The following is a 127,874-nucleotide window of genomic DNA, read 5'->3' as shown; positions in this document are numbered from 1 at the left end:
CTCAAAATCTTAACAGCAAAAACACCCAAAACAAACAAACAAACAAACAAACAAACAAACAAACAAACAAACAAATAACCCAGTCAGTATAAGGGCCAAGGAACTGAACAGACACTTTGCAGATATACAATCAATCGACAAATATATGAAAAAATGTTCAACATTTCTAGCAATTAGAGAAATGCAAATCAAAACTACTCTAAGATTTCATCTCACTCCGGTCAGAATGGCAGCTATTATGAAGGCAAACTACAATAAATGTTGGCAAAGATGTGGGGGAAAAGGCACGCTCATACATTGCTGGTGGGACTGCAAATTGGTGCAACCAATATGGAAAGCAGTATGAAGAATTCTTGGAAAACTTGGAATGGAACCACTATTTGACCCAGCTATCCCCTCTCCTCAGTCTATACCCAAAGGACTTAAAAAAAGCATACTACAGGAACACAGCCACAACAATGTTTATAGCAGCACAATTCACAATAACAAAATTGTGGAACCAAATTAGGTGCTCTTCAGTAGATGAATGGATAAAGAAACTTGTGTATATATACACAATGGAATATTACTCAGCATTAAAAGAGAATAAAATCATGGCATTTGCAGGTAAATGGATGGGATTGGAGAATATTATATTAAGTGATGGAAGCCAATCCCCCCAAAACCAAAGGCCAAATATTTTCTCTGATATGAGGATGCTGATCCATAATGGGATGGGGGTGGGGAACATGGGAGGAATGGAGGAACTTTAGATAAGGCAAAGGGGATGGAGGGGAAGGGAAGGGGCATGGGGGTAGGAAAGATGGTGAAATGATATGGACATCATCATTAATCTAAGCACATGTATGAAGATATGGATGGTGTGACTCTACTTTGTGTACAACCAGAGATATGAAAAATTGTGCTCTATATGTGTAATATGAATTAAAATGCATTCTGCTGTCATGTATAACAAGTTAGAATAATAAAAAACACAAAAAGGCAGCTTTTTGGTCCTTGATCAAATGGACTCAGCTACCTTGAAATTAGAAATCTGCTTTTCTCAGTTATAAGTAAACTTATCATCTTCTAAAGACTTAGAAACTATCACAGAAATGATTACAGAAATAAAAATAAAAATTTTAACACACTATGTACTCTCTGTAATGGTAAATTTTAAAGTTATTATATTCTGCCTATATTTTAACACATTTAATACACATAAGAGAATTACAATTTGTACTTGTGAATTTGATATGAAAGATTTAATTAATATTAAGCTTCTTATTTCTATAAGAAGGCTATTTGATTTGGTTTATAAACAGTATTTGAATGTTTAAAGGAATCAGATGAATGAAATCTCTTTATTCAGCTTTCTTAGGTTCATAAAGCATCATCTCACTGCTTGGTTAGTAAAATGTCTGGGTTTACCCTGTTAGGCATATGAAGACTTTGAGAATCTCTTAAAATTTGTAATTATGGTTTAAAAGGCTTAACTGAATTTAATTAATTTAATTAACTATTTGTTAATTACTGTTAAACTTATTAATTTTTAGAATATTAATCAATAATCAAGTAAAAGCTTTATAGAAAAATTACTAGATTTAATATGTGAAAGTGACCAGATAGTTGAACTTAATGTTTATGAAACACACTTTTATGCAATTCCAAAAATTATAACATTTAAAAACTGTTAACAAACAAAAATTAGATCTATTTTTTTTAATTCCTAAAGAATAAAAGTGGTTGGAATACTGTACCAGAGTTTAGTGCAGGAAATAGAATTCATATTTGAGCAGAAAGTATTTAATACAGGAATTTAGGAGCTTATCCAACCATGGAGAGTTGGAAGAGCAGAAGTCAGGGACCAGCTGCTGCACTTTCTGTCTCCATGTCGGCCACTGCATGACTGCAGACCCCACAAAGCTGTCGGATAATGGACTCCACCCAACTGCATCTTGTTGGTAGAATCTAAGCTGCGTTCAAAACCCTACCTGTAAGAAACTCTGAAAAATGTAGTTATTTTGCCTTCTAGTTGCATGACACAGTAGGAAATCCAGAAGTCAGATTGGAGGCCGAGTGAAGCAAAAATCACATGAAATTATACAGAATTATTTATTATGACTTGCTAATGTTTCCTAAGCACCACATTATGAAGGTAAAAAATTGGATGCCTTTTGTCAGAGCCCCATCAGATGCACTATATTTGGCAAGTGTAGGTGGTTTTCAATAGACCTTTTAAAAATGTTTGTGACATAAGTAGGTATTAGTCCTCTTTGCGTCACTGTGACTAAAATACCTGACAAGAACCTAGAGAAGGAAAAGTTTATATTGGTTCCTGGTTGGCCACCTCCACTGCTCTGGGCTTTGGTGAGACAGCCTATGATGGCAGAAAGGTGTGGCAGAGGAAAGCTTCTTATCAATGGAGGCTTAACTTCAGTTCCATAATGACTATTTCAAGGTTTGGAAAGATGGATGTCAAGAAAATAAAAAAGTAGCTGTGCCTCTTTTTTAAAATTCTACCTCCTATTGTTCAAATGAAAGCTTCTCAGCTCATGGCATCTGGAAAGCAGAGAGAGGTAGGAAAGGGTCAGGTAGGGCGCACCACTACTGACATATTTCCTCCAACTAGGTCCCACCCACAAGTGTCCACTCAGCTATCAGTAAATTAATCCACCAATGAGGTCAGAATCCTTGTGACCCAGCATTGCCTAAAACTCGAACCTTGCTGTACTGGGGACCATACTTTCAACACAAGATTTTGGAAGACGTGTACAGATCAACACCAAAATAGCGTCTCCTTAATGGCACTTTTCACTGTATAGAGACTATACACTGTAGCAAACAGACTTTGCTAGTCACACATTTTTTTTCCTGCTTTATTAAGGTGTCACTGACAAATAAAAAACGATATATTCAAGCTACAGAATGTGATGTTTTCATATCCTTATACATTATGAAATGATTACTATAGCTGATGAGGCAACATAGTCATTATCTCACAGTTAACTTTCTTTTTAATGGGAAGATCACTTAATATCTACTCTGTTAGCAAATTTCAAATATGCATTATTAACTATGTCTATTAACAATATGTAGTATTAATTATAGTCCCCATGCTGTACATTAGGTCTCCAGAACTTAAGTGGTCATTTTTTTATCTTCACATTTTTACTCCTCGACCAACATTCATTCACTCTATCTCCTGGTCCCTCATAAGCACCCTCCTATTCTTCCAGTGAGTTTGATGTTTTCAGGTTCCACATGTAATCTGAGATCATTCAGTCTCTTTTTGTGACTGGCTTATTTCACTTGGCTTAATGTCTTCAAGGTTCATCCAGGTCATAGTAATGACAGGATTTCCTCCTTTTTAAAGACTGGATAATATTCCATTGTATGTGTATACTAATTTTCTTGATCAGTTCATCTGATAGACACTTAGGTTGTTTCTGTATCTTGGCTCTAGGATAGTCACATAATTTAATAGATCAAACTTTGTGTATCCCCCACCCACCCACCCCATCTATTCTAGGCATGCTTCTCTAGGGAAATTTGACACCATTATGTCAGATCTGTGCTGTCTAATTCTCACCCAGAACTGTATGTATTTTGCCTATTTAATAGAATTAACTTCAGAACATAGCTTAAGATTGCTTTGTCAAGAGTATTATCCACAGGATAAAGGTATCTGAACATAAAATTAACTCACTGAATTCAACTTACTTTATTTTATTTATTTTTAATTTTTATTTTTTTTGAGAGAGAGAGAGAGAGAGAGAGAGAGAGAGAGAGAGAGAGAGAGAGAGAGAGAAAATTTTTTGATATTTATTTTTTGGCGGACACAGCATCTTTGTTTGTATGTGGTGCTGAGGATCGAACCCTGGCCGCACACATGCCAGGCGAGCATGCTACTGCTTGAGCCACATCCCCAGCCCCACTTTCTTTTATTTTTGTTCATAGCTTTAACTTGTATTGGTGTTCTGACCTAGGACAGAGGCAGAGTATCTTCTGGGTTTGAAATGTTTTTTTTTCCTCCTGTGGGTTGAACCCAGGAGGTCTCTACCACTGAACTACATCCTCATCCCTTTTTACTTTTTGAAACAGGAACTTGCTCAGTTGCTGAGGTGGACCTCAAACTCACAATCCTTTGGGATTACAAGCGTGTGCCACCAGGCCCAGTGAAGACTTTTTTTTTTTTTAAATTGATTTTGTTGTTGTAGACAAATGTGTCAAAAAGTAACAGTTACAATTATATTTATTTGATTGTAAGTTATAAAAAATAAAATAATGGCATAAACCCCAAAAGTTTTTCTCTCATGTGTGTGATGTCTGATGGGCCGGTGCACTGCTGCTTGAGAACACGACCTGTATTCTAAGTTTCAGGAAGGCAGCATCAGCAGAAAGGAGGGGAAGGGCACATGCCCCCTATCCCTGAGAGCAGGTTTGGAAGAGCTGTTGAATTGTACTTCACCTGTATCCATTGGCTGACACCTAGCCATATGTCTTCACCACATAAAAATAAATAAAGATATTGTGTGGCAAGAGAGGCTGGGAAATGTAAGTCTTTACTCTGGGTATTACATATACTGTTCTGGAAAAAGGAGACAGAGGAAATGGTGGTAGAAGTCTATTCCACACCCAACTTTCATACAAATATAAACATTTACTGGTTTCAAATACTCTTCCCCTAAACTAGTCTTTTTTTCAGAAAAGGAAATTGTTCTTTACTGTTGGGCTAAACTAACCCATTATTTACCTTGGGTAGCACAAATGATTTCTTTTCTTTTTTTTTTTTTAAGGAAAACATGTCCAATATTTCTACCTGAGTCAGCAATGACACACTGTCTCCCGTTGCAACCCAGCAGCAAGGAGGTGAGTCCTGCCACTTTTTTTTCCCTGGAAGGTTCCCTTGATTTGAATTCTCTAAGAAGGTGGGCTTTGGTGTGGAAAAGGATAGGTCAAGGACTATGGGGTTGTGGCTAACAGATCAGAAGAAGAGAAGTGATTGCCAACTTGGAGACATGGGAGGGTCTGGAGGGCAAGATGGGATTCAGCAGGTAAGTTTTCTTTCCTTTCTCTTATCACTCCCTGTTTGGGGATTTGCTTTCTGTTTGAAGATGATCCCTTGGATACTGTGGAGAGCATGGGGGTGGGAGAAAGCAGAATCCCCTGGAGATCCTTGGCTGGCAAAATTCTACAAGAAGGAAGAAGTAGTCCCCACCTTTCATTGAGTGGCTAGGTGCAAGGCATTTTGGAAACATTATCTTACTTTATCCCCTGAATAATATTATGAAAGAAGCAATGAGGTGAAATGCCACAGTCTGGCTGCAGCAAAATAACCGGGGGTGACAAACAACTTGTGTAGATTGATACAGCAGGAGTGGGAGCCGTTTATTGTAGGACAGGAGGGGTATATATACATTCCACACAGCTTATCTTAATTAGCATAAACTAGATACATCAGTCAACCAATAAGAAATCTCCACACTTAATGGCTCTACGGCCTTACTTCACAAACCACTCCCTCTGGCATTTTGCCAGGCGCCATCCTGACTTGTTTACAGACTCTAACAGTGAAATTAACCTGCTCCCACCCAACATCTCCATGAGATACAGAAGACCATTCAATCTCACATGCAAGCTGACGTTCCTCCAAGATGATTTTATCAATGGAGGCTTAACTTCAGTTCCATAATGACTATTTCAAGGTTTGGAAAGATGGATGTCAAGAAAATAAAAAAGTAGCTGTGCCTCCTATTGTTCAAATGAGCTTCAGTCTTGTTAGTCCCTTTTATTACTCCCCTTGAAATGATTATTGGGCTAACTATCCACAAACATTCATGGATTTTGTCCTAAATGCAATGCAACAACCATCACAGAAAAACCTGAAATAAAAACACTTAAGTGTTTGAAAGAACGTAGTGAGCTTACAGGCCAAATGAAATAACTTGCTAAACCTTGCTGTATTCTTCTTCTCTGAATGTCTCTACATATAGTAGATACTGTTGCTTGACTACTCTGTAGCCTTTCCCCCATCCTTGTTCAATAAAATCCTGACTTCCTTCAAGTATTCACCTTTCATGATTCTATGGAGTGTGGGCAAGTCCAGTCTTGAGTGAAGGGTGATTGGTTCATAGGATTAGTGGTTTCATTTTTTCTTACCAGGAACTGGCTTGGGAATGGACATATAATGTAATTCTGGACAATGAAAAATGAATGAGAGATGTCTCATGGGGACTTCTAGGAAAATTTTCTGTACTTATTAAAAAAAGAATGCAAGAGAGGACTGTTTGCTCTTCTAGCTTGTGAATGGGCTCTGAGGATGGGATATTTGGAGAGGCTGCTACCATTTTATAAGAGATACTCAGAGAGCAAAAGCCAACATAACATGTAGGGCATGAGAGAGTAGAAAGACAAAGAATCTGGGTTCTTAAAAATAAAACTGTACTTATAAATGGACAACTGCAATAGCCAAGCCTGATCCTGATCTTCCTGTTATGCAAGATAAACACAACTTATTGCTTGAGCTATTTTGACCTTTTTTTGTTACTTGAATGTAAATGAACCATCTTAAGTGATAAATTAAAGAAGGAAAAAATACAACGTGAGATGTGGAATTGGGTCACGTTAGGTATTGAACCACTACCATAAAAGATGGGAATGTGTTACTTACTATGGTCACACGTAATTCTTATATAGAGCTGCTAAAGCAATACCATTAAAATAGATTATTTTTACTTTTAAAATTAGGACTTTGAAAATCCTCAGTTAGATCAAAGGGCAAAACAAACAAAAGTTTCTAAGGGAAAATTTTGTCAATATTCTGAATCTTGGAATTTTCCCTACTTAATATGCAGTTGCCATGGGTTGTTTTTCTTGACTGTCATTAATTCTATTTCTTCTGGCTAACATTGCAGGTATCTTAACAATTTCCTGCTTCTCACACCAACTAATTCTTGGTTTTAAGAGCAACCTATTCTGAATTTCATTTCTCAGTTGAAGAAAAGATATTATAGAAATTGGGATGAAAGTTGGTTCACCAAGATCTGAGAGGCCCTTCCTCATAGTCACACTTTTATCAACTCCAGGACTAGGAATTCAAAGTAATATGTATCTTTTTTTTTTTTTTTTGTACTGGAGATTGAGCCCAGGGAGAGCTCTACCACTGAGCTATATCCCCAGCCCTTTTTATTTTGTATTTTGTAGACAGGGTCTCACTAAATTGCTGAGGCTGACCTTAAACCTGTAATCCTCCTGCCCGAAACTCTCCAGTATCTTAAGATTACTGGTGTGCACCACTGTGCCTGGCTTGCAAGTCATGTATGTTGAAAGTTGTATTTAAAAATGGAAAACCCTAACTTTTGCCTTAAAAAAAAAAAGAAAAAAATTCGCCCTAAGGATTGGGAAGAATATCTTTTATGGTTGTAAGAAAACTGCAAGGGTTTGGACTTGTTTTTAATTCCTTGCCAGATGTATTATTAGCAGTTTACACACAAAATTCAGGCTTCTAAGAGATTTACCTGCTGACAGATGTGAGATTTATGGGAAAGTCTGATTAGCCTGGTAGAGGCTGACCAACATTCATCTGTTGTGGCCTTGACCTACTTCTCTGGGCTGATAGCTACCCTCTGCCTGTAGATTAGCAGCATTCCAGGTGAGCATGAAACAAAATGTTAATAAATGGTTCTAGAAATCTACTGAGATCACTGACTTTTAGATTTTACTGAGATTGCTCAAGACTAGCCACAGGTATGGTTGGTTCATTAGTAGTTGAGACTTGAGTCTGACGAACTGGACCAGGGACCAGATAAAAATCAAACACCTTTCATTCTTTTGCCTCTGTCGGTTGAAGTATTTATAACAAAGGCACAGCTTCAAGAGTTATGGAAGAAAAAAAAATGGGCTTACTGATTCACTCCTTGGAGATTTCTCAATGCATGCTGGCATGAGGGACTCCAGGAAGTTCTGTAGTCAAGAACCTTTTGATCTTTCTATAACTCAGCCTTTCTCAAACTTATTTAAATGTGGGATAGTTCTTTTCATGTAACAGTTAAAAACCCACAAAGTGTTCATGTTCTGAGGAGCAGGCATTCAGAATTGCTGGCCTGACCTATATTTATTTTCCTCATTTCTACCTAGCCCATGAAGGGGTGAGCCTGTGTGTGTGTGTGTGTGTGTGTGTGTGTGTGTGTGTGTGTGGTGGGGTTTGGGGGGAAGGGGGAGAGGAAAGAGAGGGAGAGAAAGAAATGGCTGGGTGAGAAGTGTTGGGGTTTTTAGCGGAACCAGCCATATTTGCAAAAAGAAATTCAAGAGATGAATTAAAAAAGAAAAGCAGAGACCTCTAAGGAACTCCAAATTATTTAGCTAGAATTTATTGAGTACATACTGCCAGGCACTGTTTTACATGGTCTGTATTTATTAAAAGTTAATCCTCAGAACAACGCAGTGAGATGAATGCTACCATCACTTACATATCATAGGCAAGGAAAACTCAGGCTCAGTAAGAATAAGAAATCCCAGCTAAGAAGAGACAAATTACAATTTGAACTCAGCCTGGCTGTTTAGTCAGTCCTCTTAGATGTGATGCAATACTGTAGTCATTTCTCTCCAAAGAGCAAAGCCAAAGAGATCCACCCCCCCAGTTCATCAGCATGGAGACATGAGTTTTTCACTGGGTTTGCAGGAGACCCCCAGAGAGGACTGGCTTCATATAGATCCTCTGCACTTTCTAGCTGTGACTTTGGGAATGGGACTCAATGCCTGTTTCAGGGTTTTCCCATGGATAAAGAAAATCTGTACTTTATGGGGAGGCTGTGAGGAGGACTCAGCATTTCCCACCTTATCCAAAGCTAGGCTCACAGAAACTTCCACCTGTTGACCTGGCACTGTGTCAGAATAAGACTGCCATCTTCCACACAGAGATCTTCCAGAGAACACAAAGTGCTAAGTGGGATGCCTTCTCCAGGCTAAATACTGCTGGACTTTAACTGAGTCTCAAAGGCTATGGTTTTCAGAACGCCTTCCCTTCTGCTCAGACTTTAAACAGCTCTTATGCTACCATATGGCATTTGGATCTCTGTTTCCTAAACATGGTATCACAAAAAGAATTTTCCTGAGAGACCTTAAAAGGTTGAATTTATTTCATAAGTGGTGAAACTGTCAGGAACACTGTTAAACTAAAAAAGTTAACCTTAGAGCCAAGTTTTATTTTAAAATTTTGTTTCTTTTCTTGCACAATAAATACTTCAATGCAACAGTCACTGAATCTTAAAAAGGACCAGTTAGAGGTCTTGTTGGGTATTTAGTTCTATGTGTAATTGTTTCTCTGCTTTCACATTAATAAGAACTGGGTCTCTTTTGACGCAAGAAGATACTTTAAGGAGGACTTGACCAGATGCTTTCTAAATTCCTTCCTAATCCCACGATTATGTGATTTGAGGTTTCTTCTGCAATTTTGTTCGAAGTACATATACCAAAGTCCTCCTCATTACAATGCAGTGTTTATTACATATTTATTTAGAAGAAATCTCACTACCTATAGTGTCTGTAAATTCCTAAACATGTTCAATTTTCTGTTTTATGTGAGGAATTGCTTCTTCAGAGAGTGGTAAAATTGGTTTTAAAGTGGTTTTTCTCCTCCTGCTTATTTTCCCACTGGACATGTTAATCCCCTCTTTATCTTGTCAGATAACCCTTTGGTTATTTCCATCAGGTAGAAACAGATGTTTCCAGTAATGGAATCTAAGGTGGCAACTACCCATATTCCAAAAGACCATTAAGAATTATCGACATAGAATCAACCCTTTGGAATTCTTAGTAAAATAAATAAGAAAGCCTGTTAGTTCCTTTGATGGCATGGGCATAATCAGGGACATACAGAAAAAGAAAAAAGAGCTTTGTATATAGACCTATGGTCCAAACTGATATTCACTCATATAAGGATTTCCCTCAAAGGTGTTCACAAATAGTAAAGGAGGGAAATGTTTGCAAACAGAGGGACAAAGCAGGATATGAGGATCAAATATAGCCCGTCTTTTCATGGACACAGACCCCTTCAACATATTAAATCTAACAATAGCCAGCACGTTTGTATGTTTCCATTTTTATATAGTTTAGTTACTAGCTAGTCCTGTATTCTTACAGGATGTTTCTTTTTTTTTTTCTTCATTTTTTCTTTTTAAAATATCTTTATTTATTTATTTTTATGTGGTGCTAAGGATTGAATCCAGGGCCTCATGCATACAAGGCAAGTGCTTTTTACCACTGGGCTACAACCCCAGCCCTTACAGGTTGTTCCTTGATAAAGAATTTAGGACTCTAATTAGGAAAGAAATAGTAATAATAAGAAGATATTTAAAAGTAATTGAAGTTTACAAGGTCAAATCCTCGACTCTCCTGTCATATAGAAAGGTAAACAAATCATATACATATAAATACCTATGCAGGCAATGTTATTTTTGCCTCATTCTGTATTTAGTATTATTAAGGTCTCTATTAATGCTCCCCAAAACACAGGAACTTTTGAACATACATCAATTACCTGGAGAAATAAACTCCAAATGCTTATTGTTAGAAATCTGGAAAAGAGATATAAATTCTCTCTTATAGTATTTAAAAAATGGACATCTAAATAATTTCAGTTTGACCTGAGTTAGTAACCTAGTAGTCTTCACTGAGTTGTAACAGTCAAAAAAATGTTTAAGTTACAAATATAAAGACTTACATACACATTTTAATTGGAAATAAGAATTTATTTTCTATTACATTTTTTTTTTCCTGGCCAAAATGATCCGAAGGAGTCTTCTCTTACTTTTTTATGACAAACATTGTTAGACTTTTCCAAAGCAACAAAATATAACAGAATTATAGCCTTGAAGACTAATTCTCTGAATGTTTTAATCACAGCCCATTTAAAACAACATTTTGTGCAGATTTACTTTACTAGACATGATTAGCCTTCTAAGCACTGATTAGTCAGTGCTTCTCAAGTCGCTTCTGGATGGCCTTGACATCTTCTCAGTTCTCCTCAACCTCTTCACTTTTTTCCTCTAGAGTTTTCTTGGCTTAAGATAATGGCCTGAGGAAGATCACAGAAGACTTAGTGGTTTTGTGCTAGTTTTTAAATGTTGGACAAAGTTGGGCTGCTTGATAGTGACTCATTAGAGCTGTTTCAGTGCCCAAAGCTGGCCCAGCAGTCTAAGGGATCCCTGTGGTTCCTCTTAGAACTCAGGAGTGGAGTCCATTCTTCCACCAGCCCAATGCAGTGGCTGAAAAAGCACAGGAAATAGATGGTACCGAATGCCACTAGTTAGAAGAAATTTGCATTTAATAGTGGTGTTGTAGGCAAAGTATTTCCTTTAGCAAAAATCTCATTTACTTAGCACTTAGGGAGAACACTGGATTTTATAACCTTAGTTACCTATCTTTATGGAAAAAAAAATCTTAAATTTGGTATACTCACTTCCTCTCAATTTCTTTCTTTTATAGTCAGTCATATGTGCTTTGTAATCTAAACTTCTTAAATTCATTTAAAATCAGGGTGGGGGGAAAAAAACCCAAGAGGATAAAAATAAGCTCAAAGTAAACAAACAATTTTGCCATTACACTTTCTTCTGGATAACTCTGCAAATATTTCTTGCATTTCTGATCTGTTTCAATACTGCAGAATAATACACTTGTGGCTCAATGATGAAGCAATGTGAAGATGAATGATAAAAACTGGAAACCAGAAAAGGAATACAAGTGTAAATCAAACTTTTAAAATTCTAGTAATACAACAGCTTCTTTCCTTATGTATTCTGTTAACTGCCACATGAATTCACATTTTGGTTCTAGAAGGCCACGCACCATAGGCCTGGATAACCAAGATGGCTTTTGTAGAGGGTAACGCAGAACTGGTTGCCATTATCTCCTGGTGGAGCACTTGCAAAAATCTCCTGGAAGCCTACCAAAATTATGTCCTGATTATTTGTTTTCTGCATTCTGGGGACCATGGAAATAGAAAAGGATAGAAACATGGCATGCTTTTTGAGGTTTCTTGGGCTGGGTTGTAGAAAAATAGGTGTTTTCCTTTGGGGCTTTTTGCAGTTGAGTATAGTGAGGCTGAAATATCTGAGGTTAAGTTTTCATCCTCCTCAGTCTTTAAGGGAGTGGTAGGCTTTGGCAGTCCGGCTGTTGACGAAATCTGTCTTCTTAAACTGAGCCTTTGGAAAAAACAGACAGAAACATGAAAGGCAACACAATTCTCACATAAGAAAATGCAGTTTTCTAGTGGTTTAGTGCCAGGCAGGTCACGGTCACCTGGCTCTGTAACTGCGACATGCTGGCCGTCAGCGTTCTTACCTTCTTGTAGGCGTTGTGGAGCTCCGTGTGTGCCCACAGAGAATACAGCAGCACAGAGGCAGCCTTGCTGGCTTTGCTGGGGGCATAGCTGGAAAGAAAAGCACAGGGCAAGATGTGTGAGGGGGTTTGGATGTTGCCTTCCCATATTCTGTGTTTTCAATCACTGCTTTGGCAGCCAAAGGAGGTGGCTGAGAATGGGAGATGATGCACCACTCTTGCTCTCTATTTGTGGTGCTGGGATGGAACCCAGGGCCCCACACACTCTAGTCTAGTGCTCTGTCACTGAGCGCCTCCCAGCCCTTACCTTTAGTTGTTATTTTAATCTTTTTAAACCACTAGGGCTGTGCTAATAATAAGTATTTTATAGAGAAAATTCCTAATACTTATAAGGAATACATCCGTAGACATGTTACAAATCCTTGAATTTACTAATAGAATACAATTTACATTTGTATATTTATGATATGTATTTATTAAACATCAATGTAGGAATGTACGACTGGATATACATACATACCTCATAGACTCAGTGGCTGTTAATTAATAAAAGAAATTCTTGTGGCAGCACTTGTTAAAATGGTTTCAGAATCACTTTATGTCTTAGAATAAATGGAGAACTCGTGACTGTTTTAAATCCAAGTCACCACTGAAGTTGACACTGATATTTGTTTTTGATGTTCCCTTTTAAATGTAACCTCAATTTCCTATATCTGACCAAAGATCAGTGCCTTCTTGGATCTCTTTCTCTCCCAACACCTCATTAGTACATGGTTGAATTTTCTTTTTTTTTCTTTTATTTTTTTTGAATTTTCTTTTTTTAAACAAAGAAACAAAGGTTATGTTTTTTTTCTGTCCCTCTTCCACATCACAGGAGTTGTAAACATGCAAGCAAGAATCCAGAAAGCCAGGCTGTGGGGAGAGGAGCACGCTGAGGTCAATCATCAGCTGAAATCCTTGCTCCTTCCTGCCAGCCCTGATTTTTAGTACGTGATAACTGAATATAAATAAATCCATGAAAGCTATGAGTCTCTCATACCCCAAACCATAAAAAGTTCTTAAATTGCAGGGTGGTTATATTTATAAAGTTTGTTTAAAAGTTGGTTGTTTGGCACTTGGGAACTCGTTTATCCAAAGGTGTAATGTTGTAGATGATAATGAGTTCCCAGGCTAGCTCATTAATGATAGGTCAGATATTTAACACTCAATTGGGAAAGAACAGCAGGAAAAACAGAATGCCTGTTGATTTTTTTTTTTTTGAGAGGTCATGTGAGGACCCACTCATAAGCAGACCTTCAGGGCAACACACAAGTGACAGTAGTACATCCCCCTAACTTGCTAAGCTATTAGAAGTGTCCAAAAGTGATGTTGTATTCCTAAGGGCAACAACTATTATATCCGAATACTCAATTAATTAAAATCATACTACCTTAGTATGTATTTACCACCTGAGGGAGGTTTGCTTAGAGTTTAAGTGTCAACTTGGAAGAGTTGTTTCTGTTTTGTAGTAATAATTCATTTTTTTTCCCACAAAGGTAACTGCTACCTGTCAGGCTCTGGGAAGAGGTGAATGCTCTCTGTTTTTTGGGAAATGATATTCAAGCCAGGGCTCCAGGCTTGTTTTTGATCACCTGGCTCTGTGATACTTTTTCCTCGTGAGCTTTGCCAGAGGCAGGCTGCAGAGCCTTGGGCAGGGAGGCACTGGAGGGGATGACTGCTCATTCCTGGATATCCCAGACCCCCGTTCTCACCTCCATATGGCTGAACACACATTGGTCCACTACAGGTAAAGTCTGTTTACTAATTAAAATTAGGCAATAATGACATTTTTTTCCCCTGGTTATTTACAAAGATAACTTATAAGGCTGGGGATGTAGCTCAGTGGTAGGGTATTTCCCTAACATGTACCAGGCCCTGGGTTTAAACTCTAGCATTAAAAAAGAAAAAAAAAATCTTGTATTTGTAGGAAGATAACAAGTCAAACAATTCTGAGAGAATTGTATGAAGAGAAAGAGACAATAGTTTTTATGTTCCTTCCCATCCATCACTCTAAATTAACGAATAGTAATAATTCAGTTATACCCAGAATTAGGAATGGGAGATGATTTACAGGATTGGGACTTCTATTTGCAAAAAGGGAATCAGATGTGGAAGGGATGTGACGGGGAAAACTGAGAAAGCAAAAATTTCTTGGCAGCTGCCATCCACTGCTCTCACTGCTCAGTCTAAGCTGCCACAGGATCCAACCTTGCCTCTGCTTCTCTTAGATCACAGTGGTGGTGCTGGGGAACGAATTCATGAGGTCGATACAATGCTGGAATACACTGCCAAGAGAAGGTATAGAGTTTGGCCCTCTCTTGATGGTTAGAGGAGAATGGACAACCATGTGGGTTGGCTGATTCAGTTCTTCACTTGCCTCATCACTGGACAGTCTGGGCCAGTTTTGTGATTGTGTTTGTAGCCATTCTGCCTGTGGTACTCATCAAAGGCACATTCACAACTAGAATACTTACACTGGGGAGGTGGTAGGGAAGCGGGAGACTGATGGGCAGATACTGAAGGACTTACGCGTCGCCTGCGCTGATGGTCATGATTTTCTGCAGGCCCCCTGTGTTCAGAAGGTCTCGTGCATTCTGGTAACTGTTTTGGATTATGTTGTTGAGGGTGTAACAGGCGGAGGCTGTAGTTTCAATGAGAAGGTCATTACTTGGGACTGTGTCGGGAATTATAGACACCAAATCGGGTAAGGTTTCTTTGGCTACAAGATGACAGAAAAGACACTTGATTAGGAAGATTTTTCTTAATCCCAAGATCCTAATACATTTTGAGTAAAAGACATTAAAAAAAAAAAAGGAAACACAGTTCCTCAACAAATAAGAAGTAACTTTTCTAATAATCAAATTTAAACATTTGAAGATGTTCCATGCTCAGCTTATTGAGAATTTTTTCACAAAGTAATTTGTCAAAAGTGACAAGAATCTAAAAATTTTCATATTCTTCAATTCAGTAATTCCACTTCGGGGAATACACCTGAGAGACTCACTTTAAAAATAGAAAAAGTTTTCTGCAGTGATCTTTCTGATTGTATTATATATGAGTGAAAAATTATAAAAGCCTAAATAGCCAAATAACAGGAATATGATTAGCTAAAATATACATGTAAAGAACCCTATACATTCCAAAACACATCTGTTAAGCATGTATAACAGGAAAATGTTTGTATTAATATTCTATGTGAAATATCAGGACTTATGGGTATACCTGATTCTATAAAAGAAAACATATGAGAACTACACTAAAATGTTAATAAAAACTGTTTTTACAATAGTATTAATGAGAACCTAAATTTTGTTTCAAAAATTATCTGTACTTCCCAGAGGTTTTTCTTTTCTTTTCTTTCTTTCTTTCTTTTTTTTTTTTTTTTTGGTGGGGATGGTACTAGGGATTGAACTCAAAACACTGAGCCACATCCTCAGCCCTATTTTGTATTTTATATAGAGGCAGGGTCTCACTGAGTTGCTTAGCACCACACTTTTTCTGAGACTGGCTTTGAATTTGGGATCCTCCTGCCTTAGCCTCCCAATCCACTGGGATTATAGGCATGCATCAACACGTCTGGCTCAGAGGTTTTTCAATACTTAGATAAGCCACTATCTTAAAGAGAAATGAACAATTTTAAATATTCTTTTCCACCATCTGTGTAACTTCTTTGTTAGAATGTTAAGTTCAGCTTTTTTAAATAGTAGCAAGAGAGGTATTAATATTTGAAGATTTCACTATGATTTGTCCCAAGGTCTAAATATTTTGGGCAATATAAATAAATTTGTACTTAAATTTTGTAATAATTCTTTACACATATGTTTTCTTCTTTTTTCTCTAACTATTCAGGATCTCCTTTTCAAGACTGAGAGCATGTTTTTGTAGCTCATGCTATTCCCCACAGCTCCTTAATACAGTGTTGTGTTTATTATGGATGTGTAACAAATATCTTATTGTTCTTGTATTCATGTGGCACCTTGAACCATGTGTTTCTATTACTGGATTATAATTAGTTATGTGCCTGTCTGAATTTCAAGTGGGACTATGGGTTTCTTAACTACAACTACCTTTTTTTTCTGTGTTTCTAGCATCACTCATTATTCCTGAAACAGAGAGGTACTCAATAAAATGAGTACTCAATAAAATGAATGATATGTTGTCATTAGATCATGACCAGACCTGATTGGCAGGTAAGACATGCTTTCTGCTTAAAGGCCTAAACACTACTATGTCTAATCATCATGGCATAGTGTTAAAATCCCAGAGCTCAGCCTCTGGAGCCAGACTTCTTTAGTTTGAGTCCTGCTCTGGTACTTAATGACTCTGAGCCTTAACAAGCTACTTATCTTCTTAGTGTTGCATTTCCCTAATTTGTACATTAGGTATCATAACAGTATCTATTTCACAGTTTTTTTTTTCTTTTCTTTTTTTAGGGAATTAGTGAGCTACTGTGTATTAACTGTGCCCTGCCCACAGTAAGCTCTAAATAGATGCTTGTTATTATCAGAAGCTTTCTCTTTTTTTTTTTCAGTTTTCAGTGGACACAACATCTTTATTTTATTTATTTTTTATGTGGTGCTGAGGATGGAACCCAGCGCCCTACGCATGCCAAGCGAACACGTTACCGCTTGAGCCCTATGCCCAGCCCCAGCTTTCCTCCTTTCAATAAGTTAAACCACAGTATCAAAGACCTTGAGAACATGAACTTTCCTTTCACTGAATTTAGTTGAATAATATGGAGATAAGCCCAAGACCACTGCACAACAAACACCGGATCAATCTCTTTGAGGCTACAGCAATGGCAGCAGAGACCCAGGCTGTCTACTTGAGAACTTTGCCCACCTTCTCTTCCTTACTGTGCCATGAGTGTCCACCTCTGTAGATCAAAGTTAAGGTCAGAATTCAGGGTCATGGCTAAGGAGAAGTGGCAAATAAAGGAATTAGAATCTAACATTTTCTATCATGTTTATTTTTATTAGAAAATTCATACCACAAAAAAGTATGTGGCTCAAGCGGTAGCGTGCTCGCCTGGCATGTGTGCGGCCTGGGTTCGATCCTCAGCACCACATACCAACAAAGATGTTGTGTCCACTGAGAACTAAAAAATAAATATTAAAAAATTCTCTCTCTAAAAAAAAAAAATACGGGAGGGTGTATATCTATATCCATATCTACATTTTTCTTTCTCTCTCCCTCTCCACAAACACACACAGTAGATATCTATATATCTATATTCCAGAGTGGACTGTGGGCCTGGTAGATCTTTAATATTTGGATATCTGAAAACACTAATGTGAACTGGAATTGTTGAGATGTCTACCACTTACCAGGGCTTATACACACATTACTTAATTTGATCCTTGGAAAAACACCATGAGGCAGTAATTACTCATCTCCCTTGGTGTGCAGCAGTTAAGTGACTAGCTAAGGTGACATGGGTTGGCAAAGTAGTAACTTTGTGGCATGCAATCCATCTCTTCTCTCTGACATGTTGCCTATCTTCAAGTTTTTGAGAAAAAATGTTTCACTTTTTTTTTTTTCTGTAAACTCAAGTAAAATGTGATAACTTCATTCCAGGTTGGCACATGGAAAGTTCCCTGGCATAGAAATCTCTCATGAGAAACTCAAAGGATGTATTCTAACAGATTTTCACTCATTCTTGGCTATTAAAACTCAGAATCAAAATAATATGTTACATAAAACCAATATGGAATTTTAAAACAGTATTTATCTTGCTGAGATCTGTTCTCTCTTGTTCTTAGAGTGAGGCTTAGCAGTGTTACAACACCTTTCCAACATTTAGAGGACCAAAAACTCACAGCATTTCTGTCCCAAAGGTACGTGCAAATGTGCACAACAGTTATTTTCCTTGGCAATGTTCTAGAGATGGAGTCAATGTTTTATATGGGCAAAGGAAAAAAAAAAGCTAAAGGATAATATACCTCTATAGAAGCTAGCACAAAAGCCCACAAAAGGCAAATAGGAAGAGCACTTTCATAATTTTGAGAATGCCCATGGCAAGGCTTCTTTTAGATTCAGTGGAAATTTCCAGGCTCTCCTTATATTTATAATGGGCTTGAAACTATTGTACAAAACCTCCTGTCAAGTGTGCTGCTGGCTAGTCTTTAAAAATGATGTGACTAAACCACACAGCAGACTTCAATATCCCTGGGTTATTTGTGTGTGCAGATTCCAAAACTTAACCATTAAGAGAAACAAATAAAAATTTGCTTATAATTTTAGTGGACTTTTGTGAAAAACTGAATTTAGGTTGTTAGAAATGATCAACTTATGGAGCATTAGAAAGTATGCATAATTTTAGCATTGTCTTCCTTTTATCTCATTTTACATATTTTTACCGGATTTAACAAGCATTTATCCAATATTTCCTGGTATAAGCAAATGAATGAAAAATTATGTTATGATAACTTACCATCGTAATCATCATCATCAGAAATGCAGTCTTTCAAACAACAACAACAAAAGGCAACTAGGTTTCATTGTATCTATTCTAAAGACGTCTATGCCAAATCTGCCACATTCAGGTTCCTTTTGTCTTTTTCTTGTGATTACCTGTCTATTCTTTCCTTTTCCAGTCCAACACACTGCCAACCTTCTAAGGTAAACAACCACCGTGTATGTTTTCTTGATGTTCTAGAACAGTGGCGCGTAAGCAGGTCAAATGGGGAATATCCTGAACAATATCTACGTAATTTAAAAAGACTTCACTGAGAGGCATGGCTGAAGGATGAAAAATGTCAAACATCTTGCTTATCTAGTGAAATATTAGTACGGTTTAAAATTTCTCCTCTGTAAGTAATTAAAGCAAACTAAAAGTCTGTGTATTAAGAGCAATCTAATTTGAGACCAGTAAGAAAGTCTGCCCTTGATGTTATATGGCACAAAAGCCAGACCTACTTACCACCTTCTGCCCTTTACTCACATTTCTAGTTCATCACTGCAAAAAGAATGTGATAGCAACAATGTCTTACTGCACTTATATTTTCAACATGTACCTATGACATGAGGCACTTTACCAACTCACCAATTTCATTCTGCAGAGAAAGATTCCGAGACAGATTCCTCAGGAGGGAGACTGCAGTCTTTTTCACGCTTGGATCACCAATGTGCAGCATCTTTCGGGTATGCTGGAGGCCATTTTCCTTCTGGACAACCGTCTGGGCTACTGATGTTGGCATCTGTTTTGTGAGATGTCCTATAAATGCTATTGCATTTGATTTCATAGTAATATTAAAGTTTTTTTTTGGTAGATTACTAGAAGATGTTTTAAAAACTAGAACTGTGGGGCTAAGAGCATAGCTCAGTGGTTATTTGCCCAGCAAATATGAGACCCTGGGTTTGCTCTTCTGCATGCAGAAAGTAAAAATAAGCAAATAAATAAGTAAACAAAAATATACATATATTGGAAAGTAAATAAACTAACTCCACTTAAGAGAGAAAGAGAGAGAGAGAGTGAGAGAGAGAGAGGGAGGAGGAGGGAGGAGGAGGGAGGGAGAGAGAGAGAGGGAGGGAGGGAGAGGGAGGGAGAGAAAGAGGGGGGAGTGGGAGAGAGAGAGGGAGGGAGGGAGGGAGGGAGGGAGAGAGAGAGAGAGAGAGAGAGAGAGAGAGAGAGAGAGAGAGAGAGAGAGAGAGAGTGTGTGTGTGTGTGTGTGTGTGTGACAGCTGGGCATGGTGGCGCACACCTGTAATCCCAATGGCTTGGGAGACTGAAGCAAAAGGACTGCAAATTCAAAGCCAGCCTCAGCAACTTATTGAGGCCCTAAACAACTCAGTGATATCCTGTCTCAAAACAAAATATTAAAAAGGATTGGGGATATACACTTTGGCACCAAAACAAAACCAAATAAAACAAAAAACTAGAACAGTGATAAAACCAGTCCGAAGATACTTTTTAAAAATTCTTATTAGGTTTTCAATCTAATTACCAGATAAAAACAGTTCATTCGATATTTTTAAATGAATGTTGGACTTGGTTAGCGATTATATTTTTCCCCATTTATATTTATAAATGCAATGGGTCTGTCCTTTCCTTTTCTTGTATTGCCCTTGTGGATTTGGTAGAATTCATCCACATAGCTGTTCATCAGCCACTCACTTTTGTGGTCACATGGAATCTGTGTTCTTCTAGACAGTCAACTGAGCAGAGAATACATTTTAAAGGGAGACGTCTTTGATTATCACTTCAACTTATTTACTGGTGAATGGCTTATTTATCTTTTCTGTTTCTTCTGGGCAGTTTACATATCTCAATAAGCTTATTCATTTCCAAATAAAATCCAGTTTATTCTGAAAGGGATGTTTGGCTTTTAAAGAAAGGAATGTATTGCTTATTAGGTTAATCTGTAATTCTTGGCTTGGCTTTGAATCAACATGTACAAGTGGCTGGTTGAGATCCAGGTCCACTGGAGGCAACTCGGATTTGGAATTGGGTTGGCAATCACCTTTAAGAGGTTCTAAATATTGAATAGTCTCTTCCTATCATCAACAAACCTCTAATTCAGGCCTTGGTTTGTGTTTGTGACTTCATATTAGACTTCAAATCTATTTGAAGTTACTTTGGGGCTTCCACACCAAAAATTCGCATAACATTTTTCAGCCTGCTGTTTGTCTCATCTAAACACTGTGTGCCCCCTGCCCTCAGCTGAATTCCTCTTTTTCTTATATTTCTCCACTCCATCTTATACAGGGGGTTCTTAATATAGAGTCCAGGATAAGCTACAGGGAGAGGATGGGATATCCCTAAAACTATTCTTGTGTTTATATTTGACATTCTCAGGGAAATAGTGCATAACTTTCTTTAGATTCTCAGAGTGTATACAACTCAAGCATGTTTAATTACCACTGTTTCAAAATGTTTGTTCTACTGTTGGATGAATCACAATTTGTCTTTCACTAACTTGCAGAACTTTCTCTTAGACTATTTGATGTTCTCTGGGAGGAATCCACCTCCCCCCGCCATAGCCATCCAGGGAGGAAGCTATTCAGTCTGTACAACTCCCCTGTATCAGGTTGAGAGACAGACTGGGCATTCCTCTCTCTTCCTAATGGCCTGTCTAGATGGCTGTTTCTTCCCTATAGGCAGAAGCCCTGCTCTTCTCAGTTACTCCATCCAACTCGGACATTGTGAGGAATTCTCTCTGGAGGCTCTGGAGCCTGGTGCACAGCCCTTTCCACCTCTTATCCATGCACAGTTCCCAGACTTCCCCAAAGTCACTGACTTTCATCTTCTGTATTTATCAGCTGCTTGCTCTGGTGGATCACACAGATCCTGTGCTCACCCAGAGATACACTGCCTCTGGAAACATAAACCTGGCAATGCTATGTGCTGAACACACCTTCCCATCCTTGCTCTCCCTCCCTAACGTGTTTCTCTTCAGCCTCATCAAGAACCTGAGCCAAGGGCATCACTCAGTAGTAGAGCGCCTGCCTAGCACATGTGAGCCCCAGGGTTTGGTCTCCAGCATGCCCCTCAAAACCCTCCAGTCCTTTTATCCCAACTTTCATTTCTCACACCTTAAATCATCAATCCTCCCCTGTCTTATCTTTCTTATTTACATTGGGTACATGGACCATCACATCAAATGTTACCTTTCCAATAACCTCAACATGCTTCTCATTCTAGCTTCCATTTCACCCTTTTGCCAAGACTGCAATTTGGGGTTCCTTTAGCTTTTTGTCATTTCTGATTTTATATTACCAAACATTGCTAGAGCAAATAGTGCATTTTCACACTGGTACTTCTGCAAATGTATGGTCTCCAGTCTCCATTGGGAACTCAAATGTTGCTGGTCAACCTGCTGTTTTCTTAAACACCAGTGGGGATTTCAAAGCCTTGTATTAGAGTGATCCTTCTACAGCTTAATCTGATTATAGTCCACCTCAGGCTTAACCTTTCCATGACCCTCCACTGCCTTCAGAAGTTTGTGCAGGTCTCTCGGTATGGCCCACACAGCCCATCGCCTGGCACCTTCCTCACCACTACTCCTAGTCCTCCAGGTTACAACTCTTCTAAGCTGTGTCTCCTCCTAGTAGACCACATACACCTTGAAAACAGGGAGCCTCAGTTTCTCTCTGGGCATAAGTATGCTTTCCTGAAAGTCAAAGAGATCAAAGTTTGGTTGCATTCTGAACTACAATGCTGATAAGACAAATACTGGTTTATTGTTTCACAATTTTATTCAAAACAGAGAGCAGGCGTCTGTGTAACTCCACTAATATTAAAAGCGAATATGGGTTTTGAAGTAAAGACTGAATAACATTTTTGTTCCTTATAAGAATGTTTTTTTCCTACGGGGATAGGTAATTGAAGATTAGCCATACAATGAGCTATCCTGGAGAAGTTTAATCATTCGATGATCAGTGCAAAGAATATAAGCTTAAGGCAAAGAATATAAGCTCAGTTCAAATATTTTTTATAGAATCCATAAATATGTAACCTGGCATAAAAATACATGGAAAGGGGAATAAATTTTTACCATTTTATGCATTTTTTACTTTGCTAGTATAAAGTAAGTGCATGTGGAAAGAAAATCAACTCTTTATTTTGTAGTTGAATTTGCACAATAGAAAGCACAGATGTCCTTTTAATTTCCTTTCCTTTTTTTGCAGTACTGGTAATTGAACCCAGGGCCTCGTGCACACTAGCCAGTGATCTACCACTGAGCTACATCCCCAGCCCTACAGATGTCCTTTCTAATTCCTTGCTGCAGTAGACATATGTTGTTTTTGACTCCCCAGCATTTATTCCTCCTTCATTTGGTGATAACATTCTGGTTTTCCATTAGAGAACCACTTCTTTACCATTTTCGTTCATATTGTACAAGTGGCCGTGATCCAGTTCTGCCCAAATTCAAGACCCTGGCACATTACCCAGACGTGGCCAACCAACCTCATAACCTCATGCCTACGGGTCCTGGATAAAGAGACTCAAATCAGGTCAGTTTTTTTTTGGTTTTTTTGTTTTTTTTTTTTTGTGGTGCTAGTGATTGAATCCAGAGCCCTGTGGATGTGAGGCAAACACTCTACCAACTGAGCTATATCCCTTGCCCTCTCTCAGTTCTTAATAGAGCAACTGGGAAAATAGTTTCTTCTTATGGGACAGCAGGCTGGTAAAATGTAAGCCTGAAATAATTCCTAGTTATCTTTGTTACCACATGGGTAGGGCCTTTGAGAACAAAACCAATAGAGGGAAATAGAACCCAGAGGTGGAAAAAGCCATAATCGTCACTGGAGTACCAAAGTCTAGTCAAGACAGAAGAAGACCTGTCCTGAACTTTTTCACTTCCAAGAGCCAACAAATTCTACTTTTTTTTCCCCCTGAAGTCTGTTTAAGGCAGGATTCTGCGACCTATAACTGAAAAAGCACTGAGCAACACAAATATATTTATTAAGTCTTGCACTTACAGTCTGACCTCCTGTTACAGAAGCTGAGCGGGACTGAAGGTCCTGGAGGGCTGAAACACTCTCTGGCAGTTCCTGAGAACTGTCTTGACTGAAGTGAGAAAACTTTGCTCTTACCTCATTTTTCATCTCTGAACCTAATGTAGGTATGTCTACAATGTCATTATCTTAAAAAATAGGAGAATGGACATGGTACTCACCGGGCCACTCCCTGCCGTGAGATTCTGGAGAGCTCCTAAGGATGCTTCCTGTGTGTAATTTCGGATGCTCTTGGCAATCAAGGACAAATACATCCTTATCACAATGGAATGCCACAGCCACTCCACACCCTTGGGGTTGCTCTTTTCCTCTGGCATTGGCACATCCTGGTATTGCTAACCACACACACAAGGGAATCCAGAATTAATGCACTTCAAGAGATGTCTGCATTCTACACACAAGCCAACAGACCAGAAATACTGTGTAGAAATACTAACAATTTGCATAAGAAGACCCTAAAATAGAAATTTAAAAAGCAAATATGTATGATTTCTAATTACTTAACTCTTAGCTCACAGTAACTATTTCTTCCTACACCACCCCGCACTCCCCAATCTGATATTTCACAGCGAGGGGACAATTAAGAGAATTAGGCACAGGTCCTTCTAGAATGGTTTTCAGGCTGCTTTTAAGCTAAGAGCTAAATTGGTCAAAATCACTCTAAAGATAAGAAAAACATCCAGGATTGTGTCAGGGTTCTAAATGTACCATTTGTTCTCCAAGTTCACAAATGTCAAAGAGGAGCAGGGCAGATCCCATTTTTTCAGTTTTCGTGTCAATATGGAAATACATATGTATTTTTTTTCCTATGAGGTTTGATTTTAGTGTGTCTCAAGTTTTTTTTTTTTTTCAAAATTCCCAAAGCCAAATATCAGGGCTGCTTTTAATGTTTAATCAACATACGTACTTCTATTTGTACTGCACTAAAGTTACTTCCTAACCTACAAGGTGTACAGCAGTATGATTTAGAGGCTCACAGTGCACTTCTGAAGTCAGATTGTTGGGAATTCAATTTTATTCCCTCCACTTATTTGCTGAATTAATCTGGGAAAATTAATAAACTTTTCTTTCCTTTTCTGTTTCCTCCCTGGAAAACGAAGATACTAATAATACACACCTCATAGGATTGATATGAGGATTAAAAGACCTTAAAATAAAATAGTGCTTAACATATATTAATTGCTCAGAAACACACACACACACACACACACACACACACACACACACACACACATACATTCTCATTTTGGTCTCCCTGCTTCTCTCTGCCCAGGACCTCCCAACATACCTCTTTTACTTTCCTGCTTCGACTGCCAAAACACCCAATACTTTTGTTGTTGTCAGTCTGGATATTCCGGTTTTGAATATAGATACTCTGGGAATACTTCTCTGGGAGTTCTGCCTCCAGCTGGTAGGAGAGGTTATGAAGAATGCACACACAATTCTCTGTTGCCTGAGGAAAAAAGGATATGAATATTGTTCACATGCATATAGATATCCTTTGAGTGCAATTTCCCAGGGCTTCATCTCTTACAAGGCTTATTTGATGCAACTGGGTATGCTTGGATGGGCCAGGGCCAGGGGAGGGACATCTGGGTAAAGGGAATGACTGATTATGGCTGGAAAGGCTAAGTTTAGATCATAAATGATCATGAGTACAACAATGAAAATATGGAAGCTGGATTTCTTAAAACAATGGGGAAGCTTCCCAGTTTACTTTTTCTTTGTTCTCTAGAGGTGCTGGGGACACAGACCATGTCCTCCTGCATGCGAGGTAGATGCTCTACCACTGAACTACTTCCCTAGCCCTCTAGTTTACTTGTTGGAGTGTATCTAGAACAATTTTATATTTTAGGTACATAACTTAGTAGCCACGCTGAGTTGGATAACAGGAAGTGATATTATTTATAGGGGCCAATTAAGAGACTATTGCAACAACCAGAAAGAAAGATGCATACTCAACAGCAATGCTAGCACAGAGAAGAGTGGATGAATTAAAAGACTTCAGAGGTAGAATGTGATATGTTGCCCAGTGGGTATGGGATGTGAAACAAGGGAGGCTGTCCAAGATTATTGAGATTACTGTCTTTTTGGAGGGTGAAAAGTGATAATTATTAAGGATTATACAGAGAAGGATCAAATGAGGGGCAAAGGGAAGAGATGAATTTAAGTTTAATGCTGAACATTTAGTATTTGGACACCTATGAAACATCCACATTTAGGTGTTAAACAGATAATTGGAAATTTGGGCCTGAAAAATAAATAATAAGACTAGATAGGTTTTATTATTTCTAAGCATGTATGGAAAATCTAAGACTTAGCAAACAAGTCAGTGAATAAATCTAAACTCGTGCAGCTATTCTAAGAATATTCTGAAGCATCTTGGTAAGTCATAACAGGTGATTCAACACATGAGCTACATTACCTTGTCATCCGGCTGGTAATCTGCAATGGTTCCTCTGACATAATGGACCAGAGAGTCAATGAGTCCATCACACCTTCTCATCACTTTCCTCCCATCAGGGCCAGCTGAGCTCATGTTTCTATTAAGACAAATAAACAAGAAACCCTACGTCTTAGGCCATGCATCCCACAGGCATTTACTTTGAAGCTTTACTTGATGCTTCTTCCAGTGTTTTGAAATGCCAAATTTGTATAAATTTGACAGTTGTCCTGAGACCAATAAATTATCAACTGCCTAATGGCTGTCATAACTGAACACAATTTCTCAACATATCCAGACAACACAGAATAACATCAATGCATTTTCTATCTACTTCACTTCAAGTACCAAGGTCAAAGCATTATTTACTTAATCTTCACCCCATTTTGAGAGGGTAGAAATGAGGCAATTAAAAGAACAAATGGCAGATTGGGAGACTATCTTTACCACATGTACCTCTGATAAAGCATTAATCTCCAGGATATATAAAGAACTCAAAAAACTTAACACCAATAAATAAATTAATAAATAAATAATAATTTTAAAAAAACACCCCTAAGTAACCCAGTCAATAAATGGGCTAAGGGACTTAACAGACATTTCACAGAAGAAGAAATACAATTGATCAATAAATATATGGAAAAAGTGTCCAATATCTCGAGCAATTAGAGAAATTCAAATCAAAACTACTCTAAGATTTTATCTCACTCCTGTCAGAATGGCAATCTTCAAGAATACAGGCAACAATAAATGTTGGTGAGGATGTGGGGGAAAAGGAACTCTTATACATTGCTAGTGGGACTGCAAATTTGTGAAAGCACTATGGAAAGCAGTATGGAGATTCCTCAGAAATCTGGGAATGGACCCACCATTTGATCCAACTATCCCACTCATTGGTTTATACCCAAAGGACTTAAAATCAGCATACTATAGTCATGCAGTCACATCAATGTTTATAGCAGCTCAATTCACAATAGCTAGACCATGGAATCAACCTAGGTATCCCTCAATAGATGAATGGATAAAGAAAATGTAAAATATATACTCAATGGAATATTACTCAGCTTTCAAGAAGAGTGAAACTATGGCATTTACCAGTAAATGGTTGCAATTGGAGAATATCATGCTAAGTGAAATAAGCCAATACCACAAAACCAAAGGCCAAATGTTTTCTCTAATACGCGAATGCTAATTCACAATAAAGTGGGGGGACACTAGGGAAAAATAGCGTTACCTTAGATTAGGTAGAGGGAAGTGATGGGAGGGGAGTGGAGGGGATATGGGGATAGGAAAGACAGACATTATTACTATATGTATATATGTAATATGATTCTGTAACATGTACACTCAGAAAAATGAGAAACTATATCCATCTACGTATGAAATATCAAAGTGCATAAATACATTCTACTGTTATATATAACTAATTAAAACAAATTTATAAAAAAAATAGAACAATATGGCACATTAGAGATAGCAATACACAGGCTGCTTGAGTTCCAGTGTGTTCCACATCTCAATTTTAAAGCAACCGTATCAGTAGGTATGAGGATAAACAAATTTTGATAAATATTAAACAAACTGCTTTAAAATGTGATGATCACATAACTAAAAATGTAGAGAGATGTCAGAGAAAACAGTTTCCAATGTGTAGGACCCGAGTCAAAAGCATGACCTATAAATATCTTCACACTTAGCCTATTTCTAATTTTGCTAAGCATGACACCCTTCTATAAACAGTAACCAAGTCTACAAGTTGAGGTTGCTTCCTTATAGAGAAATGAAGCTTATCGAAAACAGCAAAGTAATGCATTTGGGGATTACATTACAGATGCAGACCGTGTGATTTCAAAAAGCCTTTCTGCCCTCAAATACTGCTTTTAAAGAAATAAATATGCCCAGCATTATATAAGAACTAAAGGAAATGGGGATCCCAGAGAGATCTCCTCTGTAAGTTGAATTCTGTGAAACTAACAATTCTTGATGGCTGTTTTTAACCCACAAAAATGGCAATCTCATGACTCAATAGTTGAGGAGATAAGTCTAGTACACTGAAAACTTAGAATATACTAATCATTTAAAGTTGTTAAATTGATATAAGGAAAAATATTTTTTTGGTACTGAGGATTGAACTCAGGGGCACTCAACCACTGAGCTATAGCCCTGACCCTAGTGTGTTATACTTCATTTAGAGACAAAGTTTCACTGAGTTGCTTAGTTCCTAGCCATTGCTAAGGCTGGCTTTGAACTCGAGATCCTCCTGCCTCAGCCTTCCAAGCCTCTGGAATTATAGGTGTACACCACCATACCTGGTGATATAACGAAATTTTTAATTTTAACAAAATCCTTTCTGTGATTTTGGTTCTCATGTGATTTTTCTAATTAAAGATTCACTTCCTTATTTATTTATTTTGTGTTGTACTAAGGACCAAAGCCAGGCACTTGCACATGCTCAGCAAAGTGAAATAAGCCAATCTCACAAAACCAAAATGCTCTGCCACTGAGCTACATCCCCAAACCCCTTAAATTTTGTTGTATTTGAAGAAGTCTGACACCTTGTCAATGAAACAAAACAAAACAAAACAAAACACAGAAAATGAGTTTGTTGACTGGAAATAAAATGAATTTTTATGGTAGCTTTTTGTTAAGAAATGATCATTTAAACCAATATTGCTTTAAGTGCTCTCTTGGAGTCCTTTAAGAATGATGGAAACTTAAGAAACTTGACAGAAATTGAAAAAGCACATTTTCTGCCTCCCAGTTTTACACATAAAAGAAAATGTACTCCAAAGAGTTTAAGTTACTTGTCCTGGTGACAGCAAATTAGTGGTAAAATTGGGATAGGAGGGCTATTCTTCATTCTGTGCTCAGGGTGGTCCCAGAAGAGCAAACCTCATCTCATTTTCATTCAGCTCTGTCATTTGTTCAGCCAATACTGTATGCCCCCAACCACGAGAAAATGTTATTATATGCTTTAAAGTCTCTCTTTGACCTTTTAACCTTTGGCTTGGAGAAATGGCAGTAGTTTGAAATTGCTTTGACAAATCAAAAAGTCTATCTTGTTCATCAGCTAAGCCCAATACATACCTTGCAGATGGGCGACTGAGCTTTGTTTAACTTCAGGGTGTTTATTTTGGGTCAGAATGGTAATTCAATTTGGCAGTACTAGCAGTTCACACGTACTAACTGTTGTCTTGTAGCCTGGTATTATCCAGACTCTACTTCTTGAAATGGGACTTATCAGGGGTTTCTGGCAGTTGATAACTTTGCTGACAGAAAGTTCACGGAACCCCGTTGCTTCAGTGTTCGCGGCTGCATATTAAAAATAGTTCCCACCTTACTCAACTACCAAATATGAAAGATAACTGCAGATTTTTTCGTACCTCTTAACCCATTAATAGAAGTCATTAGACAGAAAGTAATTTGTTATTGTACCAGTCTGAGAAAAACCAATAACTGTAGAAAATGATCTCTTTCTAAAAGTATTTTTCAAGAACTAATCCTTAAATCTATGGGAATCAGAGAATTAATATGGCTAGTCAGAATTGATCCTTTAAAAATGTGTCCCCTGAGTCCTGAAAAATATTTATTACTGTTTCTTATATGTAATCCAATGGAGGCTAAATATAAAAAAGATCTCAGACTTATAAATGAAATATACCAAAACGTTCATCTTATTGAAAAAGAAAAGAGAATGAGTCTCTAAACACAGCAGTTACTTGATAATGATTACCAGTTACTAATATAACATATGGAAAATAATCAATTTAGTGTCCATGGTTTAAATTTGGCTAAATTATGGGCTCATTTTTCCTGGTATACTATAGCTTAAGTTTGAGAAATATGTGGGTACCTTTAAGGAAGCATAAGCTATGTATTGTGGCTACTCAATTTTAAAAAACAGGTCTTTATCTTGGGGGCTGCAAGGTTGGGGCCAGAGCCTTAAGGAGACGGGGGAAGTGATAAAGGAGATGAACCCTTCACAGAAAGGCAGGGCTTTTGGATTTCTTTATCTCACCAGGCTCAGAGGGGGCATCAGCTTAACCTGCAGCCAGTGTGTGATACCAGAGAGAATTTTTCTGGCAATGTGATTTGTATTGGGGGTGGGGGAGACAAAATTTGAACCTTTGTATGTCTCCAAGAGGTCACAGACTTCAGGTGTCTTATCTATAGCAACTCTGTGACTCTTGACCCTCTCTAAGACCACTTATCTCACACATTCCTGAGTGTCACAATGAAAAACAGAAAAGAAAACAACACATCAGGGACCTTGCTATTATTCAAAGGAAGAATGGTATGTGTCTGTTAAGGTTAATGAAACCTTAAGTTCATATGGTAAATTAAAGAACAGGCCATGTCAAATGGTAATACTAGCTGCTATTCACTGTGCATGTTAGACATTATAGTAGGCAACTTAACGATAATCTATAATTTTCCAAAATCTTCAAAATTAGGGTACCCAAGGATTTCATTCAGAACTCAGACCTGTGACCAGCATTTAAAATCAGAACTGACTGCTTCTAACAGGATTTCTACTGGCCTTTCCAAACTAGGTCTCTGTGTGTGGCTGTGTACAGGTACGTTATCAAATATGCCTCATTTTCCAGCTTTGGAAAGAAGTTTGTTATAACACAGAATATCCAAGCTCATTGTCTAATGTGTATTCAAGTGACCTGGGAAAATGATGAGCCAACAGGAAATGTTTATAGTACAAGATTACAGCTCTACAGTTAGTTACCAGGACACGAGAATGGCAGAAAATAAAAGGTCGATGTGCACTTTTTCAAGACACTTCACCAAGAAAATATAATTTGAAGTGGCAGAAATTTCTCTTTTAAGTAGGGCTGCTCCTATTTGACAGTGATTTCTTACTGATCCACAATGTATTTGTATATTATATACAAGACCTTGTGGCTATGGTACCAGTTCAGCCTACTGAGATAGTGGCCACCTCCGTGGTTTCAAAAAATTGTAGATGCAGATTTGTGTTCACCAATCACAGGCTTCCTAATACCATGTTATAAATGGTGCAGTAAGGCTCCAAGTAGTCCCGGTCCATTAAGTGCTTGACAGGCAGACTCGGAGTCCCTTCCAAGACCAGAGTTGGCATTTGATAAGACACTGGCTGATAAGGAAGCAACCTTCTCCCTCTTGTCATTTGAGATTTAGGTCTAGGCTTTTGTTTGTCTCTCAACTGATATATGTCAAACAGTTGGGCCTTGTCTGTTACAAACCAAGAGAAATCAGGAGAGGCAGCTTGTGGTTGCATTCAACAAAAGGGGAGCCTCATTTGAACTGGCAGAGGAACTAAAACCCTATGCCAAGAGAAGAGCTTGTCTGTTATTCTGAAGTCAACATTGGTTCCTGAAGGTATCAGCAAACATCAGCCAAAGTCAACTATTAAGTCTGTAAACAGAAGCAGCACAGGGAGGTAGAACAAGGCCATACAACCTCCACAATGTGGTCCTTTCAAATCAATATTAATCATATAAAGATATGTCAGCATCTTCTACACATCAAAAATTAGGTGGGGGTGGGAAAAAATCCTTGAGCTTTGCTTTCCTGCATTTCTGGATCTTCCAAAAGCATTCTGTAATCAATTCAGCCAGAAATCATGGGGTGGTGGGCAACATTCGTCTCCTCTTGATTAGCTGGAAGAGATTGTTTAGGGGTAGAATGCCAAATTCCATTTTAAATTGATTATAAACAGCAAACTGCAATTAAAAAAGTACACAGAGGAGCCACTGAAACTTGAATAAGCATTCTTGATAGCTATAGGAGATGTCTGGAGTGTCAGAGTGGGATTAATGAGATGCTCAAGACCTACAGTAGAATAATATGATGTCCAGATATTTTGCATCTCCAAGATAGGCACTTACTTTAAACCATAGGACAGTGACAAAGCCATTAGTCATTTTGTATCAACCCACTCATTTTTCAAATAACATATTAAAAAATTTAGGGCCTGGGGTGAAGCTTAGTGGTAGAGTGTGTACTTAATGTGCTCACAGCCCTAAATTCAATCACCAGCAAAGCCCTTATTTATTTATTTTTTAAGAACTTCAGTCTGCGATGATAGTTTTAAGCTTTTTTTTTTTTAAAGACTTCTGGTATCATAATATATAGTTTACAGAATATCAGCAACAATTTAAGGTATACACAGGAATTTTTCTTTATACATTAGGATGTTTTTTAAAATCTCTGACAATTTCCTTTTCTGTCCAAGACTCATCTCATCAACTAATCAATGCAGAAAAATAGCAAAAATAATTCTTTTGATGTAATAAGTAAACATTATTGTTTACTTCACTTCTTCCTCCCTGTTATCCCTATTCATGTGTTTTCTTTAACAATTATCTCAGAATTAGGCTCCAAGTAGGCAATCAGTATTTGTGGACTTAAAAGAACATTTCTCTAGCAAAGAGAAATGTGTGCAATTTCTGAAAAGACAGTTTTATTTTTAAAAACTATCTTCTTTGTTCTTTTTAGTTATATATGACAGTGAAATGTATTTTGACCTATTATACATACATGGAGTCTAACTTCCCCTTCTTGTGATTATACATGAGTGGACTTGAAGGACAGTTTATAATGTGGATTGACCCTGCAAGGATGTGAGAACAACAGAAAATTTAGTCTCAAGAGAAGGGGCCTTTGCAAGGGGCTTGGTTGGATGCAGATGCACTGCTCAATTCCAAGGAAACATGTATTTTCTTTTTTTCTATACTGGGGATGGAATTCAGGGCCTCATGCTTGCTTGTTAAGTGCTCTTCCAGTAAGCCACATCTCTAGCACTCTTTTTCCCCTTTTTTTGTTTTCTCCTGAGACACAGCTTCCCTAAGTTGCCTAGGCTGGCTTTTACCTTGTGATCCTTCTGCCTCAACCTCTTGAGCAGCTAGAATTACAGGTGTGCACCACCACACCCCAGCTGAGACACATACTCTTAACTGGATTCGGGGAAACTTGATGGGTGACCAAGTGATCACCGCCATATTGGTTTTTTATTTTGGTACCAGGGATGAACTCAGGGACACTCACCACTGAGCTACACTCCTAGTCCTTTTTTGTATTTTTAATTTAGAGACAGAGTCTTGCTAAGTTGCTTAGGGCCTCGTTAATTTGCTGAGGCTGGCTTTGAACTCACAATCCTTTAACCTCAGCTTTCAGAACCATTGGGATTACAGTCATGTGACACCATACCAAGCTATATGGGCCTTGACTAATTGATTTGTTTACTTTAAAATAACCACCTAACCCCCTTGAAGTTTAGTTTATAAAATAACCATTTTGAAAAAAATCAAGACCTTATTTACCCATGAAAATACAGCTTATACCTTTTAAATTTACGTTAAGAGAAGTTTATAAAGTAATTTAATCCATTAAACCACATATTTGCTTGAATATCTGAAATAACCAAAATAAGACATGGTTATGACTGATAATGTAACATAATTAGAAATATTGCCAATTCCACTAGTAATAGACTTCATATTGCTGGTGTTTACATATCAGGGCTGAAGAGTTTGAATAATTAGTAACTGAGATTAGGATTCATAATCAATTGTCTTTCTATTTCTAGATAAGTCACTCTCTGGGTTGAACTCTCTGGACACTTCCATTGGGTTTCCATTTTTTTCCCACTGCTTCATCTGCCATTCTTCTAGTTTCATAGTAAGTTATTTTCCAGAAGTAATTATATTTAGACTATGATTTTAAAAAATCTTTTTTGGCTTGCTTTTAAATCTATATTCCTATGGAAAACCAAAAGAGTTTTCTGTTTATCAAGGAAATTGACCTCCATTTATTTTATAACCACATTTATTAATGTTTTATTATACATATTGTATTCTCTTAGAATTGGGAGGGGAACTCCCACTCAAGTGAGGTAACAAACTTGCCGTTCTTTACAATATGTGATCCTGCAATCTGTACGTGTGGAAAAATGAGAATTCATACCCTATGTGAATCAAATGTATGATATGTCAAGATCATTGTATTGTCTTGAGCAACTAATAAAAAATATTTAATTTGAACTGACAATGTTATGGTTAGTCCCTAATTCCTGAGAATTTGAGTATCATTATGTTTTTTGTGAACTTACAACAAATGCTCACGTCAATTTTTAAATTACAGTATGTCTGAAAAAATAGTAACATTAATGTTAGTAAGAAAAACCGTCCAGATGTATATATTAACTCAGGTGTGACTACACTGAAGCTCCGTTGCTCTGCAGTTTGATACTATTTAAATACTTTTCAGATATTTTATTTTAAGTATATGTAATTATAACTTATCCAGAACTGCGGTGATGTTATAGACTCCCACTTAATTAAAAATCTTTTTAATTACCTGGGATTATGTACAGGGATAGACCTGTTATGGATATTTAGAAAAAAGGATGGATGAGCAGAGTTAACTGGAATGAAAATGCATAATTAAGAAATATAGCTGCAATAAGGCTCCAAAGTTCGTTATCCAGATATGCATAAAAATTAAATTTCAGTACATTTTGTGTATGTATATGTTTCAGAAGACAGGTATAACTAAATCTATTAAAAATTTACAAAGGCCGGGCATAGTGGTACATGCCTGTAATCGCAGTGGTACAGGAGGCTGAGACAGCAGGATATCAAGTTCAAAGCCAGCCTCAGCAAAAATCAAGGCACTAAGCAACTCAGTGAGACCCTGCCTCTAAACAAAAATATAAAATAGGGCTGGGGATATGGCTCAGTGGTCAAGTGCCCCTGAGTTCAATCCCTGGTACCCACAGAGACATTTTTTTTCCAGAAAGTAACTGATTTAGATATTCCACATAAAACTGCCTTTAACTCATGGCTAATTTGCTTTCTCTACTATTTCCTACTCCAGCTAGATTTATAGTAAAAAAGACAATGGAATTTTTTTTAAGACAGTCATAAATTTTAGTCAATTTATGTTATAATAATAAAAGGATATTGTACATTCATCAGAACACATTCATACATCGTGACATATGAGGGAAAGTGAAGTCCAAGTCATTTAGAGAAGCCATTAATTACCAATTGCTTTTCCTCTTCATACACAGGCATAAAATATATTTGAGGAAAAAGAATATGTTTTATTATATGCTATGGTAGTATGTTATCATTTTTTCCTATCATCTTAAACAAAATGACAAATTCTGGGGTGACTTTCATAATGCAGAACCAGATCGTGTTGATAAGATTAAGGCAACAATTTTATAAGCCTTTCTTATAAGTAAATGATTGATAAACTATACTAAGGTAAAATGAATTTTCAGGGCTTTATCAATCGATATTTTAATATGGTTATTTAAAAATAATAGAGAGGGATTAGTTAGCTGATAGAATATTGAGCTAAGGACTGAGAGGGACATTCAAAAACCTACTCATCCTTTCACAGCTCCTTAAGTGTGACTTTCTCTAGAAAAAATTTTCAGTCCTCCAAGTAAAGTTAGTCAAGCAATCCCAGGTCCCCATATCAGACTATTTGTACTTCTTTTATACTTCTTGTCATTATTTCCTCAGGTATCTGTCTCCTCCACTAAACCCTGATTCTTCCTGGGCAAAGACAGATCCCACTCCCTTTTGAAATTAGGAAGCTAAACATGCTTGGGATATAGCAATCATTTAATAATTACTCAAAGAATAATGATAGGGTTGGAGAAAAGCAAGAATAAAGGCCAACCAGTGGTAAAGGGCCAAGAAGGATGCACTAGTTGCCACCCTCAAATTTCTGACGACTGGTTTTATAATTGTGGAAGCATCTCTGGTACTTAATTTCTTCAAATGAAGAATGAGAGTATTAACAGAGGCTGTCTAGACATGTTTGTGTTTGGCCTGAAATATTTTCCAAAACTTTGACTCTCCCTGCTCTTGGGGAAATCATTCTCTCCCCTCTACCCCAAAAGAGCTGCCATTGTTCCTCACAGTCTTATATGCCTGCCCACTTAAGTGCCTGCCTGAAGACACTTTAATTTCTTACCTCTAAATTTCTTCTGTCTCTTGTCCTTTAAGGGAGGAAAGAAGAATGAGAGAGGAGAAGGAAAGAGGAAAAAAAGAAAAGAGATGAAAGAAACCATAATTATTATATAGAGGAATGGAGAAGTAATGATAAATCTCTGTTAGAAATTTCAGATTTATCCTTAATAATAATCATTGGTTTTAATTATGCTATCTTCACAGGTTTTATAATCAATGAGGTGGAAGATACAGATTTAATAGCCAGGTCATATCAACTCCCAAGGAACTGGTAGTATGAATTCATACTAAATAGAAAAAAAAGGGGCTTATGATTGTGTGTGTGTGTGTGTGTGTGTGTGTGTACATGTGTATGTACAGAGGAACCATGGCTTTTTTTTTTATTAATGTACAATTTTATGGTTGTCACATAAATCTTGGAATTTGAGATATTTGGAAGAGTATCCCCCTAATTAAAATAAATTATCAAATATTTTAACTAAGTTACATTGATTACTCCAAGTAATTTAGATTATTTTGGAAAAAAAGGGATATTTTTGTAGGTTTTCTCTAATCACAACAAGCAACACACTGAAATTTCACAGTATCTTGCAAGAAACCAAAGGAGTTGTATGTAAAAATATGCCTATACTGGTTATTCACATTTTGAAGTTAGAATAATCAATTAATGGAAATTCAATGCCAGTGATGCACTGGAAAACATTTAACAGTCAGCATTCTGGGAGCATGGGCATGGGGAGATTGCTGACTTGTAGTCTTTCCCAATTTCTTAGTGAAAACATTCCCATCGTGGCTGGTTTCAACCTACCGACATGATGTCACTGAACATGGAATTATGAAGAGATGCCAACACTCATTCACTCACTGGCTGCAGCACACACTGGAGTGTACCAATTTTTCTCCTCTTCTAAGTTGAATTTTATTACTTATTATGCCAGTATAATATTATTTAAGATAAAGATTGAAACCTGTATGAGCCTATGGTTACCATTAATACAAAATCTGTATCACCTTTCAGTGAGTGATTTCAGTCAGAAAAAGTATGTGATTCCAAAGGACCTGAAGAAAACATAAGGCCTGTGGAAATGCTACTGCAGGTAGACACTAATCCTGTGGATAAATGATCTGATGCCTGACAAATACATTGTACCTGACACTTGGTGCTGGTCTTTTCAAAGAAGCAGCTGTGTGTGTTCTAGATGAATGCTGTCTCACTGCAGCAGCTCCCAGCTGGCAGTACTGGAGTCACTGCTGCTGCAAGTTCATTATGAAAGCAAACATCTTACCTGCAGAGCAGATTCACTCAGTTCCACTGCTTTATGCAGACCAGAAATGATATCGATGGCAAGTCAGTGTGACTTCTCCAAAGTGGATTGAAGGGATTTACAGTAATCTGAGTCAAACACAATGCCAAAAACACTACTCATGTTGCTAATTAGGCTCATGGTTGGCTCTGAACCCACTGGGAGAGAGAATATTCAAATAAATTTGTAGCAATTAATGTATTTGCTAAATCTGTGTTATTTTTATGCAACTAAGACTCTTATTAACTGTCAATATCTGTCTTAAAATCTTTTTTGAGTAAACTGGGGACACAAAAACAATTACTCAATAGATAACCTCCATTGTCATGGAAATTCTTAAAAGTCTTCTTCCTTAAAAGTTCCTTAAAAGTCTTTTCTTACATTCTAACATCTTGAATATCCTAGCGGCCTTTATATCCTTTGTGACACCTATCCTGAAGTCATTTACATTGCTGTCTCCTCTCTTGGAAAAGATGTCCCACTTCCAGGTACCACATCTTTTGTATTTTCTCTGATTGTATGAAATGCAATGCAGAGATCCACTTGCACAGAAACTCTGAAACAAAAATACTGAGATGCAGATATAATACCATACTGAGAACCGAGTCTGACTGTAAACTGGTCGATGAGACCTTGTGATGTGAGAATGAAAAGAACAAAGATTCCTTTTTACTTATGTCAGCAGTCTGTGGACCTTTGACAAAGATTAATGTATCTAAATTGAGAACCCTGGCTTTGAAGACAGGCTTCCTGGATTTGAATCCAATCTATTACTAGTAGCTATATGACTTTGGGGGGAATAAAATCACTTAACCTCTCTGAGCCTCAGTTTCCTTATCTATTAAATAGGGAAAACCTATTCTGTAATTATTGCTGCTGAGAATGAACTGAGAAAAATCTAGAAAGCATTTAGAACAATTTCTCAAATATACTACACAATAAATGTTATAATGGTTGTAAATTAAATATGCAGATGAAATAAGACAAGTATTAAAATAAGCATATATAATATGGCATTCAGTTTCCCAAATTTTTGCTATATTCTGATTTTGGAAGTCATCAAACCAATATTCAGCTTGCTTTACAAAACTTTAAAATGGTGTCATTCTAACTGGAGTGTATTCAGCTATTACATATTTTGGAAAATCTGTGCAAGTCTGGGCATCACTTCATCTACACTACATACATCTTCTGCTTCTTATTCTCAAGGGGAACCAATTACATCTCTAACATCTTTGCCTTTTAGATATTCACATTCTCAATATACCTTTCTTGTTAATACTATATTTTTTCTTCTTCTCATATAACTTATTCTGTCTGCCCTCCATAGTAGATAATTTTGCTTACAGAAGAAAAAAAATTAAGTTCTTAACATGACCCCCAAGGCCCCCACAATGTTTCCTTCCTCTGTTTCCCCCTACTGTTGATAACTTTCCACCAAATTCCATACTTTTGCCAGACTTGATTACTCACCCAATTTACCACATATTTTCATTTGCTCAATTTATTACATTCAAATATTTGATGCTTACTTATTACATGCTAGATGCCATGCTAGGTGTTAGAGATTAAAGGTTTTTTTAAATGCTTAGGTTTCACTTTTAAGAAACTCACAATCTAGCTAGGCATGGTGGTGCACAGGAGGATCACAAGTTCAAGGCCAGCCTCAGCAACTTAGCAAGGCCCTAAGTAACTTAGTGAGACCCTGTCTCAAAATTAAAAAAAAAAGAAGAAGAAAAACAAAGGGCTGGGGATGTGCTCAGTGGTTAAACAGCCTTGGGTTTAATCCCCAGTACAAAAAAAAAAAAAAAAAAAAGAAAAGAGAGACAAATTCAAAATGTAGCATAAAAGGTATATAAGCAACTCATCATAAAATAGTAATGTGATAAAATCTATAACAGTGGTGACTTGCTTATGAATTCATGTTTGAATCCTCAGAATAACCAATGGCTTTGCTGGGGAAGCTGGAAAATGTTTCACAGAAAAGGGAAAAAACTTTATCTTTGGAATTAAATGATTAGGAGATGAAGTATTCCACAGGCAGACAATAGAAAATGTTTATCAGGCAAATAAGATTAAATAAAGCTTTGACTTCATGAAAGTACATACAACAGTTAAGGAATAAGTACTCTGTGGGATATGAAGTGTGTCTGTGAGAAAAAGAGTAGTAAAGAAGGTTGGAGATAAACTGAAAATTGTTGCACATGCTGTAAGGGACGAAGGTGTCTTCCATTTCTACTTCGTTTGTCCAGCAAGTGCATCCATCCCTCTTCTGGAAGCAGACCTTGCTATAAAGCAGACATCTGACCCAGACTTGACCAGTTCAGACAATGGTGGCTTGAATGATATGCACCTCTCTCAAACAGGGCTAGGGTTAAAACTTTAGTGTGATTGGCACAGTCACTTGAAACAAGAAGTAAATTTTTTTCTGCTTCATGGTTAAGCAAGGACTCTCTATGATTAGGGTATCTGCTTAGTGGAGAAGACTTGTTTGACTTTGTAGAGAATAAGACCAATAGTCAGAGGAAGAGCAAGCACAGGTAAGTTACAACTTAAATAAGAGTAAGTCCCAGGATGCCAAATTTCCATCCTGGTCTGTGGGGCCACATTCCTGGTCCTCTTCCTTTTCTTCTACAACTGACCTTCCATACCTCAGTCACATGAGTCAATGAACCCCTTCTTGGTTTCAGGAAGTTTGAGTTTGGTTTCTGCCATTTTCAATGGGAAGGGTCTGCAGGTTAAGAGCTATTTTATATGGTAAGGCAATGGCAGTCACACAGAAATTTTAAGACATGAAATGGTTTTGAGCAGGTGAGTGACTGATCAAACATGCACTAGAAAAGGCCATTCTAGTGGGCAGTACAATGATGGACTTGAGGAGGCCCATTTAGGCACCTTTATATACCTTTTGAGAATCTGGTTCTCTGTTATTAAAGGATCTCTGACTATGGAAATAGTCCAATAAGGTCAGCTCAGTTGGCACCTCTTCTCTGGTGCCTTTCTGATTTGCTCGGCTGGCAGAGTGGTCCTTTATTCTGTGTTCCTGCAGGGTTCACTTGTACCTCTGATACTCTGGGTCTCGGACTTCAGCATCCATCAGAATCATCTGGAAGGCTTTTTAAAACTAGATTGCTTGGCTCCACCCTGGAAATTTTTGAGTCAGAAGGTCTAAGGCAAGACCTGAGAATTCTAGCACATTCTAGTAACCATGCTTTGAGAACTGGGCCTCTATAAACATTTTATTACAGCTGGATTCCAATTCATTTGCTCATATATATCTTTTGCTAAATTAAAAGTTCCTTAAGGATGTCTTATTCATCTTTGTACAACTTTCAGTAGTTACCATAATGCTTTACATACCAGTGTTATTTGATATGTATTGCTGTATGATTAACTGGAGATAAAATCAACATCTTATCATAATAAATTCCCTCAGTTACCATTCATAGTCTCTCTCTCAAAAAAATAAAGTATGTCACTAGAAAAGAACTGAAAAGTAGAATATATTTCTTTGGGGCTGTCTAATTTTGATTACATCATCTGTCTGAGAGGGGCTGTGGGGGTAGCATTACCTTAGGCATCCGGTGACGTTGTAGAATATATCAAAATCCAGCAAACCATTGGCTTTTGGGTAGTCTCCTTCAGGCCACCCCGAGAAGGGGATGATGATATTCTCAGTCAAGGTGAGTAAGGCTTCTGTTATCATGAGATTCTTGAGTTTGTCATTTGAGGACAAATTCCACAGCAAACCTAGAAAAAGCACAGAGTTACCATGGGAACGTGTAGTGCAGGGTCACAACAACTGCTGGAAAGTCCAGGTAATACTTTTGCCTCCAGGACAAAAAGGTGGGGGAGGTGGAGGGGGGCTCAAGAGCCCCATTCTCAACTGGAAGAACCTGTTCGTTAGATGGCAACAGAAGCTGATTAAGAACAATTACATATATATAACTTATGATATAAAATGCGCAGGTTTAAATTAATTAGGAAGTGTGAATAAGAGCCAGAAATGCTGCAACCTTGATTCCTGTTTCTCTTAAAAGACCCCACAAAGCTAACCTCATTGGGATAATAAACTCTGCACTCATCAACAGGGCGGCTTGAAATGGTCCAATTGTAACTAAGCATTCGACATTTCAAGAGTTCTATTTTTTCTCCCTTAGACACAGGGGGAGACTGTCTTTCCTGCCTCCTGCTCTGCACTGCCTGTAACTTTCACCTGACATTTGCCTCCCATTCATTGAGAGCAGGAAGAGCCTGTAGAAAGTCTTTCTCTAGGCCTGCCAACAGTAGGCTGATCAACTAATGTCCACTGAGACCTACCCAGTGAAAGACAGAATTTATGCTGGATATCTTATGTATTTCTCATTTTATAGTTTGATACTGAAGGAAAAAGAAGAATACTGTATCTTCTCTATCTGCCAATTTACATGGTCTAAGTACTGGTCTAGGACTAGAACCACATTTTCACTCATACAACCTTCCCTTTCTTCTTAACCATCCCCTGCCCCCCCCCCCATTAAAGAGAAAATTATATAAGCCAAGCAGAAAGATATTAATAGTCCATCCATACTTTCCAGTGCAACTGTAAGACAGATATTGAATTTGGTACTGAGAGAGTAGAGAGTAGCATATAAATTTAGAATCTGTTTTTCTTAAAAATTAGGTGCCCAAATACTTTGGATTCAGTATAAGAACTATGTAGCCTTTGCTTGCTATTCCAGTGACTCCCAGCAGCCATAAACTTGCCTGGTCATTTTTCCTACCTCAAAAGTTCATCCCAACTCACTGTCATTCAAGAAAGGGGAAAGAGTGAGGGGACACTAAGAGAAGGGATGATTCTTCCTTTTTACCATTTCCTCTCCCTGTTCCCACTGCATAATTCCTACTCCTTTTTTTTTTTTTTGGAAGGGGGGGTATCAGGAATTGCACTCAGGATGTGGCCACTGAGCCACATCCCTGGCCCTATTTTGTATTTTATTTAGAAACAGGGTCTCACTGAGTTGCTTAGCACCTTGTTGTTGCTGAGGCTAGCTTTGAACTTGAGATCCTCCTGCCTTGGACTCCTGAGCTGCTGGGATTACAGTTGTGTGCCACCATGCCCAGCTAATTCTTATGTCTTAAATTTACTGTATTGTCTGTCCTAAGGAAGGGAGAGCACAGTTATAGAGGGCAATCTACTTTATTAACTGAGCAAACATGGTGGTCTTGGCTGAATTAAGTGGCGATATCATATTCTAGTTTAATGAAATAATAGTCTGCATGGTTAAAGACTGGTAATTATTCACCCATACTTCTATTTTGTCCAATCAATTAGAATATTTTAGGCCTCATACAGTCATTTGGGCTTGAACAGTTGGCTTTGGCTATGCAAAAGAAATTTTTGAAACAGCAACCAAATTTCCACTGGAGCCTACACTAGCTTCCATTAGCTGCAGTGGCAGTGGGTCTGCTGTCTGGTGAGGACTGATTTCTATCTTACAGGGAGTCTTTTCCTGATCAAACTGGAGTTAGTCAGGGGCAGTCCCTCAGCCACAGGTTTTGCAACACAATGACTTCATTCCTCCCACTTCATCTTAAGGGGCCCTGGAAGGGGGACAGATAAAATAAAACTCAGAAGGTGGCTGAAGACAATTTAAAGGCGAGTCTGAAACTGAGTTTGGTTACTAAGCTGCAAATGAAAGTTTGAAAGAAAAAAGAAAAGCTTCCTGAGTTCTAAATAAGCAAACAAATTAATAGTCTCTGCCTGCCAGAGGCTTAAAAATGTGAAGCATAATGACGTTTCCTCTTTTTATAAAAGACCACACAGGGCACTCAAAGGAAAAGCACACCTTACAATAAAACCAACAAGGATTAATGTGAACAAAGGGAATGGAATTTTCCTTTAACAGTCAATATTCTTTATAGCTTGGCATGCTACATTATTTCTACAGAAGTATATGGTTTGAGAAGTTTGGGTATAATTTCTGAATTTTTGGTATAGGGTATTATATAGAAATGTCATGGCCATCAAATTTCTGGATGGCATGAAGCTGGGAGAGAACCAAAATGCTCAATAGAGATTTGGGGTTATATACTTAAATGCTCATACCCTCACACATATACATACAAAATCAGTAAGTAATCAGCCGTGAACTGGGACAATATGTACAATGTGAGGCAAAGGGTCAACACTTTGAACATATAAATTATTAAAAAGAGAGATACCAGTAGAAAAATAGGGAAAACACTTAACACATAACCAAATGATATTAAGGCAAATACAAACAGGAATGCATGTTGTCTAGTAACTGAAGAAAGGCAAATTTAAACAGCTAGCCATCATTTTGTCTAACTATGGGAGGGTGAAACCAGAAGCAGATTCCAGCTCCTTTTGAAGAAATCATAAAGACCTATTTGTAAGATCACTGAACTAGGTAAAAGTGAGCTCATCCCTTACCAAAATGTTGACAAGAATTTATAGTGAAATTAGTGTTAAGAGTAGCAGCTTCCAAATGAATACAGTGATAAACCAGAATCACACTCAAATCAGAATCATACTTGGGCTATACCCCAAATTTACTAAGTCAGAATCTCAGGATGGAGCCTAGGAAATTGTATTTAAAAAAATTCTAACTTTTGGCCTTAGGAAACCAGATGACTAGTTGATTCTGAATATATGTCATTTCAATGATCAGATTCACTAATGTAATGTTTAGTATTTAGGTTTCCATTTGTGTCACTTTTAACTTCTGGTCAGCTTATTCATAAGTTTCCATCACAGTTCTTGGTTGCAGCAGGTAAGCCTGAAATTTTAAGCTCTCATTCTAACCCAAAGAAAGGGATATGGATTTTGATAAGACACACTATTAGAATAATTATGAAAGAGACAATGACTCCATTATCCAGAAGTTTACTGCCAACTGTGAGATTTGAAAAAAATAGGTATTTAGTAAAGGGATTTTACAGATATTAAAACCCATTATTTTGTTAATATTGTCCTGTAGGACAGAAAATATAATTTTTAAACTAAATTCCTGAATCTGGATTAACTTTTGGGTAGCAAAACTTACATATTTTATATTAAATGAATCCCTATCTTCATTGAAGGAGGAGGAGGAGATAATAGTGACAGGACAATAGGAGAGAAAATTGGCTCTTTTTAACCTTGGTTTTCAAAGTGAGTACACAGCAGGAGGATTTTTTTTTTTTAAATTTTCCCTTAGATGTATTTACTGCTCCTTCCATCTAAATTTTGTTAATATTGCCTGGAATATCATATTATTGCTAAGGCTGTTTATTCCAAGTCATACACAAACCCAGAACACTTTGTGGTGCATTTTGAGTGCAGAGTAAAACAATATACAATATTTAATGATAAATAATGAATATTTCATAGTAAAACATTTTTGATGTTTTATTGAAATGCAGCAATAGAATCTTTCTAAAAATATGCAGAGGTAAATTTCAATTTTCAAAGTTTACTGACAATCATCCCCTGACTCTTCCTTGTAAGCATGCATAGGAGGGGCAAGAACCTCTGCTTTGTTCTTACCATAACCTGTTTTAACCCAAGGTGCAGGCCTGCTCACTCCAGCAATGTGCACTTACTACTCAGTGACCTTTAAGACAAACTTCTAAGACCAGAATGTGCTGTTCTCATTTCAGTTACAGAAAGAGTACCACAATTGGCCTCGTAAGACCAAAAGAACTATCTTATGGGGCAAAGGGGGCTGGTTATCTTTGACCCTGAAGTATTTTCATTAGAAGAAATGAAAGTTTCTCTCCCAAACTGGTGCCAAAAGGTTGAGTTTATGTTATTTCCTAGTGAATAAAGTTCTGATGCTGAATTTTCATGCATACATAGAAATAGATGGTTTATTTTTTAAAAAATATTTTGGCTAGAAAAATCAGGGTCTTATCTTAAAACTCACCTACTCTCTTGTTTGTGTGTCATCTGGATATTCCAAGACCACAAGACTCTGTTACACTCCATCAGACATCCATAGTTAAAAGAGCTATAGTTGGTACCACAATTAAATATACAGGCATGACGTAAGTGGCAGCCAGTATTAAAGGATGTAGTAATAGTTCAGAGAAGCCCCTTCCTTTAAAACATGAGGGGGTTAGAATAGAAGGATGGCGCCTGACATGCTTCACAGAAGTGGATCTGTGTCAGGATAAGAGGTTCTCCAGGGAGTAAAGGTGTGGAGAAGGACTCTAGCCCATGCAACAGCAGAGACAAAGATACCAAGACAGAAAACACACTGGACAGACCAGCAGGCCTTTTATTATTTCAGAACCGTGGCTAGAAGGGTCATCAGGCCTACATCAAAAAATCTTTGTATAGTATGTCCTGGAGTTCAGATTTTTTTCTTATTGGTACTAAGAAGAGTAATGGGACAGTGTTTTTATTTCAGAAAGAAATCCTTACAAGCAGAGAGAGGAGGATAGATTGGCAAGGTGCAATTCTGAATCACAGAGAAGAGACAAGGCAAAAGCAAGAAGAGTGAGGAAGGGTCAGAGAGGAGCTGGACAGAACTCTCTGAGTCAAGAGTCTCAAACACAAGCTGTTTCCCAAAGACATAAAAAGTGAGTCAGTATGTGTCTCAAAAGGAGTACATGGCATAATAGAGCAACACATGCAGATGAAACCAGGTTCAAACCTGGGCTTTGCTCTTTACTGGTTGTGTAACCTTGCACAACTTATTTCCTGCCTCTGAGGCTCACATTGATCATGTGTATATTATCAATTATACTCCCACCCGTTATGGAGTTGGCAGGAGAACCAGATGAAAGACAGCCCTAGCTGAGCCATTAACTCATAATAGGAACCCAACAAAAGGTCTATGAAGTAGGCCGACAGAAAAGATTCACATGTATGGTTACTTGCTTTATGTTTCTAAACAAAGATTCAAATGTGTCTCAATTAAGTCAACTATTTCTGAAGCCCAGAAAGCACTTATTTAGCTCTTCTATTTGTAAAGCTAAAAGGAATTATTTAGAAGGATTTGCATTAAATGTCCAAGTATCAATTCGGTTCAATTATAATGAACACCCTCCAGTAGGGAGTTTTGGCTTGTACTGCAGACCCTGGGTATGGTACAATCAATTTCCATTTTTCAGCTCTATAGATTATTTGATGTTCTGGGTGGTTTCTATGGCATCTATATCACAGAATGTTCTCTGACTTTAGTTTCCTTTAACTTGTACAAGAGAGGAGGAAGGGTGGCTTATTGGTTTACTTCTTTGAAACATACATACACACATACTCTCTTTTTCTCTCTCACCCCAGCTTTCCAGTTTCTATGTACCCTAACTTCAACCAGTCTATATTCCAGGTTTATTCTACATATCAAGGAGCTATTTTTTCCTTTTTGCTTTCCAGTGATGTTCATTTTGCTAGAAATAACTTTCATTCTTCCTCAGAACGTCCATCTAAAGCCTGTCCCCTCTTCTAAAGACCCACAATGAGACATACCTGCTTTATGGAATCTTTTCTGGCTCTAAAGTAGGAAACTCTGTTTGATTCTCTCTTGTGGTTCATTACTACATTTAATGGAGAAAATATTGGGTTCTAAAAGTAAAGTTTATACTTCTATTTTTATGCCAACCATCACATAATTTTTCATGCTTTAGCAGATGAAAAAAAAAATCAACAACCTTCCTGGATTGTGCTTCTCAGTGCCCAAAGGCTGCTGGAAATGTTGGCCATGAGAATTAGCTCACTCTTAATTTCTACAGATATTTTAATATAAATCATGTATATGAAAAGAAATCTCTCATGGGACATACTGGCAGAAGGTAGCATAGAACAACTTCACATAGCTTTATACAATTAAAATATATCATTAGAATAAAGAAAAATATATTTTAACTAAGACATAATGACAAAAATTTTTTGTAGAAAAAATGAAGAGTTGTCTAATAAGGTATGAAAGACAGAAAGGCAAAAATGTATTCAATATACAACAATATTTATGTAGCTCCTCCTTTTAAAGCATCTATCAGAGCACTGTCAACTGTTAATACATTTTTGAAAACCAATTTTTTGTTTGATGTAGTAAAAGCCATTAACTTCTTTGAGCCTTAGTTTCCTTGACAATAAAACTAAGATTTAATCCTAATAATACCTCAAAACCTAAGGTTTCTTTGATAATTAAATTGCAAAGTGTTTGTGTATCTCTTTGAGACACTGATGATACTTAAGCTCCTCAAGAAAATACTACTGATGACTGCACTCGGCAACACGTCCTGTGCTCTTTGGAATGTGTGCAGGGAGCCTTAGCAGACAGCTGAGGGTGACAGCAGGGAGGGTGGTTTATGTGGGAACCACAGACCCTTTCCTTCTCTTTCATTTACCCAATTCATTTAAATGAAACTAGCCTGGTCTTTATGCTTCAAGGATGTACTACTAAAGGTCTTGCTCTAGTTCTATCTGGATAATTCATCTTCTCTATCCACTGGGTAGAAAGCAGACACATTCAAACAGAAATATGAAGTAGAGAATTAAAAACTGCATTCAGCCACTCTTTCTTCTCCTTTTGGGGATGGAGGTATTACTGAAGAGGGATTCAGGTGATGGAAAGATAGGATTAACAGTTTCTTGTTTTTTTGTTTTTTTTTCCTTTTTGGTACCAGGGATTGAACTCAGGGGCACTTGACCACTGAGCCACATCTCCAGCCCTATTTTGTATTTTATTTATAGACAGGGTCTCATTGAGTTACTTAGTGCTTCGTCATTGCTGAGGCTGGCTTTGAATTTGCGATTCTCTTGCCTCAGCCTCCCAAGCCACTCAGATTACAGATGTGTGTCAATGCACCCAGCTCAGTTTCTTGTATTTTGACTAATTTGATTAATTTGATACCCTCTACATTGGGAAACTATTTGTCCATTTCACCTTCCTTGTACAGGTCCAGCAAGCTGGCTGACTCGCAAATAATAAAAAATAATTGTGTGGGGTTCTTGTTAGTTTCCTAAAGAATGTTTTGGAAACATGGACAACATTGAAACCCCACACATTCTCAAACTACAAATCTGGCTGTTAGTGAATTTATGCAGAATTTTCATGTAGTGACTCTTGTCAAGAAGTTGTTTTCAAGACTTTTGTCAAAGGTGCAAAGGGTTTCTAATGAAAAATATTAAGCAAAGGCTTCAGAATATTTTCCTCTTTAGAAAAAAAGAGTTCAGATATGGTTTGAGTCTGGGCACTAATCCAGCAGGTAACAATGTTCCTTTAAAGGCATCTCTTGGATAACAATGAGCTCATCAATCAACTGTTCCAGGAAACTTAAGAATAACACATGACATAACATATCTGGCTGGGCTGACTGCTATGCTATGTAATGTTCAGTAAGCACTACCTGTTATTTGCTTTTTAGTCTCCAAGTCTCTGGTTTGCTTCAGCACCTGGAGCAGCCGAGGTACCCCATTGAGTTCAGCAACCTCCAATTTGTTGTCATTGTCCTCAAATACCAAGTTTCTCAAGGCCCCGCACACGGCTCGCTGTACATCTTCATTCTGGACTTTGAGTAGCTGTAGAAGCTTGGGGATGCCACGAAGCTGATTAACCTGGGGAAGAAGTGGGTGCATATTCCTAACATTAATTTTGATGTGGTAGTAATGCATTTCATGCTTTATGAACAGATGAAGTTCACTATGTTAACTGCAATACTTATCAGTCAATAACTGTACATAGCGCAACTTGGGACTCACACTATATAATACACCTCTGCTGCAAAGCAGTATCTGTCATCAGCAGCTTGAAGGGGGAAGGTTAAATGATAGAGGGTAGACAGAGTTATTTAAGTAGGTAACAGAAGTTAAGTGATAAAAGCGTGGACCATAATAAAAAAAGAAGAGAACTAGGGATCAGGGGAATAAGAGAAATTTTAGAGAACACCAAATTACATGAGTACTTTTTACAGGACAAAACTTTACCATCAATAATGAAATGGATCACCTTCATCAATAGTAGAAGTAAAAATTCATTTATCATGGCAATATTAATAGTAATGCAACCTAACTCCAAATCCAAGTTATTTTTATGATCAATTATTTTGAGTATTTAAAAAGGTTTACATAAATTTTGCAAGAATTTTAGTGTAAGTAAATAATTTTATGCTTTTTTTTTCAAAATTTTCTTAGTTGTTGATGAACACAATATCTTTATTTTATTTATTTATGTTTTTGTGTGGTGCTGAGGATTGAACCCAGTGCCTCACGCATGCAAGGCAAGCACTCAACCACTGAGCTACAACCCCAGCCCCTAATTTTATGCTTTTTGATGTTCTATTTAAAAAATATTTCTTCTAGTCCAGCACAGTAGTGCATGCCTGTAATCCTAGTGACTTGGGAGGCTGAGTCAAAGTCAAGTTTAAGGTCAGCCTTAGAAACTTAGTGAGGCCCTAAGCAATCTATTGACCATGTCTCAAAATAAAAAATAAAAAAGGGTTGAAGATGTAGCTGAGCAGTAAAAGTGTCCCTAAGTTCAATTCCCAGAAAAAATATATATGTTATATATATTACATATGTTATATTATATATATGCACCCACGTATATTACATACACACATATACATATATACATATACTTACATACATACACACACATATCCAAATACACAGGAAAGAACACATTGTCTATTGGAGAAAATGCCAAAACTAGCAATGGAAAAGAAAAACACATGGTTTAGATTCAGAAGCTACTATGGCTGCTTAGAAAAGGTCAAATAATATCAATTTGAGTAAATCAGTTTGGTGTTTTAGGCTGCAAATATCATCAAATGAAAAGGGAAAGGTGGACAGAGGGTTGGTACAAAGAAATGTTAAGTTGTAGTCTGATGGCTTTCCCTCTTAAAGGCTTCCATTTGCATCCAATTTGAAAACTTTTAAGTTGGTGAGAGATTTGGGTACAGATCTCAGTCATTATGACCATCTTAATGCAAAAATTTCAGGTAGCAAGTTTATGAATAGGGATGAACTTTTCTTTCAAATGAAGTTAGTTAGGTATGAAAGGTACCTAACTGCCAGCAGTCTGCCCTGTGTGTGTGTGTGTGTGTGTGTGTGTGTGAGAGTGTGTGTGTGTAGGGGTGTGTGAGTGGCACACCTGGCTTAAAGGCACATTTGCATGTATTCTATATAAAATTCCAGCCACCCTCTCTTGTTAATAGTAGAGATAGTATTTATGACACAATCTTCCAATCTTATGTCTTCCTTTGTTAGCACTGGGAAAAGACTACAAGGAAGGAAGGAATGAAAGTCCAGGTTGTAAAACAATCTAAATAATAATAATAATAAAAGTAATAAGTACAATAACAATAAAGCAAAAATAACAACTCTTCCTCTTCTTGTATCTCTCAATAAGAGGTGTCACCATAGTCTTAAAAAGTTCTATAGACATTAACTAATTAAGAGCTTATAAGACGTTTAAGAGGGCCAGGCATGGTGGCACACACCTGTAATCCCAGTGGCTAAGGCAGGAGGATCACAGGTTTGAAGCCAGACTCAGCAATTTAGCAAGGCCCTAAGCAACTTAGTGAGACCCTGTCTCTAAATAAAAACACAAAAAAGGGCTGGTGATGTGGCTCAGGAGTTGGGCGCTCCTGGGTTCAATCCCTAGTATCAAAAACAAAACAAAATAAAACAAACCTTAAAAGGAAAGTGATCTTTTTAAAACAGGACACATAAAAACATAACTGTTGTATATGTCACTAGGATATCATGGGATGTATCAATACAGAGCAAAGTACTTTTTGATACCCTTAAGGCTTCACTGGTATTTTTTTTTTTTTCTTCACTGGTATTAATGAGCAGTAACACTTTCACTTACTGGCTTTCTTATACTTGAACAATAAGAGACAGATGGGAAGTCAGCCAGAGCAATTCTGTTTGGCTATAACTAAAGCCATTCTAATATATTCATACATCAATGCCAATAATAAAGATTTCTTAGGTACCCATTCGAACTGGTGCAAAAGATCCACATCTACTTGTTTGCTTCCTCTATTTCCATTATTATACTTCCTTAAGAGCAAAAAAAAAAAAAAAAAAAGAGCACAATTTATTTAAGACAACTTATAGTTCTCACGTTTCTCTAATGTTCTAAATTTTTATTTTATAGTTAAGTTTTAAGGTAGCAAAATTCATACTTCATGAACTTCACAAATGGCTAGCTAAGCCAAATCTTCACAGCAGCAGCAGATACATCAGAAGCAAAAAGAAAATGCTGTTTGTCCTGAGGTACTTTGGCAGCTTTAGAAATATTTTATTAACTTAATTTATAATTTATAAGTTGCCTTCTTCAAAATATGATGTGAAATAGCTCACTGGCCATATTGCATTTCAAGCTGTTATGATAGGATTAGTGAGAAGTGGAATGAGGAAGCCTCTCTGGCTCTCACCGGTCACCTTTATCCCCTTGGCTCTCAGCACTTGCTCCAGTCCGGAAAGAGGGTACTGCAGACATGACAGTGTGCAGATAAAGGCTGAAATCCGGCTACTGTTCTACCTTCTGTAGAATTTGACTCCCTAGTGTCTGGAACTTAACCCAGGTTTAAAAATAGGCTTCAGTTTCTTTTATCCACTTTATCAAACAAATGGATATAAATCTGATGAAATGCAAGAAGTGAGAACTCTTCCCTTGGGCATTTAACTAGAGGATGGTAGATGATGAATCATGTATAGATTAGGATCAAAATCAAATGTGCTGCTTTTGTCCCTTAAAACTCAGGGAGGCAGTTGAGACCAGAAATGTTTGACGAGTTTCCTTGTCATATTGAATCCTCAGGGGACTTTTTCTTCTTTTGAGGAGAGAAAAAAAGAAATCACTAGCATAAAGTCTCAGAACTTCAAAAAAGCTTTCATTTGAAATGGTTTCTAAATTTATGAACGGGCAGAATCATATTAGAATTTTATCTTTCTCTTTGGCTTTCTGTAACATTCTTCCCTGCTAACTATAAAATAAGTAAAGGAGCCAGGAGTGGTGGTGCACACCTGTAATCCTAGCTACTTTGGAGGCTGAAGCAGGGAGATCATAAAGCAAGGCCAGTCTGGGAAACTTAGTGAGAACTTGTCTCAAAATAAAAAATAAACAGAGGTGAGGTTCAGTAATAGATAGAGCATCCCTAGATCCAATCTATGGTTAACCCTCACCCCCCACCCCCGGGCACATACACTCAAATAAGTAAATGATGGAGATTTCAGGTGAAAAATAAGCAGCATGGGAAACACCTGACTTTGGAGAAAAAGGCTGCGGTACTGCACAGTCTTTGCTCTCACGTCCTTCCCTGTCTGGAATGTTCTGCCCACTTCTCTATTCTGGCAAAGCCCTGCTCATCCAGCATGATCCAGCTCAAATGTCACCTTCTTCGTGAAATGTCACTCCCTTCCTCTTTCCTTCCCATTAGAATTAATCATGCCCTATAAATCGGTCTAACCTTTCAGGAAGGTAATTGGCAACATGTGTCAAAACTTTAAAAATATTTGCTTCTGGTAACCTTCATTAGGAAATAGTGTGAAATGCAGACACACACTAATATATAAAAATAGTAACTGCAGTATTTATAATAATGAAAAATAAGGAACCATAGAAAGCCAACAGTGGAGGAGAAGCAGTTGGTGACTGTCACATATCCACATGTTGAGATATTCATGGGAGAGGCAGAGCAGTGTTTGAACTGACAGAAATTTTATTAGTCATACATTTTCCCCATCAGTCAAATGGAATTGTGTAAGGTTAATTATCATGTGCTAGGCACACAGTAGTTACTTAACACTTAGTAGTTACTACTATTACCATTAAAATGCCACCATTAAGCTAATGTTTAAAAAATATTATTAGTGTTATGAGAAAATGCTTATGATACACTTTTCAAAGGTGGAATAAAATATATATGCATTTCCACTCATAAACACAGGCATAGAGAAAAACAGGATTAGGGGATTTGGGAGAAGTGATCAAAGGCATAAATCATGAATGGAATCTGCTATTTTTTTAAGGGTATATCTGTGCATACTTAAAAAATTTTAAAATCCCCACAAAACAAGCTACATATCCAACTTGGTTGCAGATATGTAAGTTTATGTGTTTAATATCAGAGGAAAAACCCTAAAATAACAATGGTAGGATTAAGGGTATTTTTTTTTCTTTTTTAATTCTCAAATTTCTTAAAATGAACTTAAATTAGTTTTGTAAGATTTTGCAAAACATTTATAGTGGTCACTACTTCAGTGATAAGATTTGAAATATACATGGAAAAGGACCATTTAAAAAAGGGTTTTGCAGATTAAATTAAAGGATTTATTTTTAATCCAGCAGGCAAGATCGGCATTAATTGGAAAGATCTCCCTAAAAGGAGACTGGATTGGGAGTAGGTAAGAATGGAAGTAGGGATATTAGTTAGGAGGCCACTGGATTAACAGATGATGGTGACAGGGACCAGGATAGTAGAGCTGAGTAGGGAGTAAAAGGTGGGTGTTGGATTAAAGATATTTTTACTAATAGTATTAGAGAACTTGAACACTGAGTAAAAACAAAAGGGAAGGAAAAAAAACCCCAACAACCTTTTTTTTTAAAGTCTGTTCAAGTTTTGGTGTCAAACTATCTAAGTAAACTACTGTTCATTATCTACATCCCTAATCTGAAAATCTAAAATGATGCCACAAGTGGAAAATTCTACACCATAAAGCTCTGTTTCATGCACAAATTAAAAATATTGTATAAAATTATCTTCAAGCTTCATTTATAAGTTGTATTTTAAAAATAAATGAATTTTGTGCTTAGATTTTGATCCTGCCCCCAAGGTATCACATTATGTATGTGCAAAAATTCCGAGTGTTTTTTTCCTGAAAAAAAATCCCAAATCCAAAACAATTCTGGTCCCAAGCATTTTGGATGAGAGATACTCAACTTGTAAGAGGCTCTGAATTATTTTAGGTAAGCAATATAGCACCATCTAATTGTAGTCTTATAACAATTCTTTGTAGTGAAACTAAAATTTCCTACTTTATAAGGAGGAAAGTTGGAGCTTGAGTAGGTAGAATATCTCGCCCAAGGTCACCCATGTAATAAGAGTACTGGGATTCAAATCTAGCTCTGATTGATTCCTGAAAGTCTATGCTCAACCACTAGTGTCTAGAATCCCAATCCACTGGAAGCTAATATCAATCCATTGATAGCTGAATGAACTGCTGGGAGGTGGAACCTACTTGGAGCAAGTTAAGTAAGTCATGGGGGACAGACCTGAGAAGGGTCCATTCCTGGCCCCATCGCCTGCTATGAACTGAGAAGCTGTCCTCCTCCACATCCTTCCACCATGATGTTCTGTCTCACCTCAAGTCCAGAACAGTGGAGCTGGCTGACCATGATTTGAGACCTCTGAAACCTTGAGCTATAAATGTTTCCTCCTTTAAGGTATTCTTGTTCAGTATTTTGGTCACAACAATGAAAAGCTGACTAACACAAGTATCAACAGAAAAAGAGATGCAGAGAAAGAGAATTCCTGAAATCAGCAAAGGGTTCCCCTCCAGCATTCAGTAGAGTATTAATTATGCATGTGTGTAAAGAAAACTGGTTGAGGCCAGGGAAATAATCACATGAAATGATTTAAAGGAATAGCTACCATGTTCATACAGGACCAGGAACAGTGATTTTTCTTACCAGCCAGCCATGAGAGCCTCAAAATTCATGATATAATAGAAAGAGTTCTCAAAGTGTCTTGCTTTAGAGGTAGGATCAATTATCTACAGAGGAATGCTGATTTGGTCCCCCCTAGATCTTAAGAGCAAAATTTGAAAAATCCAAACTATTTCCAAGTAACTTGACTGCATCCCAGAAAAAAGTTCAAGATTATGTATTTATGAAAATATAAAATTAACCAGTACCCAACAAGATAAAATTCATGATGCCAGTCTAAAAATTGCCAGTGCTGATCACAGTGGTGCAGACTGTAATTCCAACTATTCAGGAGGCTGAAGCAGAAGGATCACAAGTTCAAAGGCAGCCTCAGCAACTTGGTGATATCATGTCTCAAAACAAAAACCATAAAAAAAAGGGGCTGGGAATGTGGCTCAGTAGTTAAGTGCCCCTGAACACAGAATTAGCAGACAAGAACATTAAAGTAGCAATTTTAACTTCTTCTATATGTCCAGAAAACTTGAGCAAAGGTGGGACATAAAAAGGGTAAGTAGGGCCATAAAAGGTGTAAAAAATATTTAAGGAGATTTCATTTCTGAGATAAAAAGTACAATTTATGAAATAAAAATACTCTGAATACCAATGGTATATTAAACACTGTAGAAGAAAAGGTTGGTAAATTTAAAGAATAATTTTTGAACTTATTCAAAAGGAAGCAAAGAAAAAATAAAAGACTAAAGAAGAAAAAGAATAGGCTATTGATGAGCTATGGGACAACCCTAAGCAGTTAACATATATGTAATTTATGTAATTATAGTTCCCAAAGGAGGAACAGAAGCAGATAAACAAATGTGAAAAGCTAGTGGCTGAAAAGGTTCCAAAACTGATGAAAAGTAGAAATCCACAAATCTAAGAGCTCAGTGAACTCCCCCTACACAAGAAATATAAGGAAAACTACACCAAGGCACATTGTAACCAATATGTTTAACAACAGTGTTAAAGAGAAAATCTTAAAAGCAACAAGGGATGGGGGGTGGAGGGGGTGTGGGAAGACATACTCTAGAGAGGAGCAAAGATAAGGATGACAAGTGATTTCTGTCTGAAACAATGCAATTGAGATGACAGTTAAAAAAATATCTTTTAAGCACTGACATTTAAAAGGGAAAGTAACAAATGGCATCTACACAAAGAACTAGAACAACATACAGGAAATGGAAAAATCCCTGAAAAGACACAACTAGCAAAGCTCACTGAAGAAGAAATAGCCCAAATTACCCCATGTCAATTAAATAAACTGAATTTGTAGTTAAGAAACTATTGAAAAATTGAAAAAGATTGAATATTTTCTAATTCATTCAATTAGACAAAAAAAGGACAATGACATCTTATCTTTTAAATACACATGTAAAAACTCTTAAAATTTTATCAAGTCTAACTAAAAATATAAAAAAATGACAGTATGCCATAGCCAAGTGTGATTTATCTCAGGAATGGCATAACATTTTAAAATCAATCAAGGTAATTTATCATAATAGCAAAAGTAAAATGAAAAAAAACCCCAGAAATATTTCAATAGATACATAAAATGCAAAATCCAATAATCATTATTGGTACTAAAAAAAAGAAAAGAAAGAAACACTTCATTAAGACAGAAATAGATAGGAAGTTCTTCAACTTTATGTGGTCACCCATGAAAAGACAACAGGTAGTCGTATACTTTATAAAGAAAGACTGATCAGGAACAGGATGAATACGTACTCTCAGACTTCCTTTCAAGATTGTAGGGGAGGTTTTAGCAAGCAAAAAACTGAACACAATGGTGCACACCTGTAATATCAGCTATTTGAGAGGATGAGGCAGGAGGATTACAAGTTTAAGGCTAACCTGGACAATTTAGCGAGACCCTATCTCAAAATACAATAAAAAGGGCTAGTAGAGCACTTACTTGCCTAGCATATATGAGATCCTGGCTTCAGTTTCTAGTACTGAAACAAAGAAAACAAAAGGAAGAAGAAAAAAAAGAAAGAAATACAAAGCATCCAAATTGAAATGAAACTATACTTGTAAATGGCATTATCTTCTATGTAGAAAAATCTGATGGAATCTTAAAAAATGCTACCAGAGCTAATAACTGAATGTAGAAATATCTTAAGCTACAAGATCAATATATACAAATATCAATTTTATATACTAGCAATGAACAATCAAAAATTTTAGTAAAAATATAACTTATGAAAGCATCTGGAAGTATGATAAACTTAAGGATAAATCTTAAAAAAATATGAAAGACCTCTAGAGTAAAAACTATATAACATTGCTGAGAGAAATTTGGGAAGACTTCAATAAATGGTGAGATATATTGTGTTCTCCATGAAAACTCAACATTGTTAAGATGTCAACTCTTCTCAGATCTGTCTCTGGATTCAATGCATTCTCAAAATTCCAGTAGGTTTTTTTTTTGTTGTTGTTGTTTTTAAAGAAATTGACAAACTGATTAGAAAATTCAAATATAACTGCAAAGACCTAGAATAGCCAACACAACTCTGAAAGAGAGCAAAGTTGGAGAACTAATATTACTTAATTTTAAGACTTATTATAAAATTATAGTAATCAAGACCATGTAGTTCACAGTAAATCAGGAGGCTGAGGCAGAAGGAGCACAAGTTTGAGACCAGCCTGGACAACTTAACAAGGCCCTGACTTAAAATTAAATAAAAAGTGCTGGGGATATAGTTCAGTGGTAGGATGTGTGAATAGTATGGCATTTGAATAAATATGAACAAATAGATCAGTGGAAGAGAACACACACCAAAAATACATTCACCTATGTGATCAATTTCTCCTCAAGAAAAGTAGAAAGACAATTTATTAGTGAGAGGAAAGTCTTTTTAATAAATAACACCTAAAAAATTGAATGTGCCAAAAAAGAAACTTCAGTTTAAATCTCATAATACACACAAAACTAACCCCAAAAAACTATAGACCAATATCAAAACAAAATTATGTAAGCTCATGAAAGGATGTTCAATTTCACTAATGATTAGGGAAATGCATATTAAAACCACAGTGAAATACCATTATAAATTTAAATAAAATCATAAAAATTCATTTAAAATAATAAAATAATTGGGCAGTTTCTTAAAAAGTGAAACATACACTACTGTATCATCCAGGGATCCTACTCTTGGGTATTCAATGAAGAGAAATGAAAGCATATATCTACATGAAGATCTATACATATGATCAAAGCAGTTTTTTTTAATAGCCAAGACTTTTGATACACACCACACGAATGAATTTAAAACACTTGAGCTAAGTAAAATAATGCAGAAAAAGAGCATGCATGCTGTATAATTCCACTTACACCAAATTCTAGAAAATTCACTCTGTAGTATGGGGGTTGTCTTGAGAGAGGTGGAAATTGATTGGAGAGGGATGGAACATGCAGGTTACATACAAATATTAGAAAATATTGGAGGTAATGGATATGTTCATGATCTTGATTATGACAATCATTTCACAATGCAAAAACATGTCAAAATGTTGTTAAACTGCATCTCAATAAAGCTGTTAAAAACGAAACCAAAAAAGCTGGTACATTTAGACAACAGAAATCAATGTAGCAGTTTTAAAGAATGAGATAAGGCTAACATGTATTGAAGACTTCTAAGATACAGTGTAATTTTGTTTTCAATCAAAAAAGGTATGACACTCCTCTTCCAAAACAAATATATAATGACCTATTGATTCCAACTCTGGAGATCAGTCCTATGATAACATTTCGGGAAATGTTAAAGAATAAATGTACAAACTATTCATCAATTATTATAGTATGTTAATGAAACAACTTAATGAAAAAGTTGCAAAATACTACTTATATTAATATGTTTTTTAAGTCTAGAAAACAATATCATAAAATGAATACATTCTTTCTCTGAAATATCTGAAAGTACATACATTGGTCAATAACAATTGCCTCTGGGGTCAGTTCTAAATGGGGAGGTTGGGCACGCAGACCAAGGGAAGGGCTTGTGTAGGGGGACTTCCTTTCTAAGATTCTGAATTGCAAGAAGGATTGTGTGTAATAAGTCTATATTTCCTTTTAAATTAAAAAAAAACCTCAATGACAATTTTTAAAAATGTAAATAATGACCCATATTTGATATTCAGGGTCATCATAACAGATGTGGTGGTGGGCTGGTTTTGCAAAGAACTTGCGAAGATACGCACCCTTTTCCGTGCTTCAGCTTTCTGGAAGCACTCATGCTGTATGAAAGTAGCTGCAGCAGAAATCCTGGCTGGCGGCGTGTGGTCTGCATCAAGCATACTTACTGCTCGTTCCAGGGTCATCTCCACGTCTGCATTCCTAGACAAACAGTCACAGATTCAGCCAGGCTCTAAATGGCTCCCTCCTGCCTATCAATCTGATCTTCCAGAGAGCATTCAGGGAATATTGTGAAACACCTAAACTATCTGAGCCTTACTTTCCTTCATACAAAGAAAAATCAGCACCTGAGATTGGATGCAAATGGCTGAAGTCTTACGCTCCACTAAGACTGGCCTCTGAAGATGTTGTTGAAGAGATTCATAACATGTACCAAAGAAATGGCACTTTTAAGTATGTATAGTATGAAAATTATACCTGCAAAGTGACCTTAATGACCCAGTTAAGACTGTTTAGATGGAATCTAAAATAAATTTGTTCAAAGAAATAAAAATTATTTCTATTCTGGTAATGGCACACCTATGGGTAGAAACATCTCCTTTCTCAAACTGCTCAGAATCTGTTATTTCACCCCAAAATAAATTAGAAATAGAAGCATTTCTAAAATGCATATAATAGTATGGAAACAGTGGAAGCCTGAAAAATGGAGTTCTGGCTGGGTATGATGGTACATGCCTGTAATCCCAGTAACTTGGGAGGCCAAGGCAGGTGGATCACAAGTTGGGGGTCTGCCTGGGCAACTTAGCAAGACCCTGTCTCTAAATAAAAGGTAAAAAAGGTTGGCAATGCAGCACAGTTATAGAGCATCCTGGGTTCAATCCCCAGTACAGCCAACCCCCCCCCCCTCCAAACCAAAAACCAAACTAAATCAAAACCAAAACTCAAACCCAAACAAAACAAACACACTGGGTTTTATTTTGTTAAAATAAGTCGTGCTGGTGTGACAGAATACATCAGGAAAGGTAATCATTAAATGCAATGATAGATACCTTTATTTCTTAAAAAAATATTCATTCTGTTACCATTTGCCACTGAAATGACATTCAGTTTGTGCCTGTCCCAGTGGCTTACTTTTGTCCTTTACTAGTTGCCAATAATGATGAAGCCTAAAGTAGTTTGACACAGGGAAACTCACTGAGAGAGGACACCTAAAATTGCTACTTATAAAATCATAACTCCCCAAAGCCTCATAGCATTGTGTTTTTTCTCCCTTTTTATTTCTGCCTGGAGGGTGACTAGCTTAGTCTATTATCAGCTTGGATGTTAGGTAATGAGGACACCAAAGAAACCTGGAGAGGGTGCTTTCCACTCTCTGCTGACAAGCAAACACCCTGAGTAAATTCTCTTTGCCATTAGGCTAACCCACTAACACCTACCCACATGCACAGAAGTGAGTGGGTACAGTGTTGTGAATGGTGTATTTTTGTGGGGTGGGTATGATGTGCTTGAGGGGGAAAGAAGTAATGGGCTTCATGACTGAAAAGTAAACCTGCTGCTCCTGACACACATGTTCCAACACAGAAGTGTTACCTCATGAGCAGAAGGGTATTAAAAGTGGAGCATTTCTGGCATCTATACTGAGAATTATATAATGATGTCATATTTGAGAATGTTGTGCCTCAGGAGTTAATTTTAATTGGTAAAAAGAATGCAGGCTATTATGCAAAACTAGAAGTTAAAATCATTTTTATTTAAAATAAACACACGTTTTAAAAGAAATGGAAATACTTTGTGGACTTGAATGGCTTTTCAGAGAAATCATAACTCCAAAAGTCTCAATCTCAATGGTAACCGCAAGCATTTATCATCCAGGATTCCAGGTGTTTACCTAATGAAAGATCCTTCATACCGTGAGAATAGCCTTCTGTTTAATACAGCCTTTTTTTTTTTTTTAAGATTCAGCCATTAATCAATCTTATAAAGCCATAAAGGATTCAAGGAAAGTTTGATTCTCCCATCTTCAACCCCCACAAAATAATTCCATTACTCTAATCCTTTATATTCCTGAACATAATTCATGAAGAAGCTCCACATTCATTCCCAGTTGACCCAATGCCAGTTCACTTTGTCACTAAAAACAATTCCTAACTAAATGAAGGCTTACTCAGTAAGGTTTTTCTACAGCTACTGGTGTGTCAATTTTCTGTGTTATTATTGTCCATAAAGTCCCACTCTGTGAAAGGCACACCTTCTGACCCCAGTCTAGCTCCATTTCTTGCATCTCTCCCCTCTTTCTTACTCCTCCTTTGATCTCCTACCCCACCCTCAATCACACCAGACTTTTCATCTTTCTCTAAACACTGCAACCTTCTTCACAAGGTGCCTTTTTGATTTTTCTAGGAAGCACATGCTTCTATTTCATTGCTATCCATTACTCAAGACTGGAATGAGATACCATCACTTTGGTAAAATCTTTTCTATGCCTCTACCCGCTGGAGCTGTTCCTTTCTTCTCCTGCAGCATTCCTCTACTGCATTTTTTTTCTCTCTTCCTCCTTTCTTCTTTCCTTCCTTTTCTACTTTCCTTTCTTTATTCCTTCCCATTCACTGAAGAACACTTCTGGAAGCCAGCAGAAGTGTGGCTTAGAAGATGACGTTGGGGTGGCAGGTGAGGATCAGGAACAGCAGTTACTCTCTGGCCCCATGTCCCCTGAACTACCAGACTGTAGATGAGTCTTTTCAACAGCTTTAGTTCAAATGTTAACACGATATCAAAATAAAGGGGCTGGGGAGGTGTAGGTTAGAAGTAAGATACTTGTCTAGCACTGGGGTCAATCCTCAGCACCACAAAAACAAAAACAAAACAAAACAACAAAAGAAAATTTAAGATGAGGTCAGTATAAATAAAAACGTAAAAAGGTATGTGAAATACCACTGGCTCAAATGTGAGATGTCACAGCGGGGAAAAAAAGAGTAATTTTTTTTTTTTTTTTTGTGAGTACCATCTCCCAATAACCAGGACTTCTGCTAATAACAAAGCCCTGTCCTAGACTGGATCTTCTGACATCAGAATATGGCTATATTTTCTGAAGGTCGAAAAAATATCAGCTAAGGAATGGACAACTAATGCTGGGTGTGGTGGTGCATTACTTGTAATCCCAGTGGCTCGGGAGGCTGAAGCAGCAGGATTGCAAGTTTGAGGCAAGCCTTAACAATTAGCAAGGCCCTTAGCAACTTAGTGAGACCCTGTATCAAAATAAAAATGAGTTGGGGATGTGGTTCAGTGGTAAAGTGCCCCTGAGTTTAATCCCCAGTAACAAACAACAAAAAGAATGGATAGCTCACTGAAGTGTTGTTGCTTGATACTTTGTAAAATGCGAATTCCCCTACCTCCAAAAGAGTGATGAAGGTGCTGCTTTGGAAAGATAATTCTGGAGGAGACATGTGGACATGTGTTTATAGAAACAAAGAGACCGTTTTAAGGGCCCTGGAAGAGTCTTAGCTGGGATGATGAAGCCTTAAACTGGGTTATTAAAATGGAAATGTAAACAATGATGCAGTTGGAAGAGACCTGAAAAATCAAAGAACTAAAGCGACTAGTGATTCAGAGGATGTAGAGGAGAGTCCATGTGACCTGTTTTCTGCTCTAACTTGCTCTAGGTCACAAACTTGCTGGTGATCCTACTGGAGCTCCCTGCTCTCTCCTAGTCTCCTCAACAGAGTGCACTGCTCTGTTGTACTCTGAAGCCCTGCAGGCACCAGCATGTACCTCACGGCCTTGCACTTACAACATGCCCTACTTTCTTTTCCTTAGACCTTCATATAAACCACTCAATTTTTATATTTATGATGCTGAGGGAAATGCTGGGCAAACTGGAAGAACCTAACATCTGTTATGAATCCAAGAGGTTCAGAAATCATATTTTTAGAAAAATTCATCTGGAACTTTCTACTTGGTGATTCTTTTAAACCTTTCTCATTGGTCTGATTTAGAACAAGTGATGACTATCTCAGTTTTACTCAGATCTCAGTTTTCAGCCCTATTAGTAACTGATCGGCCATTCTTTTGGAATGACGAATCCATTGTTTGCTACCTTATGTCATTAGGTAGGTTTATGGTTGAATCTAGCTACTTCATAGGAATGTTCCACATGTATGAAAGAATACTCCTATACATATAAGAATTTGGGTAAGAATAAAAAAGAATTTTTTTTTTAATGGAACTTAATAGTTTGAAAGGTGAGACAGTGCAGGCAAGGACAGCCCAGAGTGCTTCAGGGTACACCCTGGGGAACTGATAGGAGAGGGAGCACACCAGAAGCATAAGAAAGGCAGGCCAGACTCTGCCTCAATCATCATTTTTCTTCATAATAGAAAATATCTCTGGCTCCCTCTCATCTCCATAGAAAGCAAAAATTTCCCTTCAGAAATCAGAGAAAAGGGTTAGTATCTATGGTTTGGTATCTAGAACTTGGAGAATCTCAGGCAAACATTCCTTACTCTTTAAATTTGGGGGCAGGGGAGGGGTGCTGGAGCTTTTAACTCATGGCTTTACGCAAGATAGGCAAGTGTTCTACCACTGAGCCACATACCAGCCCACCCTTATTTATTTATTTATTTATTTTGTACCAGGGATGAACCCATGGATGATTAACCACTGAGTCATATCCCTAGCCCTTGTATATATTTTATTAGAGACAGGGTCTCACTGAGTTGCTTGGGACTTGCTAAATTGCTATCCTCCTGCCTCAGCATCCCTAGGATTACAGGTGTGTACCACTGTGCCCAGCTCCCCACCCTTTATTTTAAATTTCTTGACCTCTAGTGTTCCTTCTATTCTTTGAAATATCATTAAATATTATAATGAATTACCCTGGACATTAAAACAAGAATTTGAGCAACAAAAGTGCTAGATGTCAAAAAGTAAAGAGTTTGTATTTTTTCCTTCCCTTTTTAATTTCTGTATAGAACCATCATGGAATGGCCTCTGTTTTAGGGGTGCTGAGAACATAAAGATGAATGAGCCATTGGTAAGAAGCTCAAAGTCTAGAGAGATAACAGATAAGTAAATGAATAACCACAAGAGTTACTCTGATAGAGACATCCACACAATGTTGCTATCTGGGGCACATAAGCTAGATTGGGAAGGGAATGGCCAGGAAAATGGTGATGTTGCAGTTAAATCCAGAATTATGAGCAGCCATACAAAAACAAAGCTGCATGTGAAGGGCTGAAGTGGGAAAGAAAGTGGGGGAGGGTGATGTGGGGGGAGAGGAGGAGGAAGAAGGGAGAGAGAGAGATCAAATGAGAGTGAATGCACAAATATCTTACATTAAGGAAAATAGCAGGAGGTTGCAAGTGGTTTAAGCATGGGTGTGTTTGAGGACGGTAGTCATGAAGAGTGGAGAAGAGTACAAAGAGAAGAGACTGGAGTGAGAAGCAGAGATGAAAACACCTTGGGTTTTGTATGCCATGCTAAAAAGCTTGACTACTCAGTGGAATTATGCAAAGGTGGTAAACCAGGGAAAGAAACAATCAGGTGTGAGAAGATCATTTTGACAGTCCTAGACAACAGTTCTGTGCAAGACCAGTGGCAGAGAGACTTGTGCAATGGAGATGGAGAAAATGATGAAAATGTAAGACCAATTAAAGAGGTTAAAATATGGCTTGGTGATAGATGACTATGGAGAAAGATGATAAGAATGACCTCCAGGTTTGTAGCTGAAAGAGCTCAGTAGGAAGAAATGCCTAGGAACAGAAGGCCTAGAGGAGCTAGCGAATTTGGTTTAGGATATGCTGAATTGGGGATGTCCAGGAATTTGTTAAATCTACATAAAGGTCTACAGGGTAAAAGATTAAAGATAAAAACTTTTGGAATCGGGAGGATACCAGTGAGATACCAGGGCCTCCCAGGAAAAGCACCAAGACCCAGAGAGAAGGGTTACTGGAGATGACTTCTTTGGGCCTGAAAAAAAGAAGCACTTTTAGAAGATTAAGAAGACTGCAGAAGTGTGTCACGGTGACATAAAAGACTAAATGCGTGTCTGTTTAGGATGTAGCTAAAAAGCAGTCACCGCTACATTTGTCAGGAGAATGTTCCAGTGAGGTGGTGGGGACAGAAGCCATATTGCAGAGGGCTGATGAGTCTGAGAAGTGACGGGCTGGTTTAGAATGTCTGAGGGCACAGAGTTTGAGAAATGGGATGATAGCTTTGCTATTGTTAAAATGATTTTGCTAAAAATGGTGTTTATCACAAATCCTAGGCTGTAGTAGACATTTAATAAATTCTAAATTACCATTTAAAAGTCCTTATCAGTATTTTCCTCCATAAACAATTATCTGATGTATTTTTCCTTCTCTAGAAATGTGTTCATATTGACAAAGATCTGCTTCCTACCAGAAATGTTAGAAGTTTCATACAAACATTTGATTTATGAAAAGTATTTCTTGCTTTAACACCTAACACCTTTTTCGAAAGTAATTTATCACCATAGCTTGCCTAATCAATAGGTACACTACACATTTTCATTTAAGAAATGACTACCAATAAGCAATTTTAAAATCAAACAATCAGATAATATTTTGCCTTAATGATTCCAAATCATTATTTTAGGAGTTACTGATTTCATCACTGATCCATTTACAAACATTCTTTTAGTAACTTCCTCAGTTTACCCAATTTGTACTTGAGCATTAAATTTAAATAAGGGTTAAGATCCAAATTAGTCAAACCATAACATAAATAGGAAAGGTAAAGGAATGACTTTGAAAATTCAATATTTTGATTATTTAGTTTTGCAAAAAAAAAAAAAAAACAAACCTCCAAATCCATAGTACTGAAATCAAAAGTAAAGGTATCAAGTATCAAAGGAAAGAAAGAGACATCTAGAAATCAACTGCCTCTCCTTAGCTCTCGGAGTCCTTTTACATTAATAATCATGCAAATAGCACTTGAGGCACACACTCAGCACCAGAAGTAAACATTTGTGCCTTTTCTTTCCTTTATTTCCAGGACTGATTGAAAAAAAATGCATATAAAATTATCCATTTTTTGGTCTATGCTGGAGTTTGCTCTTGATAAGAGCAGATTTTCACATAGCCAAGGAGCAGCGATCCCTTTAGCCAGCATCTAATCTGGAACAGATGGGCTAAACGTCACATTTTTGCACAAAGCTGTCATGTGAGCAGGTAGCTTGGCCCCTGGTTCCTGAGGTAAACAGGCTGATCTGTCAATTAGGCAACTGCCCGAAAAGTCATTATTTTAATCACTTATCTCTGTCAGCCTTTCTCTCCAGCCCTAGAAGTGCCAGCTCACACTGTCAGGGCTGTGGGAACAGAATGTGCTGGCACCGACTGAGTGGTAGATTCAGAAGACTCACCCAAGCTGGGAGTCGACAGTGCTTCTCTCCACGAGCACATTCCCACTTCCTGCTGCTGCCACCTGGCCCACGGTCATGTGCGTCCTTCTCCCACCAGAGTCCACAGTGACACTGGGCCCGGCTTCCCTCAACGTGCGGGTGCTGTGGAAGGAGCTCTGGTGCCAGGAAGACCTGGCAGCTCTGTTCTGAGTGACGGGCTGCAGGGGCACCAGAGGCCTCATCTGCCCTGAATTCCAGTAGTTTTCCTTCTCCAAGAGGTTGCCCATACTGTGACTGGTCCCCGGCCTGGGGTAGGTGAGCACCGAAGGGTTGACAGGGACACTGTCAAAGACAGTGTCACTAACAGACCCATACTGGTGTTGTCTGTGGTAAGTGTCATAGTGGCGCTGTCTGCTCACAGCATGGTTGAACCCCACGATTTCCGAGCGGGCATATCTGGGTGGCATGAGGAGGGTGGAGCGCCTGCTGTCTTGGTGGCGCAGTGTGTGCCCAGGCTGGGTTCTGTGGCTGTAATGGTAATCGCTGTGAGCGTAATGAAACCTCTCAGGGCTGCTGTCTGGAGAGATCTCCAGTCTCCTCAGAGGCTGCCTCAAGGATCTTTCTTCCACTGACTTCTGGGAGCTGTACTGTGCCGTTCCTCGCCCCCAACGACCCCCGTAAGTGGCAGTTGTGCCAGCCTGCAGGAGAGAAAAATAAAACTTCAATGAAGCATAAATCTGTTTTTGTCTTTGCTTAAGACTAATTACTGTGGATTATTCCTCAAAATGTCAGTTTTTCAGAATGGAGAAGTTGGCCCCTTTCTGGGTGAAGTCTTTTTTTTTTTAAAAAAAATAAGACTTGGTTGACTTGAGTCATTTTTACTTGCGTTAGGATTTAATACTGTTTAAAATCCCCAGGTTCCCAGGGTGTCCCCATAAGTCAATTTTCTCAAAATTGGTATTCAGGAAATAATACTTTGGAGAGGTAAACCTCAAAAGCAACAATCTAAAAATGTTTGAAAATGTTTTCCCAGCAATTTGACAACTATCAACATTCTTTGATACCCTACCTTTAATACATCGTAGGTTTGAGTGACAGGGGAACGGCCTCCGACAAAATCATTTTCAACCAGGTGAAGGTTGTAGACATACTCAGGAACACTGCTGGTTCGGTGAAGATTTCCTGCAATTAAGCAAATATTAAAATATAGAATATCAATACTTATAGGCTGTATATTACATTTTAAAATCTAAGTCATTAAGGCCAATTACAAACATTAAATATATATTAATATTTTAAATGCTGGTTTAACACCACCAGGGAAAGCGGCAAACCATCAAAGGTTATCAAAACATTCTATTAGAAAAAAAGGAGGGCTGGGGATGTAGCCTAGGGGTAGATCGCTTGCCTAGCATGCCTGGGGCCTTGGCTTCAATCCTGGTACCATATAAGGCAAACATTTAAAAGACAGGAAGAGGAAGAAGAGGAGATCATAGAAATCCAAAACTGGTCGTTACAATGCTGAAGAATTTGAGAATCACACATTGGTTCAGATGGTCTGTTCTTCAACCTCTGGTTTCTCAAGTTAGGGGAGAATTCTGTTAGCACTGCAGGAAGTCAGAAACTTTTTATAGTAAGTAGGTGTAGGCAATAAATATAATGGTGACTCAACACTACTAGATAAGACAGCTTGTATAAACAACAAGGTGGGTCTGTGTAGTCAAAGAAAACAGGATCAACTGAAGGCCAGGCTGGGGTGAAGGTGCTTGGCAATTTGAGAGTTAGCAACCTCTCCTGAGCCACTGCTTTTGTGGAATCACCTTGCTTCCCCCTTTGTTTGGGGGTCTAAGAGCCAGCCAACTCTCCTGCAGTCACTGAGTGGGAGGCAACCCTTTGTGCTCAGCTCGGGAACCCACAGGGATTCTCAATTGATGCATGTCTCATACCTCTGAAAATACTTCTCTTTGAGGGACGTAGGGGGTAGAAGACAGACAGTATTGTGTCCCTCTTCTACAGCTTTATCCTTCTCTCAGCCTTTTTTTTTTTTTTGTAATCTCTTATGACTTGCTAAAAAACCAAAACTAACCAAGTAGTCAAAGCTCTATAAAACCTAGATAATGTCTGGTTCTCTTAAGTTTTTTAAAAAAATATTTTTTTAGGTGTAGGTAGACACAATACCCTTATTTTATTTATTTATAAGGGGTGCTGAGGATCTAACAAACCCAGGGCCTCACTCAGTGTTAGGTAAGTGCTCTACTGCTGAGCCACAATCCTAGCCTTTGGTTTTCTAATTTTAACCATTTTTCCCCCTGTTATGTAGTATTCTTTTAGAAATCTAAGGGGATAAAAAAATACTTAACTCTTCAATGACTTTAGAGACTCATGAAAGATGCTGAGAAGAAAAAAAAAAAAACACAGGCAGTCCCTTTCCAACCCAATTGTTCCAACAAATTGTTAAAAAGTTAAAATTTCAAGGACTGACAATATATTCAAAGTTATTCAGAGGGGGAGGGGGAATGAAGATTGTTGTTGCCATAGAGCTTAAAAAATCTGAATCCATCCCAAATTTATTCTTGTGTCCTTATTTCCTGAAGCCAAACAATCTGGCCAGTAAACAATTTTCATGCCTCATGGGGTCCTGGTAGAGGCAGCTTCTGGCTTGTAACTGTCACCCTAAAGATGAGAGAGGTTGAGGTAAGCCAGGCATCTCATTTATAAGGGCCTGATTTCTCCACATGGCCTGACAAAAGGTCAGGTGGCCTCTTAGTTTGTAAGCTGTATGACCTGGACCTCAAATAAGGGAAAGGAATCTCTATAACTCAGGAGAGGCCTGCCTCCTGCCTAGGCTAACTAGCCCTCACTTACCTTCCCCCACCAGGCAGTGGGCCAGGGAAAGGAGGTTAGAAGGACTATTACAGGGAACACAGAGGTTCTAACCTGAAGAGGGTGCAGGACCCACAAGGAAAAGGGAGGGTGGGTCCTGGAGATGCTCAAACTCACCCTACCTCCAAGAAAACAGCCAATTTACTACAAGAGGCTGTGAGCAGGCAGCAAATTATTAGTAAGCCAATCCTTAAGAAACAAAATTTACTCTCTTTTATAAAAGGTAATTAAGAAGCTGGGGATGTAGCTCAGTGGTAGAGCACATGTGTAGGGCCCTGGGTTCAATCCCAACCAATACAATAATACAGTAATTAAGGATTATCCATGTTCAAAATTTTGACTGTATAACAGAATATATGAAAGGACAATTTAGAATGGAAAGATACTAGTTGTCATACATGGATGGTAGCTAGAATCATTAATTGCTGTTCCACTATAATAAAATGGCAGATGATCAAAGTGTGCAATTTTAGCAATCCAAGAAAATTTCTGCAAACAGGGCCTCTCTAGCCTGTCAGTACCTGCAGTATTACCCTTACCCTACTTTCAAAAGTAGGCAGCTGTTCAGGAACAGTTAATGAGGGCTACTGAAAAGATCTGTGTGTAAGACAGGATTTCCCAGTACTGTCCAATCTGATCTTCAACTCTGGGACTCAAGTGATCCTCTAGTCTCAGCCTCCCAAAAAGCTGCTTCATCTATGAGTTTTTAAAATCAGTTTGTTCAAGCAAAATGTTTAACTCATGTTAGACATTCACATTGTTGCTACAGTTTTTTAGGCTTTCTAAAGCAACTTATGCAAATTTCTGCCTTTCAATATTACTTTTAAGGAGCTAAAATTATTTCATGTTTCTTTACAATATGCTGTGGATGCAGAGCCAACTATTACCATCCCCATTTGTAAACAGGGAAACTTAAAGGACTTGCAAATCAGTTATTGCAAATTGGTTCAAAGTCAGGGTTCCTCTTTTCCACTCTGCTGCTTGGCTGCAAGGTGCCCATTCTGAAACTGTCATTTGCCAAAACCCTGGGGGGATTAATATCGGAGTTTTGATATGAGAACTAAATCCAATCCTTCCCTCTTTCCTCTAGCACCTCCATCTGAACAGTTACAAATATTATGTAAACATTCATTCTTTATTTGCTGTAGTGCTTATAAGGAAGCTTCTCCTTCCATTGTCAGGTGAATAAACTGAGATCAGTTTAATGGTTCCCAAAATAACAAGGTAGTCAGTAACAGAGGAAAATAATAAGATTGGATTTTTAAACCATGTGGAATACACAACAAGAAAAGATGTGATTTCTGATATTCCACATTCATGTTTGTACCATAGATGGTTTCTTTGTTAAAAGGCTAATCTCAAATGACAAATAATGCAGATTAATTTGCTTAGTCATGTATTTGAGATCAGTATGGTAGATAAAGGTGAATCAGCAAGTGTTCTAAGATTTTAAAGAAATTTTAGTGGGTAGAATTTTTTTTTCAAAAAGATTAATCAGGATAAAATCTAATCTCTGTAAGGGAAATCATTATTTTCTGTTCAGTTGGAGAATAAAATAAAGACTGTTGAACATATAATTCAGCCATGTCCTCCTCTAAAAATAGAAACAAGAAAGCAAACTAAAACATTGATACCTGGAGGTGCATCCTATTTTAAATAAATCTAACATAAAAATTCAGATTTTCTTAAACACTTAAGATTAAAGTATGATTCTAATTCAAAGGATTTGTTTTCTTCAAACCAGGAGGCAAGTATTTTCTGTTAAGTCAATTCTGTAGTTCTGGTCTGGAGCCTCTGTTCTACTTTCTGTGTGTAGGACAAATGACTTGCATGCCACAGTTTCCCATCATTTTAGGAACAAACAGGATTACTGAGAGAGGTTTCCTGAGAAAGCACACATTTAAATGCTTCTGAAATGTGTACTATCTGGGTTTGGACATGCTACTCCAAAATATAACACCTTGGTGTGTGAGAAAAGAGCAGATCTCGGCCTCCTCTGCCCTTCCTCTTCTAAAACAGACACACACACACACACACACACACACACACACACACACACACACACACAAATCAAGCTGTCCTTCTCCCAAAGTAGGTCATAAACTCTCATTCCAGAGGGGTCCCAGAGGTCCTCTCAACATTAAAGAAATGTTCCATAGGAAAGAAACCAAACAGACTTTGCTAAGCCCCCTACCTCAGTTTATTGCTATTAGATCATATACCACTTTGTGCAATTGTATTTCTGCTGAGGGCCATTACCAAGTAGGAATGACGCATCGAAATTTCCTTGCCAAGCGTACCCCATGCTGCTTAGAGGACATTTGATGGAACATTGCATGCATGCTTTAATAAGGTGACCTTGCTCAAGGACCAAGGCGGATTCGGGTTTAGAGCTGATCAGGTTTGAGGAAGTAACAGGCTCCTTGAGTTTAAGGCGTTGCCAGTTTAAGATAATGGGTTTTAGGGAAGTTGGCGGTTGAAGATTATTGCCGGGATTAGGGTGTTCCTGCTGCTTGTTCCCGTTGAGTTCTCGTGAGATTAAAATGGGATTTGGAGATAGCCTGGTGGAGTAGATGGTTGGTGCGGGAGACGGCAGAACGCGTTTGCCCTGGACCTGTGTGGAGGTCGTGTGAGAGCTGGAATAAAGAATTGCTGTTTGAACCTACAAAGCTGTGAGTGCCTCGTGATTCTGGTGCCAAGCCGAGACATTGGCCTTGGCATTTTGGTGGCCCGTACTTGGGATGTCTGAAGCTTGGGGGTAAGTGAATTTGCTCGATCCTGAAGGAGAGCAAAAAAATGGGTGACCATTTCAAAAAACAACGTGTTCTTGTTTTGATTTATTTTGTTTTTATTTCAAGTTGCCTGTTCCTAGAACTTTCTCAGGCAAACTGGGGAAAATGGTTGACTCAAGGTTTGAAGTTGTTTGCCTCCAAGGAAGAGAAACTGTTAGAGGAAGGAGGCACCCCAGTGAGACCAAGAACAGCTAGGGCATATGTTGATTCAATACAAAAATGTAGCCCATGGCTTTTTAAAGATGGGTTATTAAGTATATCAATGGGACCATCATGGTATCCTGTAGAAGGATTTTTCTTTAACAAGAAAGAGATGGCTAGTTCTGTTTACTATACTTGTCTAAGATCTTGGTTTTTACAGACATCTGATTAATTTACAAAGCTAAAGTGTTAAAATATCAACCACTAAATATGAAATCAAGTACTCTTTACTTATTAAGTTCCATAAGGTAATATATTTAAACATTATGTGTGTTTTCATAAATTGGTGAATGGAAAAAGGTTTAATATTGCTTTGGTCTGTGTCTTTGCTGAAACAAGGTTACTAAGTGTTAAGATTCTATCATGTGTAATTTATATACAAAGAGTATAAGAAGTTTCAGTTGGGTTTCAATTACAGTATAATAGTACCTTAAAAAACATGAAAGTATTTCATCTTATTAAAGTGGAGTAATTTGTCTAAATCAGAAATTTTTTAAGGGTTGTTTCAGAATGTGAATTTATAAAAAGGGTTAATGGTTAAAAAAAGAGATATAAAAAGGTTCAAGATATGGAAATATATTTTAATATAAAAGGTTAAAGGTTAAATAAATGTCTCTAGATGAGATAATCTCTGTGTGGTAAAAAGTTGTAAAGGCCATTTTAAAAGATTTTGAGAAAACTAGACTTACTTTAAAAGCTTGAGAAAGGAAGAAAGAAGAAAAAAGGTATTTGTACATGGCAGATTGAGACAAAGCTTCTTAATGGAGTTAAAAAAAAAAAGCCTTTGGTTGAAGGGCAGCCATGTAAACTAATATTAAGTGATTTATACAGAATCTAAGCCTTGTTTAAAAGAGTGAAGCTGTAGGTGGAGAAAAGGTACATTTAAAAGTACAGTATAGATGATAAATGAAATGCTTTAAAAGGTTAAATTGAAGGTTGTTGAGATACCTTCATGGCGGGAAAAAAGATTGCTTTACTCATCAAACTATTAAAATGTACTTTAAAAATTAAACTAAAAAGAGGGAGATGAGATAATCTTTGTGTGGTAAAGTAAAAAGTTGTAAAATGTCTAAGTACATTGCAAAAGGCTTTAAAAGATTAAATTGAAGGTGGTTAAGATGCCTTCATGACGAAAAAAAAAAATAACCCATGAAAATGGGAAGATAATAAGATAAAAGATTTAGATAAAGAAGATTAAAAATTTGAAGTGGAAAACTTCAAAACCAGAAGTACAGGAAGGTAAAAAAAGAGAGAGAAGATATAGAAAGATAAAAAAGATATAGGAAGATAAAACAGATGTAGAAAGACAAGAATTTTAAGCCCACAAAATAGGAAACAAAAGAAAACTAGGAGAGAAAAAAGCAACTAAGGGTAAATATAAAAACCTTAGAAGAAAAGTAAAAGATAGAAATAAGATAGAAAATGGTTGAAAATGTCAAGTAAAGGTATTTCAGATAGAAAATGCAAAAGGCTCAGACAACTATGGTTTAAAACCACATCTAAAAATTAAAAGGACTAAAATAATTCTAAAAAGTAAGGCAGAATGCTTTTGAAAGACTTAAATTTAAAAGGATCTTAAAGGGGTATATATCCCCCAAAGATAAACTTAAAATAACCCTTTTTTTTTTTACTCTAAACTTTCTAAATTTGGAATCATCAGGACTTAGTGCTGCGGAAAGACATATGTATCCGAAAAATGTACATAAGCCTAAGGTACTTTGGAAAGATATTCTAACAGGACAATGGAAAGGTCCCGACCCAGTTATTGTCTGGAGTCGGGGTTCCGTTTGTGTGTTCCCACAGGGAGAACAGCAGCCGATTTGGATTCCAGAGAGGTTAACCAAAACAATTTCTACAGAAAAAGAAGATGATTTGACTGAAATCCATAACAGCTGAAATCCAGAGCTCCAGCTTGGCTATTCTTACATCTGCAACAGTGATTAACCACGGTGCCTTTTTTTTTCAATATCTATTTTATTATTGCATTTTTCCCACATCGTAGTTCTATTTTATTTTTTGAGCTCATACAAACCTAGGTTAATGTTTTTCTGATCAGTTTTGTTTTTTGACTGTGTTTTATTTTTTGACTGTGGAGTTTTTAAACATTGCAATGGAGATTTTACCTAGGTAAAGCTACAAGGCCGTTATTATTGTCTTGTATGTTGTATGTTATGTGTGCCCTGTTTTGTGTTGCATGTCAGAATGTGTGTATGTCCATATTTTTATATGAGGAGCGCTCATGAAAAAATGGATCCGAATTTTTTTTTTATTCACGTGATTTAAGTGGTTTAATCTAATTAGGTAAACAGCTGTTAATGATTGTTTTCAAGGGTGGTTAATAGATCTGTTTGCTTACTATTGTTTTTAAAGGTGATTAACAGATCTGTTTGTTTACTTTCACTTTTCCTTTTCATCATATTTAATAATTCTGTTCAGGATAATGTCTCTTTAACATCATTACCAGAATTCCCATCTCCATCCCAGTGCCGGTGAAGACTAAGAAAACCAAACTACAGCTTCTATGATAGCTACCACAGTAAACTGTATAAACTGATGCATCAATGAATATAACTCAACAAGTAATGCTCAATCAAGGATTTGATTTACTTTGTGAGGAAATGGACATATTGATAGACTCTTCCACTCTGAACTGCCTGCAGAACCTGACTGGACTATTTATCAGTTGCATGCATTGTGATCTATCGTCTGGTGCAGTGAATGGTGGTAATGCTGGCATATTTTTGCTGATGGTGTCACCAGTGATGCAATTTCCTTGCCAGCGCACCCCATGTTAATTGTGGTAATGCTGACATCTTTGCTGATGGTGTCACCAGTGATGCAATTTTTCCAAAGGAGCCGTCAATTGGCTTGGTGTCGTGGCATTTCTGTATCTTCCTCCCTTCTACTAGTGATGGTCTAAAATTTGGGGGCCAACAGAGGTGAGGCAAGAACCTCACCCCCCCACTGGCACCAAGGTTAAATTTGGGGGCCAACAGAGGTGAGGCAAGAACCTCACCCCCCCACTGGTGCTTAGGCCTATCCACAAGCATGGCTGAATGCTGGACCGGTAGTCAGCGACGGGTTGATCTGATTGCAGTGGATTCAACCTAAGACAGGGGACTGACGCCTAGAGGTCAGTTCATCCGATGACGGGTAAGAACCATATGTTGAATTGGACAACCTACCAGGCACGGTCCTAAGCCGCATTGCTTGTTGTTTAATTAATCAGAAGGGGGGAGATGCTGAGGGCCATTACCAAGTAGGAATGACGCATCGAAATTTCCTTGCCAAGCGTACCCCATGCTGCTTAGAGGACATTTGATGGAACATTGCATGCATGCTTTAATAAGGTGACCTTGCTCAAGGACCAAGGCGGATTCGGGTTTAGAGCTGATCAGGTTTGAGGAAGTAACAGGCTCCTTGAGTTTAAGGCGTTGCCAGTTTAAGATAATGGGTTTTAGGGAAGTTGGCGGTTGAAGATTATTGCCGGGATTAGGGTGTTCCTGCTGCTTGTTCCCGTTGAGTTCTCGTGAGATTAAAATGGGATTTGGAGATAGCCTGGTGGAGTAGATGGTTGGTGCGGGAGACGGCAGAACGCGTTTGCCCTGGACCTGTGTGGAGGTCGTGTGAGAGCTGGAATAAAGAATTGCTGTTTGAACCTACAAAGCTGTGAGTGCCTCCTGAATCTTGTGCCAAGCCGAGACATTGGCCTTGGCATATTTCTGCACAAATTATTCATTTAAAAAAAAAACCCACTTGGTTCTGTCTTTGGGTCTTCAATTCTGAAATCTCCCATGTCACTCAATTTTAAAGTATAGATGTATACTTTTCTCTTGTTAATCTGTTCTTTTGTTATATGAGTCTCAGTCATAAAACTAACGATAGATGAGGAAAGCAATCTTTTCTCTCTTGCAAAGGCAATATGCAAAAATGAGATAAAGTTTTTAGAATTTGGGTCACAAAAGTTTTTCCCACTTTTTCATGAATTAATCTGTTCTAGAAAAAGGGATAAACTAGCATGTATGCTTTTATGTACAATGTGTTGTAGTTCAGAGTTTTATTCTGCTAATTTTACCAGTAGTGCTGAATTTGACTTTTTCTGCTTGTTTCTGATTGACCCAGCTAATAAGGATCACGACAACAATATTGTGAGTTTTCCAGCCATTTGTTCCACTTGGACACTACATAATGTGCTTTCAATATTTTCTAACAAAGCTGATGATATATTAGGAAACATTTCAAATTAATAATGACTCAGGCACAACATCTGAACTTTTTCTTCTAAGAACACCATGGACATATTATAGAGCCCACTTAAGGGGAGATGGAGGTAGGTACAAAGCAACTTTACCTCTCCCTTGCTAAAGGACAAGCAATTCAGGTCAAAGCAATTGTGAGAGTAAAGCTGGGGTAAAGTGGGGTTAGTTGAGAAGGTGGAAGAATTCCAGATTGCAGAGTTATAGGACTCACAAGATAACATAATTATCTCTTTGCATGTTTGCATGTTCATCTGAATGATATGATTCCTAAGCCATGAGGGGGAAAAGTATCTTTGTTTCTGGTCAAATATGCAAGAATACCCAAAATAATGAAATGTTTTTAGGATTTAAAAAAAAACTAGATTTATTTCTATAATAAATTTTGTGAGCAAGCTTTATTACATAGTTGATTAAATTTATTACATTTGTGAAATCAAATGGACAAGCTTCTACTATGGATCCATTACCTGTACCTAATAATATTTTTAAAAAATGATCTATGGATTTTCTGTGGTAATTAGGTAATTGAGAACTGCTAAAGAGACAAAAATCTTTATATGGCCTGCTTCTATTAGAGAGAGGAGAGAAGCACTCACATTCAAAAGAGCATCTTTTCTTTCAACCTTCGAACATTAACAGTGGTTAAAAAAATGATTTGGGTCACACTGAGCTCTATAGGCAGAATTTCTGTAGGTGAGAGTACAGAAGAGGTTCAGATGAAAACAGATATGATTAAATGTATGCACAGAAATCAGTTGTTGTTCATTAGTGGTAGTGACTGATTTTTTTTTCTGTTGTGGTGCTAGAGATCAAACAGAGGACACTGAGCATACTAGGCAAGCCATCTACCACTGACTTATACCCCCAGTACACTAATATTGACTTAAATGCTACATTTAATTGTGATAACAATCACAGCCAGTTGTCTTTACAGTGTGAATCACAATGGTCCTCTTGGTGGAAGAAAAGCATGAAAGTCTAAAAGCTACCTACCATCTTATATTTGGTCTAACTAAGCATCCTCTGGGTAGCAAAGGTTCTCATTCTCCAAATATCTCAGAAAAATTTAATTTCTTTTATTAAACTTGGGGCATGTTATTACAGGTGAGAGACAGAGCATCTTGAAACTCATTTATATTTATATAGCTAGTCATATTTAAATGGCTCCTTAAAGTCATCTACTACCAAATGTAGGAGTTTAGGCCTGGGGTGTAGCAGAGCAGTATACATAGCATGCTTGAGGCCCTGGGTTCAATACCTAGCATCATCCTACCTAAAAATGTAGGAGAAGTTTAAAATAAAACAGGAAGTATGTTAACACTTATCAAGAACCACTAGTCAGTACTCCTGAGTTGGTGCCTGGATTTTTCTATTGGTATGTACTGACATGTATTCCATCAAATTGATTTCCCTGTACTTATATATTTAAAAACAATACTTTTCTTCTGTCTTTAATCTTCAAGAAATTTCAACTAACCCCACTCCTACCATATATTTGTAGAAATCGCAATTCTAGAACTTGTATATAATCTAGCTTAGGCTGGAAAATTAGCAGGATTTGTCATAAAACTATGGTGGAAAACTGATTTAAAGCAGATCAAAATCAAATAACCTTTCATATTACTGAAAATTTAACAGAAGTTTGTGCAGTGCTGTTCTTTGTGACCAGTTAATGCAGCTCATGTAATAAGCCACAAGAAATAACTCAAGAGTATCAGTGTGTGCTGCAAAGTACTGGCTTTGAGTTCTTATTAAGCTGAATGTGCCAGGCACAGACCAATTCTCCCAGGAGAATGGGCTTCATCAACTGTGCCAATGTGTGATGAGTCAGTGGCTGCTACCACTCACACAATATACCAGCCATCAGAAGCCCTTAGTTTTCAGAAGCCTCCTAAGTGGTTTGAGAACCATTCTCTGATGTACCAGTTTATGGAATTTTGGGGGCAATCATCAAATTACTGCTCTAGATAAACACAAATATTTATATTAGAAGGTCTTTTTGTATTACAGATGTCTGTCATATTTTGGTTGATGTATTTGGATATGTGATTATACAGAATTTGTGATTATAAAGTAGTAACTTAAGAGACTGGGGACATAACTCAGTGATACAGAACTTGCCTAGTGCTCTCTGCAAGGCCCTGGGTTCAATCCCCAGCACTAACATCATCAATCAATCTAGTAACTTAGCATGCTTGTAAAGTATCAAATAGATACAACCTGTACGTGTCTAAATCTATTAATTCCTGTAACTTGTTTACTTCCTTTGTCACTCCTGCCGATTCATTTGTTGAGACCCTACAATGATTACTTACAAGATTTTAGAACTACGATGACAACCATCATATTATACTCACCATGGTTGAACTCATGATCAAAAAGATGAATTTATAGAATTCACTCATTAATTTTTTTTAATTTAAAATACATACTACAGGGCTGAGGCTGGGGCTCAGTGTTAAAACGCTCGTTTAGCACATGTGAGGCCCTAGATTCGATCCTCAGCACCACATAAAAATAAAATAAACTATACTACAACTAAAAAATATATATTAAAAAAATACATATTACACAGGCACAGAGACTCGTGCCTGAGGTGCCAACTACTTGGGAGGCTGAGGAAGGAGGATCACTTAAGTATAGGTCTCAAAAAAAAAAAAAAAAAACCTCATTACAAGTTTTCTTGTCATTATATTATATTCCCATAGCTCTCACTTGCCGGGGCGAACCTCTTCTTTTCCTACTGATTCATAACCGCTGGTCCTTCTTTAAATCCATGTAATGTGCCAAATATATTTTCACAAAACCTTTGTATTTTTCAAGTTTCTCCCATGCTGAAACACCTTCTGTGACTCACAATTATAATTTTTAATTGACATTTGAAATCCAAATTTGAGAGGGGTGGGGTAAGGCTGCCTATAGGGAGTCACAGCTGAACCGAGTTTTGAGGGTCATGTAAGAGTTAACCAGACAGACAGGACAAGGGGTTGGGGAAGGGTAGGCAAGACCAAGATAACTGCATGTGTGTGTTTGGTGAGGAGTGGAGTCATGGTGATAGGGATGAAGTTTGAGAAGTTGCAGGCATCGAATTGTGAAGAGCTTGGAATGCCATGTTGAACATGGATTTTACTCCTATAGATAACAGCAAGAAACCAAAGACATTTAAATCAGGAAATGATACAATGAGATTTTATAAAGTTCACTCTAGTAGCTATGTGGAGAATCAAGTGAGGTCAGATTAAAGCAGGAGGTGGTTAAATCAAGTAGATTTTTACCTCCTCAGTATAAAAAAAATCCTATCTTGTAGTACCACTTCCAGAACAGTTGTGCAGTGGCACTTGACAAATTAATTTTGGATAAGTCATACTGCTTGTACATTCAAAATATCCTAAGTTCACTTATTTTACATGTACTCTTTGGGGCTGACATCTATTCTGTAGATCACCACAGTAGAGCCCAAATGTGAGGATGGTAGTGCTTTTGTCTTAGGGTAAAGAGAAAGTGATCAAGTATTTTCTACTGTTCCTCCATCCTTCGAAAACATGTAGAGGAAGAAAAGTAGCTTCTTGCAAAATGTTGGCAGACTCCTTCTTCCTGAGTTATTAGAAAAGCTTAGGATGCCTGGGCATGGTGGCACACACCAATAATTCCAGAGATTCAGTAGGCTGAGGAAGGATGATTGTAAATTCAAAGCCAACCTCAGCAATTTAGCAAGGCCTTAAGCAACTTAGTGAGACCTTGTCTCAAAATAAAAACCAAAAAGGACTAGGACTGTTGCTCAGTGGTTAAGCACCCCTGGGTTCAATCCCCAGTACAAAAAAAAAAAAAAAAAAAAAAAACAAGAAAGAAAGAAAGAAAAAAGGCTTATGATGTTTATTTTAGCAAACTTGATCCTATATTTGGATAATATACATTTAGTATATTTACTATCATTCTTTTGTCTGTATGACTTGTGTATTATGGCCAGTAATATTTTAGTGATCTACACCAAATTCTTATTATCCGTCAAGAAAGGTGCTAGGATATTTTCTAGCATGTGTAAAGCCCTGGATTTAATCCCCAGCACTCCCCCCCACCAAAAAGTAATCAAGATTCAATAACTGATGTGATCCTCCACATTCCTACCCCATGGCCACTGTTAGTGAGATTTAGGATTCAGAAATAATCTACTAACCTTTTTAGTGAGATTTAGGATTCAGAAATAATCTACTAACCTTTTAGTGTGTGATTTTTTTTTCCCCTGAAAATTCTGGAAATAATGGAATTGCAGAACTTTAATTATTATTACTTTGGCCAACTAATATTGGTAGGATTAAGCTTATTATTTCAAGAATATAAATATGTGTATATTTTAAATGGTAATGGTGGGTTGTTTTCAAATGTTCAAGATTCTTTTTTTTCCCAAAGATGCATTTTTATCTAGGTCTACATATTGAGCTCTCAAGCTGGTCTGTAGGTGGCTTAAGAGCATTGTATTGTTTTTATATTCAAAATTCAATCAACATTAATGGCATTATATAAAAGATAAACAATAGGTTTTTAACATTTTGAGTCTTAAGAGAATCTTATATTCTATTTATTATTCTTAATCGAGTGAATCAGGGGAGTGAAGTGGTTCATTCTAACATAAAGATTAAAGTTTTCTTCTAATTTATGGTCTATTTCCACATGTACCATTACCTTTAACTGTTACTTTACAATATGTATACATATACAAAATAGCTGGAATCCAACATTCATCTCAGAATTGTATAATTCTTACCTGCCCTCCCTGCCCCCTAGTACTGGGGATGGAGCCCAGGGGTGTTCTACCACTGAGCTACATTCCCAGCCTGCCCTCCACAGGCTTTTTAAAAAAATTATTATTATTTTTAATCTTTTTAAATTTTGAGACAGGGTCTCACTAAATTTTCCAGACTGGTTTGAACTTGTGAACCTCCTGCTTTATTCTCTCACCTAGCTGGCATTATGGATGTGTGCCACCACACCCAGCTTAATTTTAAGTTCTTGAATATCATTGAGATGGAACCAAATGATCTTATAGGCTACGATAATCAAGTATAATTTCTAAACTCCAGAGGTTTTAGCAATATATTTGTTATTGCATTTTCTAACTATCATAGCTAGGTTGCCAATAATCTTGGTTCTCTCAGAGAAGAAAACAAATCAAAACTTCTAATAGTTTCAATTGCTAATTGCTCAGATCAGAAATTTGGTTTTGGTGTTAAATAAATGTAAGTACATATAGCCTTATGTTAATGCATGAGAAAAAATTTTAAAGCTGATATCATAAATGACAGTTTAGGAGAATGGGCCAATGAATGCCTAGAATATCTAATTCAAGCCAGCGGCCCTCTGTTCCCATGATGCTGGAATCACTAGCACAGGGCATAGATGCCATTAGTGGCATGTTTTAAAGGTGTAAGTGAACAGTCCTCTTCTTAATTTCCTGCATCTTATCCATGGCACACCGAACAATGTATTTTTATATTCAGTTTTGTTTCTCTGGATCTTTGTGGTTTATTAGTTTCATTGATTCTGAAGCATCCTTACTGACCCTCATTCAACCATAAAATTTAACCCATAAAAGATACGTTCTCACCATTTCTAGTAGCATGAAGCTTATTTTATTTTTAGCACCATTTTATTCACATTCTACTTCAGTGTAATATGTACATTGAGAATTTTTAAAAAATAAAACAACAAAAAAGCCACTTTTTTTTTTTTTTTTGCCCTTTTAACTTACTGCACCCAATCTTCTAGACATGGAACAGTGCCCATGGGATATATTAGGCAGATGTGGAGGAACATTAAATCCAGAGGTGCTACCGACACAGCACTCTCAGAGAAGTTCGGCATGGCCCTGTCACCCCACCATATCTTGTTTTCCTTTCCTGATCCCTTCTAGGTTCTGAATGATTAGTCATCTCCCAGAATTGCTTCATTCCTTGAATTCCTTTTTGGCAAAGAATTCATATAGAATTTGAACAATGTGTAACTTTTTGTTTGTTTGTTTCCAGCAGCACCTATTAACTACTTTTTTTTTTGTTACCCTGAACAAATTTCCATTCCTTTCTCCAGAAGTCACTCTGATCATAGATAGTCAAAGCAGCTTCACCAGGAAATCATGTAAGTAAATAATATGCTCTCAGTTTTTATGGTGGAGTCCCAAAGAAGTTATAAATTTCATTAGGATATTGTCCATTGTACGCTATAAGCATTACATATAATAATTTAAAACACGACTATATTCCTACTGAGGCACCCGAGGTTAGGGAAAGAACTATATAATAAGTAGGTGTAATAAACAGGATATGGACAGTTTTAATTTCCCCCTTTGCTAAAACTTGCAATTTTTAAACATTTTTATTGTGACTTTTTATAAAAGAATTTTTAAAATTCACTCCAATACACATGCATTTTACAACAAGGCTATGCACCTCAGAACCTTCCCTACACCCAAGAGGGACAACTTAAAAATGTTCAGCACAGTTTAAAACACCAAAAATAATTGAGTAATTTACAGTGAAAACCACCCAGTATATTGAGGCATTAGAAAGAAGTGAAAGGTTAAAGACCCTTGCAAGATATTTACCAACCAATCAGCTTTGTTTCCAGCACATTATTTGCTGCCTCAACCTCATAGGTATGTCAACAATTCAGAAGTCTCCAGGGCTGAGGAGTGCATTTAACACCAGGTTTTTCTTCCCAGAATTTCTCCTGTTGATACAGGATTCTTTCCAGACCAGCACTATTTCAACAATTGCCTGTCTGTTTCAACTTGAGATAGGACAGTAATACGGAAATAATAACAACAATACTCACAAGGCATCATGAGTCCCCAAGACCTTGTCAAAGAACTTTAATTAAACAACATATGAACTACCCTTGATAATTGTTCCATGGCATGTTAATGTTAAATTCCTTTGAAGCTAATTTCCTTTTCGAGTCTCAGAAAGCTGAGGCTTTAAAGTAAGTAGGTGTTGTTTGCTGCCTTATCTCTTTGGCTGAGTTACACTTCTGTGGAGGCTGTGGAGTGTATTTCAGCTTGCTGGGAAGCTGCTGTTGTAATCAAAATATTTCAAACGCTTTGTTCCTTAGTTGGAAGAGCCACTCAAGTAGTTGCCCCAAGCATTTGAGCAGAAGCACCAAGATAGCACCCTTTGTTCTACCAGATCAACTCTGTGAACTATGAAATGTTCATGTTGTTTCCTCCTAGAATGCTCTTTCTCCAACCACATCCCTATGTCCAATCCTACTACATTTTTGAGATTTAAAATCCTAATTCCTCCTTGAAGCTTTTCAAGATTCCCTTCAGCTGGGAGTAATATACTTCTAGACTCCATAAGGTCTTAGCTGTTCTTTTGGTTCCCTACTTTTCATTTGTTAATAATATTTTTCTAGTGGGAGACTCCCTACTTTCAGCTTTAAACTTCAGTCTTTAAAGAAGGCAGAGTATGTATGTTTAATTCAGCACTTGCAGGGTCCTCTATATAAACATACTCATTTGATGGTTGCTGAGCTCACCAATAGCTGGTCTACCATGTGGTAAGAGAACATAGGTCATTTGAGAGGTTGGGACTAAACTTCCCAAAAAATGTTGATGGACATATACTTCACATGTGAAAATGATCTTCATATCTATCACATCTGTTTTAAAGGTATAATGAAATGCAAACACATGATATTCTAAAACCCAGTGAAGCAAATAGTAGATGCTCCACAAATCTCCCTTTCCTTCAGTTCAAGGCTCCATCTGTTTAATAGTTGATATCTGCCTGCTCTTCCTGACTGGTCACTTTCATAGGATAAGAAAGAATATCTAATATGTATCGTATGTGTCCCCTAAGTAGAGGAAGCTGATTTAGCTGTAGTTTAGCACTGGACCTGTGAATGTTCAGACTTCAGGGAGCGTCCTGAATGATTCTGCTGGTCAGACTGGCTTCATTCATTCTGGAGTCTTTAGCTAGACTCCTCCCGCCCTTAATGTATCTGTTCTGTATTGTCTAAATCTTCTCACCCTCTCAGAACTTCCTCAATTTTATTTAGAGGAAAATGGGAAGGGACCACAGAAAGGCAGGTCTAGTAAATCCCTCTTTGCATTAATAATAAGAAAACTCTATGACATAACTGATGAGTGGTTTAGAAACTTAGGTTTAGGAATTCAAATACCAGTTCAACCACTTATTATCTATGGGGATATGAGTACTATTTAACTGCTTAGAATTTCCTTATCTATAAATGGGAATTAAAATACCTAGCTCACAATTAAAATATATTACAATGAATGCAAAACACACAGTTCCAGTCTTGGGATATAGTAGGCACTAAGTTACATAGCTTACAATCATTAAACATCTCCTTACTTTTTAAAGTATGTAAATATAAACTGCCTGTCTCTTTAAGATTCGTTCATTGCAAGTTGAAAACAGTACAGCCTCCAGACTCTGCTGCTGTTTTATATGTATGGACTGGTGTTTTAAATTTTTTTTAACCCCCTAATGGGTTTTGCCATTGCCTAAGTTATTTCCTACAGAGACAGTTGAACATTGTAGGAACAAATTGATATCCCAACTTCATCGTCCACTCTCTGTAATAAGCCAACAACAACAACAATACAGTTAAACAACTAAAACAAGTGTTATCGTGTCATTCTGATCATCCTACTTTAGCTGGTGAGAAAAGGATACACCATATTCTCTAATTTTCACAACTGGTTTGCCATCTTTCCCTTCCAACTATCCTGTCACTGATTGTGTGTGTGTGTGTGTGTGTGTGTGTGTGTGTGTGTGTGTGTGAGAGAGAGAGAGAGAGAGAGAGAGAGAGAGAGAGAACCCCTTTCATCTCAGGGTTTAATTTTTTGGAGAAACCAGCCTTGACACCCACATGTACTTTGGTGGTGGTGGTGGTGGGTGGGGACACACAGCCGAGCTCCAGAGCCGGCTAGCTAGGCGGGCGGGGTTGTTGCCAGCAGGGCCAAAGTCCCCAACCTCCTCCTCCACCGCAGGGTGGTGTGGTTATAGCCCAAAGCCTCCTACCCAATTTGTTCACTTCCTAGATCAACCAGTCGCCGTGTACATTGGGTGGAGCGCCCCGAAGTACCTGGGCGAGGCAGCACTTTCCCAATTTACAGGTTGTAAGAGCGGCAGTGCCTTCAGGTTTTCTTTTTAAAGTTACTTCTGTAGTTCTGGGACTCTAGAGCTAAGGGCGCTTTCTCCCAGAAAAATGTTTGTGCACACCCAAATTCTGCATAGAATTTCAAAGTGTATATGGATCCTCTGAGTTTCCAGATTAAGTGCCCTCTAACAGAGAGGTGAAATCCAGAGGAATAAGCAAAAAAAGGGCTGAAATATTCGGCTGAATTCTTTAACATAGATATATGCGTTTTAACATGCATAGATACATTGATGGCAAAACTGAATAAGAGGTGATGGGGAAAACAGCATTTTCCCCAAGTAAGCTGGTCAGAGTGGAGGTGCAGCGGGTCATACAAAGGGACGACGAGCAACAGGTAAGCAAAACACCACAGGGTTTCGCACCCCCAGAAAGCAGCGAGTCGGGCGACTAGGTTGAGGAAGATGAAGGAGAGTGGGTGAGGGACAGGGTGGGGGCAGATAGGGCGGGGGGGGGGGGGGCTCTACTCACCGTTGACCGCAAAGCTCCGGCCCTTCCGGGCCAGGGTCTGCTGCACCTGCTCCTGGATCCGCAAGCTCTTGGCCGCCTGGCCACTGCGGCCGCTGCTGCCCGCCAGCTTCAGCTTGGCCTCCGAGGGCAGAGCCAGGCTGGAGCTGTCCAGTTGTCCCAGGATCTGCTGGCCCAGGACGGTTCTGATGTAGCCGCACTCAGCCGGGGAGCCGGGGGCTGCCATGGCGCTGGAGTAGGCGACCCAGCCGCTGGCTTGCCGCGGGACCTGCGGTGGAAGCCGCAGCCGAGCTGGGGGCGCGGGCGCAAGCCCCGCCTCACCGCCGGGCTCCGCCCCCGGACCCGCCCCCCCGCGCCGGTGAGAGGCCGGGTGGTGGGGAGCTGGGCCTCTGGGGCCGCGCGCTCGGCCTGCCCGGGGGAAGGGGGCGCGGCTCTGGACGGGCACGCGCACTCAGGCCCGGGAGCGGGGGCGGGGCCGGAGCGGGGCGCGCGCGCGGACACCTGGCTCTCCAGACCCGCCCGCGGGGAGATCGGGAGATGCGCGCGGGCGCGGTCTGTGCGGGGTCGCGCACATTGTGGAAGTCACCTCCGTGCTGCCTGCCAGCGCTGCACCGGCTCTGCTGCCTGGCTCCGACTCCGCCCAGCCCTCGGGAAAGATATGATTTCCGTTTGATTGCGGGAGGGGCCGCCCTCCAGACAGGTGCGCCCTGGAGAATCACTTCTGTTCTTGAACGGAGTTTTGCTTCTGGGATTCCCGAGCGAGCAGTCGATCTTGTTCGTCAGGCTCTGACGGACTGCTGGAAATATTTCGTGTTTTACCTGGATCTGAGAGTGAGAAAGGGGTAATAGGTGAAGCGGAAAGGGCAATATAAAGAAAATGTGCCAAGAAGATGACGTGTGGGGAATAAAAGACTTTTTAAGAGTTCTCCCTTAGTACAACTTCAGGACTGTGTACTTTGCACAGATGCAGTCCCAGAAACATATGTTCTTCCTCATTGAGAGCTTCTGTTTCCCTTTGCAGATACACAAATTGTACCCAGTACACTCTTGCTCACCCACTTCTCTCTTATGAACACACCCACAGAGAGAGAAACTCCAATAAGAAGCATTAGGGAAGGGCTAACTTTTAATAGGTAGTACTTTTTAATAGTCCAGTTAATGTTGATTAAGTTGTCTTTATGACAGGCTTTTTGTAGGGGGACTGATGGAAGGGGCCTCCGACTTTCACTTGCATCTTCTACAAGTTGTATTTATCATGCTATTAATTATGTTTCACACACAGTTGACTCCTAAGAACCTGAGAGCTAACCTCAACAGGAAGGGTCTTTGACTTTGAAATTTACAACCTAAGCCACTGGTCCTGATTTTCCTCTTTGGACATGAAAAACAGAAAGAAAAACATCTATCCTTGGTATTAAGTAAGATAATCTTCCCTTTGATTGCTTGGATTTGCATGTTCACTTTCCCTCAAATCTCTCAATTTCTGTAAAACCCCACTTAAGGGGCTGTGGTTGTGGCTCAGTGGTGGAGCACTTGCTTAACATATGTGGGGCCCTGGGTTCGATCCTCAGCACCACATAAAAATAAATAAATAAATACAATAAAGGTATTGTGTCCATCTACAACTAACAAAATATAAAAAACAACAACAAACAACAAAAAAACCCGCTTAATTCAGGCTTGGAGTAACTGGAGAACACAGCTTCCCTCCTCTCCGTTTTCCTATCCACACCTTTCTACACTTGCAGGAGTATATATATGGCTTTGCATTTTACATGAGCATGGGAGGAGGGGAGCAGAGGAAATAAAGGGACTAAACTTGAACTGAGTGGTAGTAGTTTTATCACCCCTTCCTAACAGGCCACATGGCCAAAGGTCCTGTGGAATATAATGCTTAAGTGGGAGACTTGTGGATGGTTATCTTGGAGTAATTTCTCCTATCCCAGCAGGACCAGTGTTTAAGTAAATTACACCTTGTGTAAAGCTCAATTATGCAACTAGATGTAAACATCCAACTCTTATGCTGAGATTTAATTGAAAACAGAGGGATGAACTGAAGGTCGAGTGATAATAGAGACTTCAAAAAACAAGCTCCATTTTGGTCCTTTCTTTGTCTTTTCCCTCTTTCCATTCTCATGGCTTCTTCTGGCAGTCCCACATCTGCTGCTTTGAAAGATGTTTTCAATACCTGTGCCTGCAGGGTCATCTGAGGCATGTCTTTTGGTTTTTGCCTGTGTTTTGTGATCTATGAAGGTCAGCTCTGCCTCCATATAGATCCCGCATCAGAGGAATAAAGACAGATTTTTCTTATTTATTTTAGTGAGCCTCATTTCACTTTTTAATTTTTTTTAAAAGTTGTAGATGAACACAATACCTTTGTTTTATTTATTTATTTTTATGTGGTACTGAGGATTGAACCCAGTGCCTCACATGTGCGAGATAAAGTGCCCCACAACTGAGCTACAACCCCAGACCCTCATTTCACTTTTTTCCTTTCAGTTTTTTCAAAGTATGACATAATTGATTATCCTGTTAGGGAGATTCCAATAACTGAGCACATATGAATCTTGTTAGTAGGTAGTTGTGTGATTTGATGGAAGAAAGGTAATAAAAACAGCTTGTGGGGTGGTGATGTAGTTCAGCGGGAGAATGTTGCCTAGCATGCACAAGGCCCTGGGTTTAAGTCCCGGTCCTGAAAAACCAAAACAAAAGAAAACACCAACAAATGAAAAAACAGCTTTTGAGGCTAAGGCTGGAGGATCACAAGTTTGCAAACATCCTGAGCAACTTAGTGAGACCCTGTCTCAAAATAAAATTAAAAGGGCCAGTGATTAACTTCAGCGGTAGAGAACTTGCACATGTGAGGCCCTGGTGTGTGAGGCTCTGGGTTCAATCAGTACTGCAAAAAATAAAACAAAACAAAAACTTGTGAGTAAAAAAGATCTAGGTTCATATGTTAGCTTGTCTTTTGTAAGTAGCATGGCCATAAACAAGTTTCTTTATATTTTTACATCTCAATTTTCTTATCGGTAAAATGGGAACTATAAAAGTATCTACATGTAGTGCTGTTGTGAGGATTAAACAATAGGTAGGGTATAAGGAATGTTCTGCCTTACTCAGAGATCCGCTTCTAAACTCCCTCACTTCCTTCAGGTGTCTGGTGATACGTCACTATATCACCTAAATGATACCCTTTCTCATGCACATACCTAGTCACTCACTATCTCACTTCCCTGCTTCATTTTCTACATGGCCCTTATATTCACCACACATAATTCATGGTTTCCTTACTTGTAAATTGTTTTGCTATTCAAATATGAGCACCCTGAAAGCAGGGATTTTGTCTTGTTCACTCCTGCTCTCCAGGGCTTAGGATAAGTAATCAATAGGTATATCGAATAAATGAAAGAATGAAACATGTACTAAGGCATTTGATACCTTATATGGCATATAATGAATGCTCAATGACTGTTAGTAATTAGCATCTAGGCTTTCAAACTCTTTAGGTAACTTGATATCCTTTAAAAAGTCACATGGATTGCCCGGGGTCTTTCAAGCCTGCAGTCAAAGTATAATCTGAGCAGCATTTTCATTCACAGACTTCACTGGGAACAATCAATCTGCTAGTTCATTCAGTGTATTAGTGCAAATTTGCAATGCTGGTTTCTCTTACTTTGTATTCTGGTTACCTTTTGAAATTTTTAATAAATGGAATAACAACCTGTTTTTTTAAAAATAGTCACTTGGATATCATTATGGATTCTAGGTAACCCACTCATTTGCTGTGTAATATTCCTTATAAGTAGAAAACAAACTGAACCAAGGTAAGTTTTTGAATTTTTGAGCTCAATGGTTCAGTAGAACACTCCCTTTGAATATAAGAAACAGATACATGTCTGGAAATGATCCTTTGGGAAGTGAGAATTCTATTGCAATAGCAATAGTTTAATTACAGGATGAAGAAGTATTTGGTCTTTGGCATTGTGCCCCCAAACATAGTCTAGATATGCTTCCATTCCAGCAGAATGCAGGCCCTGTCCTGTCCTTGTTTCTTGGGAAAAGTGCCTGCTTGATTTCCTAAATTGTGAGCAAACTCTTTGTAACAATTACAGGTAGCTTCTGGCCAACAAATTGAAACATGGAAACAAAATGCTAGGAGTCCTTTTGTGATGTTTGCCTGTTCTGCATTTGCCAGCTTTTGGCATTTAGGTTCAATTTTGAAAATTTGTTTTCTACTTTTGTCTTTCATTTACTAACAGAATCTGATTGAAAAAAAAAAGAGCAAAACCACAAGAGAGTTGAAGTGGAATGTAAATAACAGATAACCACATTAGGAGGCCGCAATTCCTTTTGTTGTGAACCTACAATAAAGATTTGAAGATTCTGGAGTTTTAGCCTTTCATTTTTATCTGATTTGCACATTCTAGTCTTAAAGCACTAACCTTTAATTGTCTTCAGATCTACAGTTACTAGAAGACTAAGTATAGCATATGGTAAGAGTAAATCATATTTTAATGGAGAATATGAAAGAATAGTAATGGCGCCAACAGGCTTTGATTCATTTTAAAAAAACAAAAATGCTTACATATTTTATAAATGGCAACTTGCATGAAATATTTCCTGCTACTATTTTCCAGGGTATTAATATCTATTGCTTTTAAAAACCATTTCCTAACTTAGTGTAAGGGATCTGGCAGGGAAAAATTAATTTAAACCTTAGAATTTGTTTCCTCTTTTAGCAAATGGATATGTTGCCAAGGCAATTGGTAGCAGTTTCATCATTAGCCACATAATGAAAATGGAGCAGGTCTAGAAAAGGAAGCAATGAACATGTAGGTGCTGAAAACTACTCTCTGATGGGTACTTTCAACGGCAGCGAGGGCAAGGTATTTATCTCTAATTAAAATATTTGTTTGTGATTTGGGGTATATTGCAAGTGTGTAGGTCTGAACTCTCCTTTTTATTATTAGGGCAAAATAATCTACATAGTATCTGGATTCATTTTGACAAAATTACACATACTAGAAACCTCCTACTTCTTAGCAGACCTCAAACATGATGTGGGAGGTGGAAACCAAGTAGGCGACCTGGCAAGAAGCTGGCAATGAGCAATTTGCTCATGGTCACAGAGGCCTCCATCAGTTCCTTTAATCCTGACTCACAGGCATGTAAAAGGAAGGTACATCAGCTTCAACAATTATCTTTTGGATGGATGACCACAGCTGCTGTGTTGATGGTTGCCAGATCTTTCACCTGATGAACAGAGAAGCTGAAGGGAGGGGATAACACGGCCAACTCCTGGCACACATTCTTGGCTTCATTAGAGATAATGGCCCATACTTTGTCTCTGCCATACAACCTAGCACTGAGACAACTAACAGGGGCTCAAAAAATAGTAAGTTAAGTGTAACATCTCATTGATTGATATTTAGGTCATTAGTGTGCCCAAGTGGACCCAAGTGTAACCAATCAAAAGGAATGGTCCTGAAGGAGGTTGCCAAGGACTGAAACGAAATGCCAAAGTAACTCTAGTGCCTAGGGAAGCACGATATTTAGCGATGTCTAATCTCATGAAGGTATCAGAGAAACTCAATAGGATTTTTCAAAACAAATTTTTGAGAATACAGCACCCCAGTGTCATGCATTCTTTAAAAATGTCGCACTAGTTAGGTGTGGAGGCACACACCTGTAATTTTGAGTGACCTGGGAAACTGAGGCAATAGGATTGAACATTTGAGGCCAGGCTCAGAAATTTAACAAGACCTAAAAAAGTAAGTGGTAAAGCAACCCTGGGTTCCATCACTAGTAGCAAAACAAACAAACAAACAAATCCCACTCTATGTATTTTTGAATCACTTGGAAATCGAATATAAAATATTGATTGATATAGGTCTGTATTCATTCATAAGTAAACTATTTGCGTTTTAAATTTGTCTCTTCTTATACACACTATTATGTACTTGAAATAAGTTGAAGTATTATATTTTATGTAGAAGATGAATACCAAAGCCAAAATCTGGTTGTGGTGTTGCCTACCTGCAATCCCTGCTACTCAGGAGGCTGCCCTGAGGGGTCAGAAGTTTGAGGCTAGCCTGCACAATTTAATGAGACCCTGCCTCAAAATAAAAATTAAAAAAAGGACAGGGCATGTAACTCAGTGGTAAAGTCTACCTGGGTTTAATCCCTCGTCTCTCTCTCTCTCTCTCTCTCTCTCTCTCTCTCTCTCACACACACACACACACACACACACACACACACACACACACACACTTAACAATTATTATTAGTTTATCTGGCTTGAATTTTAAAAGCTCCACCCCACTTTTTCCTTTCACAAATTAAAAACATCATAGAAGGTTGAGGATGTGGCTCTATGGTAGAACATTTTTCTGTTATGTGTGAGGGCCTGGGTTCAATACCTAGCACTGCTAAAAAAAAAAAAAAGAATTAAAACAGAATGATTACAGTAATTACCATTAGGGAGGTAATGATAGAGAGAAAGAGACTTTACCTCTTGAGGGAGAAGTTACATAGATGTATCACAAGGGGTATATAGGGATGGGTGGACATATTGTGGCCATGGTTGTAAGAATCTGACAATTCGAGGGCTCAATAAATGGTTGTTCTAATTATTATTTAGAATTGGCACCTCGGAGGTTGACAGGATTATTATTACCTTTTGGCTGGAGCAAATAAGCCAAAGGAAGGTGATTTTGATTGACTTATGAATAATGCATTCCTGGCCCTGACTGTAGCTCTCTGTCTGTTGAACCAGTGGAGCTGAAGCTCTGTCCAGAGAAACCCTACATATCTTCAGAAATGAAAACCTGCTTTGCCAAGTAGGAAGCAGTACCTACTAGTCTAGTTCAAAAGTAGGTGGAGTTCCACTCTGTTCCCCAACTCTGTGATGTCACTGGTGCTTGGCTGGACATTTTTAAAAAAATATTTATTTATTTTTTTAGTTTTCGGCAGACACAACATCTTTGTTTGTATGTGGTGCTGAGGATCGAACCTGGGCCGCACACATGCCAGACGAGCGTGCTACCACTTGAGCCACATCCCCAGCTCTTGGTTGGGCATTATCTTAGATATTATTCATAGGAACTCATAAATAATTAAAATAATAAAATGCACAATTGAACCTTAAAGGGAATTAATAGTATGTTTTTTTGTGGAATTCCAACTTATAATAAGAAAAAAAATACATGGCATCTTTATAATAGTAAGAAGGAACCTGTACTGTTTACTTGAATATAATAATCACAAAAAAGAATCACAGCAGTTTATTAGTCCAATTCCATTATTTTACATTGTCATACCATTATGTCCTTCCCTTTCATCAGTTCTGCCAAAAATCCATCCGAGGTGAGGTGGCCTATGCCTTAATTCTTCCCTCTTCCTGGAATATATTTTCCCCCATCTCTGTAGGACTGACTTCTTCCTGTCATTCAGATGTATTTCAATATTTCTTCCAAAGAAAGAATTTCTCTGGCCAACCAGTCTGATGTAGCCACCTGTGATTAACCTTCGAAGTACTTAGTGCAACCTGACAGCTTTCTTGTTTACAGAGGCACACATGTTTAGGTATGTTATCTCTCCTGTTGGGATATAAGATTCATGCAAGCAGAAACTGCCTGTTCATCAATTCATTTGCAGTGCTCAAAATCCATATGGATAGTAGGTTTGTAAGTTTTATTAAATGGTAAGCAACAGAAATAGATTGTAATTCTAATTCTGTTTTTAAAAATAGAGTTCAGAAAATCTTTCTGTAATTTTCTGAAAGATGGTTTCTAATGAGAGACCAAATTTTGAGACATAAATATTATTATTATTATTATTATTATTTAACTTAATGCTGTGAGTAACAATGTGTTAAGTGAAGGTTAAGCAATGGCCTGTTTTCACAATTTCTTTTGATCCTGGAACCTGAAACCTGAGCTTTACTGCTGAGTTCTGGCAAAGCTCCCAGAAGCATCTCCTTTTAGTTAGGTCTTCTCTGGCATCCTCGGAAGGGCAAAGGCCTTTGGGGGAGCTTAGGGTTTTTGTGGTTTCAGGGGTAGGTCTAGACAGAGCATGTTCTCCTGAATCCCTGAGGTCACTTGTTTTATCCTCACAGCCACACTTACATGCAGCCACTGAAATTCCTCAACATTGTCACTGGGTTGAACTAAACTAGTTCAAATTTAGAATCTATTTTAAATTTATGATCTTCCTAAGCTAAAAGTGTTATATCTTAGATCGCAGGAAACTTTTTGAAGAAATGCTGGCCATAGAACCAAAGTCAAACAGGAATCCTAGGGTTGCTTTTTGATACAGAGGAGGATGCAAGAAAGAAAGGCTCTTCTGAGGCTGTGGCTATGGCAACAGCTTGTTTGATTTGTGTGTGTGTGTGTGTGTGTGTGTGTGTGTGTGTGTGTGTGTGTATTGCTGGGATCAAACCCAGGGCCTTGTGCATGCTGGGCAGGCCATTCTAGCACAGTGCTGTACCTCTGCTAATATTTCAACTTCGTGTATTTCAGAATTAAAACAAAAACAACAACAACTAAACTTTTTGGGCCATGAACAACAAGGCACTTATTAACTTAATAAACCAAATTTCAATAATGGTATCAGGAAAGTATTTAACTGAGGAAATGATCCTATTCAGTCTCTGTTTAATGGATCAAGACAATATTAATTATTCAAGCATTCCAGGATCTTTCTCATCAGCCTCATCTGACCAAGCTACTTTATCTCACAAACTTCTCCATAAACACTGCAAAGCAGCCAGGCCAAAATTCTCATCAGACTCTATAAATTGTTAGCGCACATCTCCTGTTATTTTCAGTGGTTATCTAGTTTATTTCTACCCAGGTTTTAAGGTCCAATTCATGCTTGCCATCTTTGGAAAGACTGGCTTTATTTGTACTTATGAGTTCCTCTTTGTTCTAACTCCTAGACTCTGAGGATTAAATATTGTGTTTTTACCTCTTGAGAATCAAATGAGGTAACATTTTCAAAGAGTTCAGCCCAGTGTCCTGAATAAAAATGTCTGCTCTATAGTTGGTTATGTATAAAAGGTGCTGAAAATAAAAACTGGGGGATTAAAAATGAATAAATGCATAATGTAAAAGAAATATCTAGCATAATGGTGGAAAGCATAGCCTCTGGGGTTAGATAAATCTGGATTATTTTTCTTACCTTCCACCACTTACTACTCATTTAACCTTGACTTCATGTACTTCTCTAAGCTTTAGTTTCCTGGCTTGAAGATAGGTCTAATAGATAGTATAAGTTAATAAGGCTAACATGACAAAGAGAAAAACATATGTGAAAGCTTTTTATAAACCATAAAGTACTATATGAATTTGAAATATATCTTCCATAGTTGATCATTTGTATATATGTGCCTTCAAAATAACATCATCTTAAAGGCAGCAACTTGCAAGGTAGTAACTAGGAACTTGGCACTGGCCAAGAATAAGGCCTATTCTATTGGTACCCTGAAAGAGTTTTCATAGTAGGTAGAAATAAAACATACCTCCTTATCAAATAAATATGTCAAAAGTTAAATAACAATGGCATGTCAAAAATATTTAAGGCAACAAAAAAGGACACATACAGGATGATACGCCAAATTGGAAAGATGAACAGTATTTCTGAGGCCCCAGGACTAAGAAACAGCTTCTAGGTTGGGGTTAGCAGGGAGGATATTTGTAGACTGTGACTGGGTGTTAAATGAGCTGGGACTTGGGGTCGGGTAGTATTTGATTTGGTGGGAAATGGGTTGGGGGCATGAGATTGGACTGCTATAGTATGGAGCTGGAGGAACATCACAGTTGCAAGGCCAATGAGGAACCAGTTTGATTAGAGTAATTCAGGTGGTCCAAACATTAGGATCAAAGAGAAAACAGCCTGGCTCAGTGGTGCACGCCACTAGAGACTCAGTGCTGAGGCAAGAGGATTGAAAGTTCAAAACCTTCCTGGGCAACTTAGCAAGGCCCTAAGCAACTTAAAATAAGAAATAAAAAATAAAGGACTGGGGATGTGGCTCAGTAGTTAATCATCCCTGAGAGTCCAATCCTGGTACAAAAAAAAAAAAAAAAAAAGGAAACAAAAATTACAGATTCCTGCAGTCCACTGCAGAGTAATTTAACAAGAATCTCAGAAGGCTGGGTCAGGCCTCTGTAGCCTGAAAAATCTGTGAAGGTGAGGCTAATGCCAGTTTGGGGAAGCCCAAGTGACAACAACTAGTGGATCATGAGTGAGAAAGTACAGGTTCAAGCTCCAAAGGCCTTGAATGTTAAGATTTTCAATTTTATAAAACAGCATTTATCAAACTTTAGGAATGTGTGATTGTTATTTTAAAGTGGAAAATGTCTTTGATGAGTCTATCAGAAAATTGCAGAAGCCAGGGGAGAGGCATAGAAAGTGTTTGGACAGTGTTCAGAGGTAAGATTCTTAGATATCGATTTTTTAAAGAATATTTTTCAGTTATGGATGGATGCAATATCTTTATTTTGTTTATTTATTTTTATGTGGTGCTGAGGATCGAACCTAGTGCCTCACATGTGTGAGGTGGCACTCTGCTACTAAGCCCCAGTCCCAGCTCTAGATATTGATCTTTTTTTTTTTTTTTAATCTGTGAATAGTCTACAAGGGTAAAGAGAATGGAAGCAGATTGATAAATTAAGAGGCCACAGCTGCAGTGCGGGAATTAATGGGATCACAGAATTCATGCTTCCAAAGTATGTTTTTTCCCCCAGCCACAGAAGAAGGAAGGTTGCAGGAGCATTTTTGCTATGGCCTGGAAGGGAGGTGCTCAGCACCATTTGAAATATCCCTGAAAAGTTTGTTCTTTAGGAGGTCAAGAATCCTTCTTGTCTCCTTTGGCTTTGACTCTTAACCACAAGCAACTCTTGCAATACTATAAGAACTGTGGATCTATTTAATATATGTAAATTATCTAAAGGAGGACATTTTCAACTGATTTACCTGGGATTTAAAAATATCTCTTCTCATCCTTAAAAAGCCTTTCCTCTATCACTTGTCTCTGGCAATTAAATTAATGGTTTTTAAAGTATGGTCCACAGACTCTCAGAGGTTCCTGAGACCCTTTCATGGAGTTCTGCAAAGTAAAACCATTTTTATGATAATCCTGAGACTTCACATGCTCTTTTTACTATGTTGACATTTGCACTGATGGGGCACAGCAATGGTGATGAAATTGCTGGCAAGCTAGTGATCCTGGAATGGACTAGCAGTCATTGTATTGTTCACTGTCACATACTTGCAATAAAAATTAAAATATTAGTTTCTCTTAGAAATGTTCTTAATAGAGCCTGGTACTGTGGTGCGCATCTGTAACCCAAGCCACTCTGCAGGCTAAGGTAGAAGGATGGCAAGTTTGGGGCCAGCCTCAGCAAGCCTGGGGTTCAATTCCCAGTACCAAAACCAAACCAAACCAAACCAAACCAAATCAAACAAACAAACAAACAAACAAACAAACAACAAAAACAGGGAAAAGAACCCTCTATGATGGAGCAGTACAAATCATTAATTTTATTAAATCCTGGCCCTCAAGTATGTGCTTTTTTAAAAATTCTGCACAATGAATTTGGACATACACTAAAGAACTCCCACTGTATATTGTCTTCAGGAAAAGCATTTTTGTCCCTGTTGTTGAATTGCAATTTTGACATCAAGTTGATGTCAATTTTTCCTTGTAGGAATGACTGACAAAATATAATTATTCAGTCTTGGGTAATTCATTTATTGAAAATAAATGAACTAAGCATGTTGATTCAAGTACAATAATTACAAGTATTTGTTGCAAATGCCAAGATTCAAGCTTTTAAGTAAAAAATTAGAGTTTTGGAAGGCATGTATCTGTCACCATTGTGACCTTGAAAGCTTGTCATATTTTTCTAATGAGATTGATGGTGATGTTAATAAGCTTATTTGGTTATTGTATAATAGGATATACCAACATGTGGAGAAGACATATATCTTACAGAATCAATATTTTTATTTTTTAATTGGTGTATTATAATTTTACATAATACTGGAATTTATTGTTACATGTTTACATATGCACACGATAATAAAATTTGATTAATTTTGAGGGAACCAATATTTGTAAAGTTACAGTCATGCAGGGTTGAAAGACAGTTCAAAATGCAAAGTAGACAAATGGATTTTAAGGTAACTGAATAAGAAAAATTAATTTAATTTTAGATTTCCCATCACAATGAACCTTTAAGATTCTGCCATTTGTCGAGCTTTCATATGATTATCAAAGAAAATACCCACAATTACCTGAAAAGACTATAAATCTGCTACTTCCTTTTCCAACTGCTTTTTATCTATTACCCGGGGATTAGGCTTCAAAATATAAAGTTTGGGGAGATGTAAATACTCAGACCATAGCAAGTATATTCTGAAAGGAATTGAAAACTGGTATTTAAGCAAATACATGTACACACATGCACATACCAGAACTATTCACAATAGTCAAAAGGTGGAAATAATTCAGATGTCCATTAGCAGATGAATGGATAAACAAATTGTGACACACACACACACACACACACACACACACGCACGAGAATATTATTCAGCCATAAAAGGAATGATACTGATATATGCTATAACATATATGGACCTTACCTTGAAAATATGCTAAGTGAAATAAGCCATAGAAGGTCACATATTGTTTATGATATTTCATTTATATGAAATATCCAGAATATGTAAATCCATAGAGACAGAAAGTAGGTTGGTATTTGTAAAGGACTGGAAGAAAAGAGGAAGAGGGAAATAACTATTCAATGAGCATAGGGTTTCCTTTTGGGGTAATGCAAATATTTTGAAAGTAGTACAATATTATGAATATAATTAATGCTTTGAATTGTTTACTTAAAATTGTTAATTTTATGTTATGTGACTTTAAAAAAATCACTTCTGGATGATCACCAGATACAGGGCCTGACACTCAGCAGGGATTCAGAATTTCTTTTTCAGTTTTAGTCAAGTAAGCAGAATGAACGATATCCGTTTTCTTTCTGTTGGCAGTGTTTCGAGTATCTGGTGCTAATATAATCATTATTTTGGCTATTATCAGACTTAGCAATGCAATTTTTGCTTTGATATTTTTCCCAGTTGTTGTGTCAGGCAGAACTAGGCAGTATGCTAAAATAAAATCAGTCTTTCTTACATAAATGATTGGTTGGGTGAGTCTGTTTTTAGTCACAAATCTCCTTTGAAGTCTAAAAGCAAGAAAGAAACTTGAGATGGTTGACATTTTCCTACAGAAGAGCGCAAACATACCGAGTATTGTTGGAAGAACGCAAGATTTATCAACCTAAAATATGTCCACATCCTCAGTTCATCTACCAAAGGTGGGGGTCACCAACTGGGTTCTTTGTGCAAGGTTGTTCTGTCCCTCATTCAACAAACTTTTAAGAAATGCCCTAAATTTATTGGATTATGGAAGAACAGTTTGCTCACAGTTCTGTGATTTGCCATTGTGCTCTCTTCCTTGGAAACCAGGAACGATGAGACTCAACAAGCTATAATTGACCAGAAATGGGAGTTTGTTTTTATTATTAGGAATGATGCTGGAACTAACACAGTGCCTATTAGAGAAAGGTGGATCAAATAGGAAAGAAGAGTAGGACAGGCTCAGTTTTCCTACTGTTAGAAGGGACACATATAAATAAGGCAAAATATATAAATACTGTTATTGAGGAAACCTATGTAACTGTAAAATATTTAACAAAAAGTGAAGAGGTGATGTGAAGGAAAGAAGAAGAGAGAAAGTTGATAGAGCACATCCAAAAATTCACTTGTCAATGACATGTGGGGAAAGTACAAATTGTTGAATTCTATAGAACATCAGATCAGTTTATATTCCCTGATATTATAAATTATGAGAGTCGTGAGGCAAATAGAACAGATTTCTAAATCTTACTAACATTCGGAATTACTCTGATAACCTTATAAAAATGTAATTGCCCGAACCCCACCTCAGATATTCTGATTGGGCAGTTCTAAGGTGGAGTCCAGTGATCAGTAGTTTTAGAAAGATTCCCCAAATGATTTTGATGCATAGCTCCATTTAAGAACTGCAGAAATGGGCATGCAATATTTGCTTTTGTCCCAGTGTCTGTTCGGTGGTGCAATGCCTTCTCTCTGTAGAACAAGCAAAGGAAACACGGTGAAATAACCCCACAGAACAGAAACGTCATTACCTTTTAAAAGATGTTCATGAAAAAAAAATGTGACTTTCTCTCTTTTTTTTTTTTCTTTTCTGATGACTGACTTAGGAAGGAGCCAGCCTCTTTTCTCCTCTGAATCAGAAGAAGAGCTACAGCAGTGACATCAAGTGGTGGTTTTAGGGCATTTTTCTTTTCCAGGTGGGACATTGTCTGAAAACTAAGTAACTTAAGTAAAGGTGTTTTTCTTCCCTCCCGTCAGCTAGGGAACATATTCTTTAGTTCTTGCTCACTGGAAATGCTTGAAAGAATGGAAAAAAAAAAAAAAACAAGAAACAAAATTCAAGCCTGCCTTTTGATCCTTTGAGTGCTATCCAATATAAACACCTTTGTTTGAGTTGTTTCTAGCACCAGGTGGTTTCAGTGGAAAAAAGGAAAGCCTAGACTTTACATGCAAAAACGATGGTAATGCCAAGGAAACTCTCAGTATATTTAAAACAATGTGACTCACGAAAGAGACAGCACTGTAAACTTGACTGGGGTGAGAATACTGCAGGCTGATGCCAGGAAAACTCAATGAGACTAAGATGAGGGTCAGCAGTCCTTCCCTAACCATCCAGGGTGAGGAAAACTAAGAAACTTAGGAATACAAAGAATAAGGACACTCAAAATGTCTTCAGAAACAACAACAACAAATCAAAGTAGGTTTGGAAGGTTTGTGTCCTGGTTCTGTTTTAACAAATCCCTGTAGACTGGGTAGCTTATAAAAACAGAAATCTATTTCTCACAGTTCTAGGGGCCAGGGAGTCTAAGATCAAAGCACAGGGGGATTTGGTGTCTGAGGGTCTGTGTCCTCTTAGACAGTCATCTCCTCACTGTGACCGCATATGACAGAAGCTCTGCCCTCATAACCTAATCACCACCACAGCCTGCACCTCCTACTACCAACACCCTGCGGTTAGGATTTTTTAGTATATGAATTTTAGGGGGACGTAAACATTCAATCCGTTGCAGTTTTGTTTACTCCAAAGTTAAGCATTGTTTCTAGATACATCCCACTTTATGTAACTCAATAAGTAGAAATCCAATTTTATAGGAGATAAATTGAGGAGGGTCTCAGGATTTTTACCATTTGATATCATTTTTTACTGGTACATTTATACTATGACTAAGTTTATAAAGATTTGATAGACACACTTTTAAGAAATACATTAGCAAATTAGAATAAGACACACTCAAATCGCAAACAAAAGAAAGAAGAGGAAGTTGGGCAATTAATTGGCACCTAGACAAGTGGAGTCTGTTAGTTCCTCTGGAAAGTGGCACTTTAAAACATTCGCAGAGGAAGAACACTCAATTCTACAAAAAAGAACACAGAGGAAGTGGGATTGATTTGGAACTAGGGACCATGCGTTTGTAGGTGGAACCAACAGATTTGGTTAGAAATCGACATGCAGCTGGATTAGCCACTTCATGGGCACCTATGCCAGTCCAACAACTGCAGAGCAGGCTCACCAGTCCCCAGGATGTGTTCTTTACTTTTCCTCCTGTGTTTCTGCAATGTTATTTTACTTATATTTTATTCATGGTGTCTGTCCTATGCTTCTAAAATCTGGAAATAAAAGGAAATGTGCAAAATTTAAAAATCATAGCTTTTATCACCTTCTAAGTGGAGGAGAAAACTGGTCCTCAGTTTAGCTTCTTCATGCTTACTAATTTTATGTCACCAGTAGTGGGTAGACACATTTAGAAAACTGTCAAGAGAGAAATTCATATAAAAACTAAAAGCAGTTGTCAGCTGATCTGGTGGGTTATGGACTCGCTTTTGCAGACAACTTAATGATCAGAAATAATAAACAGGAGAGAACTGGTATGAGTTGTCATCTATTTTTTGAGCTAAATGTTCTAACATTTATGAATGACTAAGTGATGAGACATCAATCTAGAATGCTTTTGCATTTCACATTCATATGTGAATAATTGAGAGGGCTTAATGAGCTTTCTTTAGCTTCTGAGTAATACACAGTTTCAAGATGAGGAAAGAAAACTTTGCTTTTCCTTTTAGGGAGAGTGCCCCTGGATGGAAATACTGGGAAGTTCAAAAATTCCTATGAAATTACTTAAAGGCCCTAAATAAGAGAAGAGTTTTTACTTTTATTTCACCCAGTCAGATGCTAAAAATGAGCAAAATTGTGTCTTTTTTTTTGATTATAGACTAGAGCATGAAAATTTATATTGTTACCAATAATAGTTGCTTTTTTTTGCTAGGTTATTTTATTTTAATACATACCAGTGAGTTTGTATTAAGCACCTGCTAAGAGATAAAAGAGGAGAGATGAGGAGAGGGTAGAACATGGACAGCTTGGCATTTTCTTCAGCAATAAATGGAAGTTGTCAAGAAAACAGAAAACATGATGAAATCTGTGCTTTGGGAAAATATAACTGGTAGTGGGGTGTAAGACACTGGTGGATTCCATTCCCAGTAGCAGGGGAAAAAGACCTTGGTGGAGAATGAAGCTGGAGAGAGAGATGTCATGGCTGAAGACATGGAGAGGAAGTTAGGTTTAATGGAGTTGGCTTTTGTGAGCTATTACTATGACTTTTTTTTTTAAAAATTGCAATTTAGAGTGAATGCTCAGTACTATAGAGATACAGACATACTCTTGTTTATAGCAGCACAATTTTTAATTGCCAGGTTATGGATTCAGTCTAGGTATTTTGTTAACAGATAAACAGATAAAGAAATGTGGGAAATATTCACAACGGATTTTGATTCAGTTATAAAGAATGGAATTATGTCATTTACAATAAAAATGAATGGAACTGGAAAACATCATGTTAATCAAAAAAATTCAGACTCAGAAAGTCAAGGGTTGTATAATTTCTCTCATAGGTGGAAGCTAGAGAGAATAAAGGAAAAAAGGAATCTCATGGGGGAGAGGGGGAAAGTCCTGGGGGATGAAATTGATCAAATTATTTTATACGAGATACAAATATGCCACAATGAGACCCTTATTCTATATAATTATTATGTACCAGTTAAAAAAAAACAAAAAAGTGAATGCTCAAAAATAATTTTTTTAAAAGGTAGTAGAATATGTACTGTCATTTGTTGAGGAGAAGAAACTGTCAAAGATGGTGAAGTTCTAAGTCCTAAGAGCTGGGTTGAGACTGAGTTCAATCTGTTCCCATTAGTCCCTAAATTTGCTAAAATTGTCCCTGGTTCATACTTTCCTCAGTTTCCTAGAGAAACTTGGGCTCAAATCTTAGGGTAAGGCTTCATTTTTTTTTCTCCCTGTCTTGCTTTTGCAACCAGTACCCAAGTTTTGTTCTTTTGCTTGGGTGAAATGGCCTCCTAATGGATGGCATCGACACAAGGTTTTGTTTTGTCTCATCTTCAATCTTTCTCACATTCTATTGACAGTTTTACCTTAATCTTAAAATTGCTGCTTTGGTCAAAATTATTGCTGCTATAAACAAGCATATGTCTGTTTCAATAGTTTTATTGATTCCAATTTGCTTAATAGATTGAATATAAACTCATTGACTTGGAATATAAAACTTCTTTGCTTCTAGCCTCATTTCTAATTCTTCTTTTTTTTTGGGAGGGGGGTGTACCAGGGATTGAACTCAGGGGTGCTCAACCACTGAGCCCCATTCCCAGCTCTGTTTTGTATTTTACTTAGAGACAGGGTTTCACTGAGTTGCTTAGCACCTTGCTATTGCTGAGGCTGGATTTGATCCTCCTGCCTCAGCCTCCTGCCTCAGCTTTGATACTCTTGCCTCAGTTGGGATTACAGGTGTGCACCACTGTGCTTGGCTTGTTCTTTGTTTTTAAAGAATAGTTTTACTAATGTTTTACTATTTCAGCAAAGTGTGTCTGCAACAGGTTTAAAAGACAGACAGACACACTATTCTCATCTGTAGAGAAACAAAGAAGAAATTAAATCTGAGAGATTAAATCCAGTATTAGTAACAGTATCTCAGATACAGCAATTTTTTTTTTTTTTGTGTGTGTGCCAGGTATTGAACTCAGGGGCACTCAACCACTGAACCACATCTCCAGCCCTATTTTGTGTTTTATTTAGAGACAGGGTCTCACTGAATTGTTTAGTGCCTTACTTTTGAACTTGTGATCTTGCCATCCTCCTGTCTCAGCCTCCCCCACTGCTGGGATTACAGGCAAGAGTGGCACCTGGCTACAATAACTTTTAACTGTTTCACTTTCTCTTAGTATATTTCTTTCTTTTTTTTTTTTGGTATTGAAATTTTTAATAGGGATTGGCATTACATCTGTATAACAGTTTTAGTAGTATGGCCATTTTGACTATGCTAATTCTGCCTATCCAAGAGCATGGAAGATCTTTCCACCTTTTGAGGTCTTCTTCAATTTCTTCCTTTAGGGTTCTATAGTTTTCATTGTAGAGGTCTTCTACCTCTTTTGTTAGATTGATTCCCAAGTATTTTATTGTTTTTTGAGGCCATTGTGAATGGGGTGATTTTTCTAATTTCTCTTGCAGTGAATTCACCACTTATATATAGAAATGCATTTTATTTCTGGGTATTGATTCTATATCATAGATATATATCATCTATGAATTCTAGAATTTTTTGGTGGAATTTTTGAATCTTTTAAATACAGAATCATGTCATCAGCAAATAGTGATAGTTGGAGTTCTTCTTTTCCTTATGCGTACTCCTTTAAGTTCTTTCGTCTGATTGCTCTAGCTAGAGTTTCAAGGGCTGTTTGAATAGAAGTGGTGAAAGAGGACATCTTTGTCTTGTTCCAGTTTTTAGAGGGAATGCTTTCAATTTTTCTCCATTTAGAAGCCTTGGGCTTAGCATAGATAACTTTTACAATGTTGAGTTCTGTTCCTGCTATCTCTAGTCTTTCTAGTGTTTTGAACATGAAGAGGTGCTGTATTTTGTCAAATTCTTTCTCATATGATTCTTATCTTTAAGTCTACTGATGTGATGAGTTACATTTATTGATTTCTGTATGTTGAACCAACCTTGCATCCCTGGGATCTACCCCCCTAGATCATGGTGCAATATCTTTTTAATATGTTTTTGTATGTGATTTGCTAGAATTTAATGAGAATTTTTGCATTTATCAGGGATATTGGTCTGACGTTTTCTTTCTTTGATGTGTCTTTGTCTGGTTTTGGAATCAGGGTGATACTAGCCTCATAGAATGAGTTTGGTTGGGTTTCCTCCTCTTCTATTTCATGGAATAATTTGAAGAGTATTGGTATTAACTCTTCCTTGAAGGTCTTGTAGAACTCGGCTCAGAATCCTTCTGGTCTTGGAATTTTCTTGGTTGGTAGGCTTTTGATGGCATCTTTTATTTCTTTACTTGAGATTGATCTGTTTAAATTGTGTATGTCCTCCTGATTTAGTTTGGGCACATCATTTGCCTCTAGAAATTTATTGTTGTCTTTGGGATTTTCTATTTTACTGGAGTATAAATTTTCAAAATAGTTTCTAATTATCTTCTGTATTTCAATAGTGTCTGTAGTGATATTTCCTTTTTCATCATGGATTTTAGTAATTTGAGTTTTCTCTCTCTTTCTCGTTAGGGTGGCTAAGGGTTTATCAATTTTATTTATTTATTTTTTAAAAACAGTTTTTTGTTTTGTCATTTTTTTTGCAATTGTTTCTTTTGTTTCAATTTCATTGATTTCAGTCCTGATTTTCATTATTTCCTGTCTTCTACTTTTGGTGTTGATCTTTTCTTCTTTTTCTATAGCTTTGAAATATAATGTCAGATGGTTTATTTGTTGACTTTTTATTATTTTAGTGAATGAGCTCAATGCAATGAACTTTTCTCTTAATACAGCCTTTATAGTGTCCCAGAGATTTTGATATGTTGGAGTTCTCATTTATCTCTAAGAATTTTTTAATCTCCTTCCTGATATCTTCTATTATCCATGTATCATTCAATAGCATATTGTTTAGTCTCCAGGTGTTGGAGTAGGTTCTATTTTAATTTTATCATTGATTTCTAATTTCATTCCATTATGGTCAGACAGAATGCAGGATAGTATCTCTATTTTTTTATATTTGCTAAGACTTGCTTTGTGGCATAACATATAGTCTGTTTTAGAGAAGGATTCATGTGCTGCTGAGAAAAAAATGTATTCACTTGTTGATGGATGAAATTCTCCTAGAATATTTCTTAACTTTCTTCCTAATACAGTCTCTCAATTTCCCAAAAGAATAAAGGGCATACGAAACCTCAACATTAAGAATTTATAGATGAAACAAGAGCTAGAGATATTGACTCAAGCTTGAGAGTTTAATTGGAGAGTCATTTAACTTACTTTATTTCAACTTCAATAATAAGATTTATGTGCATTGAATACTGTATATAAAAAATACATAAATCATAAGGTTGCCAATAATGGCAAAATTAGCAATATACACCTTCATGTATAACTAAAAGGATCCCCACTGCCAAAATCAGCAATATACAGTGTTATTTGTATCATCTTTTTTTCTCATAAGTTATGTTTATAACAAAATTATAGTTAAAATGTTTATTACATTTACTTATTACACATTCAAGGACAGAGTGGAACATATGTGTGTGTTGGTTTCGCATCCACTTTATTGTGCTTACTTATTTGTGTGATGAATAAGCAATATATTTCACAACTTTCCAACATTCAAGATAATGCAATAATAACATAAAAGTCCCCAAATAAAGTAACTGGAGATTACATTAAATACTTCTTTAATTAGGTTTGATTGCTATAAGTAAAAACAAATAACATAATACATTATTTTTTCCAATAATCTTGGGCTTGAGAAACTGAACAGCAGAAATCAATTTTAAGATTTGAATCATGGCAAAACTGTTAGTTCTTAGAAAGTTGGGAGAAACATTAGCAAGACCACTGGTATAATCTACCCCTCACCTGGAAAAAAGGCTTTTATTAAGTTTAGGGGTTAAGACTGAACATTGGCTAAGATTTGACTTGTTTAAGTCTCAAGACACCTGGGAAACTGGGCCAAGGAGTGAGAGAATCAATGGTCCTGATGGTAGGTGAGAAATAAACTGCATTGGACTGCATATTTTATTAAAACATTTAAGATTAAAAAATACAGTGAAATACTTCATTGTGTTTTCTCAGAAATGCACCAAAAGATTATAGATTTGAAGACATGATTTGGAGGCACAAAGTGGATGCTGAGTGGCTGGAGGTCACTCCAGGTGTAGAACTGTAGAAAGCTGGTCCTTGGAGTAAATGACATTGTGGCTCTGGCAGCAAATACAAAGGAATGATGCTTTGGAGATAAGGTAGGGACAGTCTGTGGTTGGCCAGTGGGCAGATGAGGTTCCTGCCGGAGGTGGGATCTTTAATCCTATGGTTTATCTTTTGTTGCTTATGCCCCTTTCTTCATAAATGGTTTTAAATAGCTCTAAGTCCTCTCTCAATGAAGTCTGTCAGGAGGAGGACTTGGGGAGCATATATCTTCTCATTCTGCTCTTGCATGTGTTTGGAGACGCTCATCAGAACCTTCTCATAGTTCATAAGCATAAGATGGTATATGCTGTCAAAAAAGCCAAACAGTCTTCAAGATCTGACTGTCCCCTAGCTTCTTTGCTTCTACATGGAGATTATTTATAGTTCAAACTTTTTCTTTAAACTGTTGCCTATCAGTCTGATTCTCCAGCTCCATGGGGAGCTTGATCTGGAATTGGGAGTGGGTGTCACTGCTGTAGTCCTGTAGAATGATTGATTACCTTTCGGACACCAGGGGCTGCTGTAGCCTCTTGCGGGGTACAGGACCAGCCGTACTGCACACTACCTCAGCTGCTGTCTTGTGTCTTCCTGATGATTCTTCAACGCTGTTGCATCTCATTTACTCAACATACATCAATGGTGACTAACTGAGTACCAGACCAGTTGCTGATGCAGAGCACAAGAAAGAATGAGCCTTGCTTCCAGTGCTACTGCCATCCTGCGGGAACCTTGTGTGAATTAGAAAAAGTAATTTTTTTTTTCTTCAAAAGGACAACATCATTTACTGTCATTGCCGGAAAAATTTATAGTAAATGAGTAATTATGGTAGCTCTGATTGCAATAGTGCCCTGTGGATGTGGTGGGTTAGGCAGGCCATCCTACGGAACAGTGTGTAGTCTTCACAGCTGCTGCTTCACTTTTAAGTAAAACGACCCCTGCCCGTAAGTCAAGGAAGGAAGAAGTGACGGCAAGAGAGCCAAATGAGGACCAGGCAGAGGAAAGAGAAAAGACTAAAGGATACTATATATAACTGAAAAGTTCATTGGGTGACTTCTTGAGACAGAAATTTCACAAAATTGTAAAAGTTTTACAGAGAACTTCACACTCTCTTTCTTTTTCCAGTTTTGAATGTGGACTAACTGAGACCCATGAATCTGAAGTATTTGCCTCAGATTTGGAGATACTACCTGATACTGTACTTTTACTTTGGTCTCAAGCAATACATTCTTATGTTTCTATTACTGTGTTCTGAATCTCCTGAGCTACTCTGCTTTCCCAATCACTTCAGTTTAGGGAGTGTAAACAACTGTTGGGCTAGTTTTGATAAGCAGAACAGTTACGAGGGGATTAAGGAGAAAGATATTACTCACCACATGGTTTAGGACATATCAAGGGTCATCTGCATTTTGTAGAGGGAAGCGCAGATCTTCCCTTCAGTCAAAGGAGTATGTGTCTTATCACTGGGATAAGGTTCCACATCTTGGGACAGATGACTAGGAGGAGAAGGGATGCTTGTGGATAAGGTCATTTCACTGTTGATTCCTTTTCTATACTGTAGAATGATGAAGGTAAAAACTAAATTGTCATATGATCTTTACTAGAGTTTTCCGATTCTAGTTCAGCCACCTCCAGGGGTCTTTCTCTTATTTGTTGTCTCCTTCATGCTCCCTTTGACTGTGCACTATCCCTATGAAGTTTTCCCTAAAAAAAGAACAGTCACAATCACATTACATACAACTGTGTGCCCTATACACATTCTTTAAGAGTTATAGGTTAGCAATTATTATTATTTTTAACAAATTACCTTTGTAAGTTATATGCTTTTGTTTGGTTTTTTAAAATTGAATTCTTCAGAGATCAGATTTGACACTTGGCATATCCAGCCCTAATACCTCCTACCACACATTGATACCCACACGCCAGCCTCCCATAAGCACTTGAAATAGTCTGTTTTTGCCATCCCCTTGAAGTCATCTTTAAGCGTTTCATTCTCTTGAAGAGTGCCTGAGCACCCTGTGTGACAAAGCGATGGTGATGGTTACAAAGTGAGGCAGATACGATTCGGATATGGGGTGGTTCCTGCTCCTGGCCAGATGGCTTTGTGACAGTACAGCTGCTCATCTACCCAACAATGGTTCCCTTTCTTTCTTCTTGCTAACTGAACCTTGCTTTCCTTGAGATATTGGATGGGCAGCAATGGGCCCAAGGAAGTTAGCCCTGACCCCTTTATAGTTAGCCAGTCACATTACATATGGTTCTTCTTGGCCAGCAGGAACTGGTGGGCTTGGTTCCTGTTGACAATGGAACATAAAAGCTACATTTGTAGGGGAGAATTTCTAATTCTCCCTTTCCTCTTTGTTAAGTGTACTAGCTGGAGAAAGTAGTCCAAGAGAACTGCAGACAACACTGGAATACTGACAGCTTGGAGCCTCCGCCCAGCGTGGGGCCACTTATCTCTAGACATTTTGTTATCTGTAAGTTACATCTCTGTGGTTTAAACCCGCGTTAACCAAGTGTTTGTTTTGTAACTTGTCCCTAAAATTATCCTAATAGAAGTTCTGTCTATAGACAGGGTAGTTATGTGGGGAAACAGGGAGTCCCAAAGCTGAGTCAATTCAGACAGGTTGCTTGAAAAGAAAAGTGTGAAATCAGTGCAGGCTCTAGAGGAAGAATATGGGGGTTTAGGGGTAAAGCAACACAGGGAATGTCCCCAGAACCTAGCGAATGCCTGGCATGCATATTCTAGATTGATTAATAATGAACACTTATTAAATGTTGGAAATGAGACAGGGTAGGACACCAGATTTGGCATACGTGAAAAGGATAAGAAATCGAGAGGCCAGGACTAGAAAGGGCAAAATGAAATACATTTTAAAAAATAGGTCAGGGTAAGTTGTTCAGAATTAAGATTCTGGTGGATTCTGGTGTGAGGCATCGGGGAAGGAATAGGATGTTAAAGTGACCAGATGGGGCTGGGGAATATGGCTTAGTTATGGAGCACTTGCCCAGCATGTGTGAAGCTTTGGATTTAATCCTGATACCACCAAAGAAAAAAGAAATACTGGCCATACAGGATTAGACAATCAAAGATCTCTCATCTGGGGAAATAAAGCTCACATCTAAGCATAATATGCTTTAGAGGATAAATGAGAGGTACAATATAGGACTGTAGCAATTCAGAGGTGGGGAAGATTTTTATTTGGATGAATCAGATGAAAAGGGGTGATGATACTTGAAATGAATTTTGAAAGACATGATTTGACATGCAGATGTTGGGGAGAGTCACAGCATATGACCAGGAGCAGAGACATGATGACAGGGGTGGGAATAAGGAACCAGGTGGTGAGTGCCTTTTCTCTTTTGTCTGTTTACTCAACAACCTCTCTTTCTTTGTCTCTGTCCCTCTCTCTCTTTTAAAAATTCTTTGGTGGTGGGGATGGGCTTCATGAATGGTAAGTATTCTACCACTGAGTCACAGTGCCAACCCCTTTTTCTTTCTTTTTTTTTTTTAATGTTCAGTTTCTTTATTCTAATCTTACTTATATGTATATTTTTTCACTGTAGTAAAATCATCTAACAAGAATTGTGCCCTCTCAGACATTTTTAACTATGCAGTTTAGCGGCATTAAGTACATTCACATCACCACCAACCATCACCAGATCCATTTTCGTCTTGTAAAACCAAACTCGTTACCCATGAAACAACTCTCCATGTCCCCCTCTCCTCAGCCCCTGGCCACCACCATCCTACTCTCTATCTCTGTGATTTGGACTATTGTAGGCACCTCATACAAGTGGAATCAAATAGTACTTATCTTTTTGTGATTGACTTATTTTTTTTCACTTAGCATAATGTCCTCAAGATTCATCCATGCTATAAATGTGTCAGAATATCCTTCCTTATGGATGCTGAATAAAACTCCATTGCATGTGTACACCACGTTTCATTTGTCCATTCATCTACAGATGGACACTTGGGTAGCTTCTACATCTGGCTGTTATATGGTTTTTTTGAGCAGCATATCTCTTTGAGACTCTATTTTCAGTTCTTTTGGGTTTATAGCCACAAGTGAAATTGATGGATCATATAGTAATTCTATTTTTAAGTTTTTACCACACTGTTTTCCACAGTAGTTGTACCCTTTTACATTCTCCTGAACACAGAATCAGGTTTCCAGTTTCTCCATATGCTTGTCAACACTTATCATTTTATAATTTTTTAACATAGTAGCCATTCCATTGAGTATGAGATCATGTCTCATTGTGGATTTGATTTGCATTTCCCTAATGATTAGTGACATTGAACATCTTTCATATGCTTTTTGTGTGTCTTTGTTGAAAAAATGTCTATTCATGTTCTTTTTTAAAATTGGTTCGTTTATATGTGGACTTGTTTCTTTCACTTTTTAAAATGCCTGGTGTTGGATGTTTTAAGCTTGTTGAAGCTTGTGGGTGGCTGGGGGAATATTGGCACAGACCAACTATAAATCTAACCCCGTAGCCAGCCAGTTGTTATTCAACAGGCAGCAGAGCTCCTGAGGAACAGAAGCACGGAGCACGGCAGATGAAGCAGTTCTGGGTTTCTGACTCATTAGTGGAGACACTTTAAAGCTGTGGCCAGGAGCATGAACGGCAGAGTCAGAGAGGCTATCCCTTAGCAGTGTGATCTTGGCTGTGTTTTAATTTCTCATCTACAGAAAGGGGAAGCTAATAATAGTTCTCTCATAAGATTATTCTAAGGGTGAATGAAGTAGTATGAATGAAGGAAGGGCTCAGTTCAATAGTAAGCAGTCAATAAGTGATAGCTGTTATTTATTACAGTATATTATTATTATTTTTGGCATTGCCTTTTCAGTACCTGGACTTTTTTTTTTTTTTAAATGCTCTTTAACTTTCCTTGGCCAGGGCTGGTGGACCTCAGTCAAGAGTGAGCTAGGCAGGACAGATCAGGGAGCTAGGACTTTGGGACCTGGTTCAAATGTGGACACTAGTGTTCTGAATGGTCACTTACTCTGGCCATCTTAGTCAACGTTATCCTCTTGGCCATAGCCTGATACACATTGTGACGCCATGGAGTAGACTGCATCAATGAAGCATTGATGACTATAGGACAAGTACACATCAGGTGAAGTTTGTACTATATAAAAGATTCAAAATTTACGGACATTATGAGTGACTGAGAAATGAGAACCAAAGACAAAATGAGTAGATTTCAATTCACTTCAATTTAAACTAATCAACAACAAAGTTATCCAATAGTTATTTGATTTAAACTACTGAAAAGTATGAGAAATGTAAAGATGTAAAATTCAGGATTTACCCTCAAGGAAGTAACAGTCACTAACTAGTAAAAGAGAAACATGAAAATAATTATATTGAAAGTTAGTAGGAATAAAAATAGAAAAACATTATAAGGTAGAGCAACACCATGGAGCAGGGCCAATGAGAATAGGCAGAGAGGGCTTTGTTGGGAGGGTAACATCTGGTCTTGGAACCAAACAGTGGGGCTTCACATGAACTGAATTTTAGAGTATTGTATGTACCAGGGTTAATAGGTTAATAATAGTGAGAAACTAGCCAAGAAATTGAAAATGAGAGTAGGTTGCCCACTGAAATTCTAGTGATAGATCAGCACATAAGGATTGTAGCATGATTCAATTTAATATATCTGAGGTGGATTCTAAAATTCTGAATTTTGAAAAATATTAACAACTGATATGGATATTCTCTGGGCTAAATCAACCTGATATTCTCCATAGGGTGATCTTGCTCAGTATTTCCCAAGCCACTGTCTTGCAGGTGACTATTCTTTGGGCTGCGGCTGCTGATAGGAGCATGAAGAAGTTTCATGTGCAAATAATTTTGGAAAATGCTTGTGAAGCAAATTTAACCCAACTTCTTTAGGTAAGACCCCTTACTGCAGGTTATGAATCTCTAAGAGGGGTTAAAGTATGTAGCAATTTTGTATAAATTAAAAATCTATAAGTCCATGAGAATGTCATTGTGTGTCTTTGTCTTTGTGTGAGCTTGTTTGTGTCTGCCTTCTGTTCTCGTCTGCCTGTGTGTGTGTCTTTGTGTGTGTACATGCACATGAATATGTCCCAGTGTGTTTATGTTTGTCCCAGGATAGTGTTCATGAGAATAATTAGAGGGATCCAGACTTGGAATAAAAATGAAGAAAAAGGAATGCAAATGAAACCAGATCTGGTATGTTTCAAAGTACATTGTAAAGAGAAAGATCATACTGAGGAAAATTGGGTTACATTTAATGTACTTTGTTTTAAAATCAATAATGAATTAAAGGTAATTTAGTCATTGCATCAAGTACTGGTTAGAATAATGTTTTTATTTCTAAAACTAAATTCTGTCTCCTTCAGCATGATAATTGCATAAAATAATTAACTCCTCTGAATAAACATTCAACATATCTTTTCTTAAATATCTACTGTATGCTAGGCATGGTTCTAGATGTTGGGTATATTATAATAGACAAGATGAATTTCTTGCTGTTACTTCATAAGACTTAAATTTCTAGGGAGTGAAGGAGACAGTAATCCAATCGCTATATTAATGAAATATGGTGATAATAGTTGTGAAGAAAATACAGCAGGATGTGGAATCACTTGTGCCAAAGTTTATGCTAAACATTTTGTGGTGCTTTGGTGTAATTTTTTTTTTTTTTTTGTCTTGGGGATTGAACTCAGAGGTGCTTTATCACTGAGCTACATCCCTAGTGCTTTATGTATTTTTATTCTGAGACAGGGTCTCACCAAATTGTTGAGGGCCTTGCTATGTTGCCAAGGCTGACCTTCAATTTGGTAATCCTCCTTTTTCAGTCTCCTGAGTTGCTGGAATTACAGGTGTGTGCCAGAGCACTGGCTTTTGGTGTAATTTTCTTCATGTTTCTTGTGTTTAGAGTTTGTTAAGCTTCTTCGATGTATGGGATTATAGGATTCACCAGATTTGGAAAAATCTTAGTCTTCTTTAAAAAATTTTTGTGTTTGCTTCCCTCCTTTAGAAACTCTGATTTCATATATGTTAGGTTGTTTGAAGTTGTTTTGCAGCTCATTGATGCTGTTCCAGTCTTTTTTTTCAGTTGTTTCTCAGTATTTCATTTTAGATAGTTTCTATTATGCCTTCAGATATATTAATGTTTCCTTTGGTGGTATCTAACCTGCTGTTAATCTCAACTGGTATAGTTTTTATTTAAGACATTGTATATTCCCTTTATTCACTCCCCACCCCCATATTTCATTTCTTAAAGTTTGGTTATGTATGTGTATGTATCCATATATGAATATACAAGTATATATATCCTTTAGTTTTCTACTTATACTCAATCTTTTCTCTGCTTCCTCAAACAAAATAAATATGTAATATTTATAATACATGTTTTGTTGTCCTTGTCTACTAATTATTTCACTTGTATCTTTCTGAATCTTTCTATTGATTGATCTTCCTAATGGTGTTTTTTTTTCCTGCTTCTTTGCATGCCTGATGATTTTTATTGAATTCTAGATGTTATAAATTTTTCCTGATGATCACTGGATAGTTTTTATTCCTATTAACATCCTTGAGCTTTGTTCTGATATGCAGTTAAGTAACTTGAAAAAATTTAATTATTTTGAAGCTTGATTTTAGCCTTGTTGGGCAGGACCAGAGCACCCCTCAGTCTAGAATTCCCTGGGCTTCATTACTAAGGCCTTCTGAGACCTCTTTTGGGTGGGGAAGGAACCTTTGTCAGGCTGTGTGAACTCTGAGGATGGTTCGCCCTGCTCTTGTCTGCTGGGCTTTCCTTGGCCTCAGGTTGTTTTCTCCCTCAGAAGTGCTGGTCATTATGTAGCTGGGCTCTGAGGGGGCCGCTCTGCAGATTTCTAGGCTTCTCTGTACAGCTTCTCCTCTCTGGTCTTCTGCTCTGGAATTCCAGCTGCCTTAGCCTCCCTGGACTCCCCATCTGAAATCTGGACTGCTACTTCATAGAGTTGAGCCGGGACCCCTGCACCACTTGGCTAAGTCACTTTACATTCCTGTCTGTGTGAGGCAGTAATTGTTCACCCTTGTTTGAAGATTGCGAAGTTTTGGAATAATTTGTTTGGCAGTATTAGAAGACTGTTACAGACTTTGGTACCTAGAAGTAGAGACAAAAATGCAAAACATGGATCTGGCTGTGGGAACTGGCTGTGGGCAGAAGCTGGAAGGACTTTGAGGTGTGTGTAAGTGAAATCCACAGTGTCTTGAAAGAAGACCTTTCAGAAGGAAATTGAGGAAGAGGTTTTTGGAAACTAGATAAAAGGGAACCCTTGTTGTGTAGTGGTAGAAAGTGTAGCAACCCTGCCACCTGAGGTAATGCAGAAAGTAGAGAATAAACCCAACGAACTGGGGGATCTTATTGAGGAGACTTCCAGTCAGTGTCGAAGGTGCTTCTTTCTTCATATGAAGACAGAGAGGTAGAGCAAGAGCAGGAGAGACCTGGTGGGCCATGGGTCTTGATGGAGGCTGGGCTAAATGGCACATGCCCAGTCCTCCTGGATTAGAGGGAGAGAGGAGCAGGACTTCAGTTACCTGACGGTAGCAAGCCTGTCACTTGGAAAGCAGAGCCTGAGATTCAGCTCTGCCTTAGAACTTTCAGGAATATTAAGGCAAAGAGTTATAAATGGAAAGTGTGTGTGTGTGTGTGTGTGTGTGTGTGTGTGTGTGTGTGTGCGTGTTTGTGTTTTGAAGAAAAGCCATTTCCCAGTGTTCTGATTACCTTGAGTTTGTGGTTTTTCAGGTTTTACTGCAAGTTTTATTATGTAATTTTGAAGAGAGATGCCTGCATCTGTCCTGTGCCTCCTCCTTCCCACCTGTGTTGACAGAATGCATTTTCTTGGACGTGAGAAACGCTTTGCTTACGAATAAACGAATTTCTTGGAATAATTTATGACGTTGCATTCCATTGTGTTCTTTGCATGTGGAAAATATCCAGCTGCAGAGTAGGGTGTGTCTTTGAGAGCTTTTTTTGTGTGTGTGCACTGGTGATCATGGTGATCTTCAGCTCCAATACATGACTTTTTGGAGGATGGAAGACATTTGAAATATTCTCTTTCCCACCTGCAAACATGCTGAGGTGCTGAAATCACCTGTGGCAGTTTATAGTAGTTCCCCTCTGTTAAAGAGGTCCCCATTTAATGTGATCTTGAAATCACTGAACATCACAGGAGAGGTTGGAATACACATCACCACTTCTTTGTGCGACCCACTGATTATGGTACTAAAATACTCTTTCAAGACTTTTTCAAACCCACCATATTGCATACTCGAAGTCTAAGTGATGTTTATCATATACACAGGAAATTAAAAAACAACCTTCATATGTTATGTTGTTTTATACACCTTGATAAGGCGGATCCTTTATTTCTAAGCTGGAATAAGTTGAATACTTTCACAGAGTGCTTTTTCCTTTTGCTCGGATGAAAAGACAGAAACCAGTGAATCATTGACCCATTGTGACAATAAGTTAGTGAGGTTCCTGCCAGTTCAAACCTGCCTCTGAGCTCTGTCCCTGTAATTACCTTTTGCAGGATAGGTGCTTAACATTGTTCACACCAAGGTTATTACATGAAAATAATTCCTAAGTTAAAGAATTCAGGCGAGTAGGGGATTGATATGCACCTTGATTGTTATTCAGGCAGTCAGTGCCTTGGAAATCAATACGGAAATTATGCACAGAGAAATTACTCCCCAGTAGGTACTTTGTGAAAAGGTTGTGCCATATCAAATGGCATGGGTAATAGATATTGCATAAATTTAAGAAGCAACTGAGGCTTGAATCTCACTGGGAGATGGAAATGTCTGGATGACAGAATGATAAGTGGCTGCATTAAGCATTTTAAATACTTCATTTTTACCAAGTGCAGGAAGCTAGATGATTATGTCTCAGTTGCTATTGGCTTCTGTTGATGCCATTACTTTCTGACAATGATTTAACATGGAAGGTACAGGAAGCATCTGTTCTGATAAGCAGAAGTGTAGATGAACAACAAATCCAAATGGAAAAGCATAAATAAATTAAACCATGTCTATCCTGCCCATAATGGACCCTCTATCAAAGTTGTAGTTTCCTCACATGTATGACTTATTTCAGAATTTTGGTAAAATACTGTAGTCTCATAATTCCTATTGCTAAAATTAATGTTTGAAATATATATGATATAGAAACACGAATGTACTCTTAGACATAGGTCTATTTTTTTATTTAGTTTTTTTTTTTAGTTGTAGGTAGACGTAGTACCTTTATTTTATGTATTTATTTTTATGTGGTGCTGAGAATTGAACCCAGTGCCTCACACATGCTAGGGCTAAATCAAGAGCATCCCAGAATTCACATTTATATCCTAACCCATGCTACTTCAGAATGTGACTATATTTGAAAATAGGGTCATTAAAGGGGCACAGGGAGGTCATTAGGGTAGGTCCTAATCCAATATGACCTTGAAGGAGATTAGGACATAGATGCGCACAGAGGGGAAAGACACAGAAAGAAGCTGGCCATCTTCCAGCCAAGGAGAGAGGACTCAGAAGAAATCATCCTATTGATGCCTTGATCTTTGGCTCCTCCCCTCCAGATTGTGTACAGGTAAATCTCTGTTGTTTAAGAGACCCAGTCTGTGGTGCTTATTATGGCAACCCTCGAGAACTAATATAAGGTTTCCAAAGGCTGCTTTGAGGAAGAATGGGACAGTGTGGGGAAAGTGATATTTATTATCTCTGGAGAGGTATACTTTTTCCTTTTTGTGGTAGAGGACGTGGAGGCTGGTAATGAGAGATGGTAGTTGAGGGCAGAGTTCTCAAGTTTCAGCAACAATGTCAAACTGTGTCTATGATCTCTTATTTTCCTCATCCAGGAGATGCTTGGCCATAAAAAAGATTTAAAAAGAGCAATATATTTTTTTCACTGAGATATGCCTCTCATAAATCGTATTTTAAGCATAAAGAAAATATTACAGTGTGATAATATAGGATGGTTCCATTCACATGTAAATCCAGGTTGCTGTCAGTGCCTGTCTAGACACTGGAAGAATACCCCCAATTAAGCAAGGATGGGAAGTGTTAGGGAAGGAGATCTTTATCCAATAAAGTCAAACATGTACTTCTGAAGTTAGAATTGCCTTGAAAATGTTTAGATTTTTCTTTTTTAAAGTTGTCTTTAGGGAATTTAAAGCATTACTTTTTAACATGGCTTATTAAAATGAAAAATTCTAGTAAAATCTAGCAGACGCTTTCACTGTAGTGGAGGTGTAATAAAAGTTTAATGCCTTACCTCTGGCTGATATTGCTCTTTTAAATGTATTTCAGCATCAGAAAAATTGTGATGTTAAACCAAACTTATGTTGATTAATTCTTCGAGTGCTTATTATGGATCAGGCAGCATTATAGGCACTCTAACACAGTAAAGAATAATATGGACATGGCCCTACCTTACAGACTATATTTTAGTGGTGATGGTGCAGTGAGACATGTAATCACCAATGAATTCATAGAATGATCTGTCATGATATCTGTGCACAGAATCCCTGTGTAGGAATCACTATAAGAAATGTTTTCTAAACATAGACACTATCAGAATGCTGTACTTAATAATATTTTCCAGTGCAAAATTTGGAAGATTACTTCGACTCTGTTGCAGAGTCTCTTTCTGGGAACAATTCATTTTTCATTCATTTTAGTGTTAGAATAGGCTATAGTCAGGGCTTTTAATTCTTTCATTTGTAGCCTGGCAGTGGAGATGCCATATTACTTGATAATATATAGACCACAGGGTACTTAATTTTCTATTGTTAGATTTTATTTTCTTTTTAAAAAAATTTTTAAAAATTTTAATTTGTTATATATGACAACAGAATGCGTTACAATTCATATTACACATATAGAGTGCAATTTTTCATATCTCTGGTTGTACACTAGTTCTAGAAGTTTTCTGGTGGAATTTTTTGGGTCTTCTAGGTGTGGAATCATATTGTTGGCAAATAGTGCTAATTTGAGTTCTTCTTTACCTATTCATATCCCTTTAATTTCTTTCATCTGTTTAATTGCTATGGCCAGTGTTTCAAGAACTATGTTAAATAGAAATGGTAAAAAAGAGAATTCCTGTCTTGTTCCAGTTTTTAGAGGGAATGCTTTCAATATTTCTCCATTTAGAATGATGTTGGCTTGGGGATTAGCATGGATAGCTTTTACAATGTTGAGATATGTTCCTGTTATTCCTAGTTTTTCTAGTGTTTTGAACATGAAGTGGTGCTGTATTTTGTTGAATGTTTTTTCTGCATCTTTTGAGATGATCATATGATTCTTACCTTTAAGTCTACTGATGTGATGAATTACATTTATTGATTTCTTTATGTTGAACCAAACTTGCATCCCTGGAATGAACCCCACTTGATCGTGATGCCCAATCTTTTTGATAGGTTTTTGTATTTGATTTGCCAGAATTTTATTGAGAATTTTTGCATCTATGTTTATTAGAGATATTAGTCTGAAATTTTCTTTCTTTGATGTGTCTTTGCCTGGTTTTAGAATCAGGGTGATATTGGCTTCAGTTTGGAAGTGCTATCTGCCTCTTTTTCTGTTTCCTGAAATAAATTTAAGAGTATTAGTTCTTCTTTAAAGGACTTGTAGAACTGGGCAATGTATCCATCTGGTCCTGGGCTTTTCTTGGTTGGTAGGCTTCTGATGGTGTCTTCTATTTCATTGCTTGAAATTGATATGTTTAAATTTTGTGTCTCATTGTGATTGAATTTGGGCAAATTATATGACTCTAGAAATTTGTTGATGCCTTTGGTATTTTTTATTTTATTGGAGTACAAGTTTTCAAAATAATTTCTAATTATCTTCTGTATTTCTGTAGTGTGTGTTGTGATATTTCCTTTTTTATCATGTATGTTAGTAATTTGAGTTTACTCTCTCTTTGTTAGCATGGCTAAGGGTCTGTCAATTTTATTTATTTTTTCAAAGAACTAACTTTTTGTTTTCAATTTTTTTCAATTGTTTATTTTGTTTCAATTTCATTAATTTCAGCTCTGATTTTAATTATTTCCTGTCTTCTATTGCTTTTGGTGTTGATTTGATCTTTTTCTAGAGCTTTGAGATGTAATATTAAGTCACTTATTTGTTGACTTTTTCTTCTTTTAAGGAATAAACTCCATGAAGAAAAGTTTCCTCTTAGAACTGCCTTCATATTCATAGTGTCCCAGAGATTTCGATATATTATATCTTTGTTCTCATTCAGTCTAATTTTTAAAAATCTCCTCCTTGATGACTTCTGCAACCCATTGTTCTTTCAGTAGAATATTATATAGTCTCTAGGTGTTGGAGTAGCTTTTATTTCTTATTTTATCATTGATTTATAATTTCATTCCATTATGATCTGATAGAATGCAGGGTAGTATCTCTACTTTTTTATATTTGCTAAGAGTTGCTTTGTGGCATAGTATATGATCTATTTTAGAGAAGGATCAATGTGCTGCTGAGAAGAAAGTATATTCTCTAGTTGAAGGATGAAATATTCTATATATGTCAGTTAAGTCTAAGTTATTGATTGCATTATCAAGTTCTATAGTTTCTTTGCTCAGCTTTTGTTTGGAAGATCTATCCAGTGGTGAAAGACGTGTTTTAAAGTCACCCAAAATTATTGTGTTGTGGTCTACTTGACTCTTGAACTTGAGAAGAGTTTGATGAATGTAGATGCTCCATTGTTTGGGGCATATGTATTTATAATTGTTAAGTCTTATTGACATATGGTTCCCTTGAGCAATATGTAGTGGCCTTCCTTATTCCTTTTGATTAACTTTGGCTTGAAGTCTACTTTATTTGATATGAGGATGGAAACCCCTGCTTGCTTCTGCAGTTCATCTCAATGGTATGATTTTTCTCAACCTTTCACCTTCAGTCTGTGTATGTCTTTTCCTATGAAATGAGTCTCTTGGAGGCAGCATATTATTGGGTCTTTTTTTGAATCCAATTTGCCAGTCTATGTCTTTTGATTGGTGAGTTTAGGCCATTAACATTCAGGTTTATTATTAGGACATGATTTGTATTCCCAGCCATTTTTGTTTATTTTTGGTATTTAACTTGACTTGGTTTCTCCTCTGATTAGTTTTTCCTTTAATGTAATACCTCCCTCTGCTGATTTTCATTATTGTTGTTTTATTCCCTCTTCATGAAATATTTTGCTGAGGATGTTCTGTAGTGCAGGCTTTCTAGTTGCAAATTATTTTAACTTTTGTTTATCATGGAAGGTTTTTATTTCATCATCAAATCTAAAGCTTAATTTTGATGGATATAAGATCCTTTGTTGTCACCCATTTTCTTTCAGAGCTTGGTATATGTTGTTCCACATCTCCTGGCTTTGAGGATCTGGGTTGAACAATCTGCTGAGATACGAATTGGTGTCCCCTTATACGTGATCTGATTCCTCTCTCTTGTGACTTTTAAGATTCTATCCTTATTCTGTGTGCTAGGCATTTTCATTATAATGCGCCTTGCTGCAGATCTGTTGTAATTTTGTACATTTGGTGTCCTGTAAGCCTCTTGTGTTTGGTTTTCCAATTTGTTCTTCATGCTTGGGAAATTTTCTGATATTATCTCATTGAAGAGATTGTGCATTCCTTTGGTTTGAAACTCTGTGCCTTCCTCTATCCCAATAACTCTTAGATTTGGTTTTGTGATGCTGTCCCATAATTCTTGGATGTTCTGTTTGTGATTTCTTACTGTCTTCACTGTGTGATCAACTTTATTTTCCAGATTGTATACTTTGTCTTCATTATCTGATGTTCTTTCTTCCAAGTAATCTAGTCTGTTGGTTATGCTTTCTATTGAGTTTTTTTAAAAATTTGATTTATTGTTTCCTTCATTTTAAGGATTTCTGACTTTTTATTTTTCAGAGTCTCTATCTCTTTCTTGAAGTAATCTTTTGCTACCTGTATTTGCTCTTTTATCTTTGTGTTGGAGTGATCAAATTTTGCCTGTATTTGCTCATTTAGGTCATTCTTTAATTTACAGATCATTTCAATTATGAGCCCTCTGAACCCTTTCTCTGACATTTCACCAACTTTGCTCTCCATGGGTTCCATTATTGTAGTATCCTGGTTTGTTTGGGGGCATTTTCCTCCCTTGTTTTTTCATGTTGTCTATGTGTCTTCCTTTCTTGCAGTGTGAATCTGAGATATTACAGTTTCTACCCTATATTCTTGTAGTACCCGTGCAGCTTGTCTTTGTGGGAACATGTGCATAGAGTACTGCATACATGGTATACGTTAAGGGCGTCTGAGTGGCAAACCACTCCCCTGTGCTAGACATGTGAGTGGCAAACTGCCTACCCTGTAGGCATAGTCCTGGGTGTGAAGCCATGTGTTGCAGTCCCTGCTTCCTTCATGGCCCACTCCTCGATTGGTCACTACAAGGACAGTTAGCAGAAATTGCATTGGTGGCTGCCTGTAATCAGCTTAGCCTGAGTATATACACTTGGTAACTGCGCAATAAAATCAGACCTGCTTCCTGCTTGGTCTTCGGAGGTCTTGATTAGCAACTTGGCAGCCACACTCTCCCTGTTCCAAGGACCTCCTCGCTGGATGAGAGAGAGCCCACACATTTCTGTATCTCACCTTGATGTTGGGCTTCCATACCCTTCCGTACCCATCCCTCAATGTATGCTACTGTAATTAAAGGTGGTGGTGGCAATAGCTAAGATAACTCAAGATGATAGTTGAGGTGCCTCAAGATGAAAGAAGTGTCTGACAGAGATAGGGCTGAAAGGGTGGGTGTTACACTATCTTTGGGATGCCTGCTCTGAGTGTCTTCTAGGTCCTGTCTGTTGTCAAAAGGTAGGGGGTATTGCATGGGGGAGGCTATAGTGATGTCTGCAGTGTCCCAAGATGGAAATGGGTTAGGTTTGGGTCCCAGCTGTAGGGGAGGTGGGGAACTCAGACATACCCTGGGCCTGAGTCCCCATATGTTGGTGTGGGCAGATCTGGGCTAGGCCTGAGCTCCCACTGTGGTCTGCTGGTTGGAAGAGGCGGTCCTGTGCCAGTGTCTGAGCTCTGGCGGGTGTCTGCTGGTGGCAGGATGGATCTGGGCCTACTGTGAGCCTGGGTCCTGCGAAAGTGATATGGGCCTTATTTTCTCTTTAATAAAGACAATTAGGAGATTTTCTTAAAAGAATGTCCACATCCAGTGGGAAGCTATGGACAACTAAGTCTCAAATAGTTGAAACCATGGTGCATTCATATATTTCAAACAAATATAATAGAATTAGCATGAAGCAGACATTCATGAGTGTCTCATAAAATGATAGGAAAAGCAATGAAGTTTATTGAGCAATTTACCATGTTCTAAGCACTCCTTGTATGTTCCTTAAATCTTCATAACCAACATAGTACGTGGGCACCATTATCAGCCCTATTTTATAGTCAAAGTAAATGAGGCCTAGAGAGATTAAGTAACTTTCTCAAATAGAAAAGCTTACTTATTTATGTTCTTAGCTAGCTCCTCAAGCTGGCCTTTGGATTTACTTTATATGACCTACCATCTTGGTTTGCCCTGGACCATTCTGGATTTAACACTGACATTTCCATGTTCTGGAAAAACCTTCAGACTCTGGCAAAATAAGATGGTTGGTCACACAAATATTTCTAATACTTGTTTAAATCTGTGTCAATGAGACCAATGTCACAGGTGGGTGCTTCATTAAACTTGTCCTCACAAATTGCTGCTCATTCACCTTTTGAGAGAGAAGTTCCACTGGACTTCATTAATCCAAGGACTACCTTCTGTCTGTGAGGTAACGTTCTAGCATATTCTTAAAATATTTTCTTTATTTTCATAGTTATTTCATGATTATGTCTAACCTCACTCTACCTATTTCCCAACTTATTTACAATGACTCTTTATCACTAATACTTAAAAGGTGGCCAAAAATATTTAATCTGGGTTCTCCTGATGACACTTCTCTGTGGCCTGGGGGTGTGTAGAGGAGCCCAGCAAGCTGGACCAGTGTTCAATGGTGGACATGAAGTCAATGTGCCAAGGGCCAGAGTGGAGAGTGAGAATATGCTATTGTTGGTCTCACCCAAGTCTTCTGACAACCAAGCATTCATTCTGTTGTCTGAATTAAGTCTGATGAGTAATGTTTTTGAAACTTTCACCTGGAAATAGCTCTAGTCAGAGTCCTCAAAGAAGATGGGATTGTATTGAAACTATAAAATTAAACCTGAACTGTAGACTGCATTAAGATTAGGTTTGGTGCTGGGCTTCTAGATTCTGTGTTGCTTTCTTTGTTTGTTTGTTTTTTTTTTTTTTGCAAGTCAAACTTTTTTATTAGACAAGTTTCTTTCATTCTGATCAAAGTATACACAGAGTTAATTAACTCTCAAAGGTTAGGACTATGTGTTGCTTTCTTATGATCTTACTCTTGATCACATCTCTACATCTCTGTTTATTTATTCAATTGTTAAATGAGCAAAATTATTTTCCTATATCCACTGCCCAGGATTGATACAATGAGCCAAATTGTAATAATTGGATTGGGTGTAAATTTTACTTTTTTGCGTTATTTGTGGAATCATCCTCACTCTCATTCATCTGTTAATTAATCCATTCATTGACTTATTCTAAGCACAAATTTACTAAATGTATAAACCTGCCTTCAGTCCACAAAAGATTAAAGTGACTTCATGTTATTTTTCTTGGGCATAGTCTCACTGTAATAGAATAGAATTCTCCTTCCTTCCTTCCTCCATATCTCTCTCTCTCTCTCTCTCTCTCTCTCTCTCTCTCTCTCTCTCTCTCTCCTTTTTGAGATATGTAGATAAACTCAGGGCCTCACACAGGCTTGGCAAATGCTCTACTACATCTGCAGCCCTGTAATAGAGGTCTTAAGCCAAAAAAAAAAAAAAAAAAAAGAAGAAGAAGTCTTGAATAGCATTAAGCAAATGAGTAAGTTAGGCTTAGTCCTTAAAACATGCATGCAGATGGGATTTCTTTAGTGAGACAGGAAATTGAGATAGTTATGCCTATAGTGGTATAATGCTATTGCCTACTAGTTTTCAATTCTTCGGTAATTATGTATTGAGTAATTTCCACAAAGAACTATGTTGATTCTATAAAAAATATAAAGTTTAGTGAGGTTCTGTCCCTTCTCTCAAGTAGGTTTTATCCTAGTAAGGCAGATGAAACTCTCACAGGGCCACTCGTAATGTTATATGTAGTAACCTCTTTATCAAGGGGTGTCTTGGGAAGAAATGATAACTGCTAAATTATTTGGCACATTGTGGAGGGACTTTGAAGCCAGACTAAGGATTCAAACTCCAATGGATGGTGGGAAACCAATGGTTTTTAAGTGGGTTAATGGAATTGAAGGAGTTGGCCAGTGCTAAATTGTTCTTCATATCACTCTGACATGTATATTCATTTCTTATTGTCTATCTAGTCTTCCAAAAATGTAAACTCATAAGAGGGCAGACTTCGTTTTGTTGTATTGCTATTATTGCCAGTACCTAGACAATGCTAAACACCTAGTAAATTCTAATGTTTGTTGATCTTTGAGTGCATTCATCTAGAAGTTTTCAGGCTTTCTTGGTTCCTGGTATTCTTTGTGCCTTAGAAACTTTTGATGGTCCTCCAGTAAAAACAAAAGAAAACAAAATTAACCATTCTGCTGATTTTTACACAGTATTTGCTTTTTTTCCTAAAAAATAGTAATAATAGAAAACACAGCTTAATAAAGATGTTCATGAAAGGATTCATGTGATTTAATGGTAAAACAGAACTACTTCAGGTTAGTAGATCATGCAGTGTCTAACAGATGTCAAGATATGGCTAACCTGAAAATTAAAAATATCTCGTAGTAACTCTGTAAGTTTCCTACAGCTCCCTTTGGCATTTTGGTGACAAATTAAAAAAAAAAAAAAGCAAACAAAAAACTTTAGTCCCGGGCTGCGGTTGTGGCTCAGTGGTAGAACGCTTGCTTAGCATGCGTGAGGCACTGGGTTCAATCCCTGGTACCACATAAAAATAAACAAATAAAATAATGGTATTGTGTTCATCTACAACTAAATAATAATAATAATAATAATAATAATAATAATAATAATAATAATAATAATAATAAAACTTTAGTTCCTATTCTTATTCTTATTCCATAGGACATATTTCCATGGTTGCACAGAATTTAGAAGTTTTAGCCAGATTTTACTTTTTCCAGCTGCTTTAATTGCTGGGTGAAAGCCATTCAATAGACCACAAAGGCAGAATTCACTTGCTTATAAAGAATATTAAAATAACTGCCTGAGGTGGATTAATTTATTTTGACAACATACCAATTATTTTAGCCAGCTTTTTCATTGCTATGACCAAAATATCTGACAAGAACAACTTAGAGGAAGCAAAGTTTATTTTGGCTCATATTTTCAGAGGTTCAGTCCATGTTTGGCCAACTCCATAGCTCTGGGCCCAAGTTGAGGCAGAACATCATGGCAGAAGGGCCTGGCAGCAGGGCCTGGCAGCTCAGAACATGGCAACCAGGAAGTAGAGAGAGCTCAGGGACAAAATATAAATCCCAGAGTCATGCCCCAGTGACATAACTCCTCTAGCCATACCCTATCTGCCTACAGTTACCCCCTAGTTAATCTATCAGTGAATTAATTCATGAATTAGTTTATAGCTCTCATAATCTAATAATTTCACCTCTGAACATTCTTGCATGTCTCACAAATGAGATTTTGAGGACCACCTCATATCTAAACCATAAAACCAATGTAATTAGGTAAACATTTTTATCTGATTACAGCAAGGTGTTGTGTAGAACATTATTCCTATGAGATGAGCCAAGAAAAAAGAGACCCATATTCAAATAAACATGTGAAATATGCATATTATTTTATTTATCCACAATAAAAGTGATATTAAGTCTTGCCATTGATTTAATAACTTTTGGAGAAAAGG

At 37.6% G+C, this 127,874-nt stretch overlaps 1 protein-coding gene across 1 annotated transcript; it reads right to left on the bottom strand.

Annotated features, from left to right (window-relative positions):
- Positions 1-10,709: 10,709 nt before the first annotated feature.
- Positions 10,710-86,999, bottom strand: Pkp2 (plakophilin 2). Its single transcript, XM_005334033.5, has 13 exons — positions 86,459-86,999; positions 67,748-67,860; positions 66,700-67,376; positions 59,387-59,522; positions 48,885-49,092; positions 41,117-41,294; positions 26,243-26,360; positions 25,106-25,270; positions 23,979-24,152; positions 19,403-19,556; positions 14,887-15,076; positions 12,322-12,409; positions 10,710-12,182 (listed from the first exon to the last, which is right to left on the bottom strand). The coding sequence occupies exons 1-13, from the start codon at positions 86,679-86,681 to the stop codon at positions 12,114-12,116; spliced, it is 2,493 nt and encodes an 830-aa protein (XP_005334090.1). The 5' UTR covers positions 86,682-86,999; the 3' UTR covers positions 10,710-12,113.
- Between the last annotated feature and the right edge of the window lie 40,875 nt (positions 87,000-127,874).

The sequence above is a fragment of the Ictidomys tridecemlineatus genome, chromosome 6 (assembly GCF_052094955.1).
Source record: "Ictidomys tridecemlineatus isolate mIctTri1 chromosome 6, mIctTri1.hap1, whole genome shotgun sequence".
Classification (NCBI taxonomy): domain Eukaryota; kingdom Metazoa; phylum Chordata; class Mammalia; order Rodentia; family Sciuridae; genus Ictidomys; species Ictidomys tridecemlineatus.
This window is presented reverse-complemented; position numbering and strand designations above follow the sequence as displayed.

Excerpts from the sequence above, each read along its gene's own strand:
- Pkp2 (XM_005334033.5), bottom strand. The coding sequence starts at position 86,681 with ATGGCAGCCCCCGGCTCCCCGGCTGAGTGCGGCTACATCAGAACCGTC. Across the intron at positions 19,557-23,978 it reads TCACGGCAGGGAGTGGCCCG|ATGCCAACATCAGTAGCCCA; the intron begins GTGAGTACCATG and ends CTCACAAAACAG. Across the intron at positions 12,410-14,886 it reads ACCATCAGCGCAGGCGACGC|CTATGCCCCCAGCAAAGCCA; the intron begins GTAAGTCCTTCA and ends TTTTCTTTCCAG.